This window comes from Larimichthys crocea, chromosome X (genome assembly GCF_000972845.2).
Source record: "Larimichthys crocea isolate SSNF chromosome X, L_crocea_2.0, whole genome shotgun sequence".
Lineage (NCBI taxonomy): Eukaryota > Metazoa > Chordata > Actinopteri > Sciaenidae > Larimichthys > Larimichthys crocea.
Genome location: NC_040020.1, coordinates 20,143,239 through 20,287,417, shown reverse-complemented (window position 1 = coordinate 20,287,417; position 144,179 = coordinate 20,143,239). Strand labels below are relative to the sequence as shown.

The 144,179-nt window shown below is 41.9% G+C and overlaps 1 protein-coding gene and 1 long non-coding RNA gene across 4 annotated transcripts; both read right to left on the bottom strand.

Moving 5' to 3' along the window:
- Positions 1-14,882: 14,882 nt before the first annotated feature.
- LOC113746692 (uncharacterized) lies at positions 14,883-24,203 on the bottom strand. The gene is made up of 3 exons (XR_003463050.1): positions 23,925-24,203; positions 16,261-16,348; positions 14,883-14,963 (listed from the first exon to the last, which is right to left on the bottom strand). It is a non-coding gene; the product is annotated as an uncharacterized LOC113746692 (long non-coding RNA).
- An 18,768-nt stretch (positions 24,204-42,971) lies between these two features.
- Positions 42,972-115,804, bottom strand: LOC104935090 (axin-2). Of its 3 annotated transcripts, XM_019273907.2 has the most exons (16): positions 115,276-115,804; positions 104,191-104,388; positions 91,150-91,331; positions 90,885-90,938; positions 86,845-86,966; positions 74,145-74,195; positions 57,612-58,558; positions 54,862-55,002; positions 52,131-52,233; positions 50,036-50,176; positions 49,026-49,447; positions 48,759-48,908; positions 48,439-48,672; positions 48,178-48,282; positions 47,425-47,550; positions 42,972-44,753 (listed from the first exon to the last, which is right to left on the bottom strand). In XM_019273907.2, exons 7-16 carry the CDS (start codon positions 58,445-58,447, stop codon positions 44,627-44,629), a joined length of 2,385 nt encoding a protein of 794 aa, XP_019129452.2. In that variant the 5' UTR covers positions 58,448-58,558; positions 74,145-74,195; positions 86,845-86,966; positions 90,885-90,938; positions 91,150-91,331; positions 104,191-104,388; positions 115,276-115,804; the 3' UTR covers positions 42,972-44,626. The 3 variants fall into 3 exon arrangements, with proteins under 3 accessions (XP_019129452.2, XP_010749187.3, XP_010749186.3); XM_010750885.3 differs by lacking the exons at positions 74,145-74,195; positions 86,845-86,966; positions 90,885-90,938; ... (1 more) ...; positions 104,191-104,388; positions 115,276-115,804 and adding an exon at positions 60,031-60,424; XM_010750884.3 differs by lacking the exons at positions 74,145-74,195; positions 86,845-86,966; positions 90,885-90,938; ... (1 more) ...; positions 104,191-104,388; positions 115,276-115,804 and adding an exon at positions 59,461-59,702.
- Positions 115,805-144,179: the final 28,375 nt, after the last annotated feature.

Below are 144,179 nucleotides of genomic sequence, written 5' to 3'. Positions count from 1 at the left end.
ACCATTAGTATTGTATATTGTATTTTTCTATACTCCGTCTGTTTCCCTCTAAGAAATATGACTACAGTTTACAACTTGTTTTTATCTCGCAGCTGCAAGTGCCAGCCAAGGGTTTGGGTAGCAATTTATGTTGAGTATGAAAGACTGTTATTCATATGAGTTTCTATGGGGAGTTCTTTTTGATAACTTTCAAGGCTAAGATAAGGGTCCAACTCCTCTTGTCAGGGTAGCGATGGAACTTCAGTTGAACTCAGTCAAGTAGGAAGTTACCATGCCATGCCACATGCCAGGTGCAGGACAGGAACTGTATAAACGTATGTTTCTTTGTTTCTTTATTACACCTTATCTTATCTCTGTCAGACTCTGAACCACGTTATGTGTGTGTACCCTTTCAGCTGAAACACCTATTCATTTTATTCTTACTGTGTTGAAAAAATCAAGACAATACGGGAGTAACTTGTTTATTTGTTATCTCTCTCTGGAATTTACACCACAGTAGACAGATCCCATGGTCCTTTACTCAGATGTGTTCTTGGATTTGTTTCAGAAACCGAATGATTATGTACCACTATACGATCTGGTGGTCCAACTTGATTCCTGTCTTGGTCAATTTCTCAACACACTATTTTCAGAAGTCCAATCCCCAGCAGGGTATATGACTGTAATAGCGTAGCTTGCATGTCCATCGGTGGTGGACCCCCATAGTGATATCGCCATCGAAGCAGCTGCCATGACTACTGCCCCTCCCACCATCAACTCACCCAGTTGCTGTGCCTGTCCACGGCAACCTGGGAAATCTTTGGTCCCTTTCATCTCCCAGTACCACCCCAGTAGAGGATTGAACAACTGGTAGCACTACTGTCAACACCTCCCTGTACATGCCATGGACAGCTCGGCTTAGCCTTGTGGCAAACATAGCACAGATTAGCATGCCAGCAGTTCTCTTCCCAAACATCTCTGACAGCATTAGCACATGCTAAGTCAAGGGCATACGTGAGAGCCAGCTGTCAAGTGGAGGGAATTCCTAGTGCTTCACTCAAGGTCGCTCCCACCATTCAAAGTAATGGTGCTCTGTCATGACTCCCACGCTAGGTGTTAACTCGGTATCGCTAACAGTTTAGCTTGGATGTCCTGGCATGTTTGAAAGAGGGTCTTAACTGGTGCTTTACGTTCACACAGCAGGGCTGCAGTTTGTGATCATCACCTGTCACACAACACGGCGTGTCTTATGAGGAGGTCATAGGGGAGCAAAATGGGATCATACAGTTTTCACAGTATTTAAAGAAAAATGCTTAAAAAACTGTTTAAAGCCAGATATCGAAGTTTTAAACACAGATGACTTTAAAATAGATCAGACGATAGCACACCAGATAGTTTTGAGTTTGTGATCAAAGAAATATTATTTTTCATGCAGGGAGTCCGGAATCCACAGTTTGCAGGGCTTTATCTCTTAGTGGATGAAGCTGGTTCTATATTTTGTTTTGATTATCAATACCAAAACCAATAAACAATAAACAAATATAGCCAATGTGAAGCTCAAGTCTGTTCCATACAGCATCATTACTGTCCAAGGAGACAACAATGATGCTGTATGGATGCTTATCTAAGGGGAGAAAAAACGACATGTTAGAGGATTAAGTTTTGTCATGTGAGTTTTGTGCTTAAATACACATCTGGTATCAGGTGCATCACATGTTCATGCTTTCACATGCACGAGCATACAGTACACACAGAGTCACACATAGAGAGGTACTGCTGTGGGCCTCTTACATTCTTTTCAAGGTGAGGTTTGTATCTGGATTCCTCACTGTCTCAAGAAGTCTGTGTAGGTTCTCCGTTCTCTCTCTGTCTCACTTTTTTACTATATGGGTGAGCACACTATTACTATCATGAAGTGAATCATAACTGAAGGTGTTTAAATGGTCAGGTTCAGTGTAAAGGTGACATGTATCACTCTGCATGCAACTCCAAAACACAAAGCTTGTGCAGTAGGGCCTGAATAGAGTGGGCTGGCTTTAGACAAATTCAACAATTCATGCTGATTTTAATTATAGCCAACAGGGCAGTGCATGCAACATTAAAGGCACAAAACACACAGGGCCACGTTTCAGACAAGTCGTCATCTCTCTATTTTCCTCTGATGTCACTCTTTCTAGTCCTCCTACCCTTGGTTGCCCCCTCCTTCACTTTAATCCAGTGGCGGAATTTCACTCGACAAGTGATCAAAGACCAGTCGCACGATGCCAGGTGCGGCTGCAGCTTCAACTGATGACAACCACCTAGCAATTTTTCCCCCCTTCCTTTTCTCTTCTATGAAAAAAAAGAGAAAACCTAAACAAAGCTGGGCGAACTGCTGTGTGTTTGAGTCTCTGAAAAACAGTTTTTTCCCCCACCTCCATTATTTTTTAAGACTTTATTCTTTTTTTTCCAGAGGGGGGAGTAGGAATGTTTTTTCCTTCTTTTTGACACTGATCTGTGTTACCTAGTCCCCTGTCCCCCTCAGCGCACTGTGTGGTGGCCGGTTTGAGGAGTTCTGTGACAGTAAATTACGGCACTCTTGAGACAGACGACCAGCAGGAGTTGTGGAACAGAGAGAGGATGCACGGCGGGGATTAGGCTTTATTAAGACTCAGCCACCACGAATGGGCACAACAACACAGCGTGCGGGTGTGTGTGAGTGAATAAGTGAAGGATAAGGCACAAAGTATCTTTCTCAACCTATAGGTGGTCCCCCAGTGAAGTAAGATACACATCAGCTCTAATAGGTATCTTATGTCTAAAAGTGTCGTGTACTTGTTTGGAAAATGTCACCACACTATACCATGTGTGTGTGTGTGTGTGTGTATATATATATATATATAGCACAGGTTGTACAAAGTAAAGTATATGCTGCGGATGTCTTGGTGCTGTATATAGATGATGGGATCATTTTTTGACTTCTAGATCTATTTTGTGTTGATTTTCTTTAAGACACAGATAATCTTATATAATTGTGATAATAATAATGTTATCTTAATCAGACACATACACATTGGTGCACATCATTCACTTTAAAACAGGCTTACAAATATATACTTTCTGACACAAACATACAGAATATAAGACACTAAAAAGTTGTGATATTGTTGTATTTCAGTTGGAGCTTAGAAGGCTCATTAAAAAAGGAATAATGCTGCCTTTATGTCATATGGATGGATGGTAGAGGTAGGAAAGATGTCTGTGTTAGCTACTTCTTATGAGCATTCTTGTAATCAAGACGGGTAAATGATTACAAAGTTGGTTGTGTGAGAATTAAAATATTGTGTATTGACAATATAACAAATCAAATCCATTACATTTCGGAGTTGTACAACTTGCATGTTGACATGCTATGCGCTATTTATCAATCTATCTATCTGTCTTGATTATGATAATCATGAGCAGCTTGTAGGCTCTCTGAGTTGCCCTGTGCCCTGTGTAATCAATGTGTGCGTGTAAGCCAACTTTGCATATATCTTCATTATTAAACTTGTGTTTTGTTCGGGGGGTGGGGGCAAGTGAAGCACAGTCGGCCTCCAGCTGTCGTGAACCCCCCTCACCAACACACTTTAACACTCCCACGTCAAGCTCACCAAACCAGCCCCCACCCCTTCACTCCCCACCACTGCTTTAACTATCCTCTCTCATCTAGCCACTGCTGTGTCCAGCTGGACGCTTTGAACCATGCAGTCCAAACACACACACACACACACACACACACACACACACACACACACACACACACACACACACTATTCCATTGCATAAAGTGGATGAATTTATCCTCACAGCTGATTAAACATAACATACAGACAGGAAGAAGTGTTTATAATGATGATGCACAATCCAGGCCAGTCTCCTGCAGTCTGACAGTCTGACATGCTGACAGTCTTTTCAGATATTTGTTCAGAAAAATTCCAAACATTTTCTGCTTCTGTCTCCTCAGATGTCTGGTGGACTGTCACCTTTGGCTCTGTGCCTCTCTCTTAAAAATTTTTCTTCCTCGACTACTTGTCTCCTCTCTGCTGCACATGAGGATGGCAGACAGGGAAACTCCACTGACCACACTGTGTTGTTTACCGACGCCTGTAGCCCACATCGGACGTACAGCACAGACAAAAGAAGCAGTCAGACTATAGTAGCTGGAATGTGTCGATTTGGGAAGAAATCTGATTAAATTGCTGCTTTTCCAAATAGAAAACAACAGGCCGTGTGTTCTGATGCGTATCATACACTGTGAACTTGGCTTTGCCACAGAACTGCGGCCTGAGAGTTGCCACTGTAGCTGGGCCAAAATTAACTTACTTTGGACACTGTAGCTGAGTTAAGCAACATTTCAAGAGGAGCCACACAAATCACACGGGTGCCATACATTTACTTTTCTGAAAGGTGACAAGCTCAGCACCATCACCTTCTGCCTAGATAAAGGGCACATTACTTCCTGCATCACCACTAAATGTTAGTGATGGACAAAGATTGTGAGGTGCTGTATGATCCACCAGAAACATATGTAAAACCTCGAGATACTGGGCTGATGTAGGTTTAACACAATACAGACATTACAGTGATTCTCACTGACAATTTAATGGAGACCATCTCAGCTGTTTGACCCAGTAAAAACATGTGAAGCTCAAGCTACAAGTGGGTTAAAAGAAACACCAAAAATGATTTTCAAATACTGTGTGACCCAGGAGTTCAGACCAAAGGGGGGAAAAGAGCTAGAAATGAAAGGGGGGGTTAAAAATGGCCAGTTTAAGGTGAAAGAAAAGGCTTATCCACAGGGATACAGATGCTGTTGTCTATTTGAGAAATCGCTTGTTTCCCCTCGTTTGAAGAATCAGTTCTGAGAGTAAATCTGACAGAAAATTACCTTACTAAAAGAATATAACTCCAACACGTTGAGCGACTGATGATCACATTAAAGAAAATCAAGCAAAAATATTCAGCCAGTTCCTTTCAAGTTGATATGAAAATGGATTGTTGCGAAAAAAAGGAAAAAAAGGGGGCCAAAGAAGTATTTTCTGGCTGTTAAATTGGATGTGCATATGACAAATTTCAAAGGCTGTCAAAATAAAAAAAAAAGTGGGGGGAGAAGAAGAAAGGGTTGGGAAAAAAAATACATTTACATCATAAATGCACAGGTTCTCTTTCAATAGGCCTCTTCAAAACTCTGTCAGGCTTTTAATGGTAGGCAAGTTCAAAGTGGCACTAGACTCCCACTGCTTCCAGAGAGAGAAGAAGAGCAGTGTGTGTGTGTGTGTGACCAGATCCAAATGTGGTCACACACACACACATGTGATCTAATACCTTTCCTCTTCTTTCCCCCCCACCCCACCCCCCACCCCCGATGCACCAATGTACATATCTGACTGAAGGGTGTATACAAAGAACTGATAGCAGGCATTTCTTTGTCACTCTCATTGTTCCCCTCCTCTGCCTCGGTGATCACTCTTCTGTTCACCCACCCCCCCTTTCCTTATGTACCCTGTACCACTTTCACCAGTTCCATCTACTTCTCATTCTCTACGTAATTTCTCTGCTGCTGTTTTTCTTCCGCTTCGATCCTTTCTCCCTCCCAGTTTGTCCTGGACTGTTGGCGAGGGATTGCTCGAAATGGTGTCTTGGGGAACGTTGCAAACATTCTGAAAGCACTCCGGATCCCAGTACCCAGCCAGCACCAGTCAACCAGCCATGCCCCACGGTTATATCCCTGCATCAAAGCCACAAATCTTTCCCCTTTTTCTTTGCCTCCCTCCCCTTTCTCTGTCTCTTTTTCCATGGTGGCACTTCCAGCGGCTCCGAATGTTTAAACTTCATATATCAGCCTCATTACGGAGCCTCAAAGCCTTCCATCGATTCTAAAGGCACTCATTTGAATTTTTAATCACACGTATGTACGAGTGCTGCGCTCAGCAACTATCCGTCGCAAGCGTGCGCACACACACACACACACACACACACACAGACACACACACACACACACACACACACACACATTCGCTTGCGCTCTCATCTCCGCTCCTTCAGCTCTTTCAAAGTGCTCTGCCTCTGAAGTTTTGGAGTTCAAACTTAGTAAAAGTCTTAGCTAATATTGCTTCGATGAGTTTGAATGTGGAGTGATGAGCGCAAGCACACAGTTCAGACTCCATTGTGAGCACAGTGGCATTGCTTGTGGGCGGCAGGGTGCTTGACTCGTGTAACCAGTAGCATTTGATTGCCTAGCAGAGGTGTTACTTTAGCGTTACTGTTCTCTTTGATGTCAAATATGTAGTTTGGGCATAGAAAATATTATATATAAAATATACACTTATACATCACTCAATCCCCTTGGCGAATGTACTGTAGCTATGTAGGGCCTACTCACACTCAGTTACCATGTGCATACAAAGTCCTGGCTAAGCTACAGAGAGACTTTGTCACTCAAGCAATAACAGGGAGAGGGAGAAAGAATCCTTTAGATCTTCCTGCAAGAAGTACACCTTTGAATCTGAATTTCCTTGCAGAAAAAAGCGCTTTGAAAATCTAATGCATAAACATTATCTCCCCCCTTCTACTTCTTGCTCCCTCCATTCCCTCCCCTTCACCTAAAGCGCACAAGCTTCTGAGCGACTTTGGAAGAACTTCCCTTTTTTAGAGTCCTCAGTAACTTAAATAAGAGGCGGTCGGGGATTTGGATATTGTTATGTCTCATCAAAGGCAGAGATCCTCTGCTATCCTCCCCTGCCTGTTCTCTCACTGTCTGTCAACGCCCAGTCTTCAAGAAAGATGCTTCTCCCTAAGACTGATGTACTGTAATTTGATATATCCCCCGCTCCATCTCCCCTACTCTGAGTTTCTTTTTTTCTTTTTTGAAAAATCTTAGGGCACATGCTAGCTCAGGGGAGAACAGACAAAGATGTTAGCCCGGGTTCTGTTAGTTAGTTATTTTATGGCATAATAAAACCAATGAAAACGGTTGCCCTTGGTGACTTTACCTGCAGCCTATTCATGTGAAAATAAATATCTTTATGTTTATCTATGAAAACACAAGAACACATGATTTTCTCCAAACACATCACGCTTGCACGCTCGGCCAGCGGAGAGGAGAAAGCAGGCGGAGAGGGACCGCTGCGTACATATGGATCACATATTTCAAGTAGCATGAAAGAATTATAGCGTGCTATTTGAAAATGCTGCACACACACACACTTTGACCCGGTCAAAAGGTATTTCTTGATGTGTCTTCGCAATCGACAGCCACTGCTGTCTCCGCTTTTTACCTTCGCTCAGCGGGCAACAGACAGTTAAGTGTATGCCTTCCTGCTGTTGTCAGTGTTGGCTTTACTGCCTCTCGCAGTTCAGAGCATCGTCGGAGCGCCTAAGTTCAATGGATCATAATGAAAAGCCTCATGGTAGTACAAAATCAAAAAGGGATTCCATTTATTGGAACCCATGCAGGGACTCCATCTCATTGGCTTATAGGCGCTGAGTTTGATTCAGTCAATGCTACCCATATGTTACCCCCACCCTGCTCCACCCTCGCATGCTCTCTTTCTCCTCTCCACAAAACCGCTCGTACCCCCCTCCATCACGCCCACCCCCTCCTCCTCTCCCTTTGCACCTGCTGCTGTGAACAGCAGGATCCCAGTGTGTGTTTCTGTTCATCCCTCGCTTTTCCCCTGCTCTCACCACTCCATCCCTCCATCCCTTTCTTTCATGTGTGCTCTGCTGTCAAGCCCAGCTGGATCAGGCCTGCCAGTCTAGTCACATGCAGTCTTTGTTGGTGTGGAAACAAGCAGCGCAAAACTACTGATCGTAAACCGGCAAAACCTGTTTCTTTTGCAGAGCCTTTTATGTCTATGTAAGACGCATTTATCCTAAAATTATGTTGAAAGTGACTTAGTTTCATAATTTGATGTTTTGGTCATTGTCCTGCAGTTACACTAATATTTTCAATTCTTTATGCGTGTACAATCTTCATGGCATGGTTTTTATAGAGAAGAAATACGCTCTTATTCGCCTCTGTCTTCCTGGAAAGCAGCACACTGGTCAGAAATCTGGGTATTATCCTTGATTCTGGCCTTCATACCCAGAGCCACATCACTAACGTAACAGAACTGCCTTTTTTGATCTAAAAATATATTCAGGGTAAGAGGCTTCTTGTCTCATGTCTGATGGTTAGACTATTGCTGCAGTGCCTTTCTTGCTGGTCTGCCTGTAGACAAAAAAAAGAGTTTTGGTCTCTATAACTAATTTCCCTGTTCATGATAACTGTACTAAGGGGGAGTTTTTATAGAACTTACCTGTTCAAATTATATTAAGACTTTAACTTTTGCATAATTAACAGTGTGGCAGCTTTGACTGACAGGTAGGTGGCTTGTTTGAGCAACCTGGCTTTATTGAGCCTGCCTCAGCTCCACCCACGCAACACGTCTTTGCCCAGTTTTGGATTAGCCGGGATGTGGCAGAGGCAGGACTGCCAACATGGCGATGGAGAGTGCCACCACACTCTGAGCTTCACAATAGCTCAACAGAAACCTGTGGGTGACATCTGTGATATGACGTCCATGTCTTATACAGTCTATGATAACAACACAGCATTAAAAACACACCATGATGTCACCAGGAAAAATAATGCATGAAGAAATGTCAGCAGTCAGATGGAAAAACTCAGCTTTGTGAATGGGCTGATAGCTTAGCTGTTAATGTACATACTGTACACAGTGGATATCATACCACAGACATACCTATATAAATAGTTGTTGACCAGAAAACTTTAGCTTAGAAACAATAAATCCCAGCATGTTGTTAGATAGAAATTCTGATTTCTTTTTGAAGAAGAATGCATTTCTTCTGACCGCACTGGACTTTATTTCTGCAAGCATTATGCTCTCCTCAAGGTGTGAAAATCTCTTCTTTTATTTGGAAGTTTGTGCATTTGTGTATGTTGTTATACAGCGTATTGCAGACTGATCATAAAACAAAACCTTTGTGTTAGAAACAAATTACAAGTGAGGAATAACATTTACACTCATTTTATACCCTTGTACTATAAACTCAAAAGAATTGTACTTTGTCCATCCTGATAAACTGTGTGAGAATAGATGGAAGAGTCATATCAGGAGTTGCAGCAGGTTAAAATAACCTAGCATGATTATACCTCAGCATAGGTAAAAAAAAAAAAAAAGTCAATTAATGATGATGTGACCCCATCAAACACACCCATGAATATCGTGGGACAAACAGGTGCACGCTGTGTCATGCTAAATACTCATATGCTCACAGTGGATACCTTCTGAATTCTCTTGAGAACTTTTACCGTCAGCGAGGTGAGGTGAGTGTGCTGGTATTCACTGCAAAGCTCTCTTTCAGGTTAAAATGTCTGAAAACTTTGAAGGACGCAGTGAGGCAGAGAGGCTGAGTGGAATACTTTTATTATGCATTGAGAATGAACTAGTGAATACATATTATGAGCTATGAATGAACATGTGCATGACCATGTACACGCATATATACTGTATGTGTTTGCGTCATGACAGTGTTTATGTGTGGGAATGTGAATGTTGGCTTTTTTTGGCAGTGGCAGAAAAAAAAATCCTGGTCATTTATACTCCAAATAATCATAATCTAGATAAACTTTGAAAAGGTATACATATTTTTACATACATTTTATACAACTGTGGACACAGCTACAGCACTACAGTAGTCAGTTGAACCAGAGGTCGGTCTATAAATTTTGATGGGAGTAATATTTTTACCATTTGCCTTTTTTATCCCCATCAAACGGGTTTAGTTGAACCTGGATGAACATATTTTAGTGGTGATGCTGCATTCTCTGATCTCAGCAATAAACCTTTTTCACAGCAGACGTCATTGTAGCAGGAAAAGGACATGTGAAACTGATTTTGTTAACGATGGCTCAGTTCCACAAGCCGCCACACACAACAGCAGGATGCCTGGAACAAGCTCACCTGAATCGAATGCACTCATTCTAAAAGTTATTAATTACACCTGTGCTTCTCCCACTTTGATATGTCAGGTTCTCTGCTGTGAAACAGCTCTGTTACTTTGGTGAATAAAATAACCAATAAAACTTTACGTCCAGAGCCACGGAAATACAAAATAAATGAAGCTTAGTAGAATTTTCTGACAGCGTTAACAAAGTTGGTTTCGAGGTGACTTGTTGTTACAGTAGCCATATAAGCCAGTACTTAGAAAAGCCACGGCTTATCCATAATGAGCTGGTGTAACTTAAACCTCACAAAAAGCAGGAACAAGGTGTTAATCCTAGAACCTTAAAAAAAGTTTTTAGCCTTCAATCCTTACCCTGATCTGTTCCAGCAGTGCCAGAATCTCCTCAAGCAGCCACAGAGTGGAGCAGCAGCAGGCCCTTCATACGTCTGTAAACCAGTGGTGCAAAGTACTTTAAATGTACTTTCACTAGCATGGACCACGCCACCAACGAGGTGCATTTAAATGATTTATTGACAAAATGAAGAATGGAGAGTGAAGCGTGACGTCATGTACTTCTTCGGTCTGATGCTGCGGTGTGGGGAAGCTTCAGTAGGAGTCTGCCGTAGCACTCGGTCATGACGAACCCCCCTCAAAACCCTATGGAGAATAGGAAAGAGAGGGGAAATAGGTGAAAGAAATGGGGTGGGCAGGAGGGGTGTGCAGAATACGAGAGCGAAGGGAAGCAGAGGGTTAGGACGGTATTTATAGGACTGTCGGAAGTGGTGCGGTTGAGGTGCGGTCCAGCTCCTGAAACTCAGCTTTAAGCTCCAATCAAGTAAAATTGTAAGTTACTTGTCTCTGAGTAAACATTTTTTTAACTATATTTTGGATTACTTTTTGAAAGGCTTGGCATACACATATTCTTTCCAGGACTCAGGAACACCGGGCACATTTTTTTTATACTATAGAGGCAGATTCCTGTACAGGAAACCAGAAACAAACAAACAAATTAATAAATCCAGAAGGAAGAAAAAAACAAAGCAAGAACAAAATTTGACTTACAGGATCACATTGTCACAGAGAAGACTGATATCTCCATTTTACTGGTCCAGAGCCCAGAACCAGTACCAGAGAAACAACCTTTCCTCCTAAACATCACTGATCCTAGATGCTATTTCCACCATGGCATTAACCCATTACCTCAGTTCTGGTGCCTTTTTGTTTTCCTTCTTGTGTCCCAAAATAACTCACACTTGAATATGTTTAGTTATTTTTGTCTTGCATAAAAACACAAAATGCAACATGTTCTTTCACAAGTTAAAACATCAGCTGTTTCACAAAGTGCCCTGAAAATGACACATTTAGGTTAAAGTTTCAAACCCCTGATAAGATGAGAGCAACCATATTTTTTAGCTTGTAACCCCTTACAAAAAAAAATCTGTGTAGTTGAATGTCCTTGTCATGTTTCAGATGTCCATGAGTTGATAGCAGTTTCACTAAATAGAGATTTTTCCTCTGAACTTAGATGTGAGGCCCAAAGAGGAGAAGAGCATTTCACAAAAAAGAGCAAAGATAAGAGAAAAATTCAAAGAACTTATTTTTTTTTTTTTTACCAGTTTCCCATAATTATTTCATGACCCCTCAGATTTATCTCGTGATCCTCTGGAGAGGCCTGACCCCTGTTTTGAAAACCACTGGACTAAAATACTTAACATTACGTAAAGTAGTTAAAGCTTGCCCCACCTCGACCAACTACAACATAATGCTGCTGCCTCTTTAACACGCAGGGCTTTTTATGTGCCCCCACCTCATCCAGGAGCAGCATGCCCACTGACACACACACACACACACACACGCGCGCACACGCACGCACGCACGCACACACACACACACACACACACACATCCATCGAAACACAAAAATGCAAACTATCCTGCTTCAAACTCCAACTTCATCCTAATTCCTCTCAAAACATCTGCCACTTTCTAGATGTTTCATTTACATACACAGGGAAAAAAAAAGAAGAAAAACATCAAAGATGAACACTTCAACAATCAGCTATCACTCAATTAGCGCTCGACAATTTCTCTCTCATGCACTCCAGAAGGAATGCGTGGAGGGTGTTGTGAAGAGGAGCGGCAAAGTCTTTGAAAAATCATACTTTTCCCTTTATCACTTCATCTCATAGCAAAACAATTTCTTCCTATTATCCTCACAGCAGGAGGTCCACTGTCCTGTAAAGGTGTACCGTAATGCTTTATAGGCAAAGAGGAGAAAGCTCTTTTATTCTTTGCTCCTTGTACTCCGGATACATTAAACAGAATCAAAGACGACATTTACATACCATTTGCGTTTCATGTTTGAGGAGTTGAGACAGAAACAACGTTCATCCTGTGTGAGAGTGGTGATGCTTTGACTTTCTGAACTTTTAGCACAAAGACAGACAGACAGGAGGGAGGGATGATTGAAGGATGGAGAGGGAAGGAGGAAGTTTTTCAATACAATTTTCTTTTATCATCTTGTCACCACTTCTCCTCCTTCTCATCCAACTGTACAGTGAACACGTCATAAATTAGTGACAGAAGCCTTTGAATGAGATTCCTTTTTTTTTCTTCCTGAAATCGTTGTCTGTAATACAACAGTGCTAAACATTCTTTATGTCTGTAGATCTTCATTATATTCTTGACATGCTACAAGACGCTTTAGCATTTATCTTTGCTTGACTTTAATTCTTAATGAGACTCCCACAAAATGGGACCAACATGCAGAACTGAACACTTTTTCTTTGTTTTAGTTGAACATCTCCCTCACACCTATGTACCACCTCTACCTGTCTTTGAGCAAAGCGTGTGCACACTATACATGCATACATACATACATACATACATACGTCTTGGTGTAAAACATGTTCATTGTCATTACCACTCCTCTGGCTGCTCGTAAGACACTTTCTTGGATTCCATGTGCTCAAATCCAGCCACACATCTCACAGCAGGAGATGTCCGTGTCTCCTCATAGATCACGAGTCGTCTCTTATGATACGTTCACGCTCTGTCCTGCGTTGATCCCCAGCGGACTCTGTGTTATTTTAAAGCCTGTCGTTTATGAGCTGGTGCTCTACATTCTCCATACGGACTGTACCGTTATGTTTACACCCCTCCAGCTGTTTGTGGATGGACGTTCAACATTAGACGGTTGCACAGGAGTTCCTTTCAGTCCTGCATTTGCCTTATATAAATATAGCATTTGAATAGGCCTTGCCGCAGGGTCTCTCCTTCCAAACCTTCGCTCAGTAGATGAGGTGGTGGTGTCCATGCACGCTCATACATAGATGTGTTTCATATGATTTAAATGAGGGCGTAGTGCAGAGATATCCTGTAGACACATTGTACAGATTCAAAGAAGGAAATTAGATTGTTCTTGTGGATAATCAGCAGAGCCTGTGACTTCAGTGTTTTATGACTACATTTTCTTTAACTTTTCAAGATAATATTTTCTCTTACTTTACATTTCACTAACATAAGTTAACCACTTTTTTTGGCAGCTACATTCTTTGGCCGCTTTATTAGGTACACATGTAATCTAACTCAAGTATAATGGCGCTGCCACATATTCTTCCTTATGAAGCTCATAATGGTGAGATTTCTTTTCTGTTAAAACTTCTAAGAGGTGCAACTATGTGTTTATTAGTATTTTAGATTATTTATCTATAAACAATAATACAAACTACAACCTTAACATACAGTTTAATCTTTATAAGAGTAGAATATGGCTGAGCTGTTCTATTTCATTGAATAAAATTTTTGACATGTGTGAATAATAAAGTGAGCACTAAGCGTAAAACTGTGAAAAACTTGTGTCAACAAACCTGTCAGAAACCCACAAAAACATTGTTTAAACCACAAATGATGTATTTATTGCTTGCCAAGGCCTGCCATATGTTTTATAATTTCATACATTTTACTTTGAATATACAGATAAATAAACAGCCACAGATTTGAAACAGGCTCACAATACATCTCTGCTTGATCACACTGGACAACATGCTTAGTTTAAGACAATTTTTCAGGGTTTGTTTCTTCCGAAATCACAAATTCATGGAAAAATATTCCCAAGTTTGACCAAGATAAATAGTGTATTGATGATGATGTACAACACCATCTCCCAACTAGGAAGTCACAATAAATACGTATATACAGAATAATTTTAATGATCATTATTCATTTTAATCTGTGTTGTTTATCGTTTATGGTCCAAGTTTGAAGTCCCATCAACAGATTGTGAACGCTGCACGCTTCGAGCTACTCTGAAGTCTCTACAAGACTCAAATCATGCTGCTGTTTCAACTGCAAGCACAACGATAATCAAGAATGATATTCACTGTAATGGGTCACCATTTCAAGTCTTTGCACAGCAGATGTTTTGACTTTTATCAGGAAAAGTGCAGGTGTAACTAATAGTGACGTGAAATAAATTGGAATGCTGTCATAACTAATGTATTAATTACGCTTGTGCTTTTCCTGCTATGAGCTGTCAACATGTCCGTATAGATCTACAGAGGAATAAAATGGACTGGAAGCAATGGTTACCTGGATAATGGCAAAAATGGCTCCCACTCCAAAAATGTGCATCTCAGATAACGGTCCTGACATCAGCCTTTTAGGGACCTCGATCTTGAGCTGGTGCTGGGTTCTATTTTGTGACACTGCCTATAATTAAATAAAAAAATACATTAAGTGATAGAGTGAGAGATGAGTCACATGTGGAGTATAATGTCCAAGGACGAGTATTACTTGACAAAACACATTCTATACATTTGAAATTGCCATTTTCTCAGAGTAAAGCTATGAATGCATGAGACTGGCAGGATAAACAATGAATGATATGGTAATGAATGGTGCCTTAGTTTACTTTCTGTATGCATCTACTTACCTAAATAAATAGAAACAGCACCAAACTCATGCATGGTCGGGGACCCATGAAGAAGACTGGACCAGGCCGGCTGCAAGCACCTGCGGGGGCAGGTGGCAATGAAGTTGAGTTCACTGGGGTTCATAAAAGGCATCATTCTTTTTATCATCCATAACATTTGTCCATTTTTTTAATATTTCATTTGTCTAAACAAGCTAAGTTTAACATATGGTTTGTTAAACAGAATCATTTGGGAAGTTGACCTGGCAGGTGATTGGATGAACCATCTATCACCATCTTTTCCAGTCAGGAGAAGAGTGAAAACATAATTTACATCAAGAAAAGCTTTTAGTGTCATTCTTTTAAAGAAGAAATGCTCTCCAGTTCTGAACTGATGCTGCAAACAAAGCTCTTACAACCCAAGTTCAGCAGCTGCAGTTCCTCGAGTGGCCACTTGAGGCTGGTTTAAAAAACGAGTCAATCTCCCTAAGTCCCCATTTTAAAGTGTCCAACTTCACATCAGACATAAACATATTTCCAGCCTGGTACAAAAAACGGCTTTGGTCTCTATAGCTAATTTCCCCAAATTATATATTTAACTCACATGTTCAAATTATATTAAGGCTGAAAGTTATACATAATTAACAGCATGGCCGTTTGATTGACAGGTAGTTGCTCTCGCAGGTGGCTTGTTTGAGCAACCAGGCTTCATTCAGTCTGCCTCAGTTCCACCATGCTCCATGTCTTTTTCCATTTTTGGATTAGTGGGGACGATGCCACCACACCCTGAGCTTTATAACAGGCCATCAGAAACCTACAGGTGACACCACAGGTGCTATGTCCATAATTTATATGGTCTATGCACCAAACGAGCAAAGTTAGAAAATAGGTTGTCAATGTAGTGAAAGCATTTAGCTTTAAGTTTTTTCTGAACCAAAGTGGTGAACAGAGTGAATATTATACTAATGTAACTAATAAATAACTTACTAATAACTATGAGGTGATAATATGCTGTGTTCATGGGTGTGGTTTGTTGCCCCCTATTCCATCATGTCATGCATGCTTCTAAACACACTAAATGGAGGTGAAGTTGCACCTGCTGTGAATTCACAGTAACCTTGACTGTCTTGTTTTCATTCAACATTCAGTTCACTTTGAGACTCTAACCCTCCACCCTCCGTTTCCACTATCCTCAGCTCCCCCCACTCCTCCAGGTATTTAGCCCCATTGTCTCTCCCTCCATGTTTCTCGCTCTCTCCTTCCATCTCTCCCTCCACGTTCCTGCACCTTTTTTTTTTTTATCTCTCCCTCCCCTCCCTCCCTCCATCCCTTCATTGCCCCCCTCAGGTTTAATGAAGTCTGCTCTTGAGTAATCTTCCTGCGATCGGGCCCTCTCACCTCCCCTCTCTGACTCAGGTGTGTCCTCCAACAGAGAGCCATTGTTCTCCGGATCCTCCGCTGAAGCCTGCCTGGCACAAGCACACACCTGCAACCAACAATGATACCTTTATTCACCTTACACACACATGAACACACACACACACGTGAACTCTCACACGACACGCAGAGGAACGAGCTCTCCGACAGCATATGAATGCAGAGGGTTTGAAATCACCCCTTGTTATCTCCGGTGGAGGAATGAAAAAAGAGGGAGGAAAGCAAGGGAGTGGGGGGAGGAAAATGGCACAGATAACATGGCCAAGTTGTTGTTTGCACAAGCTGGTGTCATGTTCGATTACGCCGGACAGAGGATCAGCTGGGTTTGTGCACAGAGGAGGAGTTATTACACCACCAACGACTCACAGTTAATGTTTAGTATGTATCAGTAACAGAGACATAACTCTATTTGCATTCCCTGGCTCGTAGCTTGGTTTCACGTGCTCTCAGGCGATGGGTCTCAAAAATCAAAGGTGATCTCCGCTGTACAAAAGCAAGACGGGGGGATTTCCAATACACCTGCTGCAGTTTATGTTTAGGGAAATGGCCAACTAATCTTCCTTTTCCTGTGTCTACCACTGAAACCTGAAGTCACTTCGTACCTTAGGGCAGAAAGGGGGGATGGGATGATGACAACGGGGGCAGAACTGAAAGAAAAGAGGGGACAGAATGAGGGAAAGGGCAAAAAAAAGAGGTGGGGGAAAGGACACAGCAGAGGAGCTAGGAAAAGATAAAGGGGAAAATAAGGGGTAATAGAAGAAGAGAAAGGAGAGCAAAGGAAGGGGCTCTGTCTCTTGTAGCTGAGATGTCACATCGGCATCACCTGTTGGTGAACGGGTGCAGGCCTGCAGGCAGGCTTTTCAAGGTCTCAAATGTCTGTGTGTGTGTGTGTGTGTGTGTGTGCATGTGTGAGAGAAAGACAGAGTCAGCTCCTGTTGTGATAGGATTTCATCTTAGCGTATACAGTAAACACACCATCTTGCCGGAGGATGACATACAGACACCAGGTAGAATCTCTCCACCCGTCCCTCAGGTTAGATGGTGAGTGTGTGTGAGGTGTATTTTTCATGTTATAGCTGCACTGATCTTTGCATATTTACAATAACGGACTCGAAGGAGGTGGGGTATTCAAGACAAGACAATAAGACTGTTACCATGGTGTGTTGCACAGTGTAACTACAGTACACAGGAGTGTTATCGTTTTTCTGTAGAAGGGAGTGACTGGGGTTAAATTAGGAGATCTGCTTTTCACTTCAAACTAAAAGAAGTTCACAACCTCAGCTTTCCAGCTCCAGTTCTTTGCCTGAACTCCAATTTGTGGTAGGAACACTGTAAAGTTGTGAAATATTTTGAGAATAATCTAAGTGGGTTATATGCCTCTGACGTTGGAACATGGGGAAAAGGGGTGGGATATGAGTGAAGAGGAGGGGTATGGGTGGGGGTTTGGGAGGCCTTTTGTAATTCTACATGTGACAGGAGCGAAGCGAGGGATGGAAATAGAACAATGGAAGAAATGCTGAGCTTCTGAGGAGGCCCTCAAAGACTTCCAACTCAGAGGCTGATAAAAGCCCTTCTACTTCATATCCCAGCACCCCCTTTTCTGTCTCTCAGACACACACGCACACACATACACGCAGCTCTCTGAAGAGAATATCTTCAAGCTTTGTGCGCGTGCAGCTGAGCGACAGATCGCCAGGGTGTGACAACGATGATGGTTTCAAGCTGAGGAGACGTCTTGAAACAGAGTCACGGCAGTGTCACATCCTGATCGTGGTGTGATGAAAGCAGAGTAAACATGGTAAACATGCCAGGAAATTTTGGTCAAAACTCTGAAAGTGAGCAATACAATAGGAGGATGCCAGTGTCTGAAAAGTGAAACAGTCTCTATCCACAGTTGGGTTGACAGTGGATTAACTGTACACTGTGTCTAAGGCACAGTTTGTGGATGAATGGCAGCGTGATTCCTCTGGAATGTAACGTAAGGTGAAACAAACGTGTACGTACGGCATATATACATGTATTATTTTATTCATTTCTCAACAGCAAAAGTAATTAGTTACATTGCTTTTGCATTACTTACAAGTACTCAACTTCAAAGTACTCAGAGGTTGCCACACCCACATGTGACATCTTCTGTATTTGACATAAAACAAGTTTAAAAAGATATTAAGATTTAACAATAAAACATCAATAGTGAGCCTAATTAACTCACTGAATATGATCTTGTGTGCGTCACTAAATATCTGACAGAAATGCTTAGGTGAGCTTTATCACTGGACCCTAATGGTCGCACAAGATCAGCTACAAAGGATTTGGAGACGCCCACATCTCCTGGAAATCCCTGCAGACAAAAAAATGCTGCATTTAAGAACAGCCCGCCGAACTGTGATGCCACCATCTGGAATTAGCTGGACAGGTCTTCACAGGAAAAAAATCAGTCTACATGTCATGCGAACTGCAATCCAGATACTGTCACACTGTTTTATTTTTGACATACTATTTATTCGCAGGCATCCTTGAAAAATCTGTATAGATGCTCATTTTATCCTACAAGAGGCTTGAGTGGCTATCTGATGACCCCAACAAGACGCAACATGTAAATAAGACAATTTAAGTATTTCATCCTCTAACTAATTTCCCGACATAAAATGTCCTTCAGACTGAACAAAAGATTTTCACAGTAGCTCCCTTCTCTTCTAAAATGTGCGATAGTTTGATGTGCTACTTGTTAGTGTGTTTCATGTGTCTGGTGCCTGAGAGTGTATTTAGTGGCTGCACTTCATGCTGTTGCTGAAGAACTTTCTTTCTTCATATCTTTCTTAGTTCAATCCTTCTGAACCATGTTGAGAGAGGGAAGCTAATTAGAGTTGCGCAGCCTTGGAAGTTCAGGAGTAGGGGGGATAGTTAGCTGGCGGACTCATGGCGGCTCCCTGTGACATGATTGATTTGGACTGTCACAGCGCTCTGCTGGGTGTCATTGCATGGCGACAAATAAAGGATTACATCGTCTCACGGTAACACCCCCCCACCAACGCTGCCGCCATTGTTCGTCCCACATCAAAGCACAAAGGAGGCACATTAGCATTTTTAATCAGCGGCGAGGCTGACCGCTGTGCAGGCACCCAGCACTGGATTATTTCTTTAATCTCTGGGCACCCCTACTTCTCCCCTTAAAATGATCTCACCCAAAACACTGTCTGCACACTCACACAGACCATCACTACACACACATTTAGACAAACACACACATTCACTCATATAAAGGGCCATGCCGGGGGTTACAGTGTGACCCAGTGGTGGAAAATTAACGAGACCCATCTGCAGTCAGACTTCAATTAGCACTTGAGAGTTTGCCCTTGTTTCGTTGGACAAAAGTCTCCGATTTTTTTTTTCTAAATCTTTTTTTTTTTTTTCAGCTCAACAAACGAGGGCCAGCAGAAGAGCCAGAATGCATTTGTCCTACTCTGCCTTGTGTACGGCCTCCCTTGGAACATGCAGATGGATAATTAGGGCTATACTCCTGGTGGGAGGACAAAGATGATGCTAATTCCATTCATAAAGGGGTCTTCCGCTAATTACACACGGAGTTGCTCTCTCTACTGAGTGAACAATTGCACAGCTGAGTGGTTAAGGTTAAAGGGAGCAGCGTTCATGTTTGGAATCAAACGAGATTAGCTCTGATTGGTGTGTCCCTTCAGCCCTCTCAGGCATAATTTACCTAATAAAGTATCTGAACTACCCTCTTTTTTTCTGGAGTCAGCCTGAAGGGGGAATAAAGTAAAAGATTTAGATGTTAAGGCACAATATATATATCCACACCTAGATTGAAGCAAAATAGCACAAATGAAGGATTTTATGTTTAAATTTGGTGCACATGAAATGGCTCACAGCCTTTTTTGTCAGTGTTTGGGCCTAAATAACGAGTGACTCATTAATCAGGAGTTGGAGGAATAAAACGACAGAGCGCAGAGGAAAAGAGAGATTGGAGACAAACGAGGAAGTGAGAAAAGAGAGGTTCTGAGGTGGTCTTTCTCAAACTGTGGTTTTACATGTTTAACTCATTAACTACAAATCTTCTAGCCTGGCTGAGCAGTCTGCAAGACGTGTCATGGGTGTGTGGACTGATTTCCTCATATCAGAGGAGCATCAATCCATTCAATGTACTTCTTCCTTGAAAAAAGAAATACTGTATGTCACATACTACTGCTGTGTGACAACAGGACTGTTTCAAACCCCTTGGTTGTGATGCATTCAAGGACACTCTGTCATCCAAGGATTTCTAGTCCTAGCTAGTACAAGCACTGCATTCATGAGTGAAGTTGTCACAAAATCAAAAGAATACAATAAGTAAACATGGAAGTTGTCAAAAGTATACAAAGAATTTGACTGTTTATTGCAGTATATAGATTGCTGTTTGTCTGACAATAAGGACATTTATCCAGACAGCCCCAGTTTGCAACTCTGTTACGCAATATAGCAAAAAAATACTACTGCAACACATTTTATTTCATCTTTATCTAACCAGGAAGTCTCTTGGTCAAATGGCAACATAACCACACAGCACAAAAGAAGCAACTTTCACATTCATCACAATAAAATAGGACCTGAAAGCAATGAAATAAATGACGTCCTTATGAAAACACAGTTTTTAAATATGCTGCTTGAATGCGTAATACAAAGGCAGCATGTCCAAATGATATTAATCTTTTAGATTATTCCCAGGGTGCATAATATAAAAGACAGTTTTGCTCAGTTCTTAATTGACTCTGGGGGGACATCCATTTATATCATCTGGTATGAAAGTTGTTAAAAACACATGGTCTATTGGTAAACTGTGATTTGATTACTTGTTTCAACATATCAGTTGAGTTGATTATCTGAGAAAAAGGAACAATAGCCAGTGGTGGCCTGGAAGGGGGGAAATTGTGATCAAGGGACTTTTGTGTTGTCTGTACCAGTTGTTTGTACAGAAATTCTGCAGCCAATCTCAATCAGGCCCAATGTTAAAATATCCAACTTCATAGCAGAAATAATGTTTACAGCCTGGTACAAAAAACGTTTTGGTTTTTAGTCTCATAATTTCATAATAATTAAAGCTAATTTCCCCGTTCATGGCAACTGATTCTTCTATAGAACTCACCTGTTCAAATTATATTAAAAGTGAAAGTTATACACAATTAAGAGCACATCCGCTTTGAATGACAGGTGGATGCTATTACACGTAGCCAGGTTAGCCAGGAGGCAGAAGAGGCAGGACTGTCAAGATGGTGACATCCAGAGCCACCACACTCTGAGCTTCTAAATGACTCTTCAATCTGTGGGTGACGTAACAGATACAACGTCCATATTTATACTGTCTATGTATTACAGTATCTTATAAAATTCCCTGATCTGATTACTTTGAATGCTTTTAAAGCCATTCTGAAAGACCTGGAGACAGAATTGTGAAGTTGCTGTTACTTAAACTGGTATTGTTGGATTCATGTGTTGTAACCTGTTTTTGTATCTGTTTTACTTGTTCTTAATTTTCCCTTAAAAAAGAGATTTTGTAATCTGAATAGGAGCTTTCCTGGTTAAATAAAAGTTAATTTATGCAAAGAAATCATTTTATAAGACACAATAAACAGCACCGACAGAGTTAATACCTGAAAGGCTCAAAGTCAGACATAAAGACTGCCAAACACATTAAGCGGGCTATTCACACTCACAAGATGTCTGCAGACTGCTTACGCAGTTTTACATACCGCTTTACTTATTGATGCACTGCTACCTAATGACCTACAGTGTCAACCTTCCTTTGGGAACATATCGTTCTTGAAATATCACCAGTTTGGCTCGTACTGAACACTTGCAAGAGAGGCAAAAATGAAGATCCCAAAACAATAAAGCAAAGGAGTTTAGTGGGGCGGCTGGAAGAAACAGGCCTAATCTGCATGATCATCACTATGGCACACGCTAGTGATCAAATACTGAGGGGGCTAAATAATAGATCACAATGGGGCTGTCACTGCCTTTTGTTTTGATGTGTGCACTGTGATGAGGCAGAGAATGTGCCTTGCAGTTTAACTTACAGACTGCTGCTCATCTACAGTAGTGTGGCACATTTGCCCTGTCACCCGCTGCACATGACTCGATTTGGGAAGAGAAAAGGAGTGGGATAAGAGAGAGCTGTCACGGCGAGAGACGATGTGATCGCTGCTAAAATTAGATAGTGATAACATTTTCTGGAGAGAGACTGAATAAAAGTGAACAAAAGGAGGCAGAGGTTGTCTCACCCCACCTCAACTGGTAAGACGACTTTGAAACGGTGACTGTGATGTGAGCGGAAATGAAAGAGACAAAAATACAGGAGGGAGCAAACGGCTGCTGATTACAATGTTGAGGAAGAAAGAGAGAAGAGGGGAGGGGAGAAAACAAACTCGAGTCATCATGGCTAATCGTGTTATCATACTTTGATGTGTCGGTGGCATACACAATGTATTTCTATCATTTATGACTTTTAGTGAACGCATGATGGCAGAGGATTACATTTGTCAGTAGGGGAGGGGGCTTTGAAAGAGATATGCTAATTTAGCCAAGGAGCAAAAGAACAACATCAAATATGTACCAATGAATAGCCAAGGGACTTTCAAGTCTTAATATCCTTCAGAAGTGCTTTATCTTCGCACCGCAACCTGCATTTACAGCACAAACAGGAAAAGAGCCAGTTGTAGCTTCAAAGCACCGCTGGTCCACGAGTTTAATTCCAGATCAGGCTCAATAAAGGTTATCAGCTGGACCACTAATGAAACAAAGGCGAGTGCACATACACAAACAGTGTTAGCATGTTTTGCGCCGCCCCCTCTTTTTCTTCTCCTCTCCCTCTATCTTCTCCTTTTCCTTTCTCCTTCTTTCATGGTAGACGTTTGATTTTTTATTTTTTTTTGCCAGCGTTTTAAGTTCTGCATCAAAGTGACTGGAAACAATACGCGACCCGCCTGACTCTGACTCTCTTCTTGCTCTCCCGCAGTCAGCGTTTGGAATCATAGCAGGGTGGTGCTTGTTTGATAGCTTGATAGTCATTTGTTTTGATCTGCGACTCCTTTGCTTCTGTTTGGGTCTGAAACAATAAGAGATTAGAACCCTAGACTGAGGGTGCAAGCGCAGAGGAAGAACAAATGCTTTCTTTGTTGTTTTCCTTTCAAGTTTGCTTCTTTTTGGCCACAAATCTTGCAATCTTTTTTCGCCTCCGAGTGAGTTGCTGTGCTCTTAATGCCCCCCAAAAAGCCTCTCTCAAAGGGTTGTTATGAGCTCGAGCAATAATGATTCTGAGCTGTTGCATATGCAAAAGGTTGCCTCGATAACTCTCCAGTACACACTGACAACAGGCAAAATTGGTTCCTGTTGTTCAGTGATGGTATCCCAATTATGAAACCATGAACACAGGGAGAAGGGATGCATCACAGTGAGGAGAGTGGTAATCGAATGGGGACCACATTAAAGATCTTTTTCTCTGTCTTCACTATCAAACATCAAGGCAAGAGACAAAGAAGAACCGGAATAGAGAGAGTGCAGTCTACCAGTAGAGGCCTTGACTGAAGATGAAAGCTTTCTAGGAATCAAAGAAGCCCCATAACTCATTATACCTTGGTGGGATGCCTCAATCCGCATTCGCCACAGTCACAGCGCAGGATGCCGGGCCGGAGGATTCAAGGTGAAGGTCAAAAGTTCTTGCAATCCTTTGTTGGAATGATAGTGGTCAAACACAAAGCCCTGGACATCTCAAATATTCCAGTATGACTAGAAAAATAGGAGTGAGATCGTCCTGAAGTGGCTAAAAATGACTGAAAACATTTGCTCAACAGACAGTGGAGCGGAGACTGGCGGCTGCAGCGAAGCTGAAGCAGCACCTTCCCCTCATATGAAAGAATTCAGACACAGATATCTCTGTCTCTTTACCCAAAAAGCCCATAGATAAGACTGCACAGTGAGACAGAGAGCTACAGTGAAGAGAGCGGGACTTCTGGCAGGGTTGGCAGCGAGGTCAGCGATTTTAATAAGCAGGACACGCAATCTGATAAGGATGCGATTCCACATTGACACACTTTGTCTCTCCAGCAATGCGAGGCTCATCCCGGACAGTCACCTACCCCTCCGCCTCATTTCCTCCCATCATGCCCCCCCTCCACCCCCCGATGTCCCCTCCCATCCCTCTGTTGTTTCGTTTTATCTCTGTGAAAAATAATGAAAGCAAGCACTTGGAACAGCGTCTCCATTGATGTTCGAATACACAACCAGCAGATTCAAAAACACATTCTGGGATCAAAGTAAAAAGGGGGTGGGATGAGGAGGCGGGAGGGGGGGTCTTCTTCTTTCCGATGAAATTAGGAGCGCAGAAGAGTCTCGGGTGCAGAGCTCATTTGCTAAGACTGTGAGGCAAATAGTCGTTAAAGAATGGCCTATAAGTAGGCATTAAATGGAAATGCCTGCGATTCCTGTGGATTAGCATAAGAACCTTTTCTTGCCAGGCCAGCTAATAATATTCATTTAAAATAAATACATGAGAAACGAATCTGTTTGAAAAGCGGGGCGATTGCACATATTTACTGAAGGGGCCGTCGAAATGAAAGAATGGAGATTCACGGAGTGCTCGGAGGGATGTGGACTTGCGAATCATTGGTTCTTTGAAGTTTCAGAGACTGGAAAATTAAAGTCTTTACAAAAAATTAGAGGAGGAGAAAGGTTTTATGATTCAGTAGGCTTGCAAGGGAACACAAGGCTGAAGATGTCAAGTGCTCATAGTTATGTTAAATAAATGTATTAATTTGTTTGTCATAACTGTGCCACACAGCAGATGGTAACCTTTTTGATCTACCTATGGCAGTGGTGACTTTCTGTTGAACTACGAGAAACTTAACTATACTGCCTAAGTTTGTGTCTCTGATTCAGCATGTAACTATATCAATAGATGTCAAAGTTTTATTTTGTTAGCAAAGTCTTAAATCTTTGACATGAAAAAGTGAGTTCTCAGTAGTCCAAACACATCAGGCCTCTGTTGCTCATAGGTTCTCTGTAGCTCGTAAGTTCGTAGGCCAAGCCAATTAAAATGACCCCCCTACCCCCCTAAAAACAAATACACCCGCACATACACACTTCCGCAGGGCCTTGTTTATATACCCTGTGTCAGCAAATGTGTCAATGTGTGTCCTGTGCGCGCCGGCTTCTAATGATGCTGGCCCATCATGATGGCCCAGTCAGACACTGACAGCCAAGCGCTAAAGTGGAGGAACTCCAGCCGTTTCTATAGCTACTGTGGAGTTCAAAGGCGGCCATCTTTTTCTGAGCATAACAAGAGAAGAAAGAGGCCATCACAGAGCAAGAGACCAAAGACGACCTCCAGGGTTACACGTCAAACCTAGCCCCCATGACCCACAGACCCTTGCAGCCCCCCTTACTCCATGGTGTGAAGGCATGGTCCCAGGATCTGTGGCTGGACTGTCAGAAGCCTCAGACGAGGTCAACAGAGCCAGGTAAAGATTCTCCTATCAGTATTATATTAGCCCACTTTCTTAAAGTCAAGGCTTTGAAGTGACACCAAAGTCTGTTGCAACTATCTCTCATCTTATGTCCTTTTTTCTAAAACACTGCAGTGTCGACATTTCAAGCATCTTTCTGCGTTTAATGTTGAGCCTTTGATTTTTTTTTTAAGACACTAATTTTAACATCTTCAAGGGAGAAGTGAAGTCTCTGCATTTGGGTTCTTTTGTCTGCTGTCTTTGCCCTTTCTCTCTTTATGATATGAAAAGATCTTAAAAGGAGAACTTGTTAAAAGGCGGATCTCCATCAAAAGTAATGCAGAATGTGCTTTTTGGTGACTTTTTTTTTGCTGCTTGGCCATTTTAACATGATGCCTGTCATCCCAGGGCTACTTCTTCTGCTCTCAAAAAGAATTTGTACAAAGGCTGCATTTCAAGATGCAAACAAACTTAGATTTGGAAACCTTTGATATATTATCATACAAAGTTGAACAGCAACCAGCGCAGACTAAGGCCAAAAAAAATGTAACTGTGTTGTGAAATTTTAAGTATTCGACATTGAGCATTGAGGCATCACACCACACATCTGGAAGAGGAATAATCTGGGGAAAGTGAAGACATATGGATTCATAAATTAAGCTCTAGCTTTAAATTCAGTCTGGAAGGCTATTCTTTCACATGCAAGGCCTGTAGTCAATTTCTCTTTCCATCCTGCCATTCACTCCTCTCACGCATGCTCATACTAATGTCCTCAAGGTTATCAGCTGTTCTCATAAGATGGTCACATCTATCCAATAGCACAGTGACACACCTGCATCGTCAGCCAATCATCTTGCTGTTGTCTTTTTAAATATAATTCTCTATCTCTGCCTTCATGCTGGTGTTACCACACAGACCACCACTCAGATTAATCAGCTTAATCATTTCCTCTACCATCAGCCACAACCACCACGAGTATCTGGACTCTGTGGGGGATTTATCTTGCTGATTCTCTCTCTCTCTCTGCCTTCAGTATGTTCATGTCCCCATCTCCGCCCAGTTTGTTTGTCATAACTGTGCCACACAGCACAGCAGATTGATGAACTTCATCCGCCATCAGGTTCAGCAGAGTCATCAGCAACCACCACCAGTGTCTAGACTACATGGGGAATTTATCTTGCTGCTGCTCAAGGCCGCCACCCCTTGATCACAAAAATGTCTTTTGTCAAGACTTAATCAACCCATATCATCTGGTATAAAAAAAACAATCATCTTGACTTCATTCACTTGTCTCTCATAAAAGAGGCGTATAGTGGAGTGAATGTTGATCGATGTAAAAGCACATTAAACTTTCACAGTGATCACTCTATGCAACTGTGATGTGAAGACTGGATACTTAAAGGATACGTTCAGATTTCTTTCATATTCCTCTTATTTTTTCAAAAGAGATATTCACACATCCAGCTATCTCAGGTGCTGGTGGAAAGGTTGGAAAGTATCACTTAGTTTTCAGAAAAGAAGATCCCACACTCCCCTCTTGCTCAGCATAATAATGTATTGGTCATGCTAACATTTCAGTTCAACTGAACTTTTGTCAAAGAGTTTTAAACAATTATTACATATATGTTATATCTATAAGATAAGAAAGATCATGAGACATCACACCATACAATTAAATCTGCCTTTCAGAATATTTAGATTTAGATAGAAGTTGTAGTCAAGACCTCTTAAAGTGAGACCAAGTCATGACCAAGACCAGAGTGTATCAAGACTGAGACAAGGCCAAGACTTTAGCCTATATAGGTAGCAGATATTTTATGTGTTTTTGTTTGTTTGTTTTGGTTGCTTTTTTTGCAGATAAAGTCTTAGGTTTAGGTAGCCAAACTTACTTACAGAAGGTAACATAGTGAACAATAACAAACATTTTTAAATCAGAGGTGAGTCTGGTTATATTTTTCATTTACGGCAAGAAGTTTTACAACTAACCACAGTAATGATAATAAATAAATCACAGGTACTTTAGTGATATCCCTGCAGTTATGGTCTTGACTGGTCTGGAAATAAAGTCCTCTTGTCGGAGATCAAGTCAAGACCAAATAAAAATGCAATCGATTCTGAGACAAAACCGAGACCTTCCAAAGGGAGTCCTGAGACCGGTCCGAGACCAATCTTGAGTAATACAACACTGGTGTTATCCCATGAGCTTAACGAATGTAACATAAGTCTGTAAAGTCCGACAACTACAGCACGATATGGTGTCTCATTTCTTCATCCAGTATGTATGTTATCAATGTTGCCACCTAATAGAATAGTTATTTCAATTCCCTGGAACCCTGAAATGTACTGTGTTTGGGTAATCTGTATCATTTCTCCTTTAGGAGCTCTCCCATATGATAACTCACAAAGACATCTGATCATGTAAAGGACATGGGAAGTGACAACATTGATTAATACTTTTTCCCAAGGAAAGGATGAATAAAGTTGTTACCGACTATTCCTTGTGGCCCTTTCAAATACATGGATGTTGCTGGGTCTGATGATCATATGTCTAAATACTTTTAAATAATCAAACCTAGTCGTAGTACCTGGGGGTGCAGGTTATACTAATGTGGAGTATTATATATTTATATAGAGTATTTCTTTTTCTGTAGGGAATTCTTTTGTAAGAATTCATTTCTTGATTTCTGCAAGGCCATATGATAGGCGCCCTCCATACTGTCACTTGGATAACTCCATCCTAAAGACCTTTGTTTCTATATCGAACCAATTTGTCAATAAAATCCTCTGAGGTTAAACAAACAAATCTGAGTCTGAAAAACTGACTTCTTAGTCTACCAAGAAAATAAGTGAACACAAGAGCTCCATAAAAAGAAATGATAGAAATTATCTAATAGCAGTATATTTTATTGACTTCAAATATGACAGCTCTCCATTTTTGTTTCCAGTGCATTGAAAATGTGCTTCTGCTAGAGAAAGGTGGTAACATTGATCGGATACTTTAAGGAATAGTGAAGAGAAGTATACTGGATAACTTATCTGAAAACTTTTTCCTCCCAAAGGATTGACTGACGAGATACCATAATACTGACACATGGTGCACAGGATACAAGTATGACTGCAAAACTTTGAATGGCCGATGTTTTCCTTCTTCAGATATGCAAATTCAGTAAATATTCCTGTAAACAGAATTAATTATGTGTTGTTTTGTCTTACATGTTCCTGTCTTTCTTTTCTTTTTCTTGTATGTGAAACTTAATGTGACAGATTGTACACATGTCTCTGTCAGTTATTGTGAGAGACTCACAGGAGAATAACTATCCCATACCGGTACACACAGAATAGATGAAGCATTATTTGTTTAAGATCAATGTTGTAAGAATTGTTTAAAACACTGATGACTGTTAAGAGGGAAAAACACATTAGCATGATCAATAAATTGAGATGCTAAGCATTTTTCTCCAGGTTTCGGTCTGTCTTATTACAATAGATATGTGTCATATTTATGCTGAAAGAGTCATTGCAACTGTAATAATTTCTCCCGTCCATATGGGTTGTGAAAAGATCATTCCTAATGCATCTACCATGCAAAGATGTGTTTGGACAATGGCATGATAATGTCCAAAGACAATGTAAAGATGTCAACAGAAGAAAATTTGCTCAGTGTGGCACTGAGCAAACTGAGCCAAAAATGCATTTGCATAATTACAAAATGTTCCAACTTGTGGGGAATAATTTTACCTTAATCGGGGGCTATAACTGCTGTGACACCTTCCTAGAGTTGTAAAATTCCATATTGTGCTGGGCAGCAGTTTAAGTTAAGGATGACGGATCATATTTGGGTATCTTACAGAATTATTGCCTCTTTGGTCTATGTGTTTTCATTAAGTGTTTCCTTGCTGTGGGATACTTCCTGGTAGTTGGATGTGTTGGTGTAAACTACACATGAGAGAATGAAGATACCCACTTGATTTGTCTCAGTTAGACTGCTCAGCTTCAGCTGAACTTTAGAGCATTTTTGCATAGAACAAGGACTGGGAATTGTGTCTCATTTCAGTAAAGTTGCATTATAAAATGATTGTTTCAAGGCCAGTATGGAAGGAATGACTGATCACTGCAACAAAAAAACTCTTTTGACAAAACATGTATCATGTGAGTGCTAAGACATGGAAAACATCAAAACCTGTAACTGGTGTGGTGTGGCTATAATGTCAGTCTTGTCCCTTTCCCATCTTCCCTTCCCCTCTCTGCTCCTTTTCTCACTTTTTTTTCCAGCCAAGGATACCAGTTTGTATCTATGTATGGAATCATCAAACAAAAGTGAGCTTCACATCACATCAGGTAAAGAAGGCATGACCGGGCACTTCTAACAGCCTCCCAAAGATGCCTGTTTTAAGTCCTCACAAGAAAGCTGCCTCTCATTGAAGTTCAAATGGATAGCTCTCGGGCACAAGCTTTCCAGGGGGGAGGGAGGGAAGCTTGCTCACCTCTATACCAAACTCACACATCCTACTAGGGAGCTACGTGAGGGGAAAAAAAAATTCAAAGTGCAGCTCATGGGCAAAGAAACTGATTCCTTCTTTTCTGTCTCTCAAGTAGCCCCCCGTCCCCTTTTATCACCCAACCACCCTTGCCGCCCCCATCCCCTCAAACCGCTATTGCAATGTCAACAAAATTGGGGCTGGGAATGTGGCTGTCTGATGAAAATCAGCTTCCTCAATGGGATCCTCACATGAAAAGAACAGCGCCTCAGCACAGATTTCCGTATCTATTATTATGAGTCCCATCTATAGTGAAAATGAACTAATTGTCTAGTTATTGGTGCCTTGTTATCCACACTATGCCCCAGCTGAATGGTCTTTCGCCATGAGGACCTGCCATTGAATAAAGACAATTAAACTACAAAGGACTCGATTACAACTCTGCCACTTTGATGAGGGAATAATAATTCCACCAATACCAATCCTCATAAGTTCCTCAGGGTTAAACATTTTGGGGAAAACAGTATTAAGCTGTATCAAATTAAGTCAGAAGGGGGAAGTTCATTTAATAGCTTGGAAGTCCCGATCTTAGACTAAATATCTTTTCCCATGAGCCTTCGCCTGCTGTGCCCCTCCTCCTTCCCTGCAGTGAGGCCTAATTTTCCTGTTTTCACCGAGAAGATTTCACGGTTCACAAGATCAAAAGCTTGCATAAGCTCTGCGTTTGTTTACATCAGCCTACACCCTGACAAATAAAGCAATGCTGACTATCTTTCTCTTTCGCTTTCCTGGCTTTCACTCGTCCACCATCACACATGACCCCCCACCTCCGCTCACAGCAAATGTTCTGCTTTTTTTCTCTCTCCTTCTAACACTCCCAGGTGTTTGACACGATCAAGAAACCCATTCCTTCCCTTAACATGGACTATATTCGTGAAGAGTTTACAGCTAAAGCTAATGCTAAACTTGGATCCTTTGAAACTGCCGTCTCAGTATGTGAGAGCTGTATGAGAACAGTGATAACTTCTTCTCTCTCTCCACGTGGTGCATTTTGACACAGCCCAAATGAGGTCCTTTGACATTTCAAATGGAAGTGTGACAAGAGGGACAAAAACAACCACCAAATCAACACATGAATAAATAATCTGTTTGCCTTTTCAGTGTCCCATTTTGACAAACCACAGGCCATCCTTCCTGAAACATGTCTGTGACTCATTTAGTGCTCGACTGGTTTGAATGAACATGTCTCTTTGATGTTTGGCGAGGTTTGACATGCCTTTATAGTTCTATTGTTTTAGAATTTTCCACTGATTGGAGTCCCTTAAACAATAAAACTCAAATATCATGCGAGCAAACATCTTGAACAAACTTGAACAAGCTTGAATATTACATATTGCAGCAATTAGCTTTTGTTCAAATCTGTAACTTCCCACACATTAACGCCCTCTGACCTGTGGATTTTCTTTCAAAATCGATAGACTAACGGAATCAATCAAAAGTTATGAAATTGCGTAGAAAGGTTTATTTAGTTGCCAAGAGTTAGGGTTACACAAGACAAACAAGTAACCCTGCTCCCTCCTAATCTACAGAAATAAAACAGCTGCTGGGGGAATTACCAAAAATATCAAGTATGACTCACGGAATTCTCAAGAACTTATTTCGTTTTTAAAGACTCTCTTATTCCTGTTGGTCCCTTTTGTCAGTTTATGATAAGTCTGTATCTTATGTGTAAAAATCACACTCTCCTGGCAACATTTCATTTGTCCCCAAAACAAATTTCACACATAATAAAAAATAAACAAAGACAATAATGTTTCAAAGAGTGAACTCCTATTCAGCGGGAAGTTAAAGATCCAGATTTTCTTACAACTGTTGGTGACACATCTGTTAGTACAAGATGTCGGTGATCATCTGTCATCACTCACAGCGGTTCTTTCTTTAGCTAGCATCCCTCCTGCTCCACTTGCTATGTGTTAAGCATTGTCAGATGTCTCAAACCAAATATTCATACAAAACCTCTAGTCAGTCAGGGACGCATTTCACAAAAGTGATTTACAATATTGCTAACACACTGACGCAAATTGTGGCAGCATCACGTTTTACAAGGGATTGTTGCATGCAAGTTGCAGATGCATTTGAGATTCCTACAGGGCTTAGGTTTGGTAGTGTGGTGTTTGTTTTGATTCGTGAAATGTCTCAAAATGAGCAACAGGAAATTATCTCATGTTGCAAATTTGGGTTGCAAATCTGTTCCATACCATTTCTTATTACAGAAACTATAACATGTGGAAACTATTGTACATTTAGTGGTTTTTAGAAAAGTTGATTGCACAAAGAGTGAAATCATATAGAAATATTAATTATGGCACGCAATGTGTTGCTAATTAGCACTAAACCATTGATCCTACACCGGCAACACCCAGCACATTAAATGATATAAGACACCAGTGAAATCAGTGTTTAGTTCTGATCTAAAATAAAGATTTACATTAATTTCATCGACATTACATCGACATGAGTCCAGGGTGACCAGCAAGACAATATGTGAGACACTGCCATACACAGTGTGTTGTGTTGTTTATTTCAGTGCAATGCAAGGACAACAACAACATTTCTCCAGAGAACAACAGAGTGTCCAGAAACAGTAAACGTGCCACATTGTGGGTTCTTTCATCAAACCGACGAATGTATTAATGGTTTGTAAGCTATAAACACTCTTTTGCTTGACTCCAAGAACATGACATAACACCCTGTTGAGTAATTTCCACTTCATCTACAAGCAACTTGGATTACTGGATGCTCCTTAGACATCAAAACCATCTGCAGTGAAATGATTCAGTGTCAGTCCCTCAGAATCAAGAACAAATGCTTCTTTTTGATCCTGTGATTTACACCTTGATGTTTAACTGTCACAGAGGAAGAAATCAATTGAAGGGGATAGAGATATTGATTTCCATAAACAACAGTGCAAAACAGCTACAAGAGAGATTATACTTTAACAAAGAAGTTTGGTTTAAGGGTCTTAAAACTTGAATCATTAACCAAAGTACTGCAGAAGTAAAGCAGGTGAAAGTGGTTACTCCAAAAAAGTAAACTACACACCCTTCAAACTGCTGTTGAATCACAAAAGAATTACTGATTGATGATATTTTACAGTGTGGGAGTATCAGGGGGGAGTTCCCTCAATATAAAACCAGGCCAACAGGTCCAATAAATTCACACAAAACCTTTACCTCCCACAATCTGGGGAAATTACAAGGATCTCAGCCGATAATGCTCCCCACAGTGTATGTAAAGTCTGGTCTTGAGCAGATTACAAGCCAAAGGTGTGCAAAGGACACACACACACACACACACACACACACACACACACACACACACACACACACACACACACACACACACCTCCACCCCCAACTCCCACCCCTACAAGGCAATTGGACAATCATCGACTCATGTGGGCAGGGGCTGGCACATCTCAGAGACAGGAGAGGAAGAAGGGGGGAGCAAAGTACCTGGTTCTGGTTCTCATGAAGGCTTTATAACAGCGTGACCAGTGCCAGCAGTTGAGGTGCCCAAGGCGTACAGAGTGAAAGAGTTACAGCAGGGGAGTGTGCAGCATTGAGCCTCAGCCAGAGAGGGAAACAAGAGTACGTGAAAGAGGGAGAGTTTGAATACTTTTTAATAAGCAAAGATGTTCGCTTTACAAAACCTTCAATCAAACTAAATCACACTGAGTGAATGCCCTTCAGAAGACCAAAACTACAGTGTTTCTGCATCATGTTTCTATGGACAGTATATCTGTGTACATGAAAACAATGTATTGTGCATTGTGTGTATATATATTTATGTAAATATCCTCTTTCAAGGAAAAGCCTAACCACTGCCTGGGGAGGAGTTAAATTTGCAGATGATTACAAGAACGTATTTCCCTCTGCTCATCGCAGGAAACAAACAGTCCGACTCTGAATTTAACTCAACAAACAAGAACCATATGCTTGTCTTTCCTCTCCCGTCATCCCCTTCCACCACCCTCTTTTCCATGAGAAACATGTAAATACAAAGACCCAGAAACACATGTGGTTAGTCATAAAGCTGCGAATGTAACCCCCCCTCATTTTTTCTTCTCCTCTCTGTTCCGCCCCCAGCCTCGACCTCCTCACCCGAGAAACAAACCCGCAAGAAAGAGGGAGAGAGGGAGAAAAGCTAAGGAACAGGAAAACAACAAAAAACAAGAACAAAGAATGTTGGAGGGGATCACAGCATTGGGAAACTGACTTAATTGCCTGTGTGTGAAAAGCAAAGGAGAAGAGGGACAAGCTGGCGACAGGGAGCCAGGAGGAGAAAAAAAAGGAAAAAGATAGAGCTGCTGTGGGCTCCTGCCGACTGCAAAGCCATTTCCTCACAATGGTGGCCTCTTGTCATGCCGGGGGGGGGGGGGGTTGCATGTTGGCCCATCAGTAAGTGGCGTGTGAGATAAAGAATACGAACAAGGAAAGACAGGGCCACTATAGTCCTAATTAAGACACAACTGATTTCTGCGGTTGTCCGTTAACTTGTTTCGAGACACATTCCCTCGGAGGCTACCAATTTGCGGCCACAACTTTCTACCTTCTCATCCAACTTAGTCCCTTCCCATCATCAAGGCCGATTAGCCTAATCGTTTGTGCTTCAGGGGTAGTTATCATCTTGGGTGTTAGATGAAAATGGCTTGCAGCTGGGTTGTGTACAGCTCAATCTCTAACAGGTGCTGGGCTCTGTGGGTAAAGAGTAAACAATGGTGGCTAAGCCTCAAGCTTTGACAGGCAGAGTGTCTACGATGGGAAACAGTTAGGCTTGAGGGCTCACACACCCACAACCCAGGTGGTTTTCAGAGGTTTAGGCATTTAGGCATGTGTAAACTCTTGGTGTGGTTTAACTTGTTTTGGATGGTAAAAATCTATCGGATCATTTTAGCCAATGATGATGTGGTTTCCATCTTAACTCCAAGGCAGAAGGCATGAGATAGAAGACAGTAGTATTATGGAGTCATTGAATAATATATATTGCATAGTGGAATTACTTAAGTTTCTTTATATTCACAGAGTTGATGAAAATCCTCTGCTCCCCCTTTTGCCTCTCCTCTTTATAGGATACCAGTTCCGCTAGAGTCACATGACCGTGTCACATGATGGAGGCTAGTTTTTATCCCTGTGGTGCCTGGGAGGCCTCCAAACCCAGAGTGGCCTCACCACATTTCCCACAGCCGTCTGGGGAATGGACTGCGGACCTGAAGGTATGTGTGAGGCATAACACTGAAGCACTGAGGCTGTCTTAGGATAAAAGCACAGAGAAATTCCCCAGTTTCTAAAAAAGAGCTCAGTTCAATATTGTCTGTGGCAGCCACACCCAAGCAAGACAACATGTATGGATGACAATGTCTGGTCGCTGCTGCAGGTTCTTTGTGGTTCATGTTGGAGTCTTTACATAAACTGTTTATTTTTTTTATCAGACTTGTAATTTGGTGAATATATTGAATACAACTTTACTTTATGACTACCCAATTTATACTCCGCTATTTATTGATATATTCTGGTCATCTTAGACAGCCAAACAAAACAAAAATAGTTTAATGTGTTGGTGTACATGTGTGCAGCCAGAGCCGTACTTAAACAATTTCATCGTGCACTTTTGCAATTTGGGTTGAGTCAAGCTAAACTGAAGTGATAATAATACGATAATAAAACGAAATCACAGATTCGATAGCCAGCTCCATGTTGTACATCCACACCCAGCAAAAGAAGGAACAACCGCAACAGCAAAAATGTAACAAATCTTATTCTAGCAGCAATCTGAATACTCTTTCATTGTAACAGCTTCTTCCTCTTCATGCCTGAATAAAAATTGTGCTCAACCTTAATTTAAGTTGTCGCTTTAAGTTAGCTCTTGCATTCTTGACAGCAAAGTATTGTTTTGAAGAGGAACTGTTTGGCTACGTAACCAAAAAAAGCAACCAAAATCACAGTAAAAGAAGCCTTTATTTGTAATAGATTTTAGTTTTCCCACCCTATGCCACCATCTCATGCTGGACTTCCATGGCTTCAGTGTGGCACTAGTTTATTGGTCTCATCTGCCCCAGATATAACTTTATGACAGGAGTATGTTTAGCTTCAAAGTCCTTTCTGACCCCAAACTCCAAACCGGTTCTCTGTTTGCATACCATGCTGCCCGCAATGTAATGTGGGCCAATGTGTTAACAAGACTCAAGGTTGCCATATCTTGACACATTAACATACTTTGTATGTGTACAATGGCCCAAAGGGAGTTTGGTTCAAGTATTCATGTGAAAAACCGCAACGCCTTAATCATTATATTTTTAGAAATGCCGCTCCCAATATTCAGGATCGTACAAGAAAAGACAAGAGTCTGATGGATTCAAAATACACCATACACCCTCCAAACTGAGGCCACAGGCGAAGTCTTTCGAGGGACTGCATTCCGTCGGGTCACTGAGGAATGTGGACAAAGTTGCGTGCCACGACAAACTCGTGTTATCGGATCATTTGGCCCTTCTTAAGTTCTAAACAATGGCGGTCCGAGCGGTGGTCGGCTAGACCAACTTTGGGCCGCATGGCATAATTCTATCTCTGTTCCTCTTCTTGAGATCTGAGACAGATACCGTCCTGCGGTGTTTACTGACGAAAGAACACTGCTAAATGCAGCTGTGGTTCACCGATCTGTAAATATGGCCCTTGCCAGCCAAATTGTTCCCCTTGTTGACAGTGGTTTGGGCCCAGAGCTCAATCTTGCCCAAAGAACACAGGCTTCCCTTGGGGGTGGTTTGAGACCCGACAGGGGGTAGTTAGACAAAATAGATAATGCCTATCCACTGCTGACACAGAGTTGGCAGAGGTAGAGAGACAGGGAAAGAGACGGATGGATGCTCCCAAAATAAATGAACAAAAGTTGTCCAAAAAGAGTGCTCTTAAATCAGAGCAGAGTGGGCCAAAAAGCTACTACTGTATATGCGTTTGAGATTGTGTAGGCTGTTGTTGTGTAGTTTGTGATTACTGGAGGCATAGAACTACTGTCCATGAGATAATCAGTGTTATCCACAATTTTTCAGGAAAGTGGGAAATTTTATCCTTGACCTTGAAACTAAATAAACAACTTATTAGATCTTTTGAGAGCTTTCTGAAGATGCCTCCATCACTGCCTTTCTTAGGTCAAATCATGACAAGTGAGGCATTTCCATTCACTGATTAAGAATGTCAGATATGGCTCAAAGCCTCAGAAAAAGCTGTTTAGCAGACCTAGAGTTTTATTTTTATTTTCAAATTGCTCATAATTTGTTGTCGTCTTGCTTGTCTTACTGCATTTGATTTTCTTCAATCAGAAGATGAGTGTATCTGAACAACAACTCTTTTTCGTATGTTGATATCTGCACAGACCAATAGTTCAGAGTAAGTACATCTTATGCAGATGCGCAACACAAGAGCCAAGTAAAACCGGGATCTGGTATCTACATCTTGCTGACAGATTTCTTTAAGCTTTCTGTATTTTCCTGGAAATGAGTACATTTGCATTTGCACAATGGGTATAGCTCAATATCCAGGTGTCCATCTATCATGCATACATCATGGAAAATAAGTAGTTTCCAATAACAAAATTGATTGTTACTGACAGTGAAGAAAAAGCCCCTTTTTATCTTTGTTTTTAACCTCATATCTTGTACACATAATCTTACAATGCCAAGTTCATTTTTGGGCTAAGTCAGTAAAAGGAGCTGAGTTATGTACTTGCTCAACAGGCATGCATGATAGTCAAGGTTATGTTGAATCTAGATGTTCCCTCCAGATAACAGATACCCCCACAACACCCTCACACCCACATACACATCACCCTCACAACAGAATGACAGAGAAACAAGATAGTTCAGGGAAGCTGGAAAGATAAGTAAACTTGACAATACAAGAGAAGGGGAGAGTGGGTGAGAGAGAGAGAGGGAGAGAGAGGGGTGTGTGTGTGTGTGTGGGGGGGTCTCCAGCAGTGCCAACCGAAAGAGGATCAAGGTGGTTTTGGATGAGTTTCAGAGGTAAGCTGCAGTTAAAGCCCCTAGCTTGGACCGTTCACACGCAAATGCCAAGCCCCACCGCACACATCATGAAACACGAGACAACATTCAGGTGTTTGGTGACAGGAGAGAGGACAGCATCCACTGTTTGGGGTTCGTTTTAAGAATACAAATGCTGTATCATATGCAGTATCCTTCCATCCTGTGAAGGAAATATTCTCATATTGCACTCTGTCTTTGCCATCTAGGTGATACTGAAACTACTAACTGACTCATGTGCATGTTAACAGATGATTTCTATTTCATAAATGTTCTACTGAGATACTGTGGGAATCAGTATGCTTAGGTTAAAAATAGTTTTCATTCTTTTTACTTTTAGTCCAAAACGATATGTGTACAGTGTATTTAAATGTTTTAAACCCCATCGCAAAAAAATCATCTAAATATTGCATTTTGATTTGCTAATTGGTGCACAATGAACAGCTAATTTGAACTTTTTGCCTGTGTTGCTCTTCTTTTTTTAATACGAGAAGCATTTTCTAAATTGTCATTAAGAGGATTTTGTTTATTGTACACTGCAGAGAAAATGTTTGTGTCTTCTAACAGGAAATATAATAACTGTTGGAATCATGGAGTCATAAAATCCAAGTGAAATTTTGTTCAAACCAACAAATCAGCTCTGATTTTGTTAAAGATGCCCTAAAGCTGCTATAATCTATGTTGTTACATTAACATCTCGTCATATCATATGACTTGTGTAATGTGAAAGGCGTTGCTTGTAATTGTAAACCCAGAGAGAATGATCCTGCACCTCTACAGGTCAACAGAGCATTTTACTGTCTTTCAGCTGTTTGGGTTTTACGGCAGATGATTTTGCTGTTTTGTTTCACTCTCGCCGCGCTCAACATTCTCGTTTTCAGCTCCAGCAGGCAGTTAATTTTAATGGAAAAGCTCTGATCAATCAACTGTACACTACCTGTCCAGCACCAAACAGCAGGCAGGCAACTTGGTGACCATTGTGGATCATTTAGCAGCTAATGAACCTGATATGGTTTTCAGGAAGCAGTGGTTAACAGAGTAAATATTAGACTTGCCTTCTTCAGGTGAACACAAACATGAATCAGTGTCACTGTTGCTCTGTATCTACCACATGTGTAAATAAGCAACACGTCTACGATCAACTTTATAAGATCGCTATTTAATTTACTGCTTGTTGCGCTGCTCCCAAGTGGCCAAAAAATGTATTAATTTAGGATTAAGTATTATACATGTATGTATGATGTCTCAACAAGAGTGTAACTACAGTTCAAAATGTTTCAATGCTTCCTCAGATGAGTCCTTGCACATACAGTGTTTCTAAATCAGTATGTTATAATAGTGTTAGTTATGAGGAAGACATTGATGTCCTTGTGATGTCAAACGAGTTAAAAGACAGTGACTGTTTGAATCTTCTGGTCTTTTAACCAAATGTTTAACACTGCAAGAGCCTCCTAATCACTGCCAGCCTCCAATCAAGCCATTTGACCCATCTCCTCTCTTTTACTTGCCCTTCGGTCATTACAGGAAATGAAAGTGAACAATCCAACTTGCTTCTCTTGCTCTCACTTTCTTTCTCTCTGTTCAAGCCCTCTATCTGGCATCGGGTTCCAATGTTTATGCATTTACTGAGATTGCTGGCGGGATTGTCAGAGAAAAAGGAGGGTTTATTTTTTTTTCTTTTCTGTCTTTCTTTTTTTTCTGTGCAATCTCTTGCCTTCAGAAACCATTAATGCCCATTCAACATCAACATCAAGGCACAGCTTTGATGTCTATTCTGGCAACAGACCTCTTTCTTTCTCTGCTGCCTGCTGCTCTCTCTCTCTCTGTCTCTCTTCTTCTCTCTATCCCCCTTTATCCCTTCCTCTTCCCTTCGCTCACTCTTTACGGTTACTGTACAATCAAATAATTAAACGGATTGTCGACAAAATGATTTTACCTGGCAATTAAATATGCAAAGCGAGTCGGCAAGCGGTGTATGAGAAGGCGATTAAAATGGGGCCCACTGCAAATCTACAAAGGCTTCACCAGCACAATAGGCAGCAGCCCCTGCCTGCCTCGCACACTAGCTTAGCCTGGGGAGTGACTGGTGCCTCTTTATACCAGTCTCACACAGCCGTGTTTACAATAGCCTCAACCATGCTATGCCAATTACCACAATGCAAGGAGAAATGAATGCCAGTGTTTGGAGAAAAAGACAGGGATGAAGGTAGCTGCATATGAGATGTATTGGGTGCACGGGGCAGCAGGAAAAGAAAAGCGCACGCTGCCAATGAAATCAAAGTTACACCGCAGAAATGTTCACCCTTGATGAAACGATTCTGTGAAACAATCATGTGCTTCATATTAAAATTTAAGTTTAAGGAGTCAAAAGTCAAGTTTCCGTGAAAGGCAGGAACTTCAGAACCTGTGTAGAACCTGCACTGCACTTCAACAAAGCACCTATTAGGACTGGAATGCCACAGAAAGGCTGAGAGAAGATAGGGGGGAGGGGGGTGGGAGGAAGGAGAAGCCTGAGCTCCTGATGTGTAAGAGGGGGAATGCGACAGTCAATGTCCATCTATCAGCGCTTCAGTGAGGAAAAATGCAAGCAATTTTCCTGGATAGGTTTCCCTTCAAAGCCGGAGAGCCCCAAGAGGCTGTAAAAATAGCGTTGGAGAGGGGCGAGGGGGGGGTGGTGGAGGTGGAAGGGTGGAGGGTTACACCTGCCCCGTTCCAGACAGTTCAACAGAAACTAGCTGGTTCAGCCTGATTAAACTCTCCTCATTGTAAAGTTAAGACCATGGAGGAATTGATTTTAAGGTATGGAGAGTATGTAATGCATTGATTATGTGCTGAAATTTTGCCGTACTGTGCCTTTGATGAAAAGGGTCTTGGAAATTAATCTGCTATTTGTGGTGTTAAAATACAAACTGTTCAGGGATGTCTGCAGTGAAATGATTTTTTAAGTCAGAAAGGAGTGTGTATGTGCTTTAGGAGAGAGAAAACCTACAGTATCTCATAGATGTGACAAGCATTGGCTGCTTGTCTGTTTTTCTCCCTTTTTTTTTTTTGCCAGATTGCCAGGAACAGCTACCAGGGGAGAAAGAAATGAGAAAATCATTTTGTGAGAAGTGAAAGCTTGTCAGTAATGACTCTTGTTATCTTTGTTACGTGGCTACCTCTGCTTTTTGCCAATTGCAAGTCTCTTTTTATGTCAACAGTTTGAATTGAGCTGTTACAAGTGAGTGAGTCTGCATGCAGCCGACAGCACGCGCTCCCCACCGCTGAATTATTTCCTTGTATTAAATGACCCCCCCCCAAACTGCTGAAATAAAGCCAGATAATTGAGGTAAACATGGCTAGGCTCCTCTGATAGGGGATGCAGGGTGCTTCATTAATGTTTGTGTTGACTGTCAGGGAGTAGCGCTGGTCCTCATTGCTCTTTAATAGGACCAATTAGCCCATGCCCCCATTTCCATGCTTAATGTCTCTCATTTAAGTGATGAATGCAGAACACGCACATTTAACCACTGAGGGGCTGTAACGCATCAAAAGGTTACAGGCTTTTAGTGATTCCTGTTTACGCTGTGAATTAACAGCTTGCATTCATGAATTTAAACTTCTTTTTTTTGTAATGTACAAGTGAGCGAATCTGCACCTGTGAATCTCTTGGCTATGTATGTATGTATGATGTAACGGATTTATGGCGACCATAAGGATGAATTTTCTTCATTTGATTAATCTTTCGGTTCACGTTCAATGTGCACTGGGATGCGATCACAGCACTACGCTACTGTGCTTCTTTAAAGGTGACGACTACGACAACGTGTCGTGATCTTCATTACTGAGAGAGACATGAAAATTATAGAGAAAGCAGGTAACTGTCAAAAATAAAGAATAAAACATTAAATGTAATTTCCAGTATCCATTTTCATGGAGTTAGTGTTACATTTCCAATTGGATGACTGACACACCATTTTGGGGTGTTTAGGTGTTTAGATTTTTTATGGCTAGGTTTGAGGTTAATTTTAAGGTTAAAAATGCAATAGACCCAGGCCTGAAATTTATGAGATTAGTTTGGTGGCTTTTTGTCAAGCAGGTAAGACATGCAAAAAAGGTTTTCAGCCAGTATCACACCGGGAAGATTCAGATTATAAGGTACGTGTCTTAAAGCAGTAGGCTCAGGCACACTAAGGCTGTTGATTGGTTAAATAATACTCCAGATGCTGTTTCTGATTTCTGCTTTTCTAGATTTGCACGACTACAAGAACCCTCCCATATCTAACATATATGTTTATCCACTCTTGTCACCACTAAGTAACTCGCCTCAGACAATCATAATAATAAGACAATCGTCTCTTAGTAATGCAGGGCTGTTTGCTGTAAAGCAGCAGAGATGTGATGAAAACGAGCGACACGTTATTCTGTACAGTCATGAAAAAAGGAAATTCCAGGCACAACAGCTTTCATTTGAAAAATATAAAACTTTAATAAAGGCTACATCTCTCAATAATTACAATAATTATAGGTCCATGTAAATCTTTAAATGAAACTCTTTATATAATGTATAATTTACAGTTTAGATAGAATGAAACAAAACAAAACAAAAAAAAAGGCTGTGGTGTAAAAACAAAACAAAAAAAACATGATTACAGGATATTATTAAAAGCATAAAAATATCTTTTCAACATAAAACCCTTCTGAAAACCAAGGGATATATATTAAAACCCTGAAACAGGGTAGCACATGGTATGGCATCCATGTAGGCACAGGTGCTGTACTCATAAAACACCAGCGAGTGTGTGCGTGTGGGTGTACGTATGTATGTGTGTGTGTGTGTGTGTGTGTGTGTGTACTCTATGTGTGCATCACATGTGTCAGTATCCATACTTCAGAATGCATAAATTACAATGTATACAGGAGCTCTGCTATATACGATGTTACTGTAACAACATTCAAAGGATATCGGAGCCATAATTCTTCACGTTCACTTTTTTTCTTTTCTTTTTTTTTTTAAATGTGTTTTTTGACACGCTAGCTGACTTCCTCGAGAAGTCGTTCTCAGTGACCCAAACTGGTTCTTGTTAGCACAAGTTATTCTGGTGCGCGGGCTGTAAACACTGCCATTATTAGATGGTACAACTTGTGCTCCAGGTCTCCTCTCTGTGTGTATCTGCAACTGTTTTCACCCCCCACCCCCGTGCAATGCCTGATTTTACAAACAAAGGCACAACAAAAAAAGATTGAGCTCTGTTGCCGGACTGAGAGAGGAATAGAGAGGGAGGGGGAGAACGAGGGAGAGGAAAAATACTAGTGTGACAAAACTTAACATTACAAACTATCAGCAGCATATAAGACTGGGATTGACCGTTAGAATAGTGGAGGGAGTGCGCCTCGGACAAGACCACTGCTAAGGTTGTTAGTTTGGGTCAGACGGGGCTACAAGGCTATGGGAGGTGCTAGGCTAGTGTCACGTCCTTTGTGTAAAGTAAAAACAAACAGAAACAAACACTAAACAATATCACCACAGTATTCTCCCAACATTGAAAGCAGCTTGCCCATTGGCTGGAAATAGGGAGGGGGGAGGGACACAGGTTGAAGAAGAATTAGGGAGGGACAAAGGGTTGGGTTTTTTTTCAATAAATACTTAATACAAACTTTCAACTCATGACAAAAAGCATCTCTATATATAATACATGTATATATACATATATGCACGTATGTATATGCACATGTACAGACGTTTTTGTAACGATGTTGGAGTGTAACATTAAGAGCAGGTTGGTGACACTGTATTCAGTGCCTGCTAGTCCATTGCACTCGGCCGGGGGAAGCCGGCATGAACGCACCATCCGTCTCTCATTACATCACAACAAAACAGTCATCTACATCTTCAGTGGTTATATTCAAGAAGAGGCGGGGTCTCCCCCCCACTGGCCTCCAATCATCATCGTGATCATCATCTTTCTCGTATTGGTCTTTTAAAGTCTCTCGTGTCATTCCCTTGTGTTTCTAAGGCTGATTGGTTGATAAAGTCAGGGAGGGGCGGCACCTCCTCTGGGTTCGGCATACTTCATTGGCTCGACTTCCTTCAATCACTCCTCTTGTGCTGGATATATTAACTCTGTTTAGCTTAATATTAAGAAATAATAATAATTAAAAAAAGGAGTCCAGAGTGTTTTTGTTAATTACAAAGAGTCTCTTCCTCAAGTTTTTAGGGACAGTTTAGCTTTTGGTTGGGCGGGGAAGGGCATCGGTTGGTTGGTTAGCAACAAAGTGGCTTTTTAGTCCATCCTCTCCACCTTGCCAAGAACTTTGCCCTCATACATGGGCAACACGGTGGCATCCTCCCACACCTCCTCGAACACAGCACCACACTCAAACTCATCACTGGCTTTCTTGAAGTAGTACCTGAGGAGGAAAAACAAAGAGAGAGGTTGATGATTAGAAAATGTTGAGTGTAGGTGTACGTGGGGAAAAAAAAAACAAAACAACAAAAAACCCAGAAATTGAACTGACAGGAGTGGCAGCAGGAGTGCATCTGATACATTTCATCATGTTTTAAACCGCTTTGAGGCACCTACACGACTACTTCCATATACAGGCTCGCGCACAACTCCCTTTAGTCCAAATCAAACACAAACACACACACTCTGAGAGCCAGAAATGGATCCTGCTCAAAACAACTTAGTCATAGCCTTCAATGCCATCTCTGCACACTTCAAAGGCAGAGCCTGACTCCACATCACACCGCTGCACAAACAGAGCTGAACCCTCCGTTTAAACACTCCCTGTGATAATTCAAGCTGCGAGAAACAGCCTGTTTGTGTGTGTGTGTGTGTGTGTGTGTGTTCATCCATGTGTGCTTGTCTTCTCATCCACTTGTTCATCGTGACTGCTGGCCATTCTACAGATGCCTATCTATCCTGCAGGGTCTTATTAAAGTTGAAGGGTTAATTAGAGGCTGTCTTAAGGCCCCCCCCCCCCCCCCCCCCCCACCACCACCTCTCTCTCCTCACCAGTGCACCCTTCCCTCCCTGTGTCTCCGTGGCTTCTAATTGGGCTGGCTGTCAAATGAAGGGCCTTTCTGTCACACAGGTTGACATTTCAGGTGCCTGAGAGTCTGCCCGTGACTGGGAGAGCACACTCCACGCTGCTTGCACATAAACACGCACATGCCCTACGTTTCTCTATAGCACACACACTCGCTGTAACAGGGCACACACTCTTCGGGCAGCCGTTCCGATCACCAGCGGAGAACAGAGGGGGAAAAAAAGAACACGAAGAAGGGAAGAAAGCAGGGGGAAGTGGAACGCGGGCCTTCCTTGGCTCTGTGAGTGGGTGTGATAGGTTGGATGCGGGCCGAGCCTGAGGGGCTTTATCCTGTGAGGGAGGGAGGGAGGGAGAGAGGGAGGGGAGGGGGGGCGACCACTCAGACGGTCTCATGGAGGTCACAGGTCATATAGCTAGCCCACTCTTCTTCTTCTCTCAAGCAGAGATAACTCCCAGGGTTAGCTCGGTTCCAGTGACTGTGAAGTCTCCTGGAGCTCCTAATGATTTCTCCTCTCTACTTTAAACCCAGCAAAAGATCAGCAGGAGGGGATTTAATGATAAGCTTTGTAATGGAAAAATGCCTCATTTTGCCCATGTGTGTCTGCGTTCAGTATACCCCCTCCCAAAAAAAAAAAAAAAAAAAAACGCTCTGCGTTTTATGAGCAATCGCTTCAGCTTAGAGTCATTCAAACAACACATGTAAGGAGGGGCGTACGAAAACGTACACACAAGTTTTATTTTCTGCGTTGATTGTAATTACACACAAACGAAGGAGGAGGAGGCTGCATTACCACAGCTGCACGGATTTTCGCTCCAGTGTGCGGCGATGTGACAGAGTCTTTATTTAATGACATGGCATTCTAACAAAGTTTTCCTCTGTCGTCTAAGTTTCACTAGGCGGGATTTGCCTTATTTTATCTTCATTAGTATAAACCAATGAAATGTATTAGTGTTCTTGATTTAATTGACTGATAGTTTTTTTTTCCCCCCCAGGAGAAAATGCTACATTTTCACTCACAAATAGTTCAAAGTCATCACTTTGTTTCAGAGAGTGAGACGGAGAGACACAGAAGGAGTCTTTCCATTGGAACATGTTTTATGTGGCAGGATTTTTCTCTCTTCGCAACATCTGGCACCAATATCGTCTGGCAGAGCCGCGGCGTACTGTTCTCCACTGTACCGCTGCCATGTCCAAATTAACCAACTCCACACATTCTGCTGCCATTGAAGCCAGACGCTTCATCCCCCCACCTCCCCCCTCCTCTTCTCGCTCGCTGAAGAGTTATGGGATAGCAGGGGTGCAATGACTTGTTTGCAGGCCTTCTTCTCTCTTGCCTAACAAGCAGATGTGGCTGCGACCTAATGCCGATGTCACGAGCGCGCATGCTTTGTGTCTTTTTTTTTTTTCTTTTTTTTTTGCATACAACCTACGCAGCAGTGGAGCAGTGACTTGATAAAGCATGTCTGTACTTCTTGATTTAAATGTCTTCAAAGTGATCGGCCTTTATATTTGAAATTACTTCAATAGTCCTTACATTGTTCAGGAATTCCCCCTCAATGTCTGACTTTGACAGGAGGTATTTTTTGCTGCGTTCTATCAGTCATTAACAGAAGAAGGTGCTTGCGGCATTTGATTTTAATGCCTGATGCAATAGTGTGGAGGAGGAATTTGAAGGCCTCGCAATGGTCTTTGTGCACAAAATAAAATGTCCCAGGCTTCAAAGCCATATTTATTAAGGCTGCCTTACCATGAAAATCAGTACCAGATGTGAGAAAAAATTCACTCCAGAACCCCCCCCTCCTCTCCCCTCTCTCTGTAAGCCCTGAATACAGTGGATCAAGCCCATTTTTTTCAGCTATTGAGCTCCAGTATTTCACACTCCCACTCAGCAGACAAGCATATACAAGTACAATAATGAATGCGCATACATACACAGAACTAACCCTCGCCACAGCACCAACCCCAAGCAGGTGTGAATAAACACCCAAGTATGTGATCTGTGTGTTGTTGTCAGTGGTTCATATTTACCGGTAGTTGCCTTTCTTGCTAAGCTGTTCCTTGAAGTGTCCCAATGTGAGGCAGTGGGTCTTCATCATGCTGCGATAAGGAATCTCCTCACCGCAGAAGAAGTAGGTGACCACTAGCTCCTTCGACCTGGAAATGCAAAAAATTTGTTTTAAACAGCTGCACTTGTAAGAGAAGAGGTCAGGTTGTTGCATGTAGACAAAGAATCTTTGGAGTATTATTAATTAACGATGCCAGCAGACAGCTGACTCACCATGGGTCAACCAATTAAAACTAAAAGAGGCCTTGCAGTAAGGTGGCTGTAGCTTAACATCAAACAACCCATTCAACAACAAATAACTGATAACTTTGAGTTACCAGAGGCTACTTAATACATCTTCTGGATCCAGTGCTAAGTGTGTGTGTGTGTGTGTGTGTATTGGGAGATGGGTGGGTAGTTAGGATTCTGTATTAAAGCTTGTTTAATCTTAAATGATTAAAAAGCCAGAGAAGAGGAGTTCAAAGACGTAGCTATGCTGACTCACAACATCTCTCTTTGAAGGGAAGAGCGAGAAAATCTGAGGAAGAGGTTGAAAACACAGGCTTGGAAAGAGAGGGAACGCAAAAAAAAAAAAAAAAAGCATCTATGTGTGTAAGAAACGAGCTAGAAGGCTCGAAAGCAACTGAGAAATAAATGAAGAATGTCTGAGCTGTAGAAACAAAGACGGGGTTGTGTTATAGATTCATGAGGAGAGCAGTAAAAGAAGAGACACGTACTCGTCTGCTTGGAGTCCAGGACTGGCTAGAGGGGTGCCTCCAGTGGGGAAGGCAGCTGCCGGATGGCTCCTGTCTCTCTGAAGGCTGCTGGCTGCTGTTGACTGCCTGTCAAAATCACAGAGATCAATGACTGAATGCTCACATCAAGATGAAAAGAAACCATTTACATACTATTTACAGTGTATCCTGATGTAGTCAATCAAATGTGGAAGATGAGGAATGATTGGCAGTTTTGGTTTCATATGCAATGTGTCTGTCTACCTCTGTTTTGGTGGCTTGGAGACCTCTTCTAGTCTGCGGCAGGCCTCCTCTAGCTGCGCCAGGGTGTTGGGTGGGGGCAGGGGTGGCATGTCAGGGTCCTGGATGAATGGGTGACCTGGGTGGTGGCCCCGGAGGTGAGCCCCACTGCCAATTCCGCCTCCACCCCAGGAGGAGTAAGTCCGACTGGGCAGATTAGTTGAGTCAAGTGGGTTGGACTTCTTTAGGCCTTGAGTGCTGTGAGGACAACGAAGGGTGAACATTAGCTGGACACTCAGGCCATTGAGTTCTGTGGTGCAGAGGATGTTGTGGCAGACTCGTACCTGTGTGGCTTGTATTTGCCCTGCCTCTCACTCTCTAGGATCCACTGCCAAACATTCTGAGAGCGGTCGGTGGCATCTAGGGGAAGGCGCGGTGAAGACACGCCCTCATCAGAGGCCTTGCCTAGCCGCCTTGACAAAGTGCTGCAGCGACTGGAGGAAGAAGTAGAGGCAAATTAAGACCAGACACGAAGCAGCTTTATCACTTCATAAAATTGTAATCGTACTAATGCACAACGCTGCTCAGCACAGGTCAGAAGTTACACTCACGCAGGGGTGAAGTCGGAATAATTGGCGCCCCCTGGAGGGCAGAGGCACTGCACGCGCTGAGCCGCCTCGGCTTCGATCTGCTCCTTGGTCTTGGGCCCAGCGTGGTGATGGTGGATGTAGTGGTGGTGGATGTGCTTTGTAGACTGCCTGCCTGTCATCAGAACCTTGGCTGCCCCAGGATAGGCACCAAAGAAGGGCCCGTGGCCAGTAGACACCATCGCTCCCGTCCGATCTGGGGAGCTGGAGCGCGGCGAGTGCCTAGCCACGCCCGGTGACTGGCAGCCAGGCGTCTTCAGCACACGAGATAGGTGCTCGTCCAGGATAGCTTGGGGGTCTTCCTCACATTGGCTGCCAGATGGGAGCAGAGGGTGATGCACGGAGGTGTTGCTAGCGAGGTCGCCGCATTCTTCCTTTTCCTCCTCCTGGACGAGCAAAGAAAAAAAAAAAGAGTTGAAAAAATATTCATACAGTCACGTGTGGATAATGCAGCATACAGAGGAATTCATGTCTCAACTTACACCAACTTATATCTATCGTCCTCTGAAGTCAGTGAGAGCAAACGCCTGGATAACTTGATTTGAGTTTCCTTTTTGCCACACTGTTATCTTCGCTAACAGGCTTTGGGTGCGCTTCATCTATAATGCAGAGTGTGCCTGCGCTTCACAAAAAGGACTGGCACTACACATACTCAGCAAACGTGCCACTGGAGAGTAGCTAAGTGCTAACTATTTGAAGGAACTTCAAGTGTGCCTAGAAACATAAGTTTGAAAGTTCCTCTAGATGAAGTAGTGTAGGACAGTGAGAGAAAAGGAAGTAGTAGCTAAACCAAGACAGACTTTCAAATCCCTCGGTCTTTTCCCTGTTCTTCGACATGCTAAAGCTGGCATGAAGGCTTTTGTAGTGCAATATAGATATCACTGAGAGTTAACTTGGATACGAGTGGGTGGCAGCCATGCTTAACGTTGGTGGAAGTGTCAGACTGTTTAGAACAAGTTTATGTGTATCCGTACCTCCTGGATCTGCTGGAGCCTCTCCTCCAAAGAGCTCATGGTGTCCTGCTCTTGCTTCAACTTCTCCAGCCGAGCTATGAGCTGGGCAGCAAAGGCTGAAGGCTCAACGGGAGTCATCTCCTTAGGCAGCCGGTGTGTCCTCTGCAGGGTAAACAACACAGGGGGAAGGACACTTTAGTGTGTGTGTGCGAGAGTGTAACCGCGTAGTGTTTCTGACGGATGCAATATGTTGCATTAATCCACTGCCCTTGCCCTAATCCTATCTTGTTCCAAAAAGCCGGCTACTATTCCAAAAGGCCTAATCCAGATGCCCTTGCCCTCGAGCTAACCTGAACGTTCTCCGCCGCCATCCCTCCCCAGATCTTCTCATGCCCAGTGCCCTTGGCAGTGCCAGGCTGCTGGGCGAAGGGGAAAGAAGGGGGTAGCGATGGCGGGGTAGCAGTTGGTCTCGCTCGGAGGGGAGGCCCCCTGCCTGCACCCTCTGTAGCCCGACCAAGCCATCAGCTCGGCAGCCTCTGAAGTCAGCACACTTCAAAGGGCCCTTGTCAAACATCAAACGCACACTAGGGGTGGGAGGGACACGCAGCTTTAAATCTCCGAATAAAAGCCAGATATCGGCAGAGAAGAGAGAGTGAGGAGAGGAGAGGGGAAGAAAAAGGGAGAGGGGGGACAAAATTAACAGCATGAAAAAAGAGGAAGAGGATTGAGATGTGCGTTAGTGAAGTGGCAATGGTGGCAGAGAGAGAGAGAGAGCAAGACAGAGGAGGGAAAAGAGGGAGGGAGAGGATAGAGGAGTCAAATACTGGGAAGATCTGAGGGGAAGTAGTAATTTATTTCCCGGCTGCATGCAGGGCAGCTCAGAGGTACTCTAGTCACATTATCCTCCTTTTTCTTTAACTATATGCGCCGGCTTCTCTCTCTCCCTTTCTTACTTTTTTGTTATTTGGCACACTGGCTTTCTTGATTTTGACTCTTTTTTTGTTGTTCCTCTCATCTCTTTGTAGACACGATGAAGGGAAGAAGAAGAAAGGCAAGCAGAGCTGCTGGCAAAGGAGCGCCAGCCCTGCACGGGGCCCCCGCTGCCTGGGGCTGGTGCATCATGGGAGACAGAGCCATCTCCAAATCAGGAGGGAGACATTAAAGGAGTGCAAGTGGGAAAGGAAAAGAGAGAGGGTGAGATTGAGAGAGAGAGAGAGAGAGAGAGAGAAGACAGAGGAAGAGAGAGAGAAAGAGAGAGGGGGAAAAAAGGGGAACAGACACAAACACTGTCAAATGCATGCACACACACAAACACACACACAACACACAGCTCTTCCACATACGCACACCTGTGTTTGGATATGAAGACAAAAGAACTTCACGTTTCTTTTTCTCGCCTCAAACAAATGCACCTCCTAACCTGTGTCAGTCTGCTCTAACCCACTTCTTTAAACCTTCCTGACAACAACTTTAGCAGGTCAACATAATCATGAATCCAAAGCACATACACCGTATGACCCAAATACTAATGGGACCAGATATCAGTAGTGGGAAGTGGAAACTGAATAGTCACGTGCTTCTATTCATCTACAGGGATGTAGTTTTTGTAATCAGCGATACATTTCAAAGAGTAATCTCAATGCTGGATTCAATCATTACCTTTGACACTGTTGTGATGTCTATTACCTATGCTATAACCACAGCTAGCATTGATGCATAAATCATATAAAGCTGTGACATACTACAGTTACTGAGATGGAATACAGAGATGACAACACAAGTTTATATTTACAGCCCCACAGAAGCTACTGGGATGAGGGAAGGTGGGGGGGGGGGGGCTTGAAACAAGCAGAAGAAGAAGTGAAGTGGTATGCAAATCTTGCCTTTCATTTACCCGACTTTTATATGATAACGAGCGGGGGGAATGAAATATAGTATTCTGACACAACATGAGCTGGAAAAAATAAAAAAAAATAAAGCACAACTCCTCGAGGGAATCAGGACCCAGTTGTCTTGTCAGTGTGTAAAAGTTTGACTTTAGTGGATTACAAAAAAAAAAAAAAAAAAAAAAGGAAACACTGAGACAGGAAGTAGAACTTAGGGAAGTAGGACTTACAGGAAAGTGGGGTAGCGTTATCTGGCCATTGATCTTGACACTGCGATGCATCTCTCGCTGGAGCTGCTTCTTTGTGCCCAGTTTGTACGGAGGGATTCCATCTCTGTAAGGAAACAAAAAATACGACACGTTTACATCAGGTGACTCCTCAACCATCCCTCATTTATGATTGTTTTGATGTGTTCTAACGAACTGCGCCGTGGACGTTATTTTTAATAATTTACTGCTGCTCGCTCACGCGGCTCACAATACCGCCACGCCAGCTGTTGGTGCATTAGTGCCATTAGCTGATCTTTGTGGACAAAGAGCCCTTGGGAGGCAGTTCATCATTGAAGTGACCGACGCAACACCACCCAGTAACCACCCACTAGGCACATTACAGCTAAATCAAAAGGCCGGGGAGCCCTTGAAGCCAAGGCAACAAAAACACACATAACAAAACACACCAGGACAATGGGAGAGATATGCTAAACATCTCACTGTGGGCTTCAAAAGAAGAGCCCCACTGATAAGATTACATCAGTCCTTGTCAACTCTGACAGTGTTTAAAAAGCAGAAGAATTAGCGCTGACCTCGGTGGCTGGTTAGTCGGAAACTACAACAGGCTAGCAAATGCTGCTTGAGAGCTGCTGGCTTTGTAGCTCTGATTTATTAATATGAAAATAGAGATGTAGCTAGGAATACCAGCAGTCTCTGGACAATTAAGCATTTATTCTGGAAATCTTATTCTCCATTTTTCATTCTGTGTCTGCTAGCTTTTCCAGTCAGCTGCCACTTAAGCTGGGCCAATTATCTTGGCCGCTTTGGCTGCTCAGAAGTGTCTGACCTAGCCCAAACGCTACTTTTTCTGCTGCCTCTTTGAAATCTCACACTCATGCACATATGCACCCGCTGCCATCTTCGTTTGGCAAGCGCTGTGCTGTGAGCCTCTGATCTCAGCAACATCAAAAGGCTGGTTTGTAAGATAAGGTAATGTTTGAAGTTGGTGCAGCAGCATTCCCCAGCGTCCAAGTAAATCCATAAATAAGATATAAGCAAAAAGAGAAAAAAAAAATCCCCCCCACCCCTTCTTCCACCACCCCCCTTCCTAAATCCTCCTCTTCTTGTTCTTTATCTGGGAAATGAGATTCAAATTTGCAGTGTGCCTTTTAACTACTGTAAAAGGACATACTAATCAAACTGTTCCCTTGAACAGGAGAGGAAGAAGCTGCGTTTTTTATTAAAATGTATTAATCAGTTAGAGGTGGACAGAGACAGGAGAGATCTCTGTGTCAAAGACCTGAGTCAGGACTATTAAAGGAATACAACTTTAACACATGAGGCTGTTTAACAATGAACCTATTTTTTTTCTTTTCTTTCATCTAAACAAGTTCTGCAAGTCAAATTTCAGAGTGACATTGTCAAGAAAAGCAGATAGTGGAGACCTGCTGCAGATATCGCCCGTGTCGGAGCGAGCGTCTTGCAAGTGGGGCCTACTACCAAAATCAATGCTTCACAAACTGTACCCTTGAGACTACAAGCCATCATCCCGCAAGGCGCAGGAAGAAACACAGGAAACTCTTCAAAAGTTAAACTCAACAGCCCAGAGGAACTTGTGTGCTAACAAGCACCAAAAACTTATTATTCCCACACAAAGCTCGCCAACTTCCCTATCACTAACTATGTTTTTGATCAATCCAAACCGTCCACACCCTGACGGACCATGTGATGGCTGGCCGCTTTGTCCAGGTTGGGGAAGAGAAAACAGCCATGGACTCTTTCATGGTTTCATGGGCCCTTACTTTATGGGGATCTTCTATTCAGTTGTGCAAGTCATTTTCAAAGCAGCCAGCCACCCTCTTATCCCCCTAAGCTCCCCTCACCTAACAATAGGCTGAAAGCGATTCAGTTAAGCCCTTTATACTCCATGCACTTTATTTTCTCACTCCCTTGCACTTCGAGCCTAACCACTCCTGCTGTTGGCTCTGGAGGGTGGAGGAGAGAATCTGTGGAGGGTTGGTTGGGTGGAGGTGTTTTTTTTTTTTTTTTTGGGGGGTGCCCTAGTCTGGCCAGGGGGAGTTCCTCATGCCTTGTCCCAAGGTCTAGAAATGAGTAACCCCTGTGAAAGCCTCACAGACACATGATCTCAGCACGCCGCAGAGGCCAGTGGCAGGAAACCGACCCACCATGTGAGTAAGCCTCCTTTCATTTGGTGCCAACATTTTTCAATGAGTTTGTCTTGAGGCCCGAATGGCCATTTCCCTCCCCCTCTCCTCCAGCTCTTCAAAGGGAAAAAGCGATTAGATAATATGAAAAAAACAAGTCTGTTGTGGCAGAAGGGTGGGTGGGATGGATACATTTCAACTTTGAGGAAAATGAGGCAACGCCCCCACCCACATCAAGACGTTCTCATTTTTTTCTTCCTTCTCTCCAGCCTGTAACGCATCAGAATAAACTTCAAAAGGTCTTCAGACATAATGACTTTCCCAGAGTTATCTCCCTGGAGGCCGCAGTAACAACTACACATTAATAGAGTTACCTGGAGTCAATCACAGAGGATAATTAAAATACATTACGAACCATTATTTTGCAACAGTGTAGTCCCCTGGCCCCAAGAATAGCTGAGTCTGTTGAACTACAAGGCCAAATATTTTTCTTCACACCCCTGGACTTTTTCCTAGAAAGGTGTTGACAGGACTGAAACGCTTGAAATGAAACTGACCGACTTTTTGATTTCAATAAAAACACTTACACACTACTGTCCGTCATGGACATGGAGTCATCCGTCGTGGCATCACTGGAGATCTCGCTGTCGTTGGCACTGGTGGCGGGGGCGAAAATGTAGCCAGAGTTGACAAAGTAGGGGCTGGCAGGGTCTCCTCGACGATGGGACCTGCAAAAGACCCAGGGAAACATTTGTCAAGTTTTAATGTCCTAATGTCTTCAGGTTGTGATGAAGTGAAGACAGTGGAGAATGTGACAGTTGGGTAAAGTTTATTTGCTCTGTGTTTCCTTCTGTTGTTCATATTATGGGAATTTAAAAGCTAACGTGACAGCTTGGAGTTTGTTTTGTTGACGTTCTCTGCAGATTTCTGTAATTAGAGTCACTTTCACGAGACTTTGGGGCCTGAGGAATGTGACAACCATATTAGAAATGGAATTGGTTCTATTTTTCTTTCACTCTCTCTTTCATGTCCCTCCTCCCTAACATACAGAGGTTGTGTGTTTGGGGGGGTTGAGGAGTGATGGTTTCAAGTGGGTGAAGTGAGCAGCCTTGCTGTGTGTGTGTGTGTGTGTGTGTGTGTGTGTGTGTGTGGATGACCAACAGCATTTCCCTTCGTTTTCTCTCCTCTGCTATCTCTCCACCCTTTTGTCTGGCCCAGGCCACCCCTGCATACTCCTGCACTTTTCCACTCTAAAACTCTCTTTCCTTGGAGTGTTTTCTCCTCCATGCTCTCCCACTTCTATCTATCCCTCCACCTCTATCATCCAGTCTGGGGCCCCTCCTTTACCCACTCTCCCCTGCTTTCCTTTCTAAAGTCTCTCTCTCTCTCTGTCTTTCTACTCTCTCCTGCTGTGTTGCATTCCTGTTTCAGTAGTGAAGGGGGTGGACAAGGAAGAGGGAGGGAAGAAGAGGAAGGGGGAACTTGAGCTTTAGAGAGGGAGGGAGAGGGAGAGAGGGAAAGGGGGAAGGAGGGCCCCTTTCTTTATGAGAATGCCTTCTGCCGGGAGTGCTGAGAGGAGAACCCCAGCATGACTAAAGCCGTAGGCCCCAAGCATAAACCTGACCTTTGGAAGGTCCGCGCAAAGAGTCAGGTATTTAGCACAGCTGGGCTCTCTGCCCCCCCTCCTCCCCTCTCTCTTTCTCCATCTCTTTTCTTTCTTTCATGATCCCCCCCTTCCTGTCTTTCCCCCTTCCCCTCCTCTTGTCTCTCCCTGTCTCCCTCTAAAGCATGCTTAGTCTCTGTCAGACAGATTTTTTTTTTTCAGAAAGGAGAGATAAAAGTGCTGGATAGAAAAGAAAGAGGAAGGAAAACACTGACACACACACAATCTATGGCAAAGTGGGATCAGTGGTTGAAGCTGCGGAACTGAGCTGAGGATGTTTTGTTGTTGTGTTTTTCTATCACTTTGGAGTTGAGATTTGGAGGTTTCTCAAAAAAAAAGAGGGGAAAAAAGGAATCTGTGCAGTGGCAAAATTAGTTCCACATGTTTGAGATGGAAATTGGTTGACCTAAAGAGATGGTGAGGGGCAGGGGGAAAGGGGGAGAGCGCGGGTGACGGAAGGGAGAAAGAGAGGGCTCGCTCTCCCTCTCGCTTTTCTTTTAAAAGAAAAACAAGAATGCAGGGGATCACACCAGGAAACCAGGAGATGCCCACATGTCAACAAACCCTGTGCTTATTAGTTCCCGACTCAACACGGCCACTTTCGAGCAAATGAGTAACTGTGCTATGATGTTATCTGACATCTGTTCACATAAAGGATAAAATCCTCAAGGGAGTGTTTAAGTTGAGTTATTAGACTTAATCAGTTTTTACACCGTTATTAAAAATCACGCCAGAGACATTTTTTTAATACCTCATCTCACTGAGTGTTTAGTTAACTTGACAGGCAAAGTATGGATTATCTATAAATTGCACTTTTCCTACCAAACCAAAGTATGAAGACATTGTCAAACCTCTAAGTAACAATTGCATCCAGATGTGAGGACAAAGTCGTTGAATGAAAAACTTTTTGAAGTGCCCTTTGATGCAGGCTCACGCATAAAATCCAGTTTTTGAAAATGTTCCTGGCTTGAAAAGATTTCAGCTGTTGGACAATGTGTGGGATGAGCTCTTAAGATAAAAGCCCAAATGCTTTTCACAAACACTTCTGCTTTCATCTCTGACCAAGAGAACAATATCTCCGCTTGGCATAAGACTGACTTGCACAAGTTCTTTTAACTCTGTATTAGCATTTCTTTGGGTTAGGGAGATTCTGTGACAGTGTACAGTAACTATACGGCTCAGTAAGGAGGGGGGAAAAAAAGAAAAGAAAATCCAGCATAACTTTACAATAGCATCATCCTGTTTCATGCCGCTGTAACAGTCGCAAGGCTTGGTGTCTGAATTCGTGCTGAACCGGAGGAAGGGTTTCAAAGCACAGGAAACTTGAGCAAGCCAGCAGAGGGCTGCCTGCAAGACACCATTTACTTAAAAGGAAGACTCAGATCCATTGATGTTTTGTACCCACCCTGCCCCTCCACCCCTCCAACCCCTTGACTAACTGCAAAGCAGGAGAGCACAAATATACAGGCATGTTCCTCTGAGACCCTTTGATCAAGTGCCTTTATCTCTCTCTCTCTCTCTCTTAGGCATGTGTGAAATAACTGCCACACATTCACTGTAGTTTAACAAATGATGGAATGGTGATCACGAGGAGAGTGAGCAATACTGAAACACCACCGTGCACTAAGATGTAATGACACGGGCATGCGTGCTCTGGGTGAGCGCTGCTCTTACCTGCAACTGTTCTCCAGCACTTCAGCTGCTGTCCGGATGGTAGCAGTAGCCCTCAGGGTTTTAGCAGACAGTCCAACCACAGACCCTAACGTTTTTGCCTTCAGGTCATTACAACTCCACTCCTCTTCCTCCATGAGAGGAGGAAGGTATCCGCACATCAGCTTGAGGCTGCCGAGACTGCCGTGGTTCATGTACGCCGCGTTCTCGCAGCCGGTGCGCACATATTCGAGGTATATGTCAGAGGTCAAAAACATCTGGTATGCATTCTCTTCCATGTTGGACTGAATTTCCGTCTGTGCCTGGTCAAACATGGCAGAGTCTATTTGTTGTTTCTTAATACTATCCCTTATGAAGGTCTTGGTGGCGGGTTTCAGCTGCTTGGCGACAATGCTGTTGTTCTCGATGTACCGCTTGAAAATAACTTTGGCAACTCGCAACGTTTTGGTATCCTTTAAGTCCATTTGCCTGAAGCCGTTGCAGGCGAACCAAAAGTCCAAAGTGTCCACGCAATTCTCCCGCTCCAAAAAGGTCCTAAAGAGGTGAGCGCCGTCTTGGTCACCCAGGAGAAAATGCAGAGACTTTGTCCACCGGACTAGGGGCGAGTCCGGGGACGCGCTGCCCTCTGGCTCCCCGAGACCATCCTCGTTCCTCCGCGGTGTGGAGCCGGGAGGCGCGGTGGCGGCGGCGGAGGTATCTTTAACCTTGCTCTGGGCTCTCATTTTGGCAGATCTGCTTGGGTTGTAGCATGACGCCTCTCCCTCCTCCCCCGGTACCGGAGGACGAGGAGCATCTTCTCGGAAGCTACTGCTGATGTGCTCCGTAAGCGCCCTGCTCATGGCTCCAGCTCCGGTTGCCGTGTGAGAGTGCCGTCGTGCCTCCACTGAGCTCCAGCCTAATCCTCCTCACTCTCTAAAAGCAGCGGGGGAGCTTCTCAGCTCCTCTTCACTCTGAAACACAAAGTATTGATCTAATCAAAGCCAGATCCTGCTGAACTTCAAAGAAAGACATCAAGTAAACAGTCCCTTTCAAAAACCCTCGCCGGGTTCACAGAGAAAGGAAATATGAAAGGCTTTTTTCGTTTCATTTATCTATTTATAATCTAAATGAGAGATCAACTGCAGCCTACATTCTCAACGTGCATTGATCTGTCACATCAAAACACATTTTTACAAGAATAATCATCTCGCACAGCTTCACTCTTCACCAAAACCGTATTCTCACAAGTGTGGCTTACACGTGTTTTCCTAACGAGTCCATGTCACAGGCTTCAACTCCAATTAATTCCCAATCTGTTTCGGACGACCGTACCGTACCCCTGTCTGCATCACGCACACACACACATAAACTCGTTTCCACTCGGAGCCCACATTTGTCCTCACCATCCCAGAAATGTACAGACGAGTGGATATGCATCTGATCTGCACAGCACAATGGCCTTAAACGTAGTAATGTACGAGGGGTAAAAAGCCCCGCGGGAAAAGCCAGTCGCTCATGCGTAAATGTAAGCGATCAATCGCCTTAATATCTGCCCAAGAAGGCTATTGCAGCACATTATTAAAGCCACAGCCCCGGCAACGTGTCTGAACTACCAACACAACAGAGAAAACGTGAGATCTTTGGAGTAAAATCACACAAGTCAGCCAGAAGCTGGGTGATTTTAATCGGAGCCTCAGCGCCAGATCTGAAGAGACTTGTTACCTTAAACGACGAGCAGCTAAAGCTTCACGAACGGAGTTGGCTGTTACAAACGCCACAAAATCATTTACAGTCTCAACAGGCAGTGTAACTCTACATCATATCATACAATCCGATGGGTGAGAGCTGAAGGATCGTGCGTAAAACAACATACCATCGCAAAGCAGATCCAGCCGGAGTAAAAACCCGTCAAAAAAAAGTTGAACAATTACTCCATGTACAGTACAGAGCCTAAACACAGTCCAAAACTCTCCAAACAGTAATCCAGCACAAAAAAAAGCGACGACGGACTACTGAAAGCCTGCGCCGTGACACATGTGTCCTATCTCGCTGCAAAACAAGCGCTGTAGTTTGCTGTACCCTGTCCCATTCAACAACTGACCTCAGAGTAGGCAGGCTCAGTCCCTATGTAGATCACTAGGGGTGTCAAAATCTGGAGGAGGTAAAAGAGGAGGTGGAGGGAGGGGGGCTCTGATTGAAGAATACATCCCACTTTTTTCCCAGCTAGAAGACGCACCACCCGACAAATATTCCTGTTTTTTTTTTTCTATCCAGGCTTCACATTCACACATACACACACACACATAAGCTTCTTATCTATCTCACCGTATTTCTCGCCCACAAACAAGAAACATAGCCCGCATTTCTCAACTTCAAAGCTCAGCAGCAGCACATCAAAGCGGCCAAGAGAGGGGGCCTGTGGAACAGCTTTCCTACAACTTACCATCCATGTACCCGAGTAGCTTCCCTTTTTTCCTTTTTTTAAATTTTTTTAAAGAAAACGTTGAAGTAAAGTAGTCCAACAACAGGCTGTGCCTACAACCGCGCTGCTCTCTGGTCCTGTAATGTCCTGTATCACATTGAACAATTTTAATACAGCCGCGAATAAAAGAGAGAAGGCGTTTTCCCCTCGACTTTTCTCCCCAGGTAGTGTTTCAAGAAGTCATGGCAGGCGGTACAAGTCCTCCGGGCTGTTTCTAAACCAACTGGGCTGAAGGTTTAACTGCGGACTTCAAAGTAAGGAACCGCTGGCCTGGTCCCGGAAGGTGCATAAAAACACAGCGTCTCGTCTTCGCAATAAGCAGCGAAATAAAAAACAAAATAAAATAAGCTGCGATGAGGATAAAGGAATAGAAACCGTCGCGAGTTGTAACATATGTACCGCTCGGTGGGTTCTCGTCGGTAAACCGGCGCGTTTGGACGCTCGTTTACGTTTAATAAACTTTTCGGCAAAGATAAAGGATTTACATGTGTGCCAGGACCTTATCAAAGACAGGCAATCTCGAGCCAACTCCCCGAGGCTTTGGAGCGTCAGAAGTAAGTGATCTACCGCGCCAATGGCATTATTCTTACAGTCCGTCTGTTACTACACAAAGTTTCAACTGGAACACAAAGCAAACAAAAGCGATACTTTTGTTGCCTGTGGCCTCTTCCAGTGACAGGAGCGAGTTTAGTTTGTTTAGCTGAGGAGAAGCCACAGGAGGTGCGCAATCATTTTACAGTTCCTTAATTAAGTGCTATATATTTATCTCCTGCTGTACAGCAAGACATGTCTCTAATGCATAGGGAGCACATTATCCTCGTATAAACCCGGTAATATTCCCTCTTAATTACAGAATTACCACAGTAGGGGGAGTGAGAGTAAATCATTTATGGTTAAATATAATTTTAAACAATGTCCACATCTGTTTAAAACGTATTCTTTAAGTTATAGCCCTGTTTTGATAATCCTATAGAGTGTAACTGTCAAATAATTTACATATTAGTCACAGGCTTTTAGCCACAGAGATGTCAACCTAACACACTTGCCAGTTCCACATTCGGGGAAAATGGCACAGCATGACATTTTGATTGAAATTGGACAGAGAGCAAAAGCAAGAGCTGTTCTCTAGTCTTTTAATTCACATGACTCTCCTAATGTCATTGTGACAGAATCTTAAAGAGTGGGTTAGACAGTGATCCAATCCCATGGTACTTCAAAGGCTATATTGTCTCTTTGATGTTGGAAATCAACTTTAAAGGAGAATATAATTATATAAGTCAGAGGATTCAAATTCACAAAACTCTCATGATGGTGCAGGACACGGAAACTAATGAAATCCAACTTCTCTGCGGCCCTGGCGGATTAATTCATGTCGTGTTATACATAGACAAATAAGTCTGCTGTGCATCAGTTCCCATGTGGATTTACAGTTGTGTCAGCATATTTGTCCATTTGTCTACATCATTACACTCGACACACACACGATATAAGGTGATCTCATCCAGTCCATCCAGCATGGATTGGCACTCTTGATTGCTGAATAAGATGATTCAGTGACCACAGACCCTTATTATTTTCAACTGCTCAATAGCGATGTTCAATACACGCTCACTGCATCCCGCAGCCGCACTGGCTACAAGTTTCCAATTGTACGTTTTAGTTCTGACACACGCTCACACTGAGTAATTTTGCCAACCCTTTCCTGCACGCTGTGAGCTCGTCTGATGATTGAGTCCAGCTTATTTCAAATGTAATCTTTGAAGACATTTTTCACTGCAAGGTGTTGTCACAAAGCCGTATGATAACAGACAGTACGGTGTCTCTTTCCGTCTGTTTCACTCTGTTTGCGTATGTGTGACAGTGTGAATTCATAGTCGCTGTTTATACTGCGCAGCTCTGTAAAACAAACCTTGTTGCCACAAATCCAAACAATCCAGCGCCCAAAATCCAACACTTCGCAATGGGACGTGCGAGTTGGAACACAAAATTACAAAATGGGTCAGCAGCGTTGGCACTATGACGTTCAAAGGGCACTTGTCTGATCAGTAATGCCCAAATTAAAGGCATGAAATATGTAGCCATACTGTTATCTGTGTGTTAACTTCTTTAAAGTCCGCTTTAAAAGGAGAATTGAGATACAGAGGGGTTATAAAATGTAATTTTTAAAGTGCAGGACAATCTTAAAAGTGGGATATTCACATTCGGGATAAGATGTTATCTTTGCTGAAATTAAATTAGGCCGCACATATCACTGCAAACGGAAAAAAAAGTCCCTAGTTTTTGCTGACAGACAGAAGGCTTCGTTCATGCTTTGCTCAGTCTGCTGTCAGTGGCATGTTAAGTTCAGGCTGTTCAGCTATTCAGGATGTCTTTGTTCTTAATGCATTTCTACAAACGAAACTGCTGTGATCGCCAAAGATGCAACCAATATACAGGTTTCTGACTTTTTTAATTAATTTGGGAAGTGACGCTAAACCCATGAGACCACACCTGTTGACCCTTGAATGCCCACTCTTGTGTTTAGCAGTGACAAAAGAGAGCGAGAGAGAGGGTGCTGTAAAGTAGCCACAAGAAGCCCCTTTTTTGATGTTGACCCTGCCCTGACCCCTTTGTTGGGGCCCTAACCATTTCACAGGAAGATCCAAACGTTTTAAAAGCACAATACAGGACGAGAGTGCCTCCGCTGACTTGCTACGAAGCCCCAATAAAACGGGGTGACCTGGAGGCTAATTGAGAGCTCGTGGTTAGGAAGAAATTAAAGGCAAGGCGTGTATCACCAAAGATTGGAAATGAAGCTCGTCTTTAATTAGAGGCTGCATTAAAGACACGGGGAAAGTATGCATTTTACTGCTGTCAGTACAGGTGTCACATAAGGATACATGGAAACAGAGGACTTTAATTATAGTAGTGTGTAGGAATGGTTTGTTAGAAAAAAAATCTTTTTCTTTCTTCCTGTTAGTACTGTACTGCACAAGTCTTTGATGGTGTATCATTAGTTGCATCAGTCAAACAGTAGGCTTGTGTTCTCCCTTTTTGTCGCTTTTGGATTTGCATCATATCGCAGCCCACGGTATATGTTTCCACAATGCCAGCAATAAATTCTGTACGGCCCGTTTTAATCGCCCCTTTCCCTCCGCTGCAAATCCTACACTTGTGCTGAAATAGCACAGAAAAACAGAGGAGAGGGTGGCTAATTGCAAATAACCCAATATTTTGGAGTTCAAAGGCTGTGGTGGGTTTGAGTGATAATTTTGGCTGAAGCATCACCATAAACACTAATAAAATTAAGTGCGTCGGAGGGAAGAGGGGGCGTGGCCAGGCGTCCCTTTGAACAGACCCTGTGATCAGTTCCCCCTCTCAATTAGCGTATTGTCCACTTGTCCTTTCAGCTGGGAGGGAGGGGGCAGCCCCCCCCCCCCCAGCTTCCCTTTGAAGTGATTATCCCTTTATCTCAAGCCTGAGCGAGGAATATCTTGGGGGACAATGGCAAATTAAAGCCCATATGGAGAGAAGCGTGAATGTCTGTTTGTAGGCTCAGAGAGAAATAGGCACAAAAAAAAAAGAAGGGCGATAGAGAAATGAATAGTGTGGGGAGAGAGAGAGAGGGAGAGAGAGAGAGAGAGAGAGAGAGAGAGGGAGGAAAAAAGGGGCAAATAGCATCATTCTGTTTGCATGAGCGGAAGCGTGAGTGGTAGATGTCAACACTCATCCAAAAAAGTAATTTAGGGCTCGTGCCTGAGTTGACACTTGTAGCGGAGTGACTTCAGCAGAGCTAAAGGAAAGAAGAAGGGAGGGGGAGGAGGAGGAGGAGGGGGGGTATCTGTCATGATGACAGATGGAGAGAGACGGAGAGGGAGGAATGGAGAGATAGAAGGATGAGCATGAAGAAGAGAGAAGGAGTGCAGTTGTCAGCAGAATCAGATGGCGGTCAGGCAGACAGGCTTGAAGAAGATACAATTAAAGTGTGGAGTTAAGACGGGCTTTGAAGTTGGACATGGTGCATAACACCCTTAAAGTTTGAGAAGGCAGCCATTCATCCGCTTGTTATGGCTTGTTAAGACCATTCCTTACAAATGGCCCAATTTGAGAAGAAATAAAGTTTCATTTCAACTTTGAGGAAAAAGTCTAAATAAATCAAGACTGACAATGATCAGGTAAGATTTTCATCAAGGTTAAACACAAAACTGAATGGTCATCTTTTGAAACATGAGAGATTTGCTAAAGAACCCGCAGTGTGTGTGTGTGTGTGTGTGTGTGTGTGTGTGTGTGTGTGTGTGTGTGTGAGAGCACTAAGGATGAATAATTACTTTCTCTTTCCACTCTCCCTCTTTTTTTCCCTACAATCCTGTTTTTCGGTGGCTTAAAAGTTTAATAATGTATAGAAACAATGTCTGTGATGCCTGGCCTAATCCGTTTGGGCTTGGCAAACCTTTGTGGTTGCCGAAACCCTATCTGATGTGAGTAAATGTTTGCCAAGCCCTTGCCAAGCCATGCACAGACAGACAGACAGAGTCCGTCTGTCGTACCTCCACACAAGCTAACAGCTTGAAAATGAACAACTTTCTCCACATTACACTAGACTAGAAATATTTATATCACAAATTATATTTAAAGTTTATTGACTATTAATACTACTAATATGCACTGCCCCCCTGCACCGAATGCTCGGTATAACTGTGTCAGTTGTTTCTGACTCCACGAAAACAATTTCATGTGTACCAATTATGTTTGTCAATGTATCATGCTCGACAAATCAAGTGATTCTTCTTATGATTGTGAAAGCGGGAGAAATGTGTGAGTGTTCGCTTTGAGCTCGGTTAGCCATCTTTAATGAGCATCAGACAAATGATGTAGAAAAATGCTCGATATGAAGCAACAGTCAGGCCTATTAGAGGCTGAACAAAACTGGTTTCAGGCCAACGCCGGTTTAAACTGACAACGACTAACTGGCCGAGACAGCCTGACAGCAAATCCATGCGCTGATAAGTCAAATGAAATGGCCCTATTGACCAGAGGATTTAGTGTTCAACTGTTTGGCGTCTGGGTAAGACAGCAGCAAGAAACAACAGTGGTACAATTAAAACCAACAGACGGAAGTGACAATGGTTAACTGTTTAATTTACAATCTGTACAGCCAGGCATTGTGATAGCAACATATCCGTGTCCTACCATTTCAGACATGCTCCACCAATAAAGTGTGGATGATTGCCAACCACTGTGTCAGATTGTGTGGTGAAAAACAAACAATTTAGTGTGTGGTTAGCTATAAATAAACAAGTATTTCATCACCTGTGTGAATTGATACATGTCGTCATTGTTAAACCTGTTTTCTATCCACATGTAGCGCATCTCGTCTGGAGCTGCCTCCTACTGTTTGTCACAAAGCATTTTACAGGACGCAACAACACAACTCATGATCATTGAATTTGAGGTTGATGGGAGCATAAATACCAAAGGGTGGACAAAATAATGCAAACACCACATGAAGAGGTGGTTTGCACATGAAAAAAACATGAAGTAATTAAAAACCTTAATTAAAAAGGCAGCTACAGTACACAAATTAAGCTGAATGCCAATTAGCAGTATATGTGATCTTTAAAGCAGGACTGACACTTTTCAAAACAGCTATCAGTTGCTAAAATGTACTAACAAGGGAGAAGCTGGAAGAGTCTCAATTATATTGCCAATATATTCCAAAGAGGTCTCAGTGACAGAAACATAAGGTGACAGACTACAGGCAAAAACATGTTTTTTCATGTACTGGTAGTAGTAAAAAAAAAGTTGGATAAGACCTCATTTGCGAACACAGTATTTCAGAAACATGTACTACAAAAAACATGTCCTTTTACCAGTTTCATGGTAATATATATTAGTTACACTATATCCTATTCACCAGTAGTCTCCCCGGAGGTAGTACGTATAGTACTATCTCCATTATCACCAGACAAGAATGTTGATAATGGAGAGTCTACAAAACCCTGGATTTTTTTGTATGTTTTTCAAGATCTACTGTGAATGTATGGCAACTGCAGTAACCTATGTTTAAGTTTGGGGAAAAATTGTGGTTATAGAAAATAAATCATGGTTCAGGACTAAAACAGTTAGGAACAGCAACGGACTGTGGTTGTGGTTTAAAAAAAAAAAAAAGTAACATCAGTTGCAGTTTTGTGACAGATGGTGAACTCTGGTCTCCCACATGCCGTCCACCAATCAAATCTGATCAATCTTACTTTCCACCTCGTTACACAAAGGATACACTGCTCCCTGAATTGGCACAAAATGTGGCATTTAGACATAAGTTATGAGGTGCAGAGTCATCCATGTATTCCTACCTGCTGAAAACTTTTCCAAAGTTATAAGACATGTTTCCTATTATTTTCACTACCACCTGTTTTCGGGGTAATGTCATTAAACAGGAAACACAGGGAGGAGTAATAAGTTTGTAGTTTCACTTGACAAATTCCACTTTATGTATCACTGTGCAAAATCGTCTTTTTGTTTGTGAGTGTTCAGCAAACTCTTGTTCTCTTTTTCTGGTGTTTCAGAGCTCGGAAATGTTGAAACATGAGTCTCTGATTTCATACACACAGATGCAAATTGAACTCAATGGAACGAATATGCTTGACATAAAAAACATCATAATTGTAGCTGTCAACTGGATGTTTTGGAATATGAGATGATTACCTGCCAATCTCCAGTGTGGTGACGGTGGTTTGTGTTTATTTATCTTAAATGTTACAATATGTGTATGTCTCGCTCCGCTCCACCAGCTCATAATTGATTCGATTTGAGGACGGCTCTCCTATTGATTGTTTGAAACATGGCTCATTCACATAAATATGATTATCCATACACATTACACATACACTCATTTTTTCCTATATACGTGTAGACTAATATGCATGACAGAAGTCTAAATGATGGTGAGTTCTTGTGGTGTTTTACTAATGTATAGTTCATAGTAAGTCTGTACTCAACAGACCAAACAGCAAATTCAAAATCAAGGAAAACAACAACAACAAGATTGCTTAAATTTTGGAAGGAACTAAACTAGTACTTTTTGTGGACTCTCATGGTTTTGGTGTGAGTCATACATCGTGCCTCACACTCTGACAGTCCCCAAATGTATCTCATACTAAATTAGAAACTGCAATTACAATCCAAAACAGCCTAAAAGTAAGATAAAATTGTGATTTTCATTCTTTTTTTTTCACCAAAAAACAAAACACTACAGTGTTGAAGCTCATAGCAAGAGGCTGGAAATCTTTTTTTTTTTTTTTTTTTGCACATGGTGTAGGACTCAAATCAAATCAAGACTTGTTCAGTTTAAAAAAATTAAATATGTTTTTTTTTTCCACGAGAAAGAGAAAAACAGTGTTTGAAAAGTAGCAGCTTTCTTTTTCTGATAACACACTCTCAAACATTAAGGTTAAAAGTCAAGTGTGTCAGATTTCTGTTTACAGGATATGGCAGATAACTATGTTTTCAGTGGTGTATAATCACCTGAAAATAAGAATTGTTATGTTTTTGTTACCTTAGAATGAACTTTCTTTTGCCTACAGATGTCACAGGTCCTCTTCCACAGAGTTGGCCATTTAAACCACCATGTTTCAACAATAGCCCAGAACATCCATCCATCCTTCCATCTATTATATGTAACTGCTCACCTCATCGGGGTCACGGTGGGACTGGAGCCTTTCCCAGCTGACTTTGGGTAAGAGGTGGGGTACACCTCGGATAAGTTGCTAGCTAGTTCAAAATAGACAAACTAAAAACTGAATCTAAATATGTTTGCACAGGTTTTTTGCATGTTTTGTGACCACTGTAGTTTGTCCTTCATGCTAGTAAGTAGAGGGTGAGGCTGAGGGGTTGCAATCGGCAACTATGCGGCCAGATGCTAAAAGCACTAAATCCAACATACTGCTTCTTTAACAATGACCAATTAATTAATTAACAATTAAAATGATAACAAAGTAATGTTACCAATCTGCAGGTCTTTACAAACTGTATATGCAAAGATAATGGCCATGAGGTTAAAAAACAAGTGTAAGGAGTGTACATACATATTTTACTGAGTAATGTACACACTAGTGTTCAAGTATGCCACACATGCAGTACGTTACATGCACACATAGATATAACTTACTTCTGTTTGTTTTTATGAGTTTCTAAATGTATGTGCTCTTGCATTTGTTCTCTAAGGTTCTGATATTTTCACCATTTGAAGAGTTAAACCCACCCACTGTGAATAAAGGAAGTCCCGGATATACAGCAAAAGAGAGCAACTATCCAGGACCTCAGGCCTCTGGCCAGCCGCATATTGTTCGTTTATTCCTGAGAGAGTTTCTAAATCCATAACTAAAACTAAGATAAAAGTGTTTTGACCCTATTGTGGGATGTTTCCCAGTGTCATGCAGCTACTCAGCAGGTGTGCAGAGGGAGGGTGAGTTTCAAAAACACACTGCACAGCAGATAGGCAAAGAGGAACATCAACAAAGCACTGCTGCTATACACCTCGCTGACTGCTCTGACAACCGACAGGGAAAACATTCCCACAGAGGCAAAAAAAATGCCGGCGACAGGGTGTAAAGGAAGAGAAGAGAGATGTAAAGTTAAAGACAGAAAGAGAAGAGAGGTGAAGACGGTCAAAGAAGAGAGAGGAAGACAGAGACAGACAAGAAAGATGCATGAGGAAGAGTGAAGCGCATCTATTTCTTCTCTATATGCTTTAACAACACGATTTACATGTTATGCTAGAAACAAGTGAAATTTGAGGTGTCACACAAAGAAATCCGCAGAAGAATACAGGCATAAACACAAAGATATGGTTGTGAAACAATAACGGAAACATGCGTACAATCTATTGTTATCAGGTACAACAGCTGTGCAACAGGCATTACATTTGTGAAGCCTGTATGTTTAGTTTTTGATGATTTAGCTTTATTTGATAACTTTTGACATTGCTGTCTGCGCTTACTATTTGACTTTTTACTGTAAATGCACTCTTTATGATTGTAATACTGCTATTATTATGAAGAGTTTAACACTGAAACTGTATGGATGTGGAGATGATGGGCCACGAACCCCAGGCCACTACAGCAAGGACTGAGCCTTTGTACATGGAGCACAGGCTCTACCAGGTGAGCTACCAGGATGCCCCATGTGGAAGACTTTTATTGCACCTCCTCAATGTTTGGTCAGACTGAAAACTTTGGCCTTGAATGTATCCATACCCTTATGAGAGACGTTCTGTCTCTTTGTATCTGCATTTGCAAACACAGAGTAAGTCAATTATTATGTAGAGTACTGCTGTTTCCATTATTTTGTCCTCCTAGGCCAAGAAACCCCCAAAATGACTGAACAGAGAAACGGCAGAGAAAAATAACAAATAGGAAATCCCTCTCAGGTTCCAGTTCTTGAAAAACTAAAATAAATTCCGAGTAGTAGTAATAAATTAAATGTTAACAGTGTTCAGCACATTTTGAAAAGCTACTAAAAACCTTCCTCCTACTACTATCAGCCAATAATGCAACATCAGGTCCAAAAATGTGAGTATTTCAACTATTGGGAGGTCCTAACAGTAGGCCAGGAGAATAACAGAGGCTGCGGGAGTGGAAAGGTCAACAAAGTTCACCAGGCCTCGTATTAATGAGCAGCACCTCCTCGGAGTGGAAGCGGAGGGAGAGGCCGCCAATCATCACCACTGCTCCATCGCTGCTGAAATGTGTCAACGAAGCAGAGTGAGAGGAGCATGCTCCACTGTTTGCCCTCCCACACCTGAACATGACAGGATGGGTGGAAGCAAAGAAAAAGGGAGAGGGGTGACAGTAAGCAGGAGTAGGAGCCCCCACCTTCCTCCCACCCCTCCTCCTCCTCCTCCTCCCTCTCAGAATAAAATCCAGTGCCATAAAATGTAAGCGTGGGCAAACAGCTCCTCCCCAGCTTGTCGGGGGAGTTTGTTTTAAAGTGGAAATGAGGCTGATGGCGCACTTGGCGATTAGCCCCACGGCTAACATGAAAGGAGAGGAAAAGACAGCTGCTAATTTTCTCCTTTGACCTTTGGCTCCCGCTGGTATTTCATACAAACGCTGATTTATGGAGGAGCCTAGCAGCTCACTGCTACTGGAGGGATTACCGTAAGAGAAAGAGGTAGAGGAGGGGAAAGAGAAAAAACAAAATAGCTGACCCCTAGGACTCACAGTATCTTAATTCATTCATTTCATCTTTTTGTTTCTATCTACATCCTTTTTTCTTTTTTACTTCATATGTCCTCCTTTTTCCCATATCTCTGTGTCGATTTTCTTTTGTTTCTCTGTCTGTCTGCCTTAGTGGATTTCCAACTCTTTATCATTTTCCATCTTTAATTGTAGTCTGTTTCTGTCTACATTTGTCCTTCATCCTGTCCACCCTTGCCTCGTGCTCTTTCTCTAACTCCACTGTGAAATGAGCATTTACAGCACGTAGTCATATGTAGGAGACTCATCTTTGCTGTGTCTTTACGAACTGGACATCCATAAAACAAGAAGGCACAAGAGGAGAAAGATAACACCCTGTTTCTGAATGGAAGCTCTTTCTCATCCACCGCATTGGCGCCCAGTTGTAAATATGTTGTGTCCCAGAACTTTAGCTGCAGGGAGATCCCATCAAAGTCGGTTTCATGCAAATCCTACGTATGTATGGCTTCCACGTAAGGAGGCCCTGAAATGCCTCTGGGGCAGCGGGGACCCAGGAAATGTAGATCCGGCTGCACATTCCCTTCTTCCCCTCCTGTCTCTTCACCATTGCCCTTCTATTGTTCCCATAGTTTGCCAAAGGGGGTGGGAGCCAATCACTGGAAAACCCCACTTCAAACATTTAGGTCGGATATGAGCTTGAAAATCAGAGCATGATTTGTTCCTGTTTGGCATCCAGCTCAAGATAAACAGTTCAATATTCTGCATACTGTGAATTTTTGCACACTACCTGCTGAATACTTGCACATTAAAAATATTGTACATGTCTTCTAGTGCTTGATTTTTTTTGATTTGTACTACTGGCAGGTTTATTGCTAAGTTTCCTTGTATGTGAAACTTGGCAATAAACCTGATCTTGATATTAAACTAAAACTGTGTTTATATGAAGACCAACTCCTGCAGATCCATATAAATGTTCCACTTATAGCAGTTTGCTGAAAATGATTCCAGCAAGATTTCTTAAGCGAAGGAGAAGTTTGTTAATGTTGTCAAAGTGGCTCATGCTGATGCCCCTTTGCCCTTTTTTCACTTAAATTGCACCTCTGGACCAAATATTACATTTCCTATGAAATTAAACTAATTGCTAGTTTTAGTGTTGTTGACACTGCTGCTGTAACTGAACACATTTCATCTACAATTTAAGTCTTATGTCAGTCATACAGTTACAGGTAATCAGGTATGCTTAATGTTCAATAAATGAATCTGTCTAATGGCTTCTGTTATGTCTGTTATTCCATTTATAAGCACTGATACATATTTTTGTATTAAGTTAGTAGTAGTAGTTAGCGCTGTCAAAAACACACCTGACTAGGTTTTGAGGGGCAGTAGCTCAGTCTCTAAGGACTATAGTCTTGAGGATCAGTTCAAGGCTGTTGTTCAAGTCAAGTACGGACCACAGTATGGAGTGTGGACTGGTAGCTGTGGAGACGCCATTTCACCTTCTGGACAATGCAGAGGTGCCTTTGAGCAAGGTACCAAACTGCTATGTAGGCACCACCTCTCCACATTTCCATGTCTGTGTGTGTGTGTTATTGTATTTTGGGGCTATATGTGTAAAACTTGAATAGAAAAAAAAAGTAGGGATCAATCACGTTCTTTTAGTGCTCCCCAACTGGAATGAATATGATTGAAAAGATCTGCATCCTTTGTTAGGGACATTCTTTTATACTGTATGACTGTGCAGATTTGCTTATTCTAGAAAATTTATTACACAGTGTCCATATCATGGATAACAGGAAAGAATCCCCACGAGTGCTGGCAAAAGGTTTAATAATAATAATTGTTTTCTTTAGGACTCAGTAACAGTCAAAACATAAGTAGTATTGTTATAGCAATAGATGGAATGAGTTGTCTGATGGAGGTTTGTTTGTTGAAAGAATGGTTTATTGCTCCCATGCAGACAAATTCCTTCAACATTAAAATACAAAACAAAGCTCAGCTTTCTGAGACAAAACACATCAGTAACATGCAAAATAAATAATACCAGGAAGTGAAAGAGACACAACAAGAACAAGCAAGTTACCGGTCAGTCACAACAACTGCGACACAACTTGGAGGCAGATGTGCAACATGCTGAATGTAACTAGGAAATGAGAAGAGAGGCAACTGCTCGACCAGCTAAAGGAAGTAAAGATTATTATTTAATAACAGCTGGTTGAAATGAATCTTTACACTCATGTTCACACACTGTATGGCTTCAACTGTCTCTCTCTCTCCACCTTTTGTTCTCGCCCTCTGGGTTTCATTCAGAGTTCAAGCAGGTCATTAGCAGAGTGATTACAGTGGGAGAGAGGGCATCCATTAAGAAAACGTGAGTGTGTGTGTGTGTGTGTGTGCATGTGCACATGAGCATGTCTGTGATCACCATGTGAATGCGTGCATGCATGTGTGTGCCTTACTGTGATCACTGTGTGTGTGTGTGTGTGTGTGTGTGTGTGTGTGTGTGTGTGTGTGTGTGTGTGTGTATCAATCACTCCAGTGTGGGTGACGACGAGGAGCTGTTTGTCTTTCTCATAAAAGGGAAAGGGATCAAAAGGGCTGGTCTACCAGCTGGACCTTCAATCACACTGGGACAACATGACTTTAGAGCCCTGGGCAGCTGGAGCTCTGGGGACTAATGGTGTGTGTGTGTGTGTGTGTGTGTGTGTGTGTGTGTGTGCATGTGTGTGTGTGCATGTGTGTGTGTGTGCATGTGTGTTGAACCCTTTTAATCAGGGTTGCTGCATATTTACCATCTCCAAAATCCATACTTTAAATGATCATTTTGGTTTACAACTTGTGTCTTATATTTGTAGTTTTGGCCATAATCCTTCTCAGTTATAATAACGTTGTACTAACCAAAGCGGTTGACCAAAACTGATCCAATAATCATTTCAATGAATGACTTAATTATTCTTTATAAAAAAAACATCTCAGTATACATCTCAGTATACATCTCAGTCCCACAGCCCAAAGTGACATCTTCAAATTGTTTTGTTTGACCTGCAGTGGTGGATGTAGTGCTCACATCCTTTCCTGAAGTAAACGTAGAAATTCCATAGTTTAGGAATACTCTATTACAAGTACAAGTCCTCAATTCGTGAACGTCATGTCAGTCGATTAAAAGCACAGAAGTATTATCAGCAAAATGTAAGATGTCGATCTGTAAACTGTGATGGATGTTCACAATGGACAGGTGTGATCATGGTGTGATCATCTGACAGTTTGTGTTTGTTGCTTCACCATATTATCACGTTTACTAGAATCTCAGCAATGAACTTGGACAATACAGTGATGTTATAAACGATAAATGATGAGCAGAACTATGAAAATAAGAACCACATTGAAATGAACTGAAATTATCATTTAATTTAATTCAATTCAATTAGTTTTTTTTTATATAGTACCAAAACAGAATTTATCTCAGGATACTTTTAATTCTGAGACGGTCTATCCAGTATGCTTTATCATAGCATATCATTTACAAAGACCTGATATTCCATGAGATGTATAAAAGAAGCTTGACTACAACACTAATGGGGACATCAAATATGACTAATTGCAGTGCCCCAGATTCTAGTTTGGCTGAGTACCTTTGTTGAAAGTCCATCCAACCATCCCTCTCTCCTTAACCACGTAATATCTCTACTGTACGCTATCTAATAAGAGAGAAAATGGTTTCTCACTTCTGTGCAAGTAGGAAAGAAAAATGACTTCATAAATATAATATTTTTGATCATATACCATAAACAAGCTTTTCAATGACATGATGCAGATGAATTGTCTTAAAGATTGACTGACATATTACAATTAAGTAAGTGTAATCATCTCAGTGCACTTTGAAGTCATGAACATGCATCTTACCCAAGGCATGAAAGTTCTTCTACTCTCATGATGCTTCCTATGAGCCACCATCTGTAAGACACAAGCACAAAACCTCAATTAATTTTCATATAAACATAATACAAATCACAAATCCAACCATGTTTTATAACTTGTAGAAAGTTGTATCATCTACTTGTGCCAGCACAGGTTCCCACACTCAGGCTCATTTGTTGCTTGCCCTGAAACCCAGGCTCGGACTTTGGTGGTTAAAAAAATACTAGCTGGATGTTGTCAAATGAACTGGAATGCACAAGGTTCTGCAACCAGAGTTCAGCAGCTACACAGATGAGGTGAAAGCTCAAAATCTTTGCACATTCTTGCCAAGACATTCCACAGACATAACTGAATATATTTCCTTTCAAAACTCCCTCCAAGCTCCAGAGCTCCAAAATGTCACCTTACTCGCTTTTCTGCCCGATATAAATCACCTCTCGGCTTCACAAAGGAGAAAAGATTTCACCTTGGTGTGTGTAAGTGCATGGGTGTTTGAATGTGGGAGTGTATAAATGTGCATATGTGTGTGTGCATACGTTGAGGCGGCAAGATCAAGGCAGCCGGAGAGACATGTCTGCAGAGTTTTAAGATCTTATCATGACTGTTGTACCTGTCATGTTTGCAGTTTTTGTCTGAGGGCCTTTTTTGGACTGCCTTTTGTTCTAAGAATATCATTTAAACATCTGTGTGTTTGACATTTATTGTATGTTCATTTATCACAATAATCTTTTTGGTCAAGTACAAAAAACAGTGCTAGATGTTGACTATTGTAATTGGTGAACACTTGAAATAGCAAGAAACTGAAGTTGAGGAGAAACACCTGAAACATATAATGAGTTTTCTGAACCGTTAGCATGTTCTCCAAAGGGTGTGAACTTTTGGTACCAACTGGCACTGCCAGTAGAGGTAATTTGATTTGTCTGTGGGTGCACAATAAAAATAGTTCATTAAATTCCAATGGCCAAACAACCAGCTATGGTGCTGCTAATACCAATACTTAGCCCCATCTCTGTTTTGAGCACTCTCCACGGTATGCCGTGACTCCGCACTGAAGTTACTGGACTGCCTGCCTTTTGACTGTTTGGTCATTTGCCATCACCACAAGTGAACCCATGAAAGAAGAGAGCTACGAACATATGCTTAACAGCATGATGGGTCCTCCCATACTGGTCAGACAACTTACATGACTAATGATACATAACCAACGCTATGTGGGCACATTGAAAAAAGGAATGTCTTGTTTCAATGTTCTCAGGCAAAACAGGGCTATGGTGTGCTTGTAGCATTCCAACCTCGCTTAAAATGGTTTCTACAGATGTCAAAAACCCTTTGATGGGTTTTAAAAAAAAAAAGGCACAAATATGCGCAATATCTGCAGGGTCATAGTTTTTCTGACCTTACACTCAAAGTGAGAACTCAGTTCAACTCTAATTTAACAGGCTGTAGCCTAAAATAATAATAATTATAATAATTAATAATAATTATTATTATTATTGGAACATTTAATCTGTGTCTGTTTGAGCACTGGGACATACCTGAGCTGAACTTGAACTTGGCTGAACTAGTACACTCAGTGAAAGAATTAATTAAGTTAAAGCCAACAGATTTGTGTTCGAGCCTGTGACATACTTGAGGTAATATAACCTGTCAAGGATAAGAAGAAGTGGGTGCATCTTTGTCGGCTTCTGTCATGACATCACCGAGTCTGTTCCCAGTCAATTCCAGGACTCAGTGGGTAAACAGGTTGTGAGACAAGATTTCAAAACCATAGATCAAAGGAGAAGGTGTGTTACAAATGAGGCGAATTACAGAGGAGGAAGGAGATAACCGGTGTGGCAACTGCACTCCTGCCAAAAACCTTTCTTATAAACTCCTTCAAAGGTGGAAGAGGTTGACGCAACATCTAAATATGCTCTACTGTGTGTTTATATAAGCAGCTCTGTTGTTACCTTGTATGTCCAGTTTTAGTGGAGGATTGAAGGATTATAATACATCTTCTATGGATTTAGAACGTTTTTGAAGTCAAGGCTCAAAGACAAACCTTTCGTGAGCCTGTTGTGTAATTTCAAAAATGCATGGTCACCAAAGCAAAACTTAGAATAGTGAGAGGTTGGTGGAAGGTTTTTGACCCTGTAGCAGTGATAGCTAAATGCATGGAAGCAGCTTGGGAATGGTTTCAGACACATTCTTTAGGCAGCCTTTTTTTAGTCCCTTTGGAATCCGAATGATATTTCAGTCAAAAGGCGAGAGCAAAAGCCTGTGGTTGTGTGGGTGAAATTCGGATACCATCCAATGTTCAAAGCCTTGAAATACATATGCCACACAATGTTAAAGCATTCCTTTTCACAATTTACAATGCATAAACATGATGGTTTACAGAGGCCCAGGGTGATTATTTGCACAGAGGTCTAGTTTCAGCTATTTCAGGTTTTTCTGAGGCTGCCCCACGATGCCGCCCCACAAAATCATTCTTGAAAGTGTTAAACCACGGGGCCCCCAGCCTTGGTGAACACAAAACACTGACTGTTTAGACTTCAAATATCCAACATAGATTGTCCAGACAACACAGACTAAAGAGAGCAACTCACGCCTGCATGAAAATAAAATAAACTATTTGACCATTTATGTTGTTTTATACCAAAAACGCTGTCGTCCATTCCTCTAACAGCTTTTCACACATTTCTGATTTTTATGAATGAGAACAGTCTGCATAATATATAAAGGTAAATACAACTTCTGTGGTTTCACAACAGCAATATTGTTTCTCATAAAAGAGATGACAAATGGTAAATCACATTCTGCAAAAGATAAAGTCTGACATGCCAGACTTTGGCACTGTAAAACTTGACTTTGCTCTGGGTCATGTATTCATGGCACCGTCTTTCCGCACATACAGAACATGAACTTACTGTCAGCAGCTCTGATAACACAAGAGAGAATGCACCAATTTCTCATTTTTCAAAAGTTGTGAAAAACCTAAGCAGAGCAGCATCTCCACAAGGGCTCCACTGATGTATCATGAAAGACTGTGACTTCTCAGTTTGCATTTGATATGGTGTCTTTTTAGCAGCCACGCGAGAAAGCCAGTTATGGGAGAACTGCAAAAGGGAGAGACAGGACGAGCTCCTGGGCCTTCAGAAGTCTTGTCAGAAGCCTTTCCCTTCTATGCTCTGTCCCGCCGATATTCATCTTGCCAGCTGAAAAGTGAAGACGGCAAAAACTTTGGGCTTGAAAAGAACTTTTCAACTTCTAAGAGACACCTCGCAACAGGCCTGAGTATTTGACAAAAAGAAAAAAAAACTGAAACAGAAGAAATGGAAGGGACTTCCAAACTGAGAGGCATGTTAAAGAATTAGACACCGCATTTGGAAAACGGAGCGAAGATGAATATGACATTGTCCTCTGGTGAAAAGAGGAACCAGGTACATACAGGGTGTGTTGATTCGGGATTGCTTTGTGTTCCAGCATCTCCAAAATCAAACTGACACATGTCAATAAACACATACTAAAACCTTCAATATATTCTCAGTCTAAAGTGTGAGTGTGTGTGGGTGTATGAGACATACATAGATATAACAGAAAGAGATATATTGTGTGTATGTGTGTGGTGATGTGCATATGTTTATGTATTATCAGTAACACCTTGTTAGACAGAATTCTTCTCAGAACTGTCGTCCTGCAACGTGCAGTTAAAAGAAAAGTTTAATAAAGTTTGATCACCATTTATTTTATCTCAGAGATCAGTGGGGCCTTTCAAAATTTGCAGAGCAGAAACTTTCACTCCACATCTTTTTTCACTCGTCTCTCAAAAGAAAGCTGACTTCATCACCGCACCTCGAGAGTTTGACGAAAATGAACGCTAAGCTCTTGAATCCTTTCTTTCTTTCGCTCAATGGCGAAATGAATAAATGATATTCCTCCCTTTAATCGACGCACTCAGGGATAACAAAGAGACTTTGAGACACTTTGAGGACACCTAACGATCAGAAGCATCAGGAGGTGCTCTTCGTTTTCGTTGATGGACAGGCAGATCAAAAAGCAAGCCCCTTAAACGCTTCTACCCACTTTAGAATAATCTCGCCTTTTCCCTCTTTCAAGCACAAAGTGGGAAGAGAGAATAATCGTTTCATCTTTACTCTTTTCTCCAGTTTCAAAGTTATTTTGCCCGTGATAAAGCGCTCCGTATTGACGACTTCGAAGGTGCCTTGTCTCTTGAAAGAAGCGACATTTTATCTATATATAGTGATAGAGTGTGCTTCAATTTAACTCCGTCTGGCGCAGAGCGTGTCTAGTGTTGATGTGGCTGACAGCTGCTGGTTGAAAGACACGGGGAAAGTACTGAAGATTCAAATTAAGTTTTGCCATGACGACAGGGCTTGATGTATGCTAATCAATCGATGGGGTAGAAAATATGCTTGCTGCTGGAGAGAGAAAAAAGAAAACGCGTGAGTGACAGAAACTTGTCAGGCAGCACTCACCGAGATATCAAAAAGTCATAAAGTTTGCGCCACCACACAAGAGCCCAAAATCGCATGTGGTATATGCTACAAAAGGTTTGACTTGAAACACATTGCATTTGATATAAAGGAAGAGAAATTGGGACAATTCTCCATATGCTGTGGCAGCAAGCAAGATCTTTGACAAGGGAGGGGGGGCAAGCTTTGTCTCTGTGACACCTACGGTGAATTCCTGAGAACATTCTCTGTCTGAGTCTGTCTGAGCCTCTTCCATCCTTCAAAGAACACGAGCCATAGGATGTTGAATTTACATCACAAAAGAGCATGAACTGTCTGAGCAACTAAAGGTGTAACAGATGATCAAACAGACACACCAGATCAGATATATCAAGCATCAATATCTAATAGAACAGATAGTGAAAGATGGACAAGACATCGGCTTTAACACTCGTTCGAGGCTAAAAATATTCTTTTGCGACAGTTTATCACAGTTGTTTAGAAGCTTAGTTATATTGTAGCCAGGCGCTTACAAGTTTACCACCGTGAAGCTGCTCTCCAGGCTACCTGACGCACAGAGTTTGGGGTAAAAACCACAACATCTGAGCTGCTGCTGTTCACTGTAGCTTTCAGCTCAGCAGCCGGGGCTTTCATAACACAGTAAAAAAATCCATTCCAGATGTGGATCCCTGTGGAATTCCAGGAAGCACACACTATCTCCACCGATCTGTTCATGTCTCATATGTGTCAAAAACAACAGGTTAAGAGGACTGAGACGGGAATTCAATCGCCGACGAGTGATGGCAAAGACACGCCACTCCTGACTCCTCTCGTTTCATCTCTTACATGTGGATTTATCAAAGTGTTTCTGGACTCTGCTCTGTATGGGGGTCTTAATTGCATGTTGTTAAGCCACTACATGTGACGATTTAATCATGCGCCTCTGTGTTAACCAGAAGAGACCCACATCATTAAGACAAAACAAACATGGGAGTGTCATAAAAAATTTAAAGGCTGCAGAGGAGATTGAGTCTTGTGAATGTCAGAGTCATGAACGCTCCTTCAAACTCAGTGTAAATCCTCACAAGCTCATGAATACAACGTTTGACTTAAATTTACACACACTGAATAGATTCATACTCATGTTGGCGCACATACACACACACACACACAAGGAGCTATGTTATCACCAAATGTGATTAACGCTGTAAAACGATTAACATCAGGGTATTTATTCAAATCTAGACATCAAACACATTCTTTCTTCTTTTTTATCTCCACAGATCACAGAAGTTACTGTCAGGGGAGAAAGGCGCCTTCCGATCAGCTCAGCGGCCAGTGCGCTCAGGCTAAACAAGGCCCGCGCTTTCAGCACAACTCTCTCACTCTCTTTCATCATTTACAGAGGGAGCGTGCCACGCCAGCGCCGTCCTCCACCAGGACAAGGCCACTCACTGTCAAGGCAGACAATGGACAGTAGAGCTGGAGGTGGCAGTGGACTCATTGTGAAGGATGATGTCACCAACACCAGACCCCTGACACCGCCAGACACCAAGCAGAGGTTCAAGCGGGTCAAGAGCGAGGGCGGACGGCAAAATGGCAACAGCGACACGGGGCTGCAGGGTCGAGGGGCTGGGGTGCATGAATGGAGGGTGTGTCTCTGTGTGTGTGTCTTCATTGTACAGCTGAAAGAAATGCACACTCTAAGCAAAATATATACAGTCATGCATAGAAACAAGAGCGAGCTTTTGAACCGCTGCAGAGTATTGATGCCATTCGATAAAGGATCTGTGTGAACTCAATGTACAGCCTTGAATACAGAGCAACAATTCTGTGACAAAGAAAGACACAAGTAATATTAACTACTCTACACCAATGTTTTATATCTGGGCAACACCTTAACACACTAATCAACATATACTGATAACTTGTCAGACGCATCTGGCTCTATCATAGCTTTTATTAAATGCTCTGGGAGGCAGGAGGAGTTCAAACTGTATTTTTCCTTTCCCCAGTTTATCTCAGAGTTTAATTTCATAGTTTCAAACAAGAGCACAGTGGGGTAAAATGAAAGCATCAGATACCACAAAAAGCATTTTAAATTAGTCTATTACGGATTCAGATGCTGGCCCCCTAGTGGCATTTAGCTGTACTTTGAGGAAGTGGAGCTGCTGACCTGAAACCATGACACTTTTATGAACAATCATGAAAGCCCTTTTATAAGATAATCCTTCATTGATTGCTCCATGGGGGAAATGTAGGTGTTATAGCAGCAAGGACAGACAAACAGAGAAGTTAAATAATTAAAAAATAACATAAAAATGTGAATATAATGAGATAGAAACAGAGCAATTAAAGTTAGCAGCTGAAGAAGCCGCATACAAAGAAAAGCAGACATGCTGTGATGCTGTGTAAGGTATTTCAGCTACGGAGGCATTACTTGTGTGTATGTGTGAGAACATCAAAACAGTTTTAATTGTGACTAATCCTGGACTAAGATTATTTCTAATGGGAAATCTTCAGCCGAAAAGCTCTGACTCCATTCCATGTGGGATTATTGATCTCTTTCATTCACAGGCTTATATCTCAGTGTGGATAATCAGTCTTTAGTGTCTTGGCTTGCCATTAAAAAAAACATGGAAATATGATATATATGGTGTAAACACACGCTGGTTTGCACCCCCACATGGGCGCACACACACACACACACAAATGCACTTGTTTATCTACTGTAATGTGGTGATACTGTAACCTTGCTGGATGTAGCCTAGTGTGAATATGAGATGTGTTCTTTGCTTCTTTTTTTTTTTTTTTTTTTTTTTTTTTTGCTTTTTGGAAAGGAACATGAGGCCTAGGACGCCCATGTAGGTCAAAAACAAATCCTGCGCCTCAAGCTGGGAAGCCAGAAACTTCTTTGAGCATCTGAGGGAAAGGAGCAGGAGCACTGAGTTTCTTCCAGGTGCTGCTTTTCACAGTGGTAATCCTGCCACGGCGTGACTGTGATTTTTACAGAAAATCTCTCCAAACAGGGCCCAGATGGTGGGAGGTAGAAGCACACACATACACAGAAAACACATTCATTCACAGACGCACACACACACACACACACACACACACACACACAGGACGGTATACAGACACAGGCGTACACTTGCTTATAAAGTACAAAGCTTGCACGTCCACACACACACTCTCAGACTAAAGGTGAGAGCTGACTTGTTGCTCCTGGGTGGTCTCTGTGTAAAGATAAGGGCAGGCAGGAATAAAGCCTGTTGGTTATGTTGAGGCACAACTTTGGGACCGTTTCGTTATGTTCCTCTTCTATACACATGTGGAATGTCTGTGGCAGAGTAAGAGCTTGTTCCTTTCTAAGTTTAGCTCCGATTACAGAGAGCTTGCTTAATGACAATGAGTCAGGACTGACGCTGTACAAACCTCCTCCTCAGCTCTATTTCTACTCTCATCAGCTCAGTTTGTGGAGGAGGTTGCATGTGTCCTAATACAGGAGACACCTCTGCTTTGTAGTGGTGCTGGTCAGGCATGAAGATCCTGACAGCGGTTAGCATGTGGAGGATGTGCATATGGAGGAGGTTTGAAATGAAGAGATAAAAGAGTTAATCTTCTACCGTCTCTAAACCGATTCCCTCCATAGCTCCCTATTTATGTACAAGGAAAGAAAGAGAAAAAAAAAACTTGCTCCATCTCTCACAGCCTTTCTCCATCTCCCCCTTTCTGTTTCATGTGGTTACTGGAACAACAATGTACATTCTGAGTGCTAGGCCTTTGATGTTGTTGCATTCACCGAGCCGTCTTAAACCGGAGGAGAAAAGAGAGGGTGAAAAAGACGCAGGAGAGATTCTGTGGTGTGCTTTTTCTCTCCCTCTTTCCATCTCTCTCTCTCTCTCTCTCACTGGCAAGGCATCTGACATCTCCCGGCAAAAGACAAATTCGGTTTCGCCTGTTAAGTCGTCAGTCAAAGCTGCGCAAGATAGCTTTTTTCCCCCTCGTCTTTCTTACTCTCTCTCTCTGCCTCTTTCTCTCCCTCTCTCTCTTCTCTCTCTCTCTCTCTCTTTGCTTCATTTCCGTGGATGCGGTGTTGTGAAGGCCGCTTACACGCTTTTCAAACAATAACAGTTCACCCCCACCACCACCACCACTGACACCACCACCGCCCCACCGCAAGTTTCCTCTCTGCCAGAACCTTACACATGCCAGCACATCCTTTAGAGAGCCTTGAACCGACAACAAACGCTAAGCATTTTCACCGCCGAGAGAAAAGAGGGGCCCATCCGCAAGCCCCTGTGTAATTAAACTAGATCTAATACTGTTATATGTTTCTCTTAGTGAGAAGGAGCGTTTCAGGGGCCTCTTTCTCACAGCAGTGAATAGCTGTTTCCAGGTCACCACAATGCGCCGCACAGAGAGGAATAAAGCTATAGGAAAGGAACATTGCAGGTTTTAAAACCCGCTGGAGGCCTCGGAGAGTGCGATGCACATGATAATATGGACCTCAAAGAAAGAGTGATAAACTTCACCCTGTCTTTGAACTTCATTTACATGCACATAAATATATTTTACGTTTGCTTACTTTCAATAAATCTCATTATAACACCAAAACCAGTGTGTAAGCCTGTCTCAATACTTTACGACTTCCCTGGCATGTCTGTGGCACTCAGCCTCATGTCTGTTCATTCATAGTGAAGGCTTAAATCTTTCGAAATAGGTCACAAATATAAAAAATTCATTTTTTTAAAAAGCAGGAGGAAATAGAGCATTTGTTGGGGACTACTTTCAGCTGCAGATTTAGTGCTCTAGCGAGTATTTAAGGCACCAAAACAGTGCGTACAGTACCAGACTGACATGCAATAGACTCGTGCAAGTGTGTCTCATTTATATGTTTTTAATTGTTTCTGAGCAACAATGGGGCTTTATGTCACAGAGGAATAAGATGTATCGGGTTTTGGCTGCACGGGCAATATTTCTTATTAAGATCAATTCGTTGTTGGTTTTGGTTTTTCTTGGGGTTCATTGACAATAAGAACAATATGTTACCAGCCTTATTTTTTAAGTAATCTGATTATTCAAGGTTTTCAGCAGTAACATGATGTCTGAAACACCATGAAAATGTGAAACTACCTTCCTCTAACGGGTTGATGGTTTAAAAACTACCCTCACAGTGAAGCAGCTGTTAGCACATCCAGTATCACTCCACACTGAAGGATTCCTATCGTGATGCTAATTGTACTTGACTTAATTTCACTGCCAGGGCCTCTCACAACTCTCGGTTACAAATAAGAGACAGCCCGGAGTGTCTGAAAACCAGCATCCTTTCAGTGCCCCTGTCCATCACCTTGGCAGAAACGCATCACATCTCAATCTCTCTCCGCTGAGGTAGTCCACTCGCCATCAGTTCACCTCTGCACCGGGCCTTGCTTGCTGCTTATACTGAAGGCGGGAGGGAAACATGAAAGAGACAATCAAACATTAAGCATCAGAGCTGTCACTGGTGCCTGCAGAATGTAAAGAGTTATCAGAAATACAGCTGAACCAGATCCTCTGGTGCTCTGTCCTTCCCACAGGCAAAGTTATGCTTTTAACTCACTGTGACTTTCAATAACACGCAAGCAAAAAAATAATAATAATAACGCCTGCCTCATCAACTTCAGAGATGGCTGAGTGTTTGAATATTCAGACAATGCTAATGGTGTGATCTAATATCTGCTCTGAGTAATGCTGCTAAGAAAAAAGAGAAAGAGACTATAAGATGATATCAAATGATGTATACGATTGTATATTTTACTTTCCAGCACCCCTACATGCCTGTATTGTTAATTTCACCTCATAAACGCCTCCTAGATGACAACCAAGTGACAACCTGAGCTAAAGTTGTTCACAGTGCAGCAGGCCTGTAGCCTCTTTGAAACGCTGAACACAGTGACACTATTGTCACAATAAGGGGAGGTGTGAGGATGTGCACAGAGAATACCCAGAAGCCTCAAATACCCTACTGTCGGTGCAGATGAAAGGACCCCACCAAGCCAAATCACTTTATCAGCCCAAACAGCCTCTCTTATTGTGGGATGCCTCTCAGACGTTGGGTAGCTGAGATGTCACACCACTAATTGAGAGTCACAACAAGGACCCATGTTTGGCCTGCTCCACCGGTTACTTACAGCTACTGTAATCACCACAATAATTTGCCTACCCGAAACATCAAATGGTGGCGTGGAAGCTGCAGGAATTTGCATTGCACCCTTTGATCTAGGAGATTTAAACAAAGTGAGCCTCACTCTGCGATGGTCGTGAAGGTTACACTGTCCTGCCCTCCCTTGTTTGCCTGTCAATCCTACTCCTGCCTGAACCACCTCTATTGTCATTATTATTTTGGCTACAAAAGCAACAGAGCGATAAAAGCCATGCATTAAAGACAAATATAACCCAGGGTTGACCAGGGGGCTTGTTTGTCTATTACACACAAATGGAGACAGACATCATTTTGGCGACTTACCAGCAACAATCTGTGGTTTACATCGCACGGGAGTAGGAAGTTTTGGGTCTGTGAGTCAGTGTGAATTTCTGCACATCAAAGCATCAGTTCACTTTTCTAGACAGACAGTTCTATTTATATTTAAAGTTAATTACACTTGACTTACACCTTGGAACACAGCCATTTAATAAGACTAATGCACAGCCATGTATACATGTTTGGGAGTGCATTTAGGTTACTGACAGTATATAATTATGTTAATTGAATATGAAAAAATGCATTAATGCAATACCTATGTCGTGCCTCTAATGATTTCAAAAACATATTTTATTGTACTGTTTAGCTGTAATACAATAAAGTCTGTGACCTGGTTGCCATTTTTTCCTGCTTGAAAACAGTCAAAACAAAGTGCTGCCCAATATGGCCCAATATGGTCACTTCTGGCAAAAAAACTAACAACAACACCAAAAAACTAATCAATCAACAATCAATCATAATGCCAAACTCACGGCTTCAGATTGGTTGTACACAAACCAGTGTTTGAGGTCACAGTAAAGTTACACAGGCAGCAGTGCTTTTAACACAAAAAATTTAAAAGGTTGTACCACATGTAATGACAATCCATCCATCCTTTTAGTGATTATCCTTAGCAGGGTTGCTGGGGGCTGGAGCCAATCCCAGCTGGCAATGGGTGAAAGGTGGGGTACACCCTGGACAAACAGATTGTACAATCTAACTAATAATGGTTTCAATATTTCACCAATTTAACCATGATGACACTAGAGGAAAAGGCATAAGGATTCATCCTCTGTGGAACATGAATTACCCTAACCCTAACCCTGAACTAAATGTGCCAGTCCATTTCGTACATGTTGAGATATATCACAACGGACCTGGTGGTGGGGCTGGAGGAAGTCAGGATCAACAAACTCATTAGCATTCATCCTTTAGGCACCATAGAGATCTGAGATCTGCAGTGTATTTAATATTGCTGAGATATTTCAGTCTGGACCAAAGAGTTGGACTGACCAGCAGACTAAAACATAAACCCAAAAAGCTATTCATCTATAAATAAATGATTAACTGAGGCACATCATACAGCAAAAATAAACCAGAATGTTTGAGTAGTTTTTATCACCATGGTTACCTTCTTTCCCACATGGCATGATATGTTTTTTAATTTGATTTTGAGCACAATTCCTCAATTGTGCAGATGAAACACATCTACATGTCACCCCATCTACAGTCCTTATCTGTTTCCCAACCAGCAAAGCCCACCAAGGAGAAACACTTGACACTGATTTCACATCATTGTCTGAGAGCGACCTCATCCTTTCCTTTTCTCCCTCTGTGGCCCCCTCAGTGAGATCTGTAGGCTCAGTCAGCCATGCGTACTGACGTCTAATCAACAGCAATTAACCCTGGCCTCGTTCACGGGCCGCAGTGCTGGGAGATAATGAAGACACCACAGTGTTTTTTTTATTTATTTTTTTCACACACTGCTTTTGTCACCCGGACATTTCCCTCATGGCTGACTAACAATGGAATGGATTCGGCCGACTCAGGGAAAGTGGACCCTCGATATTGCTGTGGCTGCCAGGTCAGCGCAGGCAAAGCTGTGATGTAGGAAATAAGATACCGTACAAAGTGGAAGGCTGTTTTGATTTCCAGAGTGGATTTTGTGTAGCATAAAATGTTATATACATGTGAGGATAGGAGCCAGTGCTGCTGATGAGTGACAGACCTTGTTTTGGGTGTTTTAATTCCATTTCTCACTCCTTCTTGCCGAGATAATGGAGTTCCTGGCCAGTCCTTCTGCTGCATCTTTGGTCTCACTCCAATCTCACTGCAAGACTATAGGCCGACCTAGACAACAAATAAGCACAGGACACATCCACGCAGTGTTATGGTCTTTTGTTCGAGACAAAGGTACTTTGCATAACAGAGCTAGCGAGCAGATCTCAGATGGAGTTTTGGAAAGCACCTTGTAATCTTGAGCAGAAGGACGATTCAAGTGTCAGTCAATCTCCCTTGTGAAAAGCAGGCAGGCTGGTTGGAGCCTTCAATGCAAAAATAGCATGGAAGATAGAGGACACCCCTGCTCTACCCCCACAACTGACCTTTGAAGAAAAATGTCTACATCAGATACTCTGAATTATCTATTCAAATGCCTGGAAACAATCTTTAGACAATGACACATCAATCAAATGCTCCCTGAACCGGGGATGGTTGTTTATATAAATGCTGTCCATCTGGGGGAGAGATCTCAGCAACGTTACATCTCTTTTTTCTGTGGGGAGATGGCAGAAAAAGGAAAGAAGGAAGTTCATAGAAAAACTTAAAATTCTGCTTTTTTTTCTCTCCTCTCCTCTCCTTTTTTTTTTTTTTTCAAATCCCAGCGTGAATGTGTCGGCGAGCTCGTGGTATGCACCAAGATGAAAAGTAGAGGCCATCCCTTTGAAATCCTCCTCAAGTCAAAATTACCATTTCATTTCAACTCCAGCCAGGAAACGGAGAGCGGGGCCACTGCTAACTGCTTTGGGCATATCGTTATTTATTGTGTGTAAACTTTGGAGGAACATTGTTGCCTGGGAAAATGTGTTGTGTGGGTGGTGGAAGTGAGCAGTTGGAGCAACCACAAAGGGAGAGATCAGGCCTATTTTCTCTGTAGGAGGAACACATAAAAGTGAAAATAATGCCCATTATTACAGAAAAACAACATCAGACTTCTTTGCTCATAATTTTCTAACAGCCAAGAAGTTACCACTGAAGCTAAACAAACCAACCAGTTGACCCTATTTAGGTAACTGCATTATCATTTTTTTCCTGCTCTTTTAATTAGTAAGCTTTCTGTGTTAAGTGGGCCATTATCTGAGCTGGAAGTAAGTGTTTTTTTCCATAATGGTCACATTAAGTCTGTCATGTCGTTTTATTTAGTTGGCTTTATTTACCTCTTCACGACAGGGGGTTAGCATTACCTGAACTATATAGCCTACAGTGGACCGACTCACAGAGACCTATGTTTTAACACAGTGATGCTTTGATTAAGTCTTTGGAGAGCATCAGGTCCTTAATTTGAGCCTAATAAAGGACCAGGAACATCACACCTCTCCTAACGCTGTGATCACTGTAGCAGTATAGCTTAGTGTTTCTTGGTCTTTCACGTTTACTTTATGATATTAGGTGTATTTGTTACAGTTATGTAACCTAGAAACGATCAGGTTATGTAAAACAAAGCACAAGGTATATTGTACTTTGGCTGCATCACAAGGCAGTTCCAAGCGATACTCCTTACAATACCAGCGTTCCCTTATCTGCTTGAAAAGGTGGCTGTAATAAGTATGTAGATCACTACTCTATGGAGCATAGAGACTGCCATCAGCTTTGATTCATGTTTGTGGTGATGATTTAAAAAACATGTTCACTGTCTTAGTTTAGTGTGCATGCTAACATTACACTTAGTTTACAGCTGAGGCTGATGGGAATGCCATGAACCAACACTGGCTTCCCTAGAGCCACGTTGTGAGTTGAACGGGGTGCTGTGGATTGAGGCTGTAGCAGCGTTTTCACATTTTGGAAATGTGGCTAAATATAAAAAAGTAATAATAACAGCAGAGAAGTGGATTTTGCTGCTGGGGTAATTTTTATATATATATATATTTCTCCTCTGAAAACTTCTCAATATTCTAAGTAACATATATGTAAGCTGATCACTGTCTTTACTAAGATGTAGCAAGCTACACACATTCTATAGCCACATGTCACGTCTACAGAGGGTGAGTATTTGGTACTTTAAAGATAGATCTGAAGCAAGAGTATGCACTAATCAAATTTTTATATGAACAATGGATCAAGTGACCAAATGTGGTACATCAATAAATAAATGGGTTGCTCATAAAGACTCCAAAAGGTTGAACTCCTGTTCAACTCTACAGTCCATTTTTGGACAAATGTTCAGTACCAGCAGGCAGCCGGCTTCAGTGAACAAGGTTCTGATAAACTGACTGAATACTATCACTCCATCACCCACCAGGAGTTAGCCACTAGTTGGTGAACATAGTAGTGACTATTTTGTTGTTCATATAAGATGCAACATGTTAACATGCATAACATGCAAACAATTGTCTGTTTACACAGCTTTATAAGATATGACAAAATGTGTTTCAAGCTCAGTCTGTTGCCCCCTAGTGGTCAAAAATCAATTAATGCAGATTAAAGTTTGGATTTAATGTCACTTTAATCATTTAGAATTATCATTCACAGAGGCTTCATACTTAAAGAAAATCTCACAGCTGTTTGTCAGCTAGAATCATGCTACTTTGGTGTAATGCAGTGGTCCTCAAACTGTGGGGCGAGCCACTGCAGGTGGGGCATGGATGACCAGGGGAAAAATATGGCATGACACTAAGCTGAATGAATATTACTTCTATCAGGGAAATAAACCTTTATTTAACTAAGATCAACTTGAATCTGCTTCTCCGATCATTAATGATTCATAAAATTTGTGGCTGTGGTTGGGCGTGAACCTTTTTCGGCTTCTGTTGTGGGGAATGCCAGGAAAAGTTTGAGGACCACTGGCAGAGGAAGAGGTTAAGAAAGAGAGAGACAGAGGGAGAGTCATACATTTGCACGACACATATTAGCATTAAAATGAGCCTCATCCTGTTCTTTTCAGGTTAACCACAGATTAAATACACACTAGAAACAAACTAAACACATACTGTATGTCAGTTAATATTAAGAAAAATATGATTCATACCACCATTCATGCTGTTGTGTTATTCTTCACACATATGATGGCTGTTATCACAGTATTTAATAGAATTAAGACCACAAAGAGAGGGTGTGGACAGAGCCCAGTTGATTCATGACCAGCGGGGAAGCAGCAGAACTTTGTTGACTGTGTTCTCGTCTAACAAAAAAGTACATCTAATCTTAAACATATGGCTGAAGCCGGGGATTCATGCATGACAGCATGCAGAGTGTGGAAAAATACTGCTGTTGTCTTTTTTTCTCTCCCAAAATTTTACGTCTGCCCCTTTGCGTCTTGGATGTTTTTTTTGCTGTTTTCAGACATTTGGACATCATGATACATAAACTTTAATGTATTGATCATTTTATGCCATAGAACGAATGAAACATCTGAACAAAAACACAGGAGTTTGTTACAGAAAGCAACAAAATGATTGACCTTGCAAGGCATGGCAAAGGGAAACACCAATATGTCCAAGGACTCACAAGGCTGTATGGGCGTATACTGTGTGTTCATATATCTATATATTGAAACTTCCCAAATATAATACAGATGAGAGCTGCATTGGAAATTTATAAGCCAAGGTTATGACAGAGTAGATGTTTTTTTGATGTGCACAGTGAGAAAAGGTTCTCACTATGGTCTTTTCACATCACTTGTTACAGTTTAATGAAGTGAATCACAATTGGTCTGTAATTCAGCAGTCCAACAATCTTATTCTGACTCAGAAACATCATCTTGGCCGTCCTCAAAGAAATTCTGCAAACGTGTCAGTTGAAAGAGTTGAAAAGCAAGCTGGGTGTTGCATATATATTTGGACTACGAGGGCTTGTTCATTTGTTTTATCTATCCCACTTTTTGTGTCCTCCACCTCAATTTATTTGTACTGGCTTCGGAGACATTGGACTTGGCTGTAGCGCTTATATATTTAAACAAGGGCTGTTGAGGGTAGAGGGAAGTGTTCGACTAAACTCGAGTCGGGTCTTCTCAAACATTTAAACATGGTTCTGTCTGTGGGGCAAGATGTTTACCTCAGCTGGTTCTTTTCCCGCTGCACAGGCCGCCGTTTTCTTCTTGGATCTGCACTGTGGAACAGCAGAGAAGAACATGGAAAGTTGGAGAAGAGTGTGTGATAGGTGTGGAAAGAAACAAAGACGGGGTAGTTGCAGGAAATAAACAAACCAACTGAGGGAAACACAAGGGTAAGGAAAAAACAGATGGAAACAAAAGGGAGTCCGTTGCACAAGACTAGATCATCTTACAGGAAGCACACACTCTGATACTTTAGCCACTGACCTCTCATACACAGGCGTGGGGGAGGAGGCGACAAAGGGCTCTGCGGGCCCCATCTGCATGGCTTGTCCCTGGCTATGTGGCCATGTGCAGCACCTGGACCCACGCCAGGGCCCAACGCCCCTTTGTGGTGGCCAGAGTGGCCGGTTGGGGTCTGCCTTTGATCCCGGGCCAAGTATTCATCTCTAAAGGAAGAGGAAGAGCAAAAAAAAAAAAAGGGGACAGAGAGAGAGAGAGAGAGAGAGAGAGAGAGATAAACAGAAAATAGATGGAGGGTGGGGGGGTGGAGAAAAAAAGTCAACCTCTGCTGCCAATTATTGGAAAAACATCAAGGTCTTTTCTGTCTGTGTAAAGAGAAAGAAGAGAAAAGAGGGAAGGGGAGGTAGAAGAAGAGATAGCTGTTTGAAGGCTTGGCTCTGTGTTAGTTGGAGGATTGTGGCGAGGCGAGGCGAGGCAGAAGCTGACCTGCAGGAGGTGATTACAGGTGGAGAGAGGTATTTGTCAGGCTGCTAAGACGTTTTTTTTTCCTGTTTTCTTTTTTTCCTGCATGCCCTTTTTTATCTTTATGTCTCTCAGACTACCTCTCTTCCTCTTGTTGTTGCCATCCTTATCAGCCTTTCTTTCCGTTACCACCGTGTGCTGTTAAACCAGTTCACAAGGACAAATAAAGGTCATTTCTTTGTCTCTGTTGAAGTGTTTCTGTTGCTGTTCATCTGTCTGTCTGCACCTTTCTCTCTTTAGTCTTGAACCCTCTCCACAAACACATACATATAAACACACACACACACACACACACACACACACACACACACACACACACACATACACAAACACACATTAGCCATGAAGCGACCGTGAATGACAGCCTGTATACTGGAGGAGCATGTCAGACAAATGATGAGGATGTCATGACAACAAACAGAGAGAGAGGATTACAGTGTTGTCAGTAAGCAAGACACATTTTAAAGCCCGTGAAGAGCAGAAATAATCACATAAATGATGCAGGTTACACTTTCACAGCAACTCTTACTTGGCCTAACAGGCTCAAGGCTCTGTCTTTTATTCATTCTTTTTCTTATTCAGACAGGAGCTTGGCTCTATGTACATGTTTTTTTGTTTTTTGTGAAGAAAAAAAATCTACTTCACATCACAGGTCAAAGCAGATTTTCTCAGTATAACTATAGTATTTTACTACTGGCTATATAGCCTCAAATAACAGGTTTAAATGACTTGTTCAGTGCATTCTGCTACAAGAGATGAGAGCATCACAACTTTTTAACCTCTTTAGGCTCGACTACAGCCGACACAAAGTTATAAACAGCTTAAACTCTAATGCATTTTATTGTTTTATTATGATCAGAGTCTCTGCACATTGCCATTTTGGTGGTTTTGGACGTAATTTCTCTCACTTGATGACTACATGATAATATTGTAGTCACCAGAGTATTTGAATACCGAGAGTTCTGGTTACATGGCAGCATCATGTTACAATGAAGTCTGACGGGGCTGAAAACAAACCAGCAGTTTAGATCTAAACTACAGCCTGACTAATACTGGTTATTTGAGCCCAATGCAGTTATCAATATGTGAATTAAATAACTGATATTGCTATATCTGCCAGTAATGGTGTATGGGTGACAGTGACACTGTGTTACTGCAAAGATATCTCATATAATCACATATCAATATCATCAATATTATATATCAATATAATATCACATATTATTTGTCTGTGTGTTCTGTGTGACCCACAGACACACCTTCATGCCAGCAGCAGTGCAGTTTCTTGCAACTTGTGTTCAGGCGTTTGGTATAACGGGCCTAAACACTCTCCTCTGCCTTCGTCCTTGTGGACAAAGAAACAGAGCAGACAATAGTACACGCATTGATCACCAAGGACGATTTTCAATCGCTCTCTCTCCCTCGGCCTCTCCCTCTTCCACTGTCTCTCTCTGTAATTTTCCTTTCATGGCTGTTTTTCCTGCTGTCTCTCGAGACCTTCTCAGTGGACGAGAGAAAGCACAAACTGAACATTAAAACGCCCCGCAGCCCTTTAAACACTTGTCATTTGTCCTTTGTTCAAATCATGGTGAGAGTTGCTATAGAGACTGCCCCCCCCCCCCCCCCAGTTCACCAGTTTTTTTTTCATTAAGTTTGCTGGTGAGACAGAGGGAAACAGGGAGACTTAAACAGACAGTGAGAGAGAAAACCACAGTCAATTATGAAGACGGGGCAATGATCAAAAACGAGCCGTTTAAAAATCCAATTTGCCACGGGGGTGTAAGATGAGAGATGAGTGAAGGACAGTCAATGTACTGTGGATCTCTGTGGACATTGACCAACATACAGCAGGCAGATGAAAGTGATGAGAGTTTGCTTGGATGTTTAGTCCACAGTTTAATCATGATGGATGAATATTATTTTTCTGTAATGAGGCTGTGAGCTCTGTTTATAGTATATTTCTGAATGTCTCTTTGTTTCACATTTTAAGTGTATGCGCTGTGTATGAATGCCTGTGTGATTGTGTGTTCATTCCACTCGCTGTACCTGCGCCCTGCCATGGGCGTTTAATTCAGCGAGCAGCAGGGGCATTATCACACACTACCATCACTAATCCCCATGGAATGAAACACCGACACTTTGATGTCTGCCAAAGAACGCTGCTGTAGTATTTGGAGGCAAGACCGTGCATCACGTACAAACCATAATTAACAATCTATAGCTGGACTGGAGCCAGGCAGAGCCGTGGAGGTGCAACGAGGGCGGGAGAAGACAGAGAAAAGGGAGAAAGACACTGGTGGTATAGAGCCAGAGGCAGGATGATACAGCTTGAAAGGATGTGCAAATATATGTGAGTGTGTATAAATGTACATATATGAGGGTTGAGGTCAGTGCTGGAATGTAACTCAGTACATTTACTCAAATACTGTAGCTCATTACAGTTTTGAGCTACTTGTACTTTACTTTCTATTTCATGTGTATACTTCTACTCCACTACATTTACTTGACCAAATTTGGTACTAAGTACTTTGCATATTTATATTATTAAAATAAAACAATGACTATTATTAAGTATCAAGTTACTGTAATCACTGTAAGTGAATAAAGTAATAAAAAAGTAGGAATATGTTGTAATAAAAAAAAGTAATTAAAATGAGTCCCACCTTCACCAGCTGCAACATGATGCTTACGTGTTAATGCATCACTAATTATAATTTAGTGATATTATATATGGTCGCCTCAACAACTCACTTGCTACCAGCGTTATTTTAGTGGGAGATGACTAATAATGAGACAAACCTTTTAAAACATGAATTGTGTGATGTTTGGTGGATCAGATACACGCTGAATAATAACTGAATCACAGCCGTGCTTATATTTAGTATTCAGAGCTGAATACTTCTTCCACCACTCAAAGACAAACCATCACTACCCACCAATGTGGAAGTGTTTCTTCAGTGATCACTGACACACACAGTACTAGTGTCTCAGTAACAACCTGCCCGGAGCTCAAAGAACACAGGATAGTGAAGTAAATGATGGACAGCAAAATGAAGCTGAGCGGCCGGTGGGTAGAACACAAACCCCCGGACGTTTTGTACTTGTAAAATCCAGGCCCTCCAACGCCAACCAGTGCTGAGAAGAAGTCCCTCAAACACACACAGAGCAAAATTCCTCATGCCACCTACACACATTCTGGTGAGAAAATGATATCACCGCGTGCCAGTATTCATCACAACACATGTGAGTGCGCGTGTGTGCAACACACACATACAGTACGCACGCACATATATACACACAGTCTATAATACATACACCTCGTGTAAGAGGATAAAACACCAAAAAACCAAAGACTTTCATCAAAGCAAGTGAGAGAGGATGTCAGAGATTTTTTCTAAAGATGAAAGTGAGGGATATTCTCTCATTTCGGGCTCATCTCTCCCTCTCTCTCTTTCAAAATCCTTGAAGTATCATCCATGTTTCTATGACAAAGAGAGAGACGGAGAGAGAGAGAGAGACAGACAGAGAGAGAGAGAGAGAGAGAGAGAGAGAGAGGGGTAAAAGTTATTTACGTCCCACGCTGTGTTATGTGGTCTGTCACTTCTCATTTTCTCCCAGGGCTGTCCAACTGGAAGACTTCAGTCAACTCTCTCCAAGCCTGTATTTGCTGAGGTAATTACAAAGTGACAGCTTCAAATCCTCTGCCACACACACACACACACATACACTCACACATACACACACGCATGCAGCCAAATATGGGTAAATATGGGAATATGGCTCTGGAGCCTTTCATATTCTGAACAGCTAACGTGTTGATGATATTTTCCATAGTGGACTCAGCAGAATCCAAAAAGTATTTGATGATTATTAATCCTGATAATTATATAACATTGGGAGGAAATTGAGTATAATGCATTTTTATTTGGCTATCTGCATTCCCCATGAAACATATGTGGGATACACACACGCACACACACACACACACACACACTCAAACACGTCTACCTCCCATATTCACTTAAAGGTGATTGTAAGAACATGTTTGATCTTTTTCCCTTTCTTCTTCAAGGAGATGCATTGCCTGTACACGTAATCCATGACAGACATAATGTGATTTGGTAGTATCTCTAAATGGCAGGAAACACCAGCTGACAAAAATTAATAAGTTTCTGTGGCAATGAGGGAACTAGAGGAGGGGGGGCTGGGAGGAGATGGTGGAGGTGGTGGGCTAACCTGGCAGCAAAACACACAGATCATCAAATTATCTTTTCAGGCATATCGTCATGGTAAAAGTCGCACGCATACCGAGCTCAACCTACCCTATCTGCAGCTGCACACCACGCTGGTCTGTCGTCTCCAGTTTGGATCATTACTCCAAAAAATTAGGATGGTGGAAGTCGCAGGCTCAGCATTAGGGACGAGCTGGAGACCTGTTGGGACCTCTGCACCATGTCCCTGTCAGCTCAGTCCAGATCTACACAAGGAGGGCTTCTACTCCAGACTTTGAGCTCAACATTATGGCCTCATGATTGAGTGGGAATGTTCACTTCTGTATGAATATGTTATTTATGCTTTAAAGTTATACAAACATATGCATGGGTGCATAGGTATGTGTTTAAAGGGCACTTTCACTCTAAATTTTTAGTCTAAAGGTAGGAGTATACTTGAAATGAACTTGTTTTTGCGATGTGTTTATTTCACTGCAATCAGTAGATTTACTCCTGACGGTGATGTAAATATGCACTGAGCCTCTGCGTTTTTGGTGAATTCATGACTATTTGCAAACTTTCCATAGAGCTGACACGAATTATAAACTGTTCTACAATAGAGACATAGTTACACCTTGATTCCATCAGGCATGCTGTTTTGGTCTGTTTTCTAAGCAGCATTTACAGTATGTGCTCCTACCATTAGTTAAAATCTAAACTGGTTCCTTTTTGTCTGTTTTAACAAGCTGTACAGGGCGTTTTATTCTGAAAATTGACTGGATTCTCAGTGTCATTATGTGCATATTCTCCACAGAGCAGAGCGTTGAGCGAGCGTCACCTGAATGTGCCGCAGCTGTGGAATCAAGTTAGCAGTCAGTCATCAGACAGGAATGAGAGTGACAAACACGTAATCATGGATTAACTGTGTTACCTTACTGTCTAGTTTGTGAGTGTTCTGACAGAGTACTACATCCTGAAGTAGTTTGTTTACATATTTTGTAATATGAATGTTTTTTCTAAACACGGATACGAACCTGAAGGTGGTCTGAGATCAGTTCCAGTCAAACCGTGCTACAGTCTGTCTGCATCCACACTCCCACTGGAAGAAGTCTAATTTGTCTCACTACAGCATCATTAGTGACACACTTGTAGATGATGAGCAGAAAACAGTTTTCAAGCCTGACTTGTCACACTTTTTGCTTGGACAGTAGACGATCTTTCCCGGCCATCCGGATGTATGCTCTCACATCAGTCATGCTCATTTGGCCTTGGCCACCCCTACATTGTTCTCCATTTTCCCTGCGTAGGCCAACATCGTTTCCTGGCAACAGGGGTAAACAGCTGCACTTTGATGGGGAAAGCATTACGTAAATGTACCACAAATCGGAACAACAGTAAACAAGTGTGAAAGCAGAGCAGCGTGGTTACACGGAGGAAGAACAGTCAAACTCTGTTCTGTACGGCATGTGTTGGCTCATTTGCATACATGCTTACTTAATTACATGGGCAATGTATACCTATGCGTGCGTGTGTGTGTGTGTGTGTGTGTGTGTATGTGTGTGTGTGTAGTTAAGCTACTGTGTGTGCTTCATGAATGCCTCCTGCACAAGTCACAACATCTGGATTTGATTTTGCAGTCTGACATGTACAGAACACACACAAATAAATAAACTTATGATATGCCAAACTTTACCTAACCATTGAAACATTTGTAAAAAAAAAAAAATAATAATAATAATAATCTGAAGCTTGACACAAAACTTACTCCACTATCAAAACACCACAGATAAAGGAAAGGATTTTCAAGGTGGCAGTGTTGTTCATGTCCAGTGGGGAGAAGTGGGCCAGATGTGGCTTTATGGGTTGCTGTTGGCTTGGATACATGTGAGAGAGATTGAAGAGGGTGAAGCAGACAGACAGACAGAGAGAGAGGGATGGAAAGCAGAAAGAGAGAGTGCGAGGGAGGGAGGGAGGTATGTCATGCTCGCCAAACCACTCAGCATGACTCTGATTTATTTGGCAACTGCTAGATGGTGGTCTGAGTACAAGAGGCCACCTACATCAGTGTCTGACCTCCGACCTACTTCAACATCTGAAATGAACTCAGCTGTCCTTGCTAAATCTACACTCAGACAGGAGGGATGAGCTGTTAGTGGGGCGAACACACACACATACAAACATACCCACAAACACACGCAGACACACATGCTTGTATTTAGGCCATGGCAAACACATGTACAGGTGTGTGTTTGTGTGTGTGTATGTGTGCATGTCCCCAATCAACCAAACAGGCAACACATGGACCCTGTCAGATCGTAAGGTGGAAAAAGTCTTAATGGAAGAGGAAGAGAACAGGAGATGCCAAGAAATCATTTTACTTTTGCATTGTAAACTATATTTATCTATCACATTAAATATTTATCATGAAACAAAGTAAAACTTTGGAATTATACATTCTCAGTCATTTTCATTAAGACTTTAACAATTAAAAACTTCATCAGAACTGTATGAATGTGGTTTGATTGGACTTGATGAACAGTGCCACGTCGACTCATTTTGATTCTGAATGATGCACAGAAGTTTTTGATATTACATTTTTCCACAAAATACAACAAAAACACATAAATCTGTCATGTGAGATAACCAAAGCTTTTTCAATTTTGGCAGAAACTTATGTGTTCATCAGCATCCTCCGTGACTATGAAGTGAAGTCACTGTGGAAGTGCTAGAAACTGCAGTTCCTCAGGCGGCCACTTGAGGTTGGCTACAGAACAAGTCAATCTCCATAAGCTCCAACTTCACAGCAGAAATAAACATGTTTACAGCCTGGTACAACTGTTTATATTTAATATCCATGACAACTTTACTGAGGGTGAATTTCTATGTAACTCACCAATTCAAATTATATTGAGGTTTGAAGTTATGCAGAATTAACAGCATGGCCGCTTTGATTGACAGGTTGGTGCCATTACAGGTGGCTTGTTGGAGCAACAAGGCTTTATTCAGCATGCCTCAGGTCCACCCACGATCCATGTCTTTGTACATTTGAAGATCAACAGACAGGCGGCAGAGGCAGGACAGCCAATAGGGCGGCTTCCAGAGCTACCACGGTCTGAGCTTCACAACAACTCTTCAGAAACCTGTGGGTGATGTCATGAATATGATGTCCATGTATTATACTGTGGTTTTTATATACGGTCCAAATGCCAAGTGAGAAAATAAAATTTCGCTGCCTTTTAAAGCTTACTTTACCAAATTACAAAAACGTAAAACTCTTTAAAAACTCCAGAACAGTTTAGCTGTACAGATAGTTCTGGTTTTATTTGAAGACATCTATTGCTGAGATTTATACATCCAATACAAAGAATGAATGGTGTTTTCGTCTGTGGTTCTCACAGCATTGAAAATGTTCACCAGCAGCTTGTTTTTCCACAAGGTTTTTCCACAGAATGCATTGTTTTCTTAGAGACTATTTCTTTAGTTACATTTTGTTGCTGTTCCGGGATTCTACAGAATAACAGGAGCATGGTTTCTGAGTAACTTTCAGTGCTAACACCTCAAACTAAATTGTATTAATCCACATTATAATGAGGTGGAAATCTCAGTGGGACATCTCAAAGACCTGGACAAATAAATCCAAAGCTATCTGAACAGAGAGATACCAGAAATCCTTTTTTTTTTTCTTTTTTTTTTTGTGAAATGAGCCTTTAATGTGTTTTAGGCTACATCTCTCATTCTCCCCTTTCACCATACAGATGATTCTGGGCTGTGACCTTGGACAAACACACACACAAACACACACACCTGCGCACATACACACACACACAGACGTCCATCTGCTTGCACTTAGACTGCCATAACTCTCGTTCTCTCTCTCTTTTTCTACCCAGTTCTTGTCTCTTCCTCCCTTTGTCGTCCCTATTGTTGTTTCCATGCCTTTGAAACTCAAAAATATCCCACCTCGATTGTGTTCTGTACATTTTGTTACCATGGTGATTGTCATGTAGAGCAAGCAAAATGAGCATGTGTGTGTCTGCGTGTGTGTGTATGCATGTATAATGTGTGTTCATGTGCCAATAGCAGTGCTATCAGCCAAGCACAGATTCTAAAGCTATGTTCTGAGGAAACAACAATAAAAGGAGAAACACCCACCATCCCCTTTCTTTGGTTTTTCTTCCCCCTTTTTTCCCTTCTTCTCATCTTTCTCATTCTCCATCTTTTTTTTTCTGGACCTCCTCACTTTTCTTCATCCCTATCTTTTCTCCACTGGCCCATTCTTTTTCTCTCTTTCTCTGTTGCCCTTCCATCCAGCCCCTCCCTCTTTGCGCCAGCCTTCAAACATCCTCCATCGCCCCCCTGGACCCCATGGCAACAGCCAAGAGAGGGAGCGAGGAGGAGCCAGAGACAGTGGGAGATTGACAGGCGATGTCTCAGAAGGTCTCATGGGAGTTGTACTGGTGGCAGTGATATTGAGCAAATGGCCGGCCTCATCTGGCCCGCACACTGCAGCCCACTGACAAGAGCAGCATCACAGTATCACCCATGTCGCCTTACACCTCAACACCACCAGTGGCCTGAGAAACCAACACACACCATACAGTGGAACTGTTTTTTAATGAGGGGTACCCCTCCGGATGTGTGTGTTTCTGTCTCACATTCCCACTTGAATTTTTTGGGCTGTTTCTGTGTTTATTTGCGTGCTGGTGTTCTTGTGATAAACATGGATTCATGTTTTATGTTTCGATGAAGCCCGTCCTTGAAAGATGTGCATGTGTAACTATTTGGCATTGCGTTTGCACACATGCCTCGGTAAATGTGTACACACATTTCGTTATGGATAGATATTTTAATTTGTGTGTATTCTTGTGTGTCATCAAATTAGATTCATATTATCATGATGTTCCCTCCTGTTTTGTGTACATGTAATCATGCGCATATGCAGTTCTCTGTGTGTTTGTCTATGTTTAAAGTCACGCAAGAATTCATTCCCGCTGATCAAGGGAGCAATAGGCTCTTTTAATGCTGGGGTGGTCCCCATGTGCATCCACCACCCTGGGCTGATCAAGGGCAGAGCAGCAAGGGAGGCACAGCCAAAAAAGGCCTGGTGGGTCTGTTCATCTGACTGAGTCAGCTTGTAAGAAAAGTGGATCTCAGCAGCCTATTACACTTAGGCAGGGATTACTGAAACCACAGAATGATATTGATTGATACATTTCTTCCTGGTTTCAGTCTGTTAGGTGATAATATACACCCTCTGGGAGTTATTTGAGACACACAACAAAGTGCTGAAACAGAGAGAGAGAAAGAAAGAGGCATCCGCTAAAATACAGGATCTGATGTTACTGCCCTGCAGTTACTGCTTTACATAGACACCTGGCTTGGGTGTTAAATGATAATTATTTTTACAACCTGGGTCTCATTTTCTGAAGTTCTGGCCAAAGTTTCTGTCAGTCATTCTAACAATTGTGCTTTCAACAGTAATTGCTAAGATCTGAGTCAGTGTATTGGGGCAAAATATGTTAAATCATCTTTATTTGGAAGTAAGCTTGACATTTTAACTGTGATAAATGTTTACAGTGAACAGTTTCCCCCGTTCCCCCTTCAGTTTGTTTTCTAGCCTGGGGGTTTAAATAAAATCTGCATGACTGTTTGTGTTCCCCTTATTGAACAATGGCACAGATCTCAGTAATTAAGTTGGTGACTCTGATTTTAATACTATTAAGAGTGATGGTCAAAAGCGTGAAAACAAGCTGTAGTAAATTAGAATTATTCTTTAAACTTTAATTTATGTAGTTGGTGAGCACAACTGTTAGAACTGCTAAATGCTTCAAGGTGTGAAGCACCAGCTAGTTGCTAACTTTGTGGGTCTGACCTTACTGGAAAACTACAGTTGCCTACTGTTGCTGGAACAAAGTTGATAAGAGCAGGAAAAAAATGTGATCTTAAAACCAAAATAATGAGCTCAAAGAGGATAAAATTCTTAGCAATGCGGATAGGAACTGTTTCATAATAAACAGTTATTTCCTCGCTTTTGCCATAACAATGTTGACTACTGTAGCTTTAAGAGAGAAGGGCAGACAAGGTGAGAAACCAGATCTATAGCCATGCCTTTTTGTGTATATGAAGAGAAAAAAACAGGTGCCCAACTGTCAATGAGAAGAGGACGATAATGTAGCTCTGTGCTGTCAGTCCCAGCTTGCCAGTCACATTTAAGACAGTGGATGGTGTGTGTATTCCGATAAGCTTCTTCCAGGAAGTCCTGTGTTTCCTTGGTTAGTAATTACCTCTCCTGGAGACTGACCAGGGCGAGAAATAAATCTAGACGTGTGTGGACTGGATAATGGGAGATCTAGAGGGATGATGTCTTTAGCTGGTGATAGAGGTGCCACACACACACACACACACACACACACACACACACAGAGAAACACTATTCCGCAATCTAGCGAGTAGCAGTGAAACAGGGAGCCACTATTCCGCAATCTAGCGAGTAGCAGTGAAACAGGGAGCTTCACCAGGGACCTTAGCTATGAGATAAACTCCTGTTAGCAAGTCAAAATAGCCAAATACAGTCTCCAGTCTGTTTGTATATGTCCACAGCAGATGTAATGCATCCTCATTCTCTGCTTCTCTAATACTTGTAGCACTGTGCAATGGGCTACTGGGTCTGATCACTTCTGATGCTGCCTCTCTCTCTTCCACCATCCCAATCCCTTCAAACAAACTTGTTTTAATGAAAATACATTCCTGAGTTTGGCGGATTTAGTGGATTTTCCTCCCACTCTCATCTCTCCAGGATTTTTTTTTCTTTTGGGGAGAGGGGGAGAAAAGTGCTGAACCTCAAGCCGGAGCAGTAGTGGCAACAGCCCATTTTAAGAAGTGCTGACGCCAGAGCACTGAGCATTTCTGTGTGCATTCAAGGAATGAGGAATGCATCTCCAACTGGCTTAGAAAGAGGCAGAAAGAGGGGTAAAGCCAGTGAGTGGAGAGCTAGGTAGAAATGATAGGGAGGAGAACTAGAAAGGTATAAATTAAAAGGGATAGAATGTGGTAGAGACAAAGAAATGAGGAAGAGATAAACAAGAGGAACAGGGAAGACTCAAAGTCAGGCAGCTTCATCATCAGTGCAGCTCTGCCCTAGTAAACAGTCGAGGACTCCCCTGATGTCAATACCAGGATAACAGCAGACTACTGAATCCTATTTCTAGACACTGGTGTAGAGAAGAGCATGAACCTGTTCAATGTGGATTCAGTGCAAGCATTTAGGATGGCAGGTTATATTATTTGTCATAAACTACGGGGAGTTCCATCAAAATAAATGTCCTAATTTTGTTTTAGAACGCTCTGCAGATACAAAAAGTTTGTGGAAAACCACATTTGGTGTGTTATGCACTTCATACAGAATATATCACAGTTATTTAAAAGGCTATAAGGGGTGACATATGGTGACAAAATGGTGGGGGCCGGATCAACCCACAGACATTCCCAGACCACAATAATCCACAGCAGATGATGCCTGACTCACACATGTGCTCCATGAGGACAGTGGCTTTGATGGAAACCATCACGGCCACACAGCCATGATCATTATTTCCTGCACACTGATTTACTGTACATACATCTGTAATGTATTTCTAATTATTGATATCATGGGCTGACAGTAAACCTTTTTTTTTTTAAATGTACCTTAAAAACATGTGAATGCACCTAGTTTGATTTTAACTCAAAGGATATGCCTTCTGGTCAGTTAACACGGGGAGTGACAGCAGCAACAGAAACAGCAACATGTCGAGCCAAACCACAGCTCTCTCCTTTCCATAGCTGCAACACACAGTCCCTCGCCCTTTACAAACTCCACAGCATCCATCTATCAATCCATCCATCCATCCGTCCATCCATCCATCCATCCATCCATCCATGCATCGATGCTTGCCAAATCCTCAAGATCTCACTCACTGGGATCGACGTGTTAAAGTGTTGACCTCCTACACACTCTTTCCAAGGATTCATGAAGTAATCCTGACAGGCCAGAGATCTGTCAGCAACCACTGGCATGACGTTAAGACGGGGGGAGCCTTCATTGATAAGACTGATCACACTAATTGAAAGCAAAAGGTTCACGAAGAGGGGAATTTTGTGGAATCAATATTCCAAATCGCTACGGAATGAAAACATGGACATTTACAGGAAAATGCGAGCAGGTGGAATGAAAGAAAATAAATGAATTGAAGAGTCACATCCTTAAAAAGTGGCATACATCAGTCCTGTGGGGACTCAGTGATTGAGCAAATGGGAATGGACAAGAGACTGAACATCACTCAGTGTCTCTCACTGTTGACTGCTGTCCACAGGGTCTGCTTAGAGAGTGAAGAGTCCTCCGTTTCTCCAGCTGTCCCTTGTCATCCTTCAACGTCCTCGACTCTCCACTTCAGGCAGCTCTCAGTCTCATGGGAGCCTTGGGCACTGCCAGCTGAGCCACCTTGTCGACAGCTCTTTCCCATGGATGGCCACCGACGCCTCGCTTTGTACCCTGGAACAGACAGGAAGAACACATCACCCCTGAAGATAAGCATGGGAACATTTCATCATAGGGAGCACAGGTGACAACGGTGGTTGAAGACAGGTAGATATATATTCTATTATTCACAGCCCAGCAAGGCCGTTAGATCTCCCTGGCGATCGCTACAGAGGCCAGTGTCAAAGGTGACATCAAAAAGACAAGGGCTCGGTGACAGCCGCCGACTACGCCACTGTCGAGGTAATTCCCAGGTGCCCCAGCAAGGGTCCCTACTCTAGAGGCACCAGTGGGATCAGGAAAGGTCACCTGGCAACACAGGTCAAAGCTTTGATCCAATCAGAGGAAAATCCAGCGGGGAAGGGCTTTTATGAGTGAGGGGTAGAGGGAAATGGTTGGCTGTCATTTTGTATTTCAGAGGCAAAACATGGAGCCAAAGGAAGGCAGGCAGGCAGCAGCCCCATCATTATTTAATACACAGCTTGCTTTAGATGCTTCTAGACTAAAACACAGGGTGGAAACAAAAAAGGACCCATGATAACCGTTATTATTAAACTGCATATTTTATGAGGCCCCACCCGATTAGAAAGTCAATTGCCGGTTATGTATTCACGCAGGCAGTGAAAAGGCACTGAGAGAGTGACCCTCAAGCTTGACCTCACATGCTTTGAACTTTTTCTCTTCAGCCCCCCTCCTGTCTCTCTCTTTCTCCCTCTCTTTCTCCCTGCACTTGGTCCCCGGGAATGAATGCTTTGATTCGGGCCGTCCAGCTGCATAAGTAAACCACATTACATTTTAGGAATGTAAATAGCAGAAAGTGCTTTTGTGAAAAATTCATTGGATGCTCCCGGCTGGACCACATAATTATTTAGAGAGCATATTTAAATACCTCTTACGATTATGGAGGAATGCACGCAATTTCCCTTTCAAAGTCCTAACCGGTCATTTGGTCTGGAGATAGGAGGTCACAGAGACAGAGTGGGAAACTATAGAAATGCTGTGCGCTATGGCAATGAACCGTGGCGAGGGAGGTGATCTTTTCAAGAGTTCGGACTGCTCTCTGGACCCCAAAACAAGAAGCAGCATCTATTACTGGAGCATCGTATACATCCACAGAGCAACCGGCGAGTGCGGTAGTCTGACATAGCTGCATTCGAACTATGATATCATCACTGCAACTGAATACCATTCGTCAGGGGTTTTAAGACACAATCTGTCAGGACTGTCAGCAGAATGCAGCATCATCCCCATCATTGGCTAAACAGACACGTTAAACTGGAAAAACATATATGGTTTTGTGCATGTCAAATACAATTCCTGACTAAATAACTCAAATACATACATGATACGCTGAGTTGTGCATATTTACGCAAAGATCAAGTGTATACTTTACACTGCATGCTGCATCTGCCATATGTAGAATCATGGCTGAGCTCAGATCGACTGCCATCGCTCATCACTTCCTCCTCTCTGCGAACTTCACACAAAGACAGGGCTGACTTCCTGTCTGTCTGGAAGATTGCTAGTCTCAGGGGGAAGGGGACATGTATCTGGAATGACAGGAGTGCTGTGTGTGTGTGTGTGTGTGTGTGTGTGTGTGTGTGTGTGTGTGTGCATTTATGTATCTACAGTGAAATGAACAATGATTTTGCCTCGCAAAATACAATAACCTTTAAACATTGAGCTGAATCTCTTCTCATGTCCTCCTCATGTCCTCTACCATATATTCTGTTGTTATGCAGACTAGCAAAGGTACAGACTCTGAATCCCACCCCCCTATGATCAAATGCAACAACACTGACAAGCAAACATCTCCACAGTGAACACACAACATCCCCAAAGGTAGGCGGATATGATATGAGTGAATATGTGGATAGCTGTGATCTCTTTCTCTGTCAAACATCAGTGTCTTCTCCCAAGACAAGAGATTGTGACAAGACATAGAAACACACTCAAACAATAAACGGTGTTATTGAGGAGGTGATTGAGGAATGATAATTAATGATGAGCATGCAGCAGGACAAAGATGCTCTCCAAAGACCAGCCTGCTGTCCCCCAAGGGACAGAAAGGGGCTTCAATTAACTGACAGGCGGGTGTATTAGAATTTCTATCATGGGCCTTGGTGGGCTAGTGAGATGCAGGACTACAATGCTTTGAAAACCAGTGTGGTTTCCCCATCAAACACGTCCTCTAGGTCCTTTGATCTGCTGGGTGGTATGTGTCCTTGGAGATACGTGTCTACTTCCTCAAAGCTCTTTGTTGCCAGCACCTCATTTTCCTCCACTGAGTTTTAGTGCACCAGCAACAGCAGGCTCAGCTGCATTCACTCTCAGAAACAGAGACAATACATCCACACCATGTGACATCAGGTGATTTTAAACATGCATGATGAATACATGTGTGTGTGTGTGTGTGTGTGTGTGCACAATGCAAGAACATGCAGCTCATGAATACAGGTGATAAGAGCATCTCAGGACTGAACATACAGTAGCTGCTTTTTGGGGAGTGTACACACTCTCATTTGAATCAGCCACATTGAAATAAAAATGCAGTTTGTAATATATTTCTAGTCCTATAGCTATTGCTAATACCTGAACCAACCTGGACTTGTTCTCAACTTTTGAACTGCCTTCCACGTCTCTAATTTGTTTAGCAGTTCCTAGATCTCTGGCTTTGCAGCTAGATGTAGAATCAGAAAACCAATCTGAGCTTTGGATGTAGGATTAAGACTAGAAATGTCACAGCTTCACAGCTAGAGTAGCTGCCTAGCATCTATTAAAATAGCACAAAAAAATGCTACAAAAATGGCAACCAAATTGGACGACTTTGTCACAGTTGTACAGAATGCTGTAATTCATCTTATAGACATAATAACTCTTAAATCAATATATTTTTCCAATCTTTGTCAATGACGATAGCCGCTCCTAGCAACTGCTACTAGAGCTTTTGTACTGACTAAAAACAAAGTCCAGGGGAGCAGAGCAGAACTGCTGTTATGTTTTTGACCATTCATTTTTTATAATCCATCTCCTTTGAGTCACTCGACTTAATGCAAGTGCAATACTTAACAATAACTAAAAAAGCAATAATAACTGCTTTACTGTGCTTGACTGTCCCTTTAATTTAGTGTATATACATTTAAACTATACTGAACAGTGATTTCAAACATGCTGCCATCGTTGATGCGCATCCAACGTGAAAGGTTAGAGTTATGATGGTGCTAATTTCACTCAAGAGACAAATAGACAGGTTATTTTTGTGTCTCTTTGAATTTGCAGAGTTACGTAACCCAACTCTACATAAAAACTCGCAAGAGACTGGCAAAAAATATGTGAGAGAAAACATGCCATAAAAAATTCACTTGTGATTGTTCACATTCCATTATAATCCGTTGCAAAGTTAGCTGCATTGTAGGATGGGCATGCTTCATGCACAGTGCTTCATTCTATACACTACATTGGGCAACTCATACATACTTACCGGTCTGATATAAAACCAGTGTTAGACCTGCCACAATCGACTGTAAAATATCAGGAGTGATAGCTTATGGGGCAAAAGCCAAGCGGCCCTCTTGCCTCTGCCAGAAACCCCCCCTCCCTTCACGTGATCACTGATGTCAGCAGGCATTCTCACCAGTCAGCTCTCCCTTGAACTGCTGGGTCAGTTTCCTGTTAGGCCCTGACACAATATGCATGAATGCTCCATCTCGCAGCGCTGCCTCCCTGTGAAGTGGTGTTCAGGTTACATTCCTCCCAGCTAAAGCCTTTGGCCCTCCCCAGCCACAGCAGATCTGTAAACTGTTTACACTTCACTTCCCACACCTGGAAAAGTGCCAAGTCAAACCTGGAACAAGGCCCACAAGAAAGAACCAGCAGATAGGCCCTTAGATTTAAGCAGGAGTGGAGTGAGGGTTTCTTAGAATATTGACTCGCTACAACCAACAACACTACCCTACACTTTTTCTCACTCCTAAAGGAAGAATAGAAGAGGAGATCTGGACTGGAAAAATGTCCATGCAGAGTCTGCTGGCCTGCAAAACAGGAGTGTTCTGACATCACATAAATATCTCCTCACATTAAGTTGTCCCATGAACCATTTTCTCCACAGCAACTAAACATGTTGATGCTTCATTCATGATGAGAAAATGCATGTTTTGTATTTGTGTATGATGATTATTTTCCTCGCTTCACTCTCTCTGAATGTGATTAATGTTCCCTGCACTGATGCACAGGTGCTCCAGCATACGTCACTGCCCGGATCCCAGCGGGAATATCATTGCTAAAATATTCTTAAGCCACACACACCACTTCTGCCATGTCAGTTTTCATGCACGCCTCACCTCATGTAAATGCAAGTCCAATCCCTGACATATTGTGCAAGCGTGATGTAAGTCTAAGACAGAAAGAAATCCTCTGTTCCCCTGGTGCTCACAGTGAAGCTCTAAGAACGAGGAAAACAGGCAACCAAAGGAATGAGGGAGGACCTGCTGTATGTGCTTTACGATAAAAAAAAGAAAAAAAAGAATGAAGCACTTAGTGTAAAAGGAGGAGTGGATTTGACAGAGTAGGAAAAAGATCTACATATATAGACTGCAGGCAAACTACCATATGGAAAGATAATGTGCAAAAGTGTGCCATGTGAATAAGCAATTACTATGTTTAAAGATTATATTTACAACCGAAACTATGAGAGAAAGAGAGATATGCATTAAATAGGCTGGGGGAGAGGTCCTTAATCAGAGATAGACCTAAATTTTGCATTATAGTGTGCAATAATTAAGCTCCCATATAGAGAGAATGTATCTGTTTTCTAAAAAGTCATCTATAAAACATAATGTAGCCCTTTCCCAAGCAGTGAGGGGAGGAAATACATCCAAATGTAGTGGATGGTCTCAAAGCTATGCTATTAATACAACAAAAATGGAAAAATATGTCAACCACATTTACAGTACAAGTCAGGCCAAGCCTATTAATTGCCCCTGTGTCCAATTTGCTGTCTTCTTTGTAAGTGACAGTGGCAAAGAAAGGCATTTTCTGTGAGTGGAATTAGGAAAGGATGAGAGAGGGAGACACAGTGTATGAGAGTGAGAAAGAGTAAACCCATAAATTAGCATGTCCTGCAGTGACATGTATATTGAATACCAATCAGAGGCATGGGGCTTGCCAGCCCGGGTGCAGCACTCATTTCCAATGCACACACTGTAGCTCAATCAGTAGGGCCCTGGCGGATAAAAAGGGATCGCTTGCCTGGCTCTCTGAATATTAGCTAATGCCACATTTGCAAGTCTTCAAGAGCAAAGGGAGAGTGGGTGAGTGGGGAGCAAAGAGAGAGATGAGGGAGATATGGAGGGATGGAGAAACAGAGGGGTGTGAGAAGGGGTAGATGAAGATAAAATAGAGAGAAAGCAAGAGGAGGAGAAAAATCTAAAGAAATTGCGCTATGTTTGAGACTGTAGAAAAAAAAAGAGATTATTTTTTGCAATAAAAAAAGCTGTGAATGGCTTTGTAGTGCACAAGCGATGGAAGTGATGCCTGGATGGGGATTATGCTCTTTTCATCATAAAGCCCCATCTGGTATACTAGCAAGACCACGTCTGTCCAGGCCTCTCGCCCTTTAAAGTGCCGGCTTGGGTTACACATCAATCCATTCCAATTGCAGCTGTGTCGGGAAAATAAGGCAGACCGATTCTCCACATACATGGTGAAGCACACGCTAACACACGCACACACACAAAGAAATGCTCATCAATTACAAAAAAAAAATAAAAAAAATGTGTGTATGTATGCAAATAGACAGATGGATGAACAGGGAAGCAGACTGAAGGAAATGCAGACAGACAGAGATCTCACACACTCAAAGACACACACATATGCCCCCTTGCCCACATGCGTAAAGTCCCACAGAAACAATGGTAAAACACAAAAAGGACAGCTCTGTTTTTGAAGCATGCCTATTTCAAACTTGAAAGAGCCAACCATAATTAAAACCAATGGGCAGCAATGCGAGATAAATGAATAGCAGAGCGTACACCAGACCCCTCCTCATCTTTTAACTAAACCACTGGTCCGGTGTCTGACAGATGTTCCAGCTCTATTTGATGTGTGCATGTGCATGCCTGTGTGTGTGTGTGTGTGTGTGTGTGTGTATGTGTGCATGCGTGCGTGTTTGTATGTGTGTATTTCCATGAGTCTGTGTGTCTGCACTGACTGGCAGGACATTATCATTTGTCATTTCCTTCTACTCTTTCTTTGGAGATCCATCATGGCCGCTTACATACGTAAACCCATCATAGGCTCCAGTTTTCATGAGAACCAGATTTGCTCTTACTACAGTGGCTGCATGTGCAAAACATGCAGTCAAATGGTACAGCATTGGTCCGGTAAGACATGCTCTACATTAGGATGACATTCAGCCTGATTAAACTGTGGTGTAGTTTGGAGTTATAGCTTTTATCATGTGAACATTAGCCTGTCAGTGCATGTGTTTTGGGAATCCATGAACTGAAATCATTAAATACTCAAACATAATAATTAAAGAGCAATTAGATTATTCTACAGTGATTTATACAATGTGGAGAGCTGAAATTTAAATCAGTTCCACAGATTCGCTGCAGACAATAATAAAGACGGATTTAAACCACACTGCACCAGATCCTCTGTTTTACATGCTAATTCTTTAAAGGAGATTTGACTGATAGGTCATATTTCTCCTTATATTACTCATTTTTTAGAAGAGACATCTGCCTTTTAGCCACAAATGATATTAGATGTCACACATTAACTTGAAAAACGTGATTCACTTTCGAGCTATGCTAGACCTTTAAATCTCCTGTCTAAATTGGCTAGGGGAGGGTGGTTCTTCATCTTTAGACCGTGTCATCCTCACATTGGGCCTCATCACTGGAAGAAAGGCCCACAATTATTATCTCATGATCTGCCTATTCCTAGGCGTTTCTAGACCAATAGGATATGAACAAAGAGCATAATATTACAGCTGGATAAAGATAAATGGAAGTCAATTTCACTGGAATTAAAACAAGCTTTTGATTCATGTGAAAAACGACACGGTAATAAGGAATTCAATTTGATTTTATTTGTTTGGCATTAAAGTTTGTCCTCCTTTGACCATTCGGGATGAAGAAATGAAAGTCTCTTTCAGTGCCTTCAAAATAATGAACAATAGAGAAAGAGAAACAGAGATTGAGATTGGGAGGGGGGCTAACATTATGATTCTATTGAAAATTGTGCTGTTAACAAATTGGTGGGTCTCAGCTGCTTTCCGAGACTTCTGCCTCCAGGTGCATTTGTCTGCCTGTTTGTCTGTCTCCTGCTTCATTGTAGTGCTTCTTTCAATGCTGGACTTTCAGTTGTATCCGGACAGCCCAAATGACAACGCTGCCGGCAAGAGAGAGGTAGTTGACGGGAGAGGAGTGAATAAAAAGAGCCCAAATCACCGCTCTCCCGCCTCCTCCCCTTTCCCCTCCTCCCCTGTCAGCCAGTCTGGACAGCCCGGGGGAGATCAAACCTGTTTGTAATCCCGCTCTTCCTCTTCATGTCTGTGTGTTTACAACCTGACCACATTGCTGCTGTACGTGCTCTCACAGCTCTGTCTGTGGTCCACGTCTCTCTCTATTAAATCAGATGTAGAAAGGTGGGGAAAAATGGGATGCATTCATTGTCCTTGGCTGACAGATTCTCAGAAAGACAGTTGCACAGTGCTAGTTTTTCTGCACTTCACTGACAACTGATGGGCAATTAATTTGCACCAACCACTCCCCCACATCTTCACATGGTCATAATAGACATTTCCAGCCCGGTGTCTGAACGGTGAAGTATCTGCTGTATGACTGTCATCACATGGTTTATTCTAGTTTGATTCCTTCATAGGAGGAATGCAGGCCTAACTGTTAGGAATGACATTTTCTCTGGAGCAGTCTGGGGGCCTTGTTTTTTTTTTTACGTCCATGCTTGGGTTCTTTTCAAATGCAGTAATTTGCGGAAGGGGACCCCTGCCATAGATCACAGGATCTGAATCTGTGAGGTTAGTGGGCAAGGAGAACGGCCTTTGGGGTGCAGTCCTGGAACTTCTTCAATGAAAACCGCATGGCTTTTAATGGTTAACCTCTGGGTGGTCCAATCAACCTCAAGATGACATTTAGTGACACATATGTCTCTGGCGATTGATTTCAGCCAATGAAACATCAGCTTATTATGACTCTTTCTTCGGCTGTTTCAAATTGTGATTTATCTGGACAGCAGTGGCAGTTGATTACATGATGCTAGACATGAATTCCAAGCAGGTTGCGTTGGGTTTCCCAAGGGCTTTTGTGGCTTCTTTGACATCTTCATCAAGCCAGCTTTTCTTTTTTGGCATTTTGGATCTTGTGAAGGAACTTGTGAAGACAAAAACAAGAATCTAATAATCGTTCAAGACATTTGTAAGAAGGGAATAATCCTGCATGTAAACACATCTTTAATTCTTTCCTTACAACACATTCATGTTCAGACTACACCATTCACAGTGAACACAAAGCTCTTTACATCCTTCCGTGCCTTAAGGTCAGAATGTAAACAGGACGGTGCAGAGCTCACCACATCTGACCCCAGTCACCAAAATGTTACTAATCTGGATCACAAGAACAGCAATCATCTCACTTCAGTGGTTTTCCTGCTACAAACCCTCTCACCCTGCAACAATCTGACATCATTGTCCACAGACTCTCCAGAACATTTGTGGTGTGCACTTTCAAAGAAATGGGAAAACCCCTTCCCTCTGACTTGGAAGTGACAGTGAATGAGCAACATTTTTACTGGGTTAGCTGGTTTCACATGTAAATGACTAAAGATGAAGATCCACACCCAGTGAGATGCTTTAATCTACGTATAAGTGAGGCTCATTATGGGAAATGTTAAGCATGGATGAAAATATGTATTTCCTAAAAGCCCCGAACACATATAGACTTCATATACAGACCATTAAAACAGCAGCAGCAGCAACAACAACAACAACAACAACAATAACAACAACAATAACAACACTGTCAAACAAGTATGTGTCTGTATAAAACTCTATTTTGAGTCTTAGTGTGAGATCATTCTCTAGTTACGATCAGCAGTTGATTCCACAATTTCCATCTTGCCTGCAATTAGCTTGGATTGTTGTTGACTTGGGGTTGTATGAAGGTTAAACAAGTAAAGCATGTTTTTCCCTGTGCCCTGAGCAGTGCTGATTGCAATCGCAAATTACATAATAGTCCAGCAATCAGCTTGCAGTGATGAGCTGCTTTTGGCATCTTTGCCTAAATCCAGTTTCCCATTATTAAGCTGAGACATACAGTATCAGTATCTAAAGTACCTACAGTAAATGGCTACAATATCTCACATCAAACTGGCTGACCAGGCCTCATATAGAGTTCTTTCATGTAGGTTGATTTGGTTGAGTTGTATTAGAAGTTGTGAGTTCTTGGAAAAAGTGACAGCCTGTCTGTGTCTTACTTTAAAGTCTTGTATCACTGCCATTTTTTAGACTCCATGCTGAAAAAACTGAACTGACTGACTACCGACTAAAATACTTCAAACTTATTATGTATCTCACACACTCAAAGACACACACATATGCCCCCATCTCGCTTTATCCCATTGTTAGTGGCTGAAATATGCACAACAGAATAACCAACACTGCATAAAATATTTTGTTAGCTGTGTTCATTGAGGCCCACACTCACCACATATTTCAAAGTCACTGCATTGTGTGAAACCAATATTCTGTAATAAATAAATTGGTATGATTCAACAACATGGGCAATATTTAACAGATATGCAAAAGTTCTCCCAGGAAGAAATATAGTTTTCCAAATTTTCAAATGGAACTGGTCTTTAAAATAACATTAACTATTGTTTCATCAGTCTTTTGAACAATACAATGACCCCAAAACCATCCCGCTGGTCTGGTCATCTGACATTTGTAAAAATGTTCAACTAAAAAGAACATTTCAAAGAGAAAAACATGCTGATATCCAGCTAGCAGCTAATAAAGGTGGTTTTGCCATGCTGACAACCTACATTTAATTCTCAAGTTTGAAGAGTCAAACACAACCACGATTGGGGGTCAGTCTGTCGAATGGCATCCCACAGAGACCCCATGATAGAAGGACTGGAGCTTAGCGAGGGAGGGGTCAGAATAGGGTAGAAGAGGTTTTGTGCTCAAATGAACTGCTAAAAGAAATAAATGCAAATCATAATCATCTTATGAAGAGGGAAAAGGGAATATTTATTGTAGACAGCTATAATTCGATAGGTTGAAAAAATAAGCTTAAGCGGACGATGACCATAATGGCTACCTGCAGTGCTTGGAAAAAAAAAAACAGTGCGCCCCCACCAAGCCCTCCATCTTTCATAGAGCTACAAACAGCCCCGGCTTCTCCTTTGGTCAGCCAGCAAAATGAAAAGAAAAATCCTCCCCTGGGTTTGAAATGAAAGGCCTGAATCAAACTAACACCAGGAGAGTTTTTCGTTCACTCTGCTACCTGCAGTTTCTGTGTATTAGCCTCTTCTACTACTGGTCCACATCCCGCAGTGAAATGAATACTAAATTACATTTAAGTTAATGCTACATGACATTTGCTCTCCTTTCATAGAATTCCCCTTGATTTCTGTTGTAGTTCTTCCGACTGTTGTACATTTGTAAAAACCACCTGCAGGAGTGATTTGCCAATTTGGTAAAGTGCACCTAAAGCTACTCCATAGCTACAACCAACATCCCGAAACATTATATAAGACATTATTATCAGCGTTGAATAACTGCATGCCGATATCAAAAATACATAATGCATTAATACTTTGTATTGGTAGCAGCAAAGAATTGCGGCTCTAACAGCATCAGACATCATGGAGACCCCCTACCTGGTATCCCCTGTATCCGCGACCCCCGCTGTTTGGGTATTGTCGAACCATGGCAGCCCATTGACAGCCTCCCCCGGATTGCCAATTTCCCGTTGGTGGTCCAGGGTTTCGCCAGTCCTTTCTCAGCATTGTGCAACTGGAATAGGTGCGTCCTCCCCTGTTCACGCTGCGGTTGTAGCTCCACGATCTGATTGGACAGCGCTTAGCGAGACTTCATCAGGAGAACATCCCTGTCGTCATGACAACTTGCCAATATCCCAACAGGGGTGTGTTTGTGGGAGGGTGGGATGGTGTAGCGTGGTTGCATTCTTGCCTCCGACTGGAACACGACAACGATTCATTTTACATCATCGTTACCTCACTGCTTGCTTCCCCCTTGTCAGTCCTAGAGTGGCTAAGCTAATCTGTCCAGTTTGCGATCTCGGAGAATGGATGGGCCACTCTGCCACAGTCTGCGAGTCTACAACCAGCTGTCTCATCGGGGTTTCTCAGCCCAATGTCTCGCACCACAGGATACCAAATCAGCTTAAAACGATGACCATAATTACTATTCCGTCACACGAGATTCAAGATGGGGATAGCAAATAAAGAGGGACTTCTAACTCTAACAGAAAAGTTTGGTCTTCGAAAGTCTTAAGCCAATTCTGTGTATTATCATTTTCTATACACACACACACACAAACCCCTGCAGTTTGGCCAGGTTTGTTTGAAACCATGGTAACTTGAGAAAAACTTTTGAAAGAGACATTTCACTTTCTATCCTCGAATGGCCTTTGTCATTTCACCACAACACTTCTCACCCGCATCCTTCCAAATCTGGGAACAACCTATGCCAGACTAAAAAGGCTATTGTTCCGGTTTACTGTTCTGCTAACTCAACATACAGTTTAGTTCAAAGAAAGAAAACTAAATCCCACAGAACCAGGCTGGAACAGAGCAAAAAGAGATCAACAAAGGATGGAAATAAGAGAAAAAAAAGAGGGAAAGTGAGAGGAAAGTAAAAGCAAGGCATTATCTCGTTGTCAGCCATGCTATCACCATGAATGTTTGGTGGGTGAGACACCTGCTGTGCTGCTAGCCTGCTAGCCCGTGATTAGCACAGAGCAGACGGCTGGTTCCCATGGTTCTTTCCCAGTTACCTCCCGCCGAGCTGGAGACGTTGACCTTGGCCACTGCTGGAGCTCTCCTCCCCTGCTAGGAGTGAATGGCGGGACGGGACGGAGGGTCCTAGCCTCCGCACTCCTTTGATTGTTAATCCCCCAAACATTGTGCACCACCCGGCACCCTACCTGGCCTTCTAGCCGGAGGCGGCTTGGTGGTGGCCATTGAAAGCAGGTGATGAATGGGGTATAGCTGCTGGAAGCCAGGCTCCCTGGGTAGCAGAGGAGCTCTGCAGGCCCACAAAGCTGCTTAAAACAGTCCAGTGTGGTTCTCATCTGTTTTGGAGGATTTCAGAAGAAAAAAGGGATGCCCCCGCTTAGTCCTTGGTATTTTAAGTCTTGATGAGTGAACAGCATTTTCCAGAAATAGTCATATTAAAAAGTATTGGGTCTCACAAAACCGTTGAAAGGAAGTGTGATACGGAATACCCGTCAACAGACTAACGTAAAAAACTATAACATGGAAGCACAAAAACGGAAACACAAAAGCTGACGTTTGAATAAAACAATAATAATACTGCTGCTAACCACAGGAGCCGACAAACACTGATCGAGCGTGGTTTGGGAGAGGACATGGACCTCTTAAAGCGATAGCATCCTTTTTATCCTGACCACCGCCCAGCATGGGTCTAAGCTGTGTGTAAACCTGTGTCAATGTATTGATAGTGTGCAAGTCCTTCGCCTTTTATTCTGTGTGTAAAGTGCTTTGACCATTTCGATTGTTGGCTATCGTAGGATATAATCTATGAATATTCCAAATGACAAACATAGAAAAGCGATTTCCCATGAAAACTTTTCAAAAATATTCCTCAGGACAGACTAACAAAAGCTAGATATTGTACGGAATTCACCATGACAAACACAAGGAACCAATACAATGACACTTCTCACAGGGCAATGGCGGTAACACTCGATTCTGCCAATTCAGATTTTCATTCACCCCAGTGACATCCCAGATCGTTCCCAAATACGTTTCGGAGGCGGCGGTGAAAAAAAAAAAGAGGGGGAAAAAAAAATAAGAGCGATGCCACGGAGTGAAAAAATGAAAACACAAACCTTCTCATTGTAACGTCAGCAGCATGTTCAGGAGAGACTGCTGGATGCCAGACTCTTAAGGGGACCGGAGCTGAATTCAATGCCTCTTGTCAGGGGAGCTTGATGTGATTATCGCCCCCTGCTAGGGCAGGGATAGTGAAGTTGTCTGGCGCTGGCAAGGACGCTCACACAGCACTGCGGGATGCCCTCTCGCTGTCACCACTCCAGGAACATCGCTCCGAACGCAACAGGGGGTGGGAAGCATCCACCATCTTCACCAAAGAGACTGTGTATACATGTGGCTGTGTGTGTATGTGCATGTGCGCATGTGTGAATTCACGTTGTGTTGACATTATTGTTCTGCAGTTCCTCACTGTTGTTGCCAATGATGCTATAGAAGCAAGTGGGGGGTTAGACACAAGATGGGCCCCTTTACTGCCCCCGAAAACTTGTATTCAAGGTCAAGGTGCTGCTGACTGGCCACTTATGGGCTTATTACTTTTTAATGTATTACGCCTCAGTGTGTGAAGCAATTTTAAGGTGGTCCCAAGTGTGTGTACACATTTGTGTTTGCCTGAGAGTGAATAAAAATCATTGTTTGGTCCGCCTAAGGAATATTCCCCTCCCCCCTTCTCTCCACTGAGGAGTTCGTTGCTCCTGGCTCATATCGACAGACCCTCTCCTGACTATTGATCTATGAATTTGTACAATATGATAATAACAATATGTCTTTTTCAGTAGTGGGATTGTGATGTGTCTGTTTAATTTTTTTCACCTCTTGTGTGTGTGTCTGTTTTAAAAGGCTTGTGCACCAGAAGTCTAATACAACAGAGAAAGCATCTAAATGGCGGCTTTGTTTTGAGAACTTGAGTTGAGATTTTCTGGATGCTGCAGTTTCTCTCATACTACTACATACAGTATATATGAATACATCACTCCACTAGGCTTAAAGCTATAAAAGAATTACATTCAACTTAGTAGTTATGAGTGCAATATGTTAAAAAAATGCATCAATAAAACGAGTGATAAAGGCCACAGGTTAGTGAAACTCTCTCCTAAGGATGCATTTATTATGTATGCATAAAGGTACCACAGATGGCATAAAAAGACAAATCATACCCCCCAAACAGGCTGTGCAGTATGTGACACAGTGACATACATATGAGATCTGAATGGTGATGCGTTTCTATGTGCCTTGACCACCCAGGCATGATATCAGGAGAGCACTGCCTTTTGGGTTATCAGGGCATTTCGGCAGATTACCCCACATTGTACCACCCATCTTCCCCTCCCCCGTTGCTTTCTGTGCTGTCCCCCTCGAGGCAAAGGGGGCAAAATAAGACTTCAAAGCAACTCCAAAATAGTCCTGACACAAACTCATTTCCTCATGTTACAAAGAGGGGGCTGGCAGGCTTGCTAGACTGCTCTGACTCTGGTATGTCTCAGACTCCTACTCTGCGCTACCTCATAACAAGCGGTGGTGACGGGATGCCATTTTGACAGAGCGATTATGGACAGTCTGACATAGACTTAAAAGGAGCCAGATGGGGGGAGAATTTACAAGGGCCTATCTGTGGGTCATGCTGGGCTCAGATGAGATGAGGAAATGGGAGCTCATTTAAGGGAATGCTATTAGCAAAGAAGGACCACAAATGACTGCAGCTTGGAACTAAATTAAGATGAAGCAGCGACGGGTGGGATAGTCTGTACATTCAACTATTAAAACTTATTCATGAAGTTGTGACCTCAGAACATGCTACGTAAGAGTAGTGTCTGTAATAAAAACATAGGTGAAAGGGTCAGCTCACACAAAACATATTTTTTCACTTACCGCGGGTGGTATCCCGCTGTGCAGCTAGTTCTGGTTTCATGGACCCAGGTTTTTGAGATATCTGTAAAAGTTCTGCCAATATACCAATGTGATTTTATTTGTGGCAGTTAACATGATGTAGTTCCTGTAAAACCTGTTGGCAGGTAGGTTTGTAGATTACACAGTCTGTATCTGAATTTTTTATTTTGTTATTGAGCGGCACAAAAAAAAAAATCCAATTCCTCTTTATTATATTTTATAGAGCCCCCAAAATACAGGAGAAATTAGACTCTTTCATCTTATGGACAAAACTTTAAAGACTACTCCACTAATATTTTCCATTTGTCGGACAAATGGAGAGTTTTTAAAAAAAATAATATATAGCATAGAAGTGCTAGCTTCAAGATTTCACTACTCACTTTCACAGGGATTTCACTTCTTCATAATTCCACACTGACAGATTTTTTTTTTAATTTTTCACTTGAGGACAGTTATTATATTTTATACAGCTCCCTCTGGGGAGCCACAAAAGGCTTTTTTTTCACATGCAGTAGGACTCCCAAAAAACTGTAAACAGAATATGACATGTCAAGTTTCTGTTTGTTATAATATTTTATCTTAAACTATTAACCTAATTATGAGATTTTGAATCTGCATGGCTTCCATGCAAATGGGTATACAGGGAAATGTATTAGATGAAAAAAAAACTTCATTCATTCAACACTTATAATACTGTAACAGACATGAAACTACAAAGTCTCTGCAAAAAGAGCCAGTGTGACATTTGTGTTCTCACCTGTAAACATGAATGACTAAGACCCAATCGCTCCCAAATAGCTCTTCCACGTGTTATTGAGACACAAGGTGAGAAATTGTTATCTTCACGTGTAATTTCTTTCATTGCACATGTGAACTATCTAAAGAATACAATTGGTCTACATAATGTAACTAGTATTATTGTTCAGCACATGTGTCATGGTGGATTGTTCAGTAAGGGTGTGGTGCTCAAGATGGTGGCTGGGCATGAGAGATATGTGACAACATGTGAGTGCCTAACATGAGTTCTAATTGCTTGAACTAACCCTTACCATGATCTTTCCCTAACTTAAGTTTTCCATAACCTGAATTCTCCCCTAACCTCATCAAACCAGAGATGCGATTCAAAGTAGTCACTACTGAGCAATTAGAGGCATTACAAATGCATGTTTTATCTTTCTTTTCTTTTATTATATAATTGATTCTGTTACTGTGTGTGTGTGTGTGTGTGTGTGTGTGTGTGTGTGTGTGCGTGTGTGTAAAGCTCCACAGCTTTACATGACCCTGAACTTGACTTGGCTGAAATTCAATCAAGTATTTGACACACTTATTACTAAGAAATTATAAACTGGCTTCAGATCTGAAGTAGAATTTGGAAGGAGAGTACCCTCCCTGGACCTCTTCCCATCAAAGGAATTTCTTCATTTAAAACTTTGTAAATGATTTTACCCTCTCTTTTTTTTCAGCAGGTCTGAGCGGCTGCAGCAGACTTCTGGTGCAGTGAGAGAAAAGTAATATTTTGTCAGACGTGCTGGGTTCGATGGTTAGGAATGAATCTGCAGCTTGGAATAGATGCCAACAGCACTATTTGACCAACAGGTATCCAGCTGTTGCTAGGGGCTCCCTCCTGCTCCAGGGCTCTGATGGTGATTGGTTAATTTATTTTATCTGGTGCAGATGGGGCTGCCGCACTGTATACATGTGGAACCACACAGACACTGAGATAATTCTCCGGATAGGATTTTAATAGAGAGTTCTTCCTTCAAAAGAAACCATTTACCCCCAAACAATAGAACTGATTTCTGCATATATTACTAAGAGTCATCTGCATGATACATTTCAATCACAGAGAGAAATGAGATAAGATTATTAATCAAGATTAGGTGATACTAATATTAGATAAGTCCAGGATGTAATATAGCTCATATAATGAAAGTAGGAATGAACCTGGGTAAATTCATAATAATAAGTGGTACAAGCGCTCAATCTGCTCAGAAAATTGATACTGTCACATTAGCATCAGCAGCACCACGTCCACCACCACCCCCTACACATAGACACACCCAGATCTATGCATATACATGCCTGAGTTAGATGGAAAAAATACAGTTACAGAATTATGATTCATAAAGCAAGAGTTCAGGAAATAATGAATGATGAATAAATGAATGTGGAAAAATGTATCCATCCCCCAAATTGCAGCCGGGCAGAACTGAGAATCTCTACATCACTCCACACTAAATATAGATTCTATGAAAGCTATTGATTTTTTTTATTGCTCGAGGATACATTGATTTTTCTCTTTGATTGTGTTTTCCACAGACGCAGGAAGAGGAAAAAGCAGCTTCAGAATGATGCACTGATAGCACAGACGTTTCCACAAAGAAAGGATCCAAAAACAGATACCTAGTAGGACAGAGCAGCCAAGGACACGCTGTAAAAAGAGTTAGAGGAATGACACAAACCTGTTGAGCGACTCTTCCTCCCTCCTGCTCAGCTGCTGGGAGGAGGACACTTGTTCCTCGCGCAGAAGGGTTTTGATCTTTTTGCATCGGCACCCGTTTCCTCCATCTACAAAGGCCATGAAAGAGAATGAGTAATTCATCTATCTGTGTGCATGTGAGCGTGTGTGTGTGTTAAGCCTGACCTATTTCTGCAGCACTGACATGAGGTTGGCATTTAAGCCTCACAAGTATAACTGCAGACACAGGCACACAGTTACACGAGGCACTTGCTTTCCACATGTTGAAAAAGCTAATGTCAATAGTCATAATCAATGGAAAAGAATAGTCAATGAAACAGAATAGTCTACAGAACATGAAATATGTGCATAACAGTTCATAACATTCATTAAAGGTCCTGTGAGTATGCATGTCACTTCAAGAGGCCAGTTTCTCAAGCTCTCACCAATTCTGAAATGTTTGTTTGTTATTGTAAATACTGTGTTTGTGGTATGAATTATTAGAAGATATTTGTATCATTCAGAAATTATGAACTTCTATTTTATGCATTTGAATTTGTTTTTTCCTATTTTCACAATTCAGGAGAAAAGTTGTGAATCAAAAGATACAGCGTTAGTTGAGGACCAAAAGGTAGAAGGGGTCAGAAGTGCCAAAAACTGCAGTTCCTCCGGCTGGCTACAGAATGAGTTAGTTTCCATAAGGCCCCATGTTAAAATGTCCAACTTCAAAGCAGAACATCTTTACAGTCTGGTACAAAAAACAGTTTTGGTGTCTATAGCTAATTTCACCATTTATGGCAACTGTACTGAGAGTGAATTTTTATTTAACTCACCTGTTCGAATTATATTAAGTATAAAGTTATGCATAATTAACAGTGTGGCCGCTTTGATTGGCTGGTAGGTGCTACTACAGTCCGCTGATGTTTCACATCTTTGCCCATTTTTAGATTAACTGGGAGGTGAAAGAAGCAGGATAGCCAACATGGCGACAGCTGGCGCAACAGATTTTTAGCTTCAAAATGGCTCTTCAGAAAAAAAAAAAAATCTAATTCATACATAAAAGATGATATATCATCTTATTAAAATATTTCAAAACCAGTTTCAGCATTTTTCTATGTTTTAGAATCAAATGCGAAACATAGAGTATCTAATTTATACATTTTTAAAACATAGATAATCTGATTATTTTGAGTCTAAGATATAAATTGTATAGTGTTGTTCATGTCAAAGAGGTTGTTGATGGCTACACTACAAACTCCCTGTGCTGTCTTGAGGGTCTCACTGACTCCGCTGCTGTGTGTATAACACTAAAAACAGTTACAGAACTGACTTTTTGCTTTTCTTTTCTTTTGACTTTATTAAAACCCAAGTATGTAGTAAAGTATTGACTTCGTAAATCTTTAGTTTGTCAAAAGCTGCACTTATTGCACAGTTGAAATGTCAGAATGAACATAAAGCATTGTTATATGAAATAAGTAAATGTTTCATGACCTGTTTTGAAACTGCAAGTCATATAGACTAATCTGGGTGTTAGTGCTGCATTATGAGATATAAAACTGATCTATTGATCTATCTGTTGAACAGATAACTTTTTTTTAAAAACAGCTAATAAAATATTTGTCAGATGATAGCTGACTGGTTCTCAGACTGCATTTCGGTCAGTGCATTCCGCCTTATTCATTCTCTACATGGACTGATGCAACCAAAGCCCACTCAAACTGGACTGGTCAATACTACTCGGACTACAAACAAAAACCAGAACACTTCCTGTGCCAGAATCTTGATCCCTCGCCTACAGATTCTGCATTCATATGCAGATATCTGTTTATGAGATTATAAAGCACATGAACACCCATTGTCCATGTTTTAAACCATGATTTAAGCTGAAATCTGTGTTTTCTCCAAACAGAACCCAAACTGGAAATTTGGGCTACCTTAAAGCTTAAAGCATCGGAATACTTTGAGCCAGTTATCACAAACCAAGGACTAAGACAAATGAAGCAATGAAAAGAAAAAGATTTTTTTTTTTTTTTTTACACAAAAAGGTGATACCACATATATTTTTTGGAATATTAGAGTCTATGGACAATTAGACGACTAAACACCTGCATCACAATTATGAAGGAAACAATGATGAATGATCGGCTGTAAGGACCTTAATTGTTTTGGCCATCTCAATCTTATCTACACACACATGAAGCCAGCTTTTCACCTTGAGAAGAGGAAAGAGGAAGCCTCTATCAAAGCTTTGATGTGAGACTGGAGACTGAGGGAAGTTCAAAGGGCATGTCGAGGAAGAGAGAAATAGAGGGAACGAGCGAGAGATGGGGGGGATGACATGGGAAGACTCTCACCAGGCTACTCCAGGGGATAGCAAGGAGACTCTTAATAAGGACACAAGCTAATGAGGTCCAGGGACATTCGATACACACAAACGCTCTGAACAGACTCGCTAACAGCTTCGCCCTGTACTGCTAATATTTCACCATCAAGAGTAAAATGACATTTCCTTAATGATCTTATGAAAAACAGGTTCTGGACTTGAAATAAAGACCTCTAATATGAAAAACAGGGCCATGTGAGGAATATGTTGTTGTTTACCAGCGTGCAGTTTCCTTCATAGCACAGTGTTATTCAAAACAGGATGCTTTTTGAAATAATTATGCAGGGATGTTTGCAATTTTATCTGGCCATTCAAAAACAAACCGTCTTTGCCACCAGATGGAACATATCATTTCAGAAAGCTTAAAGATGGAAAATTCACTGTCCTACTTTCTTTCTCTCTCTCTCTCTCTCTCTCTCTCTCTCTCTCTCTCTTTTTTTTTTTTTGAATTATCACTGCAATAAAAGCGTGGAAGATCTGCATACATGATCAGGAACTTATTTGGTAAGTTTGAGATGTCAGTTGGAGTTTCTTTCTTTTTTTACAGCAGAGAGGTTCCACACTAGATCATCAGCTCTTGAAGAAAGTATTAAAAGTGTTTATGAATTTGGTAAAGATTGTGATAGAGAGTTGAGGATGTATCTCAAATCTTTTGGCAACAGTGGATGGAATATGATTTAAAGAATTGTTTCCACCTCATCGTCCTGAAAAAGCCCACAGGGGAAAGGTGTGGAGTGAGAACCGACATTCCTACATGTAGCCCTCATTAAGCCAAGTGTAGAGGGAAAGACTGGTTTAGATTCATGGCCATTCCCAACCTCGACTCAATTGGTGCATCTGAAAAGACCTTGTGATAGAAACAGCATGCCACAGGAAATTGAATGCAGCTGCATCCCTGTTGTTTGTTTCAGTATTATGGGTCTTTTTTCTCGTCTTCTTTTCTGCTTTTTCACACTTTTTTTTTCCAGGAAAAAGAATTAAGACTTTTTTTTAGCCCTTACCATCATGATCCTGGGCTGAAGTCAAGGCATATACAGTAAATCCAATTTAATACATCCGATTGGATGGCATCATCTGCCTTACCCCCGTGTGGGATTTTTCCATAATGTCTTCCTCAGTCATTGCAGGGAAAAACAGAAATTTCGCAATCACAACCCGGTTCTTTGGAAGAGGATGTCAGGCTCGCAGTCAATCAGTGGTGCCTCAGTTTGATCTTTGCTGTAGTCTGAGGCAACTTCAGAGTGTGACTAATGTTGCTGACACATTTCCTAGTTGCCGACGTTATATCTCAACCAAACCACAGGAAGTCGACTTGTTTATGTCCTCTTTCACTAGCGGAATTCTTTCCATATCTATATATCCTTTTAATGTTCTTTTTTTTTAAGCTGGAAGAGAGACGATGGTTGAAAAGCGTCATCGAGAAAAAATCCAAAGAAGACACTTCCACTTTGTGTATTTTCAAACTACTTTGCATTTTTAAAGGCCCTCTCTACAAAGCTTATTGTTAATCCACTTATATGTTTGACTGTCACTGTGCAGCAGAGATTTCTGTGACATCAGAACTAGTTTACACACGACTGATGTGAAAATGTGACAATCATGACAGCATGACTTCTTAGTGAAGATTAAGAATTACTTCTAGATTCTTTTTTGACTTCGTTTTTGGCTTGTTTTTTTTTTTTACACATATAAGCTTGAAATATAGCCACACACACAAACTTTGAGGCTTTGCTCATGGGCATCTTGGCAGTGACCAGGAGGTGAAATGGCACCCCCAACCAGTCCACACTCATTGGGGGAACCAGCCACACTCTACAGACTGAGCTACTGCCGTCCCTTTGGGTGGATGTACATGTTTTTTTTTGAGAATTTCAGACACATTTCAGACACAAAATCAATCATTTTTTTAAAGACCTTATAACATGTCATGTCTGGGAATCTTTAAGTTTTCTATCTGTTTTTACATACATGTCTCAAGAAGAAAGTATTCAGAGTTTATATATTGTCAGTTTTAATGTTCAACATTGTTTGACATTTCAGCCTTTAAGTTGCAATATGCTGTCCCTGAAATGCAGTTTCAGCCCAAACAAACAATATAACAAAAAATATAAAATAAATAAAAATAAATACTGTCAAATTGTTCCCCTCTAGTAAACTCCACTAGAAGTTAGTCTGAAGAGTCACATTGTGCCTTAAATTCATAATTAAAGCGTGTAAATGATAGTGTGTCATAAACAGTCAGAGTTCTTTGTTTCCATGAATAGACTGACCTGAGACTACCAGCAGGATATTGAGGATAAATATATCTTAGCTTTGAACCTTGATTCGTCATTAGTCCATGAAAGGACAGAAGTCGTGAGGGTGTGCAAGGTCGTGATGTTAAAGTCGACCTCTCTGTGTCTGTCTGCGCCCTCACAGTTAAGGCCTGGAACTTCTTCTTTCCCACCTGCTGCTGCTCGTCAGCTCCCTCACTGCCCGGCACACACACCTGCTCCATGTGGTTTCACTGCTGCTCCTACCTGCTGAGTGAACAGCTGCCCACACTTTCTGTAAACCAGTTACTTCCCATCAACGCTGCTACCTAACGTCAGCCCTGTGACTACGGGTGCCATCACACCAAGCATGTCTGGAGTGATTCAGTTGGGCTTTTATTTGTGGGGTTGAGTCAGTTGAGTTGGCACAGGACTGCTTAAAAGCGTCAAATGACTACGTCAATACTGCATGAAAATGTGGATCTTGGTCTGTGTTAGCTTGGCAGTGCTCTTTTCTGTTTGTAAAGCAGCCACACTGACCCACAATGTTGTCATGATAGTCCCTAACATCATCGAAGCTACCATGACAGGAAAATGGAGAGGTCTCATTTTTAGAAGATCAGTATTCAGAATGTTCTGAAGCTTCCTGTTTTCATCAACAGCCAACATATAATTAGTCCTAAGGCCAACCTATCAGAACAGTAATAAGGGGTTTTATTTCGATAAATACAGTTCATTCAGTTTGACCACTTCCTGCAGCTGTTTCCTTCAGTAAACCACTAGAAGACTTTAATTGTGACGCAACTGTTGCCTTTAACACCAAGGTAGCGACCCATTTTACCTCCTAGTCCAGTAAAAGGGTAGATTTGGATATTTTAGCACTTTTTGTGGGTTGATCAAATTGAACACTGCAAGGGGAAAAAAAGACCTGCAGAGACCAGACCTGCAGGTGCTTACTGCATGTAAGAGTGTTGTGATTACGGTGTTATATGGGTGTACACACATTCCTTCACCGCTTCTACTACTATGGCAAATACGCTAAAAACTGCTACCTGCTAATGGTGAAAACAAGGTAGATAAGAGCGGTTAGAGTGAACCTAAACAATGATCTGAAACATGTTAAACACTCTGTAGAGAAGTTGGGTAAATATTCTCTATGTCACTGCAAGCAACCTTTCAAGTAATCTTTTCCATTGTTTATGCAAAAATATAGATTTTGTGCAGCTTTCACTTCAACTGGTTCTCCTTAAAATACCAGTGTGTAGGATTTAGTGGCATCTAGTTGTGTAGTTTCTGATTGCGACCCTCTTATCTCACCCTTACCCTCTTACTGTCTGAAAAGCAAAAATGTGAAAGGCCTTATCCAGAGCCAGTAGCTACTGGCCTTGCAGTGTATGTAGATACAAAAGGCTCATTTTAAGGTAACAAAAACATAATGATTCTTACCCTACATGCCATGGTGGTGTGATGGTATAGGTGGCTACCAGATACAGTAGCTCTGACTTCTTTTCTGTGTTTTTAGTATTTTTAGTACTTTTTTTTTTGCATTTCTTTCTACACCAATGAAAATAAGCATTTGGAACTATTGTGATTAGTGATTTGCCTTTTTTCAGTTACACTACTTCTTCGGACTACTTCATGATACAGGTGACTCATTGTGTCATTGTTTACACCCGAGAACAGACGTTAGCGTAAAGCAGTGCTACCATACTCTCTGTGGAAAGACCAGGGATCTCTGCTGAAGTGAGGAGAAGGAGACGGAGACAGAGCTGGCTCTAAGCACCAAGAGTGGAAAAGACAGTCCAAACCATGTCTGTCGTCTGTCATTATGGGGAACATAAGATCTCTCCCCAATAAGATGGAGGCACTAATGGTGCTAACGAGGCTACAGAGGGAGTATGAGTAAGAGAGTGTGTAGTAGGATGTGCTTCACAGAGGCGTGGCAGAATTAATTCATTTCAACAGCTTTCAACTTGTGACTGTGGACGGGAAAGCAGAAGGGAATGGGCGGCTGAAGACAGACAGGAAGGCAGAGAGAGAGAGAGGGGGAATGACACACAGCAGAATAAACGTCTATGGACCACAGACCGGAGTTTGTACCAGTTCGCTGCAGGAAGGACACCTTTTGTATGTGGAGAGCTCACTCTACAAGATAAGCCAGCAGGAGGATAAGAAAAATACTTAAAAATAAATTAAAGGGGGGGCTATTAATTTATTTTTAAGTATTTTTCTTATCCACCTTGAGTCGCTGTAACAAGTACAACAATCTAACAATGTTTTATTTCCAAGTGATTATACAATAATTTAAAAAAAATTATAAAAGGGATATTATACTATTCTCCTATATTTTTAAACAGAACCTCCTAAATCTGAGACACTGAACCTTTAACTAAACTTAACAGCTGTAATGTTTTCATATGTAGAACAGATGAAAATGTCATGTCTAATCTGTGCAATTGGATCCTAATTTTATTTGTGGTAAAGGAACTCACGTAAACTGAAACCATTTTGTGAACATTTAACAAATTTAGCACTGGCTTCTGACTGGGGTCAGTTTTCATTGTCTTTGTTGTTTAGAAAGTCTGGTGGAACAAAATGAAACAAAGGCAAAACACTGTCTGCTAATACTTCTACGCAAAGATTTAATCAGTTATCCTCAACTGGTACGAACTCTAGAGAAGGTAAAGTGCCGATCAAAAAGGAGGTTAATAATATACTGTCTTAAATTGCTTGAAATGTGAACATAAACAAATCTGTTCTGTTTTCTGAAGCAAATTTTTAGACTTTTAAAAAACGTAAGGTTTTGAGCCTGCACAGTCAACCCATGGATTGACTTGTGTTTGAGCCGACAAATTGAGAACCTTTATTTCTAAATTTCAACAAGCCTGTGATGAACCTGTTCACCTGTCACAGACTACAATCAGATGGACTCCATACAGGATGTTTCCAATATATTTATATTGCTGTTTTTACCAGAGACAGATACAGTAAATAAACAGAAGACAGACAAATGTCAGAGCTGCTCCAGATGACTGTTGTGTTTTCAGCATTGTACATCTGCGATGATGCGCCAACATCCGTCAAAAAGGGGCCTCGCTGTCACGATTCAAGTACAATGTGGCTCTCCCTCTGTGTCGTTTTAGCTTTGACGCCTCAGTTCGTCTTGTCACGGTTAAAGCGCACGGTGTAACACTACCGAGCAAAACATAAGTCTTTCCATACTGACACCTGTCAAATTCACCGCTGTGAGCTTTGAGCAGAGCAGGTCTAACACTCATAATACCAACACTGCCTTTTCTCTCACCTTAAAAACTCCCATTTAATGTTACTGCTGCGATTATGAGCTATCTTGAAATATAGGACAGACACCGTGGATTCTATACAGTAAATTGGTGTAACATGCATTAGAAAATGCTATGTGTCATCATTAGCAGAGTCAGAACAGCACAAAGAATACAAAAACGTGGAAACTTTTCACACCTGAGATGTGAATCTTCACACAGCTCTCCTCTCCTGTTCTTCCTCTCACATTCAAATCAAATCACTCGATTTGAAGCGCATGTACTGAAAATGCAATATATCACACACGTTTGTAGGCTATGAAAAATGTACCTATAGCAAAGTCAAAATGTTCACTCAGGGATCAGTTGCTGGTTTTACTCACCTTGACAGCAGGGTTAGTGAGAAGTGTTGCTATATAGTTTAACTACATTTCACAGTAGCAGTGGGCTAACATAGCTTTGTGGCTACATCATTTGTTCCTCTAAAAAAAAATTAAATACAATCCACCCAGCAATCACTTTGTTATGCATGGACAGGACTTGTGAGAGGACCTGGGTAATCTGTAATTATCAGCTGTAATTATCAGAATCAGAATCAGAAAAAGCTTTATTGCCAAGTACGATTTTACACATACAATCTATTAAAAATTTAAAACATAACAATATAAATATATATACACAGTATGTTTTAAAATGTTCACAGTAGTATTATAAATATCTATTACAAAACAAGAACCAGCTGAGCGTTAATGTAACGCAAAGAGTAGTGGATGCAATGTCAGTGTGGCATGTAGAGGCAGAGGTGGAGTGTGAAAGTGAAAGAGTGTCACGGGGGGCTTCCAGGCCTTGTGTTTGTGTGGCGTGAGGTTCTGGTCCTGATGGACCGCAGCCTCCTGTCACAGGGGAGTGTCTTAAAGATTATTGTATTATTATGAGTGTAGGCAGGTGAAATTCACACATATTTGACTCTGGACAGTATTATAATCCCTGACCAGAACATGTATATATTAAAATCACCCCACCACCCCAGTGTGTACTAAGTTGCCAGTTTATGCCTTTTATACAGTCTCATGCAACAGTCCGGCAATAACCCAATGCAATTTAATATTTCATTCTAAATAAAATATAAATAAAAAAATATTAGACAGCTGTGGTTAACACTGTTGCATCGCAGCAAGAAGGTTGCTGGTTCAAAACTCGAGTCCTCGAGTGTCTGCGTCTAAATTAGCCGTAGGAATGAATGTGAGTGTGAATTGTTGTTTGTCTCTATGTGTCATAGGCGCCCACACGACCCTGTGAAGAATGAGTGGTTACAGAAAATGGATGGATGAATATAAATAATATTATACTAATAGTAATCATTAGTGTTAACTCTTGTGTTATGGGTTACACCACAAACACATAATACAGCACAATAAATCTGAATAGCTTGTAGTTTGCAGATTAACTACTGCCAAAGAATAGTGATGTCTACAGTGGCTTCACGACACTGCTCATCAAACATACATCATATATATCAAACATAAATTTTTATATATATTTGTTGTTGTTGGATGCATTTTAAGCAGATTAAAAGTAGACACTGACGCTGGTGCTGATAATCCCAAAACCATCTCCAGCTACATGAGGGATAACCGAGATATAGAAGAAGCACAACCTCAATAAACCCAAAATTAAGGACTGGTTTTTGTCAGGAGGGATTTTCAGGATCTCACAGGAAATATGTTTAAATTTCAGTTGTGGTTGTGGTCGCTTTGTTTGTGATTTGTTGATATTCATTCAATATTATTAAAAGGGGATAGTAATCATCTGTGTTTGGATGGCGGCCCAAGGCCAATCATTCTGTATTACACAAGACAAAAAAAGTATTGGTTTCGTAAAGTACAAGACAGAAGAGACTGTAAATTCTCATTCCAATGATCCATGGCTTTTTCAGTTATAGGGAGTTTCATAGTGAAGCAAAGGAAGGAGCACCCTCAACCTTTCAATTACAGCCCATAATCATAACTCAGGGCCACGACAGCTCTGTCCTCCTATATTTGGCCATGGTTTCTATTTATCCTAATGCTACACTAAACAAACAACATCTCATGAGCTCATTGATGTACCCAAACATGTAAACAGATGGACTAAATCCTCTGAAACATTATATATAGCTCCTTCTCATCTTCAGTGACATTGTCACAAGGAATAGTTGCCATGCCACTTCTCAAATGTGGCCCTCCAGGGGCAGACGCCTCTCTCTTTTAAGTCCTCCTTAATGTTTGTAATGCACTGCAAAACAGTAGAAAGCAACAATAACAGGAAATACTGCCAAAAGAGAGGGAGACAGAAAGAAAGACCATCTTTCAAGACCTTTCCTCGTCATCCTTTTTTTCTTTGTAATTTTGGTTTCTCTCATGTTTGACATCAAAGATGTTGAAATTGTTTTCCCCGATGTTGTGTACTCTGTAATTATTAATCTGCCTTGCAAGACGACTGCCTTTGGGGCAAAGTCAGACACAAAAGGCCCCTCTCTGGATCTCTGATGTGGAGCAACACACAAGGAAGAAAGGAATAGAAAAGAAAAAGGGAGAAGGGGGGGGAGAGAGAATGTGCGACGCTGCCACCAAACTAAAAGTGTGAACTTTCAGACAATAGCTGTAAACTTTGAAAGACAGAGAAAGAGAGTGTCATAGAAGGCTGAGAAATGAAAAGCTCAAAGTGAGACACAGCGAAGGAGAAGGTGAGACGAGGCTTTAAAAGTGCAGTGTTGTTATGACAGTGCCAGGTGACGGAATAGTGACTAGATGCAGTAATGAGGTACTCATTTCTTCCAGGCTCGCTCAGCTCTGACATTCTTCTTAACACCTTGAACTGATTAGTCACCATTCACAAAACTTCAGCCAGTGGATTGTGTGGATGTGGCAGTGATACACCAAAAGACTGTGGCGGCTTTACGCTGATATATTGCTACACACGATAATGCCAACCTTGTCTGCTCAAAGTCTGTTACTATAGACTGCAAGTTTCCAGGACATCCAACTAACCACATTTTGACAGGAAAGACAGTGTGAACAGAAGTGATTATAATGTGTTAGAAAGCATCTTTAAATGTGTATTTACTTATGAATGCTGACTGTACTTTACTAATTACCCAGCGACAAATGTATTTACTTGTTACTTTACTTTCATTACTCAAACCAGATCTGTCGAAGGCGCCTTTCAAACAACTCCAATTAGTCTGCTACCCCACACTTTTTTGACTAGAGTAGAAATAGAGAAGAAGACATGTGATTTAACAACCAGCCAGCCAATCAACAGCTAATGTTAACTTAGCTATAGTTACTGACTGCTTGCAGAGAAGTCCAGTGTCCAAACAAACATACTAGCAGCTAGCCAGCAGCTAAGAGGACACAACCTCCACACTTTCAAACCATAGACAGTAAACATAGACGTTGTATCTGTGACACCCATATGTGTTTAAAGAGCCACCGTTGTGATCTGGTGGCTCTGGTCTGCCTCCACCACCTCCAGGTAAAGACCAGAGGAGGGCTAAATGATGCCTGAGGGCTAAAAGAAGGCACCTGTAACAACACCCACCTGTCAATCAAAACGGACCAAGCCAACCAAGCTCTTAATTATGCATAACTTTAAGCCTTAATATATTATAAATGACTGAGTTATTTCACCAGCATGGACCACACCATCAACAAGATGTGTTTAAATGATTCATTGACAAAATGAAGGATGGAGAGTGAAGCATTATCTCATGGAAGCTTCGGTAGGGAATCTGCCGTAGCACCTGTGCATGACGGACCCCCTTCAGAAGCCTATAGACAGTAGGAAAGAGAGGGGAAAAGGTGAAATAAATGGGGTGGGTGGGAAGGGTGTGCGGAATATGAGCGCAAAGGGAAGCAGAGGGTTAGGAGGGTATTTATAGGACTGTCTGAAGTGGCGCGATTAAGGTGTGGTCCGGCTCCTGAAACTCCACTTTAAGCTTAAAATAAAAAATTCATGAACAGGGAAATTAGCTATTTTATTGTACCAGGCTGTAAACATGTCTATTACTGCTGTGAAGTTTGGCATTTTAACATGGGGGCCTATGGAGTCGTTCTGTAGCCAGCCTCAAGTGGCCATTTGAGGAACGGCAGTTTTTGACACTTCCACATTGGCTTCACTTCACAGCCACTTCATTCCAAACCCTGTGTCAAGCTAATGCTTCCTGTAGCAGTCTGTCCTCTGAACAAACTGTCAGCTCTGTAATGTAATTACTGGATTTTAAATGATAGTATCTGACAAGACCTGTTATTTGCGTAAATTACTGTAAAACTGCTATAAAATAACCAACACAGCTGGATGGGTACATTATGATATGATAAGGTGACCTTGACAGCTCTCTTACAGATTGGTTTATTTCTGGGCCCGCAGTACCTCCATTGCCTGTGAGTCATTATTTGCTTTACAGTGTCTGTTTTTGAAAACTGCATTATGTTATGTTGAACGTCTTATGCCTTTCACAGTCAGTCTTTAGCAATCCAAGCCAAGCAGTTTTACCCTGCTTGACTGCACGTAGCGCTACGGAGGAGGGAGAGCTGACATGGTGGCTACACTGAGGTGCTGATAGTGAAATCCCATTAGCTGCCCTCCCACTGACGCCAAACTGACATCAATAGGAAGAGCCAGAGCAGGTGGGTGGTCTGTCACTCTCTCAGCGCTCACTGGCAGGAAGAACCTGCTCGTACACGCACACAGCCGGGACAGCGCTAACACATCGCTGCTGCTGTGCTGTCTGTGCCTGTCACTGATAGCGTCTGTGTGTGTGGAGTGGCATTGACGGTGGCAGCGGTGGGGTTTTGTGTTTGTACATGAAGCCCGCAATTTAATGTGATGGACAATAATACAGAGCGGAAATAAATTCACTTTCTAGTTTCAGCCAAGACAGAGGTGGAAGGAGACAGATAGAAATAAAAGAGCAACCGAGAAAGAACCACAGAAGTGAACAAACCATTAAAAAAGGAGGAAAAGGGGAATGCCAGCTCCTACGTGGCCACCAATTTAAAATGGTTTCTGGTCAGGGGAAGTGGCAGGAGTGGATGCCCAAATTAGAGAGGTCCCGGTCGGATCTTAGGAAACCCTGTTATCCTCAGCATGCCGGCATTCCAGGGAACGAGGAGCATGGGAGCAGGAGCCACCCGGACAATGTTTGGTTCAGACAAGATGGGAGGGCCCCGCTTCGTGGCGGATTTTCCGAACCTCCATAACCACAAGGCACTTGGGAAGACAGGGGCCGGGAGTCTATCGATCACAGCCGGGGCTGTTTGCTGTTTGCTGTCAAACATGCTGCGAGGGAGGTCCCCATCAACAGTCAAATGTAATTGTCGCTCACAGAGATGAATACGCAACTCGCCCTCATAAAGTTTTTTGATCTACATTTACACAGATTCCAAATGAGATGCTGTAGGGCTTGGATTGTTTGCTTTGGAGGAGCGCGTGCTCTTGAATAACGGCGACAGTTTTAATCTCACTATAAATCCAACAGGCAATGCAGAGATCTTGTCATTACTAGCGGTTCTTGCTACATATTATAGTGTCACTATGAATTGTTCTGCATTGTGTTAAAACTCTACTTTCATTTTACCTACTCTAACACGTTAGGCCACTGTGTAGAAATGAAAGAGCCTCGCTTCCTCTTTGTTAGAGACAGTTTTTCCTGTTAGAGAGATATGTTTGCACTGCTCATCATCGTGAGTAAGTGGGAGTGAAATGTATGTGGTTTAAAGTAAAGCACATGAACATATGGAATTATATTCCTTGTATAATATTTATTTGAGTGTTTGTGGAGAGAGATTTCATCCAGAGTGAACTCATCCAGATGGTATGACATTCAAACCAAAGCCAGATCAAAGGAACTAAAGGAGAGAGAGGACTAAAAGGCAGACAGCTACAGTGCAGAAAAAAGAAGAAGAGTGAAAAATAATAAAAAAATTATATATTCATCGCCATCAAAACAGGCTTTTTCTTCTACCCCGTGAGACTACAGACTACCACTGTCAGCTCTGCAAGGCTTTTGCTTCAAGGCCCACATGTATGTATGCATGCATACATTAGCCAAATGACAATCACAACTATAAACAGGAGAGGAGAACAAAAACCCACAACAACCGCCTCTCATTGTACGCCTGACGGCGAAGGTCACGAGAGTCAAGATGAAATATGACGCGAGCATAAAGCGACGAGACAGCTCGCCACAGATATTATATATCAGATGAAGAGCCGAGGAGAGAAAACAACTCCCCTTGTAATTAAGCAAGTCTTCTTCCTCTTGTTTACAGCTGAAGGGCCTTGATATACCAGTGCAAGGGGATGAGGGCCGGTAATGGCGAGAGGGGGGGTGAGGCGGGTGGTTTTGGGAGAGAGGGGGTGCAGGGAAGGGGGCTTATGTTATCTGTTAGGCTTTGCCTGTCCAGTGCATTACGAGTCCTGCATCGCTCATTTCATGGCAAGTGTACTGGAACAGATTATCACCGGCTGGAGAGAGAGAGAGCGAGAGAAAGGGGGGGGGGCTGGGCCTGGTTTTGTAGTCAGAAGATGAGCAGCAGAGTGAGCAGCCTCCAAATCCCTGATTATGCACACCCCTACAATTGCTTCACATTATCCACCGATTTATTTACTTTATTTATTTACTCTGGCATTCAGCAGGTTTCTCTCACGCCGCCGTCCACACTCCAAAATAATTTCTGCGGCTATGCTGCTTTACAGAAAAAAAGTTTTCTCTGTCTGAATAAGCAATCTAACTTTTCTACACGCGCTATCAAAACCACTGAGATTGATTCATTCGCTTGGATTTTGGAGTTGCGCCGTTAACAGATCTCCTTCAATCACACTGTTGTATTGTGACCGTGTCCGCATCACCTGTCACTGATTTTCACCAAGACATTCCTCAAGAAAGTAAATTTCACTGAGGCATAACCTCAAAGTGCCACAGAACATAGTATTGTGCTGTGTGTTGTATGTTTTGAGGCTCAAAGGTTTACGATTGCAGAAGCCACATGGCCAGCTCAGGAGGAAGCCATTTTGTGGCTTTCCTCTGCATCTGTTGATCCCCGTGGATACTTCCTGCCTCTTGTGTTCTATGAAAGATGAGATGACAGCAGACCACCGGGTGAGGACGGGATGCCTTTGCCACGGGGGAGGCAACAACTGGAGTCATCTGGTGGCCTAAACTTGGCCAAAGGGCCTGGAGAGGTAATACAGTTGTTTGGGGGCAGAGACAAGGATGACCTTTCACTCTGTCTGTGGCCTCATTTAGTGTCTACGGCTGGCTCATATCTCGGATAACATTATGTCTCCAGTGCTCGGCTAAGAACATAATGCTCAGGTATCAGAAAGGATATCCACTGTTCATGCGATGACATCATGGCAACTTAGTATTGACTAAAATATAAGTATCAGAATGGAGTATTCCCCCATGGTGATGACTTAGAGGTTTTACAGTGTTTGGGTCAATCCTTTCAGCTCCTCTGTGAAAAATCTACTACTGTGATCTCTTCTCCCAGTGACAGCCTATTTTACTGTCTTGTCTTTATAAAAAAAATGTTTAGTTAAACTGTTTGTTTTGTCACTGACAAATTAACTTCTCATTAGAGAAGAGAGAATCAGTCAGTTAGAGGAACAAAGATTTATTTTCTTTAAACTGAGAGAAGCTCTGATGACAGACAAATCTTTTTTTCATGGCTTTACAGTATAACTGAACTGAATGAATTCATAAATGTTCTGTGTGAAATGATTTAAAATGCTGAGAGTTTCTATAATATGGTAAGGTATAAGTATGTATAGATAGACAGATCCCAAATAATAAAGTCCTTAAACCAGAGCTAGTTTGCAAATAGCTGATTCAATTGATAGGTATCGGGTCAATCTGGGAATACTTCAGTGCATCAGTATCAGCAAAAACTAAAGGTGAGGTGACAAAACCTGATCTGCATTCTACTGGGTTTTGTCCACCTCAGCTTGCTTATGCGACAGCACTGCATCACAGTGAGGTTGGCAAAATTAACAAATTCACTGCAACTCTGAGAGCTAACTGTCGGTGAACATCGTTTTGACCAGCTGTTATTTCATTGTCTTACATCCAATAAGTTCATATATAACATTTCCAGCAAAAGGTGTACCCTCTTCATATAATTTTAGGCTTAGGTTTAGAAAAGGTCATGGCTTTGGTTTCAATATGTATGTTACATAATGTTTAATGTTAAGTACATTATGTAAATTAAAATAAGTCATCATTGACATTTAGTTTCACATGGGACACGAGCAGCCGTCTCCTGGGTGAAACTCTCTCTGGTGAGAATGGGCTGTAAATGTTAGTATTAGATCTGACTCAGTATTGGCAGATGTTCAATATTATACAACTTGGGTCAGAATCAGGTCCAAAAAACTTCATAGCCAGTTGTATAATGAGTAGGCCATATAATCATGTAAAGGCTAGTCTGGGTGTGCATGCAGTCATTATTGTGTATTTGACAATAGCTTACTACCCATGTGGTGGTGTTGGTGGGACCTACGGTGTTGTATGCCTGTTGGGCCACATGGCCTTCCTTGTGGGTAATAATATTTTAAAATCATTTTATGAATACTCAAAAGAGATTATTGATTTCAGTGATTGAGTGAGGATCTGACAGCATTCATCCAGCTATGAATTGGTTCCATTGACAGATCTGTTGACAGGTAAAGCTGCTGCAAAACATCCATAGAAAATAAAATCTGCTGCGCACAAGTGCAAAGAAAGTGATGAATTTCAAAGCGGTGTGTGCACGCTGTGCATGCTCTTTGTATTAGTTTCTGCTCGTCCTCCTCATCAAAAGAAGACAATGATGGTTTGAACCTGCCAGCTCCAGCTCGAGGACTAATGACTAGAGTCAGAAACAGATTTTTCACTGGAAGCCCACGAAAAGAGTTATGGGACATTATGCTCTATTTATACCATTGTTACAGGAAATACATGTTTTTGAATGTCTGGCATGAAACATGTTAACCCTACAAACACCTTTTACAAATCTACGACGATTTGGACACATTCTCTTTTTAAATCACTGTGGTTTAAACACAAATGCACTCTGATGTGTCCTGATGCAGAATATGGCAGAAATATATGAAAATGATTACAAAATGGATTATATATATATATATATATATAGTCCCATAATAAGCCTCACATTTCCTCATCATTTAGTTCTGGTTTAGCGGTTTGGTCCTGGTTTGATGCTGCTGCAGGCTTGTATGTTGATTCTCAGTGGACTTAAAAGGAAGAGCAACACTTGACACTACGGGGGTCATTTGATTCAGTGTTGCTATAAAAAATATCCTTTAACAGAGCTTTAAAATCTCTTTACACATGTGTTTAAATGCCTGGTGGTGTTGTAAATGAAGCTTGCCTCCATAGGCTAGCATCAGCCATTGTCGTCTCCCTCTGTCTCCTTTTGTACGAGCACCCACCACAGGGGTGTGCCAGTAAGACAGCTCTTCTCTTTCTTCTCCCTTTTCCCCCTGATCCAGCCAAAAGACAAAGCATTCAAAGAAGAAGAAAGGTTCTTATCTGGGGCGGGGAAAAGGTTTTAACCCGAGAAGCCAGAGCAAAGAAACTCAGAGGTTGCTCAGCTCTTTCCCTCTCTCTGTTTCTCTCTGTTTCTCTCTGTTTCTCCCTCCTTTAGTGTTCCTGAGGGGAACGCGCAGTGGGCCGCATATTTGTGTTGCTGTGTGCCCACTTTATACCGCGCTCCCCTGCCGAGCGGGGCTACACAGCATGGAGTGAAAGGCCATGCTGGAATGCCTATAATGCACTGTGGAAACTGTGACTGCTTTTGATTTAAATGGTTTCAGATGCGCCTTTTGGAGGTGCACAGTGAGAAACAGCTGGTTGCTCTGGCTATTGATATGCACAAAAAGAGTGTTGAGGCTGTTAAAGTAGCCCCGTAGGCTGGATTCAGGCAGGATCTTGCCAAAACATGGCTCTTATTCCTATGTATCATGTTTTGTTATGTAGATAGATGTTTTTAGTAGATTATCATGATAGTGATTTACAGGAGTGCTTTCATAAAAGCTATACCCAACACCCTGAACGGATGCATATTCTGCTGTCAAATTACTATATGATAATTACAGTTAAGCTTTGAACCGCAACAATGAGCATCAGCAGATCTTCTGCTGAATTCCTTTCAAGAAATTTCTTTGAAAAATCTTCTAAAAGACTGTAGATTGCTTTTGATTAAATGGGTTTTTAGTAGATATCCCAAAGGAAAAAAATCACATAATAGCCACTATTTTATATTCCCAATGCACTCCATGGCACAGTTTGAACACAAGAAAACGTTGCCACTGACTTTAAACCTTCTTGATGAGCATATATAACAAGAAAGAAACCTATAAAGTTTTTGTCTTTTGGGGGATTTAGGATTCAGGTGGTGGTGAGCACGAGTGAAGTTCATTTTCTTTCCGGGTCCTTTGGCTTTGTCTGTGGTTGGACTGACCCGATGTGATCGGTCTGACTCAGGGCATGTAACTGGGGGATTTGGAGGCAAAAAAGCATACCGCCACAGAGAGAGGAGCCAACCAGGACATAGTCCTCCCGGATCATCTTTGAAGGCTCTCCATCACATGCTGCTCAGCTCAGCCAACGGAGCTCAGTCAATTTCAGCTCCCAGCTGAGATGGCTTGACTGAGCATAGAGGAGAGGTTGAACTTATTATTACCTACAGTACTAAGATATTCTTTAATGTTCATGTAACACAAAGAAGAGATACAACACTATGAAGCTATATTTGTCTTCAGATGAAAGGCTGAACGTATGAACGCTCACATTCAGAGATAAAGAAAACAGATTTGTTGTCCTCACTTTGTGTGATTTGAGCTCACTGTATTGTCTGCAGACAGAGTGGCTGTTCTAAAAAATTATGATACGTGAATATGTTTTTTGACTTTAAAGTCTCACATCTGTTTTTTCCTTCACCAAATGTGAAGATATTTTGCTTTTATCTATTTTATATAATCTTAAAGTCGTTGTTTTAGTGGTTTGTTGGACAAAACAAGTCATCTGAATATGTCTATGAAGCCCAGAAACGGACAAATATAATAATATAGTAATAAGAGGTTATTAAACAAGTTAAAACAAAATACATTTAAAAAATACTGTTAGTTAAATATTTCAAATAAATGTGTAATTCCTTTAATTTCTTTTCCTTTAGTTTATTTAACCCTAGGTCTTATTTTTAACTTCTTATTTGGACTTGGCACACATTTATTGAATTATCTATTTCTCATTTTGCCCTTCACATTTCATCAGACTGACAGATAAACACATTGAGCGGCAGCTATTTCAGCCAGTTACTCACTGAAGCTAACCTTTGTGATAAAACTACACCAGCCAGTGCAGATCATGTTAATCATCCATATACACAGTATATTGTATAGTATTGCAGTTGCAGTAATGTAAGGAGTTGTCATCAACTCAAGTATGTTATGTTCACTTCTCCTGTTGTAAAACTGTGGATACATTCTTGGATACAATCCACAAAAACTGACTTGTTTCACAGTCAGAATTTGATCCATTCTTAAGCACAATTAAATCATTTTATCCCCATTCAAGTTAGCAAAGGGCTAAACTGGAAGTTGGTTGCTCAGCCAATGGAATGGTTTATGAGCCACGCAATGTGGAAGCATATTCCGAAATCCAGCTAACTCATATCCCATAACCTTTTTGGCCACTGAGCAGCTTCCATAAGAAAGAATAGAAGTTTCAACACATCCACGATCCTACCAAGATCATTTTCAGCAGTTCATGTTTTTCACATCCATTAAAAGAATATGTCCATTCAAAGGTTGTTTTTACTAAAGGGGACTTCAACTTAAAACTGTGTCGATCTCATCCAGGTTTGTCGTCATTTCTTTATCGCTAGCTCTTAGGAAGTTAACTAGCTAGCGTCTGTATGGAAGAAAGATGACGTCCCCATTCTGAACTCTGCCTTCTTACTGGTTGATTGTTTGAAACATTGAAACAGCTGTAAATGGGGACGACATCAGACCTATTTGATCTGCAGAACAAATCTGAGATGTTGGTGCAGATTTAGAGGTCTGCTAATGCTGATGTAATAACAAAGAAAATACTGTATTTCATTGTAATATCTAAACACATGAACATGTTTCCAGAAACCCAACTTTTTTCTTTTTGAGTCCCCGCAAAATCGTTTCAAACTGTTTTTCTTTGTTTTTCCTCTGGCACGCAAAAGTAATTTACTTCATGAAGAGGAACTATTGTTATGTTCTAAACGCTGTGAGAGAGTGTTAGTGCTAAGCGCACATATACCCGCACACACACACACACACACACACACACACACACACACACACACACACACACAAACAAACACAAATACACAAACCTCCCTTGTCTCTACCTGCAGACAGTGTGGAGAAGAGATAAGGCTGCATCAAATGCACAACGTAGTATTGATTTCCATGCCAACCAATCTCACCCAATCAAAAAAGGTCACGCTGTGTAGAATTCAAAAAGAGGCCTCTTTGTTTCAGAATTGCATGCTGGGTAGCCTTCAGGCAGACAGATTCAGTGAGTGAGACAGTTTGAAGCGTAACGTTTTTCATCTGTGGCTAACCAACTCGTGCAGCAGGCAAAATTGGAAAACAATATTGATATCTGACCAACGTAATGGCTCAGATACCAGTGTGAGAAAAGGCAATATATATATATAGAAAAGTGGTCTGGGCTCACTCGCATGCATGGCGAAAGTACCCCCATTACACACTGCTGTTGATGTGAATCTAATTTTGTCAGCCCCATGCCATGCTTTCCAAACTCAATCTGTAGCCTTTGTCCGTCTCTGCAGCTCAGTGAGACATGATAAACAAGGCAACAATTCAAATCTATGGAGCTGGTGGGTGGAATTCACAGCCTTCCTATGGCTTGGTGTGATGACGGTCAAGATGGGGGCTTTGGAAGGCGTTTTTGATGTGTTTGTGTTGTTCCGTGCTGGGTCGGGGTCACCCCTACATGCATTAATGAGCTGATGTGGCGTTTGATGTTGGCCTTCAAATCTCCTTTGGTTCTCTGGCCCTGGTGTCCAGCCCTCTATCCTCCTTCTTTCTCACACACAAACACACTCCTTACACACACAGTCGACATCATGCACGCAGGCAGATACTCATTTACATTGCCAGTAGGAAACACGCTGCCTCGCTCTCCTGCAGCGCTGTGCTGATGATGAAATGAGGAAGAATGTGCACCTATGTTTGTTTGTTTTTTATTTTGTATGAAGGAAGAAGAGGTGGACATGGAATATGTGACTAGTTTGTGTGTTTATATGCACGTATGTTGTCAGGATAACACTAATATTAGTGAGGACAATGAGGACAGCGAATGAGATAAAACTTTCTCCTGACAAAAACAGAATGATTTTTTCCTCTGCTTCTCTATATTCTCCTCATGATTATTTCCTTTTTTCTGTGTGTTTTTTCCCTACTCATTCGCCAAGTCCCCTCGAAAAAAAACCCCCATTTTTGTTCAGGCAGCCAGCGCGGCCTTCCAAATGCACAATTGCTTTCCTCTGTGAGCTCTCCTGTTTCCCGGTATGCTAATTTCCTGTGATGATCAGAGGGACACAGGGATAAAAGTGCTGCGCTTTAAGCACTTTGTAGTTTTTATATTGTTGCCATAGTAACATGAAACTGGAGGCCAAATCAATGTGGCTTCTCTCATTTGCATGGAGAAATAGAAGCCCTAAACAGAAACAGAAGGAAAAGAGAGAGGGACGAGTAAAAAGAGGAGGCATAGAGAGGGAAAACAAACGCCATCCCACACTGCAGATCATCACCCTTCTTTCAGTACAAGCTAGTTTAACAAGAACAACCTCTTTTATGCATGGCAAACACTTCCTCTAAAACAGGCCAATTGCTTATTAAAGTACACTTGCAAGAAAACAGAAACAACCAAACTCTTTCTACTATCTGGGAGCTTTTAGCTGGTCTCTACAACACCCCCATGGAGCTCCCATTCTGCACCGTTCACTTGATATGCACCCTGCATGCTGTTCACTCCACTTTGAAGTTGTTCACAGGGCTATGGAGCTATGATTATCCTGCCCCTCGCAAACCTTCTACTCCTGCCCTGAACTGTGTGCTGCCGACTGCAGGAGCCACAGAGCTACAACCCGTGAGCCGTCCACGCTCATCCAACCAACCGCATCTCAGATCCCATTCTGATTCAGCTTGTGAATGCTTAATTAGTTGTTAATTAGCTCAGCTCCTTCGTACACCATTCGCTCTATCTCGTCATTTATCAGGTTCCCAGACTGGGCAGCTGTTAATGAATGGTGTAATTTATTCAGCCCAATCTGTTTGTCCATTGAGTGCAGTGCTGCGTAAAAGCTGAGTCTGTGCACATGCATGGAGTGTTTAGGAAATATCTTGGAGTGCTATCAGAGTGGCATACTTGAAGT

Excerpts from the sequence above, each read along its gene's own strand:
- LOC104935090 (XM_019273907.2), bottom strand. The coding sequence starts at position 58,447 with ATGAGCAGGGCGCTTACGGAGCACATCAGCAGTAGCTTCCGAGAAGAT. Across the intron at positions 48,909-49,025 it reads TATTCCGACTTCACCCCTGC|TCGCTGCAGCACTTTGTCAA; the intron begins GTGAGTGTAACT and ends TTCTTCCTCCAG. Across the intron at positions 48,283-48,438 it reads TCCAAGCCACCAAAACAGAG|GCAGTCAACAGCAGCCAGCA; the intron begins GTAGACAGACAC and ends TGATTTTGACAG.